Source organism: Coccinella septempunctata, chromosome 3 (genome assembly GCF_907165205.1).
Source record: "Coccinella septempunctata chromosome 3, icCocSept1.1, whole genome shotgun sequence".
Taxonomy (NCBI): Eukaryota; Metazoa; Arthropoda; class Insecta; order Coleoptera; family Coccinellidae; genus Coccinella; species Coccinella septempunctata.
The window spans coordinates 50,224-159,020 of NC_058191.1; the positions used below are offsets into that span (position 1 = coordinate 50,224).

General features: G+C 33.4%; 9 protein-coding genes and 1 long non-coding RNA gene across 14 annotated transcripts; 5 read left to right on the forward strand and 5 right to left on the reverse strand.

Annotated features, from left to right (window-relative positions):
• The first annotated feature begins 3,994 nt into the window (after positions 1-3,994).
• LOC123309563 (tubulin-specific chaperone cofactor E-like protein) lies at positions 3,995-17,646 on the forward strand. Its single transcript, XM_044892738.1, has 6 exons — positions 3,995-4,210; positions 11,576-11,839; positions 13,865-14,491; positions 15,076-15,260; positions 16,333-16,564; positions 16,738-17,646. The coding sequence occupies exons 2-6, from the start codon at positions 11,579-11,581 to the stop codon at positions 16,861-16,863; spliced, it is 1,431 nt and encodes a 476-aa protein (XP_044748673.1). The 5' UTR covers positions 3,995-4,210; positions 11,576-11,578; the 3' UTR covers positions 16,864-17,646.
• Positions 17,647-20,040: 2,394 nt separating this feature from the next.
• LOC123309841 (zinc finger protein 729-like) lies at positions 20,041-44,066 on the reverse strand. Its single transcript, XM_044893126.1, has 6 exons — positions 43,878-44,066; positions 43,510-43,818; positions 43,126-43,445; positions 42,617-43,053; positions 22,527-22,770; positions 20,041-21,725 (listed from the first exon to the last, which is right to left on the reverse strand). The coding sequence occupies exons 1-6, from the start codon at positions 43,989-43,991 to the stop codon at positions 21,374-21,376; spliced, it is 1,776 nt and encodes a 591-aa protein (XP_044749061.1). The 5' UTR covers positions 43,992-44,066; the 3' UTR covers positions 20,041-21,373.
• A 590-nt stretch (positions 44,067-44,656) lies between these two features.
• LOC123310574 (hypoxia up-regulated protein 1) lies at positions 44,657-47,914 on the reverse strand. The gene is made up of 2 exons (XM_044894099.1): positions 47,734-47,914; positions 44,657-47,560 (listed from the first exon to the last, which is right to left on the reverse strand). Exon 2 carries the CDS (start codon positions 47,550-47,552, stop codon positions 44,793-44,795), a length of 2,760 nt encoding a protein of 919 aa, XP_044750034.1. The 5' UTR covers positions 47,553-47,560; positions 47,734-47,914; the 3' UTR covers positions 44,657-44,792.
• Positions 47,915-48,787: 873 nt separating this feature from the next.
• On the forward strand, positions 48,788-49,560 carry LOC123310575 (39S ribosomal protein L48, mitochondrial). Its single transcript, XM_044894100.1, has 3 exons — positions 48,788-48,972; positions 49,030-49,290; positions 49,345-49,560. Exons 1-3 carry the CDS (start codon positions 48,871-48,873, stop codon positions 49,510-49,512), a joined length of 531 nt encoding a protein of 176 aa, XP_044750035.1. The 5' UTR covers positions 48,788-48,870; the 3' UTR covers positions 49,513-49,560.
• A 931-nt stretch (positions 49,561-50,491) lies between these two features.
• Positions 50,492-57,033, reverse strand: LOC123310573 (WD repeat-containing and planar cell polarity effector protein fritz). The gene is made up of 7 exons (XM_044894098.1): positions 56,746-57,033; positions 56,566-56,692; positions 56,336-56,513; positions 55,755-56,102; positions 53,617-54,329; positions 53,203-53,404; positions 50,492-52,146 (listed from the first exon to the last, which is right to left on the reverse strand). Exons 1-7 carry the CDS (start codon positions 56,826-56,828, stop codon positions 50,975-50,977), a joined length of 2,823 nt encoding a protein of 940 aa, XP_044750033.1. The 5' UTR covers positions 56,829-57,033; the 3' UTR covers positions 50,492-50,974.
• Positions 57,034-58,196: 1,163 nt separating this feature from the next.
• On the forward strand, positions 58,197-65,419 carry LOC123309502. Its single transcript, XR_006537265.1, has 2 exons — positions 58,197-58,299; positions 65,267-65,419. It is a non-coding gene; the product is annotated as an uncharacterized LOC123309502 (long non-coding RNA).
• LOC123309501 (palmitoyltransferase Hip14) lies at positions 58,589-66,781 on the reverse strand. 2 transcript variants are annotated; one of them, XM_044892657.1, is made up of 7 exons: positions 66,522-66,781; positions 65,918-66,457; positions 65,662-65,829; positions 65,229-65,591; positions 64,943-65,105; positions 62,795-63,042; positions 58,589-60,822 (listed from the first exon to the last, which is right to left on the reverse strand). In XM_044892657.1, the coding sequence occupies exons 1-7, from the start codon at positions 66,669-66,671 to the stop codon at positions 60,577-60,579; spliced, it is 1,878 nt and encodes a 625-aa protein (XP_044748592.1). In that variant the 5' UTR covers positions 66,672-66,781; the 3' UTR covers positions 58,589-60,576. The 2 variants fall into 2 exon arrangements, with proteins under 2 accessions (XP_044748592.1, XP_044748593.1); XM_044892658.1 differs by having other exon boundaries at positions 60,658-60,835.
• Positions 66,782-67,363: 582 nt separating this feature from the next.
• On the forward strand, positions 67,364-68,376 carry LOC123309702 (methylenetetrahydrofolate reductase-like). Its single transcript, XM_044892927.1, has one exon. It carries the CDS (start codon positions 67,442-67,444, stop codon positions 68,309-68,311), a length of 870 nt encoding a protein of 289 aa, XP_044748862.1. The 5' UTR covers positions 67,364-67,441; the 3' UTR covers positions 68,312-68,376.
• Positions 68,377-75,951: 7,575 nt separating this feature from the next.
• LOC123309395 (H2.0-like homeobox protein) lies at positions 75,952-82,277 on the forward strand. Its single transcript, XM_044892499.1, has 2 exons — positions 75,952-76,419; positions 81,803-82,277. Exons 1-2 carry the CDS (start codon positions 76,080-76,082, stop codon positions 82,138-82,140), a joined length of 678 nt encoding a protein of 225 aa, XP_044748434.1. The 5' UTR covers positions 75,952-76,079; the 3' UTR covers positions 82,141-82,277.
• Positions 82,278-84,079: 1,802 nt separating this feature from the next.
• Positions 84,080-105,972, reverse strand: LOC123309393 (proton-coupled amino acid transporter-like protein pathetic). 4 transcript variants are annotated; one of them, XM_044892496.1, is made up of 6 exons: positions 105,823-105,972; positions 89,707-89,914; positions 88,323-88,563; positions 87,812-88,169; positions 85,787-85,968; positions 84,080-85,248 (listed from the first exon to the last, which is right to left on the reverse strand). In XM_044892496.1, exons 1-6 carry the CDS (start codon positions 105,898-105,900, stop codon positions 84,807-84,809), a joined length of 1,509 nt encoding a protein of 502 aa, XP_044748431.1. In that variant the 5' UTR covers positions 105,901-105,972; the 3' UTR covers positions 84,080-84,806. The 4 variants fall into 4 exon arrangements, with proteins under 4 accessions (XP_044748431.1, XP_044748433.1, XP_044748432.1 ...); XM_044892498.1 differs by lacking the exon at positions 105,823-105,972 and adding an exon at positions 98,434-98,651; XM_044892497.1 differs by lacking the exon at positions 105,823-105,972 and adding an exon at positions 91,122-91,339.
• Between the last annotated feature and the right edge of the window lie 2,825 nt (positions 105,973-108,797).

Sequence of the window (108,797 nt, forward strand, 5' to 3'; positions counted from 1 at the left end):
ATACGTCAGAAACTCAAAATTTTTTTTTCAAGCATTTATTGATAAGCAATCAGAATAAAAATTCTATGAGCTAATTTTTTCACAATTCTACATGACATAAAGAACATAACATGAAGAGGTTCTCCCCATTGGGAGAATCTCTTAATATTCCATTGGGTCAGTTGGCCAATTCCTTTGCAGTCTTCTCACTTCGTTGTCTCGTGTTAAGGGTTGTAGAAGGATATTTGTGTGTACTTCTAATCTAGAGTGGTGGTTTCTACTTCTTGTTTTTATGACATCCTGGACAAAGGGTATTTTCAGATCATCAAGAAACTCAAATGAGTAAAAAAAAATGGAGAAAAAAAAGTCAAAATAGTTATTTTTGCAACCATCAGTTGAAAAAAGCATTATTTTTGGTATTAAGCGTGTAATTCTCGCTTCGCTCGTTCGGCTCGTTGCGCAAAAGAAAGCGAAATACGAAAAATAGTATTTACCAACGTGTTCCACGCAAAAACAATTCTAATTTTGAATAGGATGTGCCTATGAATTGAAATCAAAAGTACCAAAAACATCTATACAAGCGTCTATTGCAGACATAGACATATAGACATGGACTGTGCCTTTCCTTTATATCTATGCATGAAATACGGTTAAAAAAAGTGACAGAGAGAAACGCACGTCGGGCATGCAAATGTCTTTTTCTAGAATTTTGATTGGTCCACACTCACCTCTATGTGAACAAAAAAGAGACAGGTAAATGCCCGACGATCATTTCTCTCTTTCTATAAAAAAGACATTTTCATGCTGACATTGCTCAGTCCATGTCTCTATGTCTATGATTGCAGATTTCTGTTTCTATGATTCTATGTATTTAATCAATCTTTCACTCCGATACTCTGGAGGTAATAACTCTGTAATCTGTGGGTAATAAGTATCTTTTTCTACAAGCGTGCGCGTTCAACCTTTTTCCCGCACGCATTTCAAGATGCAAAGAGTCACTTTCCCAAAAGGTGCGGCAAAAACGCCTGCTATTTCTTCCCCGCACGAATTTGCGTGCGGGAATGGATTGGCATCAGGGGTTTTTCCCGCACGCAAGTATAGAGTAAATTAAATTCTATCATGCCTCTACCCTCCATACGCCAACGATAAGTAACCCATGGTAACGACATGCAGAATTACGTCTGTCATAATACATGAATTAATCAAATCAAATTTGATCTGTTTCGTGAAATGGATATATTTATATATTTCAAGAGGTTGTAGAAAAAATATTGTTCCTAACTCTTGCGGAAAGTGTCTTGCCCGCACGAAACTGTCGTTGCCCGAACGATGCGAAGCAGAGTTCGGGTAAGCAGTTGAGTAGGTATCACTTTCCGCACTTAATAGGAAAATAACTATTTTATCATCATATGCGAAATATTTTACTTTTTGTAACTGTTTAAAAATGTCACTTCATATATGTCAAAATTAGAAAAAAAAATCCAACTCGTGCTGAATGTCTTTTCCCGCACGCGACTGATTGTCCGAGCTCCGCTTCAAGCAGTGGCGTATATAGCTAATATTTTCGAGGGGAGGAGCGAGACACTTACCCCATCGAATGGTTAGATCAGAGACAACCTTGTCCCTGGGTTAGGTTAAATAAATTTCAATTTTAATTGTGATTGAGATTCAAGGGATAATTTTGCGTCTAGTCACCCTGTTAATATTATATTATTCATTTCCGCCCCTGGTTTCAATTCGTATACTTTTTGTATTCATTGAAAGATTTTTTCAGTGAATTTCCCCCGGGCTACAATGGCTGAAAGTAATTTTTCCGGTTTCCGCCAACAGCCGTGTCAACCTTCAGCACCGGTACGGAAAAGTGACACTGACATATATATCTGACAAACAGATATGGGTTCGGAAAATTTACGATTTCAGTTAAACGGGCGGAGTACAAAAAAAATCGTTTCTTCAGTTTTCCAGCTGCTCACAAAAACTCCGAATATGAATTGCCCAAAGTCAAACTTTCAACTTTATTTTCGAGTACCTATTGTGAAAGCCTTCCTTCATCTCTTATCACGGGCTTTCCTGTCTGACAGAATTTCTTTATGAGATTCGGTGAGTTCAAAAAGAGTCCAAAGATTCCTCTTTGGTGAGTCCTACTCCGGTCTCCGATACATCACGTGTATCACGTGTTAAATCCCAGCTAGCGTTTTTCTCGGATGCATGATATCAAGCTCAGCAAGAAGACCTTAACAGATCATTTCCTGGGTGTGGTAAAGAGCATCTCTACCACTTAATCATGAGTAATGTGTGGTTATTCATATGGGTAGGAACATCCCCCATCGCACATATCACTTGGAGGGTTATGTTTTGCTGTCTGCGAGAAGCTATGTGGATCTGGGTGTTACTGTCGACAAAGACCTCCTTTGGTCTGGGCTGAGTATGTTACAAGCACTTTTAGCAGGGCAAATAGACTACTTTACGTGATTCCCAAGTCATTTCACGGCTGTAGTCCATCAACATGCTGAACAGCTATAGCTTTTAGTATACTAGAGATAGAGATATAGTTTGGAGCATGAACTCCGTTCGAGATCGAAAGCTCCCTTGAGTTGTTCAAAGCCGTATTCCTTTTGATGTTGCCAGACGGCCAGACTCTCATACGAGGAAAGACTAGGCCGTATGTACATCGTTCATCAAACGAAGATTAAGCTCTTAAACGACGATTAAGCACAGAATCTTCATGAACAAAAGATGGGGAAGACGGGAAAAGTTTCATTTTCATACGGCCATAGATATCCTAAATCTAACAGGGTTCACCCATAGGTGTACTAAGGATGTGTGGCTTGATAATCCCTTGTCCCATATATTCACTCTAACGTGTGGACTTCAATTCAAACTCAAGAAGAACTTCCGCCAAACTTGTCGACTGAACTTTCTTCCAAACGCAGTCCAATAAGGTGTAGTGGTGTAGAAATTGAAATTCTTGCTCTTTCCGGGTTTGTCGAAGTTTAATTATAAATAAATTATTAATATATGTGAGTGAGAATGAAAACTACTTTTATGTGGAAATAAACATACGATAAGAATGATCAAATGTAACCTTGAATGATTTTTACTTAGGGAACGGGCTCGGCAAGTGTCTGCCCAGACCAATTACCTTCATGCATCATTGGCGTACAGTACAAATATTAGGAACAACTTGCTGGATATTATATTGAATTTTGTTTTCTTGTTTCATTATCGGAGCAAGAAAAGAAATATTTTAAAATTCAAGTCTTTAAGAATGTCAAAACATTCGAAATAAATAAACCAATATACCCGATTTCACAAAACTCTCAATTGGGTAATCGAGGCTCGATCGATATCGATTTATTATCATTTAATGAAATCAGTCGTGAATATTATTCAGAAGATCATTCGTACATGAAAAATAATAACAGTTTGCTTTATACGTCCAACTTTTTGTCTTTTGTCCATGCTCAAGTGCTTCGATCCTTTTTTTTCGTAATTTTTTTTTAACTGACTATTTATTTATCGATCTGAAACCGGTCGGAATATGGAAATGAAATTTGGTGGGATTTAAGAGGCAATTATTTCGAATTTTGTGGCATGCAATTAAGAATTTTATGTTTCATCATTGGCGGGCATATGTGTTATTATGATCTCTTTATTTACGAAAAAATGGTACGCTGCTGATGAGATATTTACAACTAGATACCATTTTTGAATTACTCTTTCAATTTGTGACAATAAAAATCTCTCATAATTTTTTTAAATTTTTAAGTCTTTCAAATTAAGTTGGTGTCCGGAATTCTGAGAAGAAATATTGGACGAGAAAAATTCCTTTTTTATATACGAGAAATGAAAAACGTTTAATGAATCAACATACTACTGCCACTACTGGTGTAAACTACAAGTGAATCAATTCTACGACACTGGTTTAACACGAGCCACTCGAATAAAAATAATAAGCAACAATCTAGTCAGGCAGGTCAGCTGTTGCAACTTCCCCCAGATCAGCTGATCGCAATAACAAACAATCGCAAAATCGACTTCCCACGAGTCGCGACTAGAGTCAGTGGAAGCGGGAAGTTCGTAGTGTAACTTCAAACTGCAATATCGAGTTGATTTGTTTTCATTACAAACATTTTTACAATTTCTGGATTCTGAGAGGATGAAATCCTCTTAAGAAGTCTCATAGTTGGATCGTTGTTATTCTTTGTTGGATGTTTACAAACATTAGGACGTAAGTAGACGTAATATATTGATTTAATTGTTCTTTGTTCTATGCTCTGAGAATCGAACAACTGCGCACATGCATATATCCTCTTTTGTTATGTAAATAATGATGCTCTAAGCTTCATTATTATAATTTTTTCATATTCCACGTTGAATACACCTACTGTAATAATGACATAACGAGAAAATGATATTTCGAATTTTTCATCATCATCAAGCATGGTGTGTAGATGCATTTTATAAAAATGTCTTTAACGAATTGCCACGCAATTTCCTCATCGAATATATCCACTTTTCGTTAAGAAGATGACCGAATTAGTATAATTATCTGGTGGCATTATCAAAGCTGATGTTTAGATCTCAGCGTACCTACCTGATTTTGATGATTTTCCCAAAGGTAGGCTGCCTCTTAGCGCATTCTTTACTAATTGTGAAGTGAGCGAAAGGCGCACCTAGATTTTTTCCTATACCAGCCCATCATGGGGTGAAAAAATTATCGGGAAACTGAACCAGGTTTAAAATTCATACACTTGAAATTATTTCCCCAGTCCCAAGTCATCAAACTTTCACTCTTCTGAATACTAAAAATATTATTACTTACCTATTACAGGTATAAGTCATATACCTACCTTAACAAAGAGATGTAACAATTCTGCGTTTAGGAATTCGATGCAAACAGTTTGGGAACTTCTTACACGTTTTATTCCACAATATTATTCTACCCTCAAAATTGGTCGATAGCCATGATTAATTTTCATTTTTCCGAAAAATATTAGATTCAAAAAATTGTGTGTTTTTTTACCTCCTTTTTTTGCGCTTGATTCTCGCATTGTTGTTAGCCCGAAATGCTTTTCAATTTCAGTTGACCTTTCGGATGTGAACCGTTCCCTAGAGCCAAAAGCCTTACAATGCGATCTTGAAGTCCAGTCGTTCTTCTTACATATCTCCTGTACAGGGTGTCCCAAATGCGATGGTCAGTGCATGACAGCATCTCGAGAGACAAGATAAGACAAGATAAAATCTTTTTCCGAAATTGTTAGAAATCAGGAGGCACATCATAGATATCTTGATGCGTTCCTGAAAAATTACTGTCTCAAATATTTCGCTATATATCTTGGTTTATGTTCTAGATATTCGAAAAAATCTAAAACAATTTTCTCAGTAATTTTTATGTTTTATGGGATACTCGTAATGGATCATAGAAATCAATAACCATTTCTGAGATAAAGAGGATAGTCGTTGTTTTTTGAAAGGGACAACCTATATTTTTCAACGCAGTTTCTAGTCACAGTTTCGTCGAAAATTTTCCCGTTACCAGTTTTTCAAAAATGTAATCCGTTTCGAAGTTATTTGGATTTTCGACTTCAATTAATGGCACACCTTATATGTATGTATACAGGGTGTGGCGTAATGAATGGATAATATGGAGCCTGCAGGTAGAGGACTCTATGGCGGTTCAGAAAAATATATTTTACGTTTAGTAAAAGTGCCTTGGTTTTCGAGATATTCGAGATTTTCGAAAATTCAAGAAAATCACACCCTTCGCCCCTCTTCTTGCAGGCAAGACTCCAAATGAAGGAATTTTTTCAAACTGTTTTTTGGATAGTATTCCTGGATGATCTATCGAATGTAATTCATTATTTTTGAGGCGCATGAATAGTTTTTCATAAATAAAAGAATTAACTCAAATTTTCCGTTTTGCTTATTTTTTCTTCCTAAGTTCAACCCAGCGTGGTGTGAAAAATAATATGGTTACCTGATTGCCAAAGCAAGAGAAAACATGCCTGTTTCACTGAGATTCTGAAATGGTATAACTCACTCTATTTTCAGCATTAAATACAAAATAAATTTCTATTACAATGAGTCAAGGCAGAGTTTTACGTTAGCCTTTTTCTTTAATTTTTAGCAACTGAAATGAGACTTGCAAGCAGAATAAAGCAATTATTCATAAGAAGTTGTAGAGGATCTAGTACAGCTCCTGATGCACACTTCGAACACATTTTGTGAAACTCGATTCAATTAAACAATATTTTAAAATTGGGTTTTTTCCCTCGTATCCTTTCATTATTAAGCCCTATAGTTATAGAGTTAATAGTTGTTAAGCGAATTTCGAGTAACGAAGTGAATTTTAGCACTTTTGTAATTAAGAAAAAAAGCTGAAAATTAGGTAATTTTTATTACATTGAGTCAAGACCCTTGTTACAAAAATGCTGAAATTTAATGCATAACTTGAAATTAACTTGATAATATTGATTTCACAACGTTGGGGTTCAATAATAAAAGAAAACGAGAAAAAATAACAATTGTAAAATATCGTTTCATTGAATAAAGTTCCACAAATCACAAATGATGCTTAAATTGGCCACCATGAGTTCTGATACATGCTCTATAGTCTACACTTTCTAATGAATCATAGCTTTATTGCATAGATATCAACAATTTCAAAATGAGTGTCGTTTCATTGAATTAAATATCACAAAAGATTCTCTAAGAGGCCACCATGAGCTTCAGTAGACGATTGCTTCATTCTGCTTGCATTTCTCATTTTAGCTAATAAAAATTTTAGAAACACTGTTTACATTAAACTAGGCCTCAACTGATTGCAATAGGAATTTATTTTGTATTAAATGCTGAGAATACAGAGAGTTATACCATTTCGGAATCTCAATGAAACTGGCATGTTTTTTCTTGCATTGGCTCTCATGTAACCATATTATTTTTTACACCGCGCTAGGTTTAACTTATGAAAAAAAATTAGCAAAACGGAAAATTTGAGTTAATTCTTTTTTTCATAAAGAACTATTCATGCCCTTCAAAAATAATGAATTACATTCGATAGATCATCTATCCAGGAATACTATCCAAAAAACAGTTTGAAAAAATTCCTTCATTTGGAGTCTTGCCTGCAAAACGAGTGGCGTAGGGTGTAATTCTCTTGAATTTTCGAAAATCTCCAATATCTCGAAAACCAAGGCACTTTTACTGAACGTAAAATATATTTTTCTGAACCGCCATAGAGTCTTCTACCCCCAGGCTCAATATTATCGATTCATTACGCCACACCCTGTATAAATATTTTTCATTTATTCCGAGATTTGATTCATTTTGTGTCTATTGTGTAATCTTCTTCAATATTGTGTAATATTGTGTAATCTTCTTCAATATAAAGATAATATCATATTATTATGAGAAGGAGACATTATACGTATTTGAAAGTTTTAATTTTATGAAGAATAAACAAAAATTTAATCGAAACTTCCATAGAAACGCAACATAGGACGAACTCGAAAGTAAGTCGAGTATATAAGATTTATATACAAGGTGTATCAAGTTCGAGGGCCCTTTAGACGTTTATGGATTTTTTTTTACTTTTTCTTTCCTGATATGATTTGAACAGAAATATATTCGAAATTGAATACTCTATCATATCAGACGAAAAAATAGAAAAAAAAATTTATTTCTAATCCCTGTATAACTGAAAGTGCTCACGCTTCAAGAATATTTTAGTTCAGTAGATAATGTCGAACAATATTATAATCCCAATTTTCAGATTTCAAATAGGTCCAGTTCTGCAGAAACGTCTAATAGGCCCTCGAACTTGGCACACCTGTATAAAGGTGTCCCATGTCCAGAATGAAGTCGGAAAATTAAATACCTTTGAAACGGATGACATTTTCGAAAAACTGCTAACGGAATGCTTTTCGAGTTTTCGACAAATCTGCAACGAAAACCTGCGTTGAAAATATAGACTGTCTCATTTAAAAAACAGCGCTCTCCTCTATATCACTGATGGAATTTAATTTCTATGATGCGTTACGAGTATTTCATAAAACATAAAAATTACGTAAAAAAATGTTTTGAAGATTTTTGTCTGAGTCTTATAGTTCGCGAGATGCTCTCATCAGTGAACATCGAATTTGGGACACCCTGTACAGGACGTACACTTCAAGATCGCATCCTTAGGCTTTTGGCTCTACGGTAACGCTTCACGTCCATAAGGTCAATTGCATGTCAGGCTAATAACAAGGCGAGCTCTTTCTGATCGGATCAGAAGTTTTGGACTAACTTCATACCATCCTATTAGTATTTACCGTTCTTAGGCACCGAAGTCGAAGTGATCGACTGGCCTAGTACAAGTAACTGCTACTGAACTGGGACCTTGAATAAGGTGCGTAATGAAGCTTGAATTTTTGAAAAAAGGGTAATAATTTGATGAACATTGTAAATGTATTTCGAACAATGTCATATCATTATATATTTATTATTTTATTAATAAAAAAAATGGAAAGTTGCAAAGCCTATGGCAAGAAGTAGTGATTGATATATTCTTAGTAAAATTGATTTGAAGACTGTCCATCAGTTCTTGACATAAAAAGCCATATCAGGAGTATAAATCAAAAGATAATCAGTGAATGCATAACCTGCCAAAAATCCCTTCCACCGAATTTTTCTTCATGGATCATCTCATATCAATCATAATCTTCAATTACATAATGGGCAAGTTTCCTAAAACTCCAAAACCGAATTTGAGATTATTTATGGAAAGCCTTTTCTACTAGTTATTCAACACGTAAAAGATTCGCTTATAAATTCAGACATTCCAGAAATACACCCTTCGAAACTTCGACTATGTGAAAGCTTGTGACGTGTAGAATGCCTTTATTAAAGTATAGTAATTTTTGTTAATTCGACAACACTGGAACCGATCAAGAAGATATCCACAGATTACAAAAAATTGTTTCTGTAATCTGTGTCTTTACCTTCTTAAAACCGATGATATTTTGTGTCATTGTGTGTTTTTCTTGTCAAATGTGAATAATGTGATCATCAAACTTGATATTTATTACATCTATGGTGATCAGAAAACTTTCATGACCATTACTGACACAAATGGGCGTTGCCGGATTGTGAAAATGACGTAGAATGTTCACAAGAGCACTTCTGAAATCAGAATTTTCGTAATCGAATACAGACAAAATGCAATATGTTAAAATTCGAAAAAAATATATTTCGAGATATTTGAGTTATAAGGATTTTTATGACATATATTTTGAAATTTAGGAAAATACCCCATTAGAAATAGAGTGCTTAATTGCTTTCCGTGAAGATCCATCGCTGAAATTGATGACTGATTACAAAGTTGAAAATTCAGAAATACTCAAAATGTACTTTTAGTATTTTCAACCTCGTATAATCAGTCAACTTCACACCGGTAAAGTATACATATACTCAATTACTTTTCGAACTACAGAAATTTCAATCTCATACCGAAAATAGGCATAGGAAGAATGCAATAACTGAATTTTGTACTGCTCAATAATATTTTCTAATTTTTTTCTTGGATTATTCTTATGCAATGCAAACGTTATTAATGTCAGCTTAAAATATCGCTCTAAAGTGGGTCGGAAATATTTTGGGACGAAGTTTAATGTCAGGTTTTTTTGGAATTGCCATCTGAAACACAACCTGGTTTTGTCATGGACGGTTTATTGATTGATGCCCATCAAATCTTATAATTTTATATTCTGATGCTACTCCATAAAATAATTATTGAAGAAAAATCATATGGAACAGTCATTTTGAATCCCTTACAATGGCGTTAAGGGGTTGAAAAGGCTGTATATTCGAAGTATTTCGAAGGGTGCTTGATTTAGAAAAATATTCATATGAAGTAGGTACGCCTACTTATTTTTATCGAGGAATCAAATCCTGAACTTTCTTGCATTTATTTACATTTACAGTCACCTTGGATAAAGAACTTAACACATATCCGTTTGGTATTATTTCTCATTCCAAAAATTTATTTGCTTTGTCCATCATGTACATCAAAAGGATATATTTGTCTTACTCTCATGGCAATTGCATATAAATATTTATGAGATGAATTCAGTTGTAGAATACCAATAGGTATATGATGTAAATTATTACAGATCGCCAAAAAAAAAAACATTTAGGAACAATCTTACGCAACAAATCAGCGAGGCTGATATCAAAAGCTCAAGTAGAGCGTGAATTTTAATTACGACGGTGAGGTGAGGTAATAATACTACTCATTTTGTTATGTATCTATTGAAAACGAAAGTCAATCCTTGATCCGACCGAAAGCGAATGAAATCGTACAATCAATATTGTGTTAAAAAATGTTGGTCATCAAAAAAAGTTGCTAGAATAAATTATTTTGCAGCACCAAACTACAAAAGCGCCATTGTTTCAAGCAAAAAGGTACTTTTCTTTCTTCAAAAACTCATTTTAATGGCATTAATCACTTTACAATGACTTTTAGGGCATATAGCCCGCCAGGCAAATTAGGGTCTTCCTTCTTAAAACTTGCTAACAAGCTGAAAATGGTTTCAAACGACGGAGGACGTATCATTATCAGTAAAATGACTGAAATGAAGTTTGCGCGCAATTTTTGCGAAGGCTTATAACTTTTGAGGATCAAAAAACTTTGAAATTGTTGGCCATTTTTTGCTTTTTTGCGATTTTCACTAAGAGGAGATGTCAAAATTTGTTTCTGACTTCTTTTGTAGAGGAAGAAGAAACTTTTCAAATGGCATCATGTGGTTCAGCCACAATCGCCAAATTTAGGTTATATTTTCTAACTTAGCTGGAAAGAAGGAAACATTGACTTGCGACGTCTATATAATTTTTGTATTCAGCATTTCTGCTATTCAGGTGCCTCAGTTCAATAAAGCAAAAATCTTCAATAGATTTTACGTTGAAGGTTATGCCTTAAAGGGGCCTCTATTATTATGAAAATAAAGAAACTTTTCATCGGTGCTAATTGAGTACCTATATTGTTCTTGACTATTCTTCACTAAGCTAAGAATAATTTTTTTTAGCTACGGAAGTGACGATTGATCTAGTAATGCCGTTTTTTCTTGATTTTCGCTTCTGGATTCTTTTGAGTGTCTAAAAATCAGAGTATGCTGAACTTCAAACAGATATTATGATTTTCACATAAATCAGTTTTCAAACCATGACCACAGAAAACATAATCATGACACGTGTTTCGCTGTTTCAATAGCATCCTCAGCTGGTTGAAGGTGAAAGGTAAACTAGTCAACAGCTTACATTCAACCACACGAAAAAAAGCTAAGGTCTTGAAATATGTGTAAGAGCAAAGAAGTAATATTTATAGTTATTGATTTTCCGGAATAAAATTTAGAAACATAGAAATCATTCACGTATTGGACCATAGTTTGTGCTAATAAAATAATGTACATTGTACATCATAGAATCAGTACATCACCTTTGTTTCTTTTCATTATGTCAAAAATAAGCTGGTATTCTAATGATAACACCTTTTCAATTTCAATAGAGTTTAATAATTAAAGTTATTTGAAAAATAACGTAAAAGCCCTCGTTTCAGATAATGACGTCACTATTGGAGGCTCTGGAACAGAAATATGGAGAGAGGGAAATGGCCTTCGAGGATTTGGACGATTCGAAATATGAAGATATAGCTATTTCCATATTTGTGCCTTGTAGGTCACCCAGAGCTCTGGTTCCATCCCTTTTGGTATTGAATGACTGTGATATTACCACTGCCGGGGACAGAGAAGCTTTAGTAGCAAAATGTTCTTGCGTTGAAGAGCTGGATCTCGCAAAAAATAAGCTCCACGATTGGCCAGAGGTAGGAAAAACCCAACATTGAATTGAACACTATTAAAACATTTCACTCTAACTGAAACATCAAATTTTGAAATGATAGATGCTGTACTCGAACAAAATGATGGTTTCAAATTTTAAAGAAGCAATAGGAAAATTGATTATTCACCATCACAATTTGAAGAATTCATTAGGTGGTAAACAAACTGTTGGCTAATTTTGAATACCAGTATGAATACATGTAGATATTTATTTTTAGTTCTAGGTCATCATTCCCATTTCAAATTTTTACGATAGGGATATTGCGTTCCGATTATATAATTCTAATTATATTATTGCGTCTTAAGAATCGGGTGTTCAAATTTTGTTGTTCCCTCATTTCTTTTTCAAAGAATACATGAAAAAAACATGCGAACTTCTTCGCAGGATTATTTACTGTTTTCACACATAACTACTAGTTTAGATGTCTGTGCTTTTTTATTAGGGTAAAATCAAAGAGTAACTTGTTGGAATGCAGAAATCCGAATGGCTTACCGTGCGTTGGTTTGATCGAGTAGCGTAATAAATTTCAGAAAAGAAAGATTTCTGAAAAGGAATATTATAGTAGGTACACACATATTGTTTCATCAAAGGCAATGGAAATTCTACGTTTGCTGAGCATTTGTTGAATGCAAAGCACAACTTTCGAAATTTTACATAAGCTAAAAAGTTTACGGTCGTTTAGAAAGTTATATCACTTAACGATCAGATTGGCCTCAATGACTCGCGATTATTGAATTCATTTTGAATTATTTTGTCAACTAGTATTTTTTCGTTAAAGTTACTTATACAGAGTGATTCATTGAGAAATTAACATACAATCAGGGTGGATGGAGGAAACCGACGTGCTTCTAAGTAACCCATTTTTTTATAGATCTATAATTCGTAATGCGTACTCCTGCATGCGATTTTAATATTCAATAAACCTAGTGAAATCTGTATTTTCATGGACAATACCAATAACCAAAATTTTAAAAAATTGAATTTAATTCGGTACTTTTTGCTAATTTTAATTGAATTTTTTGGATCACAAGCTTGAAACATTACGAAAACAGAGGTTTGATATCTAATAAAATTTTTTTATCGTTTTTAGTAGTAAAATTACTTGAAATTATTACATATCAATCCAAGTATACAAATCTGTTCATTTTCTTTGTGTTACAAGTTTATGACCCAGAAAATAAGGACCTGATGAGAGGCTGTAGATTCAAGTAAATCAGGAAAATTACTAACTACTGAATTAAATTAAGTTTTTTTGAAATTTTGGTTACCTACTGTTGTCTGAAAATTCAGACTTGACTAGATTTATTGAATATTAATTACATGCGGAAGTACGAGAAATACCTTGTTCCTTTCAGTTTTTTCTCGAATATTATATCAATTTTGAGGAATTTCGATAACCAGGGTGTTTTTTTTTTGGTTTAACATTCCGCATTGATTTTTCCTAGGCCAGACCTGACAAAATTTACATACTATATTTCAGTATGAACAAGTTTTTGCGGATAATAAATATCAAATATCATCAAAATATATAGGATATCGATATAGGGTGGTTCGAAAGTTAAGGGTACCTATAAAATTGAAGAAATTGGCAAAATCAATAAAACACTTTTGTATCTTGATTATAAGGGGATACAGACCCTTCAAATAAAAGGATATTCTAGTATCTACCCATAGCTTCTCAGTCAGTCTTCTTTTCTATATTTTGTTGACAGATATACTCCGATTTGTACCTGTTCTAAATAATTGCTTTGAATGTACTGGAAACTCCCGTAGATAATCAGAAATAGAGTTAATTGCTTGTTTGGTATCAAATAATAATTCATTTCAACTACATCGCCCGCCTGAAGATGCTACTTGCATCTTTATCGAAACGCGTAGCGATTAAATTATTATTTAATCGTTAACTCACGTGTGTACTTAATTAAGTTTTTCATTTTAATTATAGATTTTATCATCGAGTATATCGGCCACATCTGACATTAGCTGAAAATCTGGGAATATTTTTCAGGTATTCTGCATTCTTCAACAGATGCCCCGGCTCAAATTCGTGAATTTAAGCTTCAACGAATTATCCACGCCCATAAATAAAATAGACCTTTATTGGGAACAGCTACGCAACCTCGTCCTGAACTCCACCTTCATCAGATGGGAAAGCATCCAGGAGATTCTCGGCCATCTTCCCCAGCTGGAAGAGCTCCATCTGAGCCTCAACGATTACAAGCACGTACATCTGTTTCGTGAAGAGGACGATTGCGACTGTCAAGCGGAAGAACGCGCGACCAAGAACCACGAGACGAATTGCTGTTGCCCAAAATTCGATTACCGGGGAAAACATTCGCACACCAAACTGAGAAAATTACACTTTACGGGGAATCCCGTGAGAGAATGGTGGCAGGTCTGCAAGCTCGGTTACGCCTTTCCCAACCTGGAGTCGCTGGTACTTGCCAATTGTCCGATCGATTCCCTGAAAATCGACGTGTCTAGATGTTCCTGTGATAAAAAGTGCCGTTCTATGAACTCGCAAGAAGCTTTCAAGAAACTTGAAATTTTGAATTTGAATTCTACCGATTTGTCCGGTTGGGATGATGTTGAAACGTTGGCGAAATTTCCTGCCCTGAATTGTGTCCGAGTTCAGGTGAGTATGGTAGTAAAACGTAAAACTAATAATAAATTTTGTCAATTAAAAAGCACAGATATTTACAAGCCTGCGAAATCATCATTTGGCCAAAGTGTCGATAATTTTCGAATTTCGAAAAATTCGTGGTCAATTTCAATTCCGTCGATCATGAGGCCATTCTAAGACTATCCGAGGAAGTCCATTTAACATTCGCCAAAACAGATGGTGATTAATCGAGATGACTGCAAAACTATTTTATGAATTTTTTTTTGTTCACCGTGTGAACTATAAATAATCTTTAATAATCGTTTGCGTGAAAAACTTACGAACTTTATTCGGATGCTTTTCACTCTATTGCTTAAATCGCTCAGAACGTGAAGGAGGTTAACTAATTAACCGAACAAAAAAAAAACTTAATGATAAACATTTGAACTTTATGATAATAATTTCAAATCTGCATTTCGTACATACTAAGACATTTGTTGAGTCGTAGATTTTTCCAAACTTGAAAATGCAGATCTCGTCGCACTGTCTCAATTACACATTACATTTATTGTTAACATAATGAAGAAAATTATTACATAAGGTTGATCCACCTTTAGGGATGTCCTTTGTGGGAAAGCAACGAGTATACAGAACATGAAAGGAGGCAGCTATTCATCGCTAGACTACCAAACGTGAACACCTTGAATGGAGGTGGTAAAATTGGGCATGATGAAAGGGAAGATGCCGAGAGAGCATTCATAAGGTATTATATGGAAAAACCAGAATGCGAAAGACCTGACAGGTATGTACTAAAATTGTCGGCGTGACTATATCTATAATTTATCCCTTTTTCATACCTCGTTAAAAAACATAAAAACCGTCAACTCGTTACGCCTATATACCGGGTGTCCCAGAGCTTTTAGGCCAGCAAATATCTCAGTTACCTGCGGAAAAAAAAAAATTGAAAAAAATACTTGTCGTAGGAGACCATACGCTCTTTCATGCAGCATAGCAAAATCCACCCCCTGACAAACAACCCCCGAGAAACCACCCCTAACTTTTGTTTTTCAAATGGCACTCCTATGTTTGTTGTGCTTCAACTTACAGTTTTTTTCATTTCTCATTCAATGATGTATCATGGTAGCTAGAATGTCATGCAGAATTATGGAAAATAAAAATACAAATGAAATACGAATTTATACGCTCAGCTGTATTGTTACTGCAACATTATACTAAAGAAAATGTTTTATAACATAAATTATAATAAACAAAAAGTTCTAACATTTTATTGACTCTTTTTTTTCAACATCCACTTTTTCTTGTCTCTACAATGTGGACTAATTCGATCAGTCCAATTAACAGTACCCACTAACGAATTCAATTTTATCGAGTGACTATCTTTACAACTACATATTATGATATATTATTGATTGAGAATTAAAAAGAGCTGTCAGTTGAAGCCAAACAAACATGGGGGTGCCATTTGAAAAACAAAAGTTAGGGGTGGTTTCTAGGGGGTTGTTTGTCAGGGGGTGGATTTTGCTATGCTGCATGAAAGAGCGTATGGTCTCCTACGACAAGTATTTTTTTCAATTTTTTTTTTCCGCAGGTAACTGAGATATCTGCTGGCCTAAAAGCTCTGGGACACGCGGTATAGGCCATGGCGGCCTTCTTCATTATTATAAATTTCCGGGCTTCTAAAACGAGGTCTTTCAGGTATTTCACCAAACGTTTTGCCCATAACTGTTGTATGCATCGACATTCGAATCTAGATCTCACGCCGAACTGATATTGTGGGCGAAACGCCAGGTGAAATATCTGAAAGCTTTTTGTGAAGTCTTCATACAGCCTTAATACTTTCACTGAAATTTCAGGTATTTCGAATTGGTTTCCATCCACGGAAAATTGGACCCGTTGGTGAACATAGATCTAAGACCCGAAAAACGGGTTAAAGTGTTGTTCACCTGCGGTAATAACAGCGAAATTCGTTCGGTTGATGTCTATCGCACAGTCAGCGATCTCAAGCTCAAACTGGAAGCATTTGCTGGATTTTCCGCATCGAAAATGAGATTATTTTACGTCGATCAGGACCTGAGGGATATTCAGGTATGCTGAAATAAATCACTATCCTCGATTATTTTTTATTTTGCATGTATAAGACATTCTTCTCCTCTGTTTAATCTTTGAGCAAGGATACAACTTTCCAAAACTGAACCTGCTTTTCTCAATTTTCGTTCTCATTATTTCGGTAACCATGAACTAGTGATTTTTCATTTCAGGGTCCTGAGGAAATGAAATATCCCCATAAGCAGCTTTACAGTTATAATATTTACTCAGGCGATGAGATAATAATCGACTATAAGGGTAGATCATCCGAAAGAAATTCTCTGAGCCAATCAATTTAAACTATATTTTTCCTGTTGCAAAGCTTAATTAACATATTCCGATTTTAATTCCATGCAGATTGAGAGTTTAGTTTATATTAACGAAAAAGTGGTCTGTGATGTCGTTGACCATTTCAAAACAGATGAAATGTCGGTTGTTTGATTAGTTGTCGTTTTACAAATAAGTGGACGAATAAATGTGAGTACGAAAATAAGTATTTCCATGAGCTTAATTTTTTTATTCATTTTCTAGTCATCAAGTCAAGTGATATACCTACTCAAAATTTTTTCAAGTTTTTGAATTATAGACCAAACAAACGATTATTACCTAATAATTATGGTTTGTGCCCGTTTAAAATTTCTATTGTTATCAAAAATTCTGATTTTTCCATAAAAAATCTTTTCGCCATTCGATCCATTCAAAGGAAGGTAGCATTTCCTTGAACCGTTAAATTTTTCAGATTTTATGAATCACTACTTTATTTGCAACAAGAGGACAGTTGTAGTGTTTTGTTTATGAATAAAGGAATTATTCCAAGTTATATGTGATTACTGATTATTATTATATTATATAAGGATAATGGCTCGCGTTACTTTTTAAGAATTCGAGAGCAATAATTATAATTCTCTTCATAATACCTAATTACTAAAATCCAGTTTAAGCAGCTTTAAATATAAATCATATTAATCCTACTAAAATTTCCGCAACAAAACTATACTGCCATTCATACTCCATAAGTTTGTACAACTTATTATAGATTTAGTTGAAAAATATGAATGTTTAATAAAATAAATAAAAAACTTTCTTTGTCCCTTTTTTCATCCACAATCAAAACATAAATTGATCATAATTTATACATTTCCTTGATTATTATTATGCTCATAAATCACATGTGATTAATGAAAAATTATTCACTGAACGACCGTATTACACTATGTATGGTGTAATACACCTTGTATAGGGGTGTCACATGGTGAGTAGCATATTGGCCTATAGGGTTGGTTTTCATTTTTTTCCTAGTCCTATTTCCTGCTATCTGGTTGTATTAGGTATTTATGAAAATTATAGATGTTGACGCTTGTTATTGCTGGCCCGCAACCTCAACAGTTATAAGCGGGTGTATTTATTGCAGTTTAATTCCAATTCATCACTTGAAAAGCTGCTCTTTCAGAATATAAATCTGCGATGATTTTAATGGTATATACAGGGTGTCCCGTAAAGACCACGTCAAACGAAAACGGAAAGTAGATCAGAATGTGCTCTACCTGATGTGAAAAAATCGTTCATATGAAAGTCTCACAGTTTTCGAGATATTTGATGTTTTATGAAAATGTTGAATTTTTTCACTTAAAATGCTTTCTCTCTTGCGGAAGCTACAATTAAATACTTTTCGAATCAGTTTTTTTTCCGTAAATTTTGTTGAATGATTACCTCAATTCATGCAATGAAAAATACCACAAAATATTATACAGGGATTCTGAGAAAAAAAATTCATATTCATGTTCTGAAGGAAGTGTTTTTTTGTGCTGAATTCTATCTGACGTGGTATAAAAAAAACACTAGAACTTTTCTGCATATAATGTTGAAAAGTTGCCCATTTTGTGAGGATTCCGAAAAGGTAAAATACAGGTGATAACCTTCGTCACGAAAAAAGATATTTCAATGTTTATCGAGAATGGAGCATTTCTGTGAAAAACTGATTTTGTCACCTTTTCCACAAATTCTTTCATTTTGCAGATTCTGCTGTAACATATTGAATAATTCTGTTGAAAAATGTCAGTTAGTCCTTAAATTACTTATAAAATGAAATTATTCATTGATTGCATTGATATAATGTAATAACGCACAGGACCTTCAACATCAACGAATCTATTGTGAAGAAACTTTATAAAAATATCAATAATAAAAATTCAGGATTCTAATTAGAGCAAATGCTCAAAATGACCCCCCCCTTCGCTAATACATGCCCATCATCTATTGAGAAATGCCTTTTTCAAACCATACAAACTTCTCCCCGCTATTTTGGCTGCTGAAATACGAATGCGGTGTGCTTCATCTCTTATAGGATTCGAATAAATATCCTTCTTTTAAAAAACCCCAGTAAAAAAATCCGGAGGATTTAAGTCTGGTGAATCATTGAATCGCATCACATCATATCGATGTTCGAGAGTTCTTTAGGCAAAGAAAAAGAAATAAAAAAACTCAGTCAGTGAATTAGCATCTTAATAACTTTTTATTGATTTGTTGATTGATTATTTTCAGCAGGAAGTGCAAAATGAAAGTATTTATGGAAAAGGTGAAAAAATCAGTTTTTCATAGAAATGTTCCATTTTCGATAAACATTCAAATATCTTTTTTCGTGAAGAAGGTTTTCACCTGTATTTTACCATTTCGGAATCCTCACAAAATGGGCAACTTTTCAACGTAATATGCAGAAAAGGTCTAGTGTCTTTTTTTATACTACGTCAGATAGAATTCAGAACAAAAAAACACTTCCTTCAGAACATGAATTTCAATTTTTTTTTTCAGAATCCCTGTATAATATTTTGTGGTATTTTTTATTGCATGAATTGGAGTAATCATTCAACAAAATTTACGGAAAAAAAACTGATTCGAAAAGTATTTAATTTTAGCTTCCGCAAGAGAGAAAGCAGTTTAAGTGAAAAAATTCAACATTTTCATAAAACATCAAATATCTCGAAGACTGTGAGACTTTCATATAAACGATTTTTTCACATCAGGTAGAGCACATTCTGATCTATTTTCCGTTTTCGTTTGACGTGGTCTTTACGGGACACCCTGTATAAGGGTTACAGGGAAAGTCGTACTGAATATATAAGGACGTTATTATTCAGGTAATTTCTGATGAATTTGGTTCTATAGCATGGTGTCCGAAATTCAACCGTTATGGAGATATTGAGTTTGAAGATTTTTATAAAAAATCCTTTATTTTTTGGCTTTTTTGGATTATTCGTTAGAAAGTTCATGATACAGATCTGTCACTTCAAACACAAAAAAGTCAGTAGAACTTTTCGAAATCGAAAAAATCTCAACTTTTGCTATTATTTCTCGGAAAAAGAGCTCGGAGCTGTTCAGCTCTGGCTCTTCTGGTTTCCGAGCTGCCCTCAATGAACATCGGATTTGGAACACCCTGTACTGTCTGAGGAAATTGATGGATTTAAGATCAATGCTTGTACTCACAAGGTTACACTTATTTTAATCACAACTTCAACATTGAAAAATCAATAAACTTTCATCAGTCTACACCCATACAACATAAAACAATTTTATTTTTCTAAAAAAAAATTAAATACAGTCATAACATAAAATATAATCTGGTTGAAATACTCATTTGAAACTTCTTATGAACACTGGACTAACGTACATTCCAATCAAGAATATTGACAACTCGTGCGGCTGTGTTGAAAATAGCCTATAAAGTAGGATTTTGAGTTACGTGTGGACGTTGGTCCAGCACTTTTCGCTTTATGGAAAAAAAAATTGTTTTGAATTGTGCTAGGTTCGTGCTATTTTGTGCCGCTGACATTTTTTCTCAATTCCATACGGTTCTCAAGATATTCCACAAAATGTATGGAATGGGTCAGCCCAGCACTTTTAGAGAAAAATGATTTTTATGCCTGAAACACATAGTGCTATACATGTACTGAGTTGTGCTGTTCGAATTTTTGCGAAATTTCCTCTTATTTCCCGAAAAATCGAAAATTAAGAGAAAATCCAACAAAAAACACAAGTTAGTATACCTATAGCACAATTTTTTCCATATGTTTTCGTTAAAAAAAAGCGAAAGTGCTGGGCTACCTTTTTTTTAAATTTGGGAATTCTCGGAAAATTCGACAAATTTTCGAGAACGTATTTAAGGCACAAGTCAGCACAAATTATTCTACTCATTTTTAGGAACCAAAAGCAAAAGTGTTGGGCCAATTTTTTTCTTTATTTTCGATTTTTGGGGAAGTAAGAGGAAATTTCCCAAAAATTCGAATGGCACAACTCAGTAGATGTATAGCAAAACCTGTTTCAGCCATAAAAAACCCATTTTTTTCTGAAAGTGCTAGGCTGGTCCATTCCATACATTTTGTGGAATATCTTGAGAACTGTATGGAATTGAAAAAAAAATGTCAACAGTAGTACAAAGTAGCACAAACTTAGCACAATTCCGCACAATTTTTTTTTTCCAAAAATCTTAAAGTGTTGAGCTAACTTCACACACATTTTTGAATTCAGGTTGAACACTGACCCATACACAACCTACATATAAGTTCATGCACTAAACAAACATATGTATTTTGAATTTTTTCTATATTCTTAATTTAATCGAATAAATTGATCAATGCTGATTCAGTTCAAATACTTTTCTAGATTATATTTCAGTTCTGTGTCTGAAATTGCAGAAATTATAAGAGATTTGGTCGAATTGCAGCGTTTGAACTTTCGAGGCCTACTGAGATGTCAATAATATTCTTGAATGGACTATATGTACTATATTTGAATTAAAATATTTGTTGTTACCTACTATTTATAATGTACTTGCATATGTCTTTTTAGGTGATGAGACCGATAGGTTTTATATTCACACATGACACATTTGAATTTTTTGATACTCTCATCTGTAGTATGTGTCAGTAAGTGCATATTGAGACTCTTTTTCCATTTAGTCGTAAAACTACATTCGGTACATTTGAATTCTTTGGAATCGTCTCCGGTTTTGTGCATCACTTCGTGTTCTGTCAAACATGTTTTCCATTTTGTGGTGAAGGGACAATCTTTACATTTGAATAGGGGAATTTCAGAAGCGTCTTGATGAACTCTCATGTGTTGTTGTAGGTTATTTTTCCACCTAGTTTGGAAATCGCAATCTGTACAGCTGCAAATCAATATATGTATATATCACTCATTCAACTTATAATAGTACATACAGGATGTGGCGTAATGAATGGATAACATGATACCTGCGGGTAGAGGACTTTAGGGCGGTTCAGAAAAATATGTCTTATGTCTAGTAAAAGTAAGTCGATTTTCGAGATATTCGACATTTTCGAAATTTCAAAAATATTACACACTTTGCCACTCTTCTAGATGGCAAGACTGCAAATGAAGGAATTTTTGCAATCTGTTTTTTAGATAGAATTCTTGGATAGATGCGCTATCGAATATATTTCATGATTTTTGGGGCGCAAATGCATAGTTTTTTTTTTAACAAATTTCCTAGTTTGCTTATTTTTTCTTAAGTGTGAAAAAAATATAGTTAAATGAGTGCCAAAGTAGGAAAAATCATGCCTGTCTCATTGAGATTCTGAAATGGTGTAACTCACTGAATTTCCATCATTTAATACAAGATAAATTTCTCCTACATATCGAGTCCTCCGAGCAATCCGTACTTTCAACTGGGAACCTCTGCTGGGAGTACGATTTCCTGGCCGGCGTGCAAACCCGTTAGGAGCAGAAAACAGAGCGGAGAACCGTTTACCACCGCCGGGGGAGAGTATTCGAGTATTGGTTTTTCAATATTCCATATGGGGAACGTATACAGGATGATTATATAATAATGTTTTCTATTTTTGCATAAGTCGAAAATGTTACAAACAAATGTTGTGCAAGTAGGTATAAGGTATAAACAGAAAATGCTTACATATACGATAGATGAACAACCTGTCAATTTACTCACCTATATGTTGTGAGTTCATCTCCTTGTTTATGTACATACATATGCCTGGAGAGTTTGCTACTGAATTTACTGGTAAAAGGGCATTCTGAGCAGTAGAATATTCTCACATCTTCCTCTTTCATGTGTCGTATCATATGTTTAGATAAGTTATCTTTTCTTTTTGTTTTGAAAGGACACTGATCACAATTAAATTTGAAGGCATCATCCCCTGATAAATGAACCACTTTGTGTTGAAGAAGACTACCTAAAGATGATAATTAAAAACCATCAAGAAAAATATACTTTCAAATTGAAGGAAAAATAGGAAGAGACGATGTTTGAAATACGAAGTTTTGAAGATCTTTATCTTAAAAAACACATTATAATATACTTTCAAAAAAAGTATTGTCAAGTAGGCTATGGAATTTTCAATCTTCTATTACACAACATTTAGCTTAGTTAATTTCGAAATAGTTTTTTGGGTAACCAGTAGGAAAAAGCAGTATTTTTCGTAATGAGCGCGTTTCTGCGCAACGAGAGAAGCGAAATACGAAAACCAGTATTTCCCAACGTGTTTCACACAATATTTTTTCTAATTTTGGATGGGATGTAACTACTTGCATTCAAATCAAAAGTAAATAACGTGAGTGAATTTTAGCACTTTTGTAATTAAGAAAAAAAGCTAAAAATTAGGTAATTTTTATGACATTGAGTCAAGATCCTTGTTACAAAAATGCTGACGACCTGAGTAAACGAGGGAAAATTTAAACGTCCGTACTCCGCCAATTCTAAATCAAAACTGACCGGGCGACTTACACAACGCGATCGAATGAATAATGCATTATGTAATTCGATGACGAATCAACGGTTAAGGATTATAACGTTGATTTGTAGAGATTTCGGATTTGGATATTTCGAAATATACGTTATGTTCAAACAATAGAATTTTTCATTGATTGAATCCGAAATTTCAACAAAATCACAAAATTTCCAGAATATGGGCGACTTACACAAAGCGATCGAATGAATAATGCATTACGTAATTCGATGACGAATCAACTGTTTAAGATTATAACGTTGATTTGTAGAGATTTCGGATTTGGATATTTCGAAATATACGTTATTTTCAAACAATAGAATTTTTCATTGATTGAATCCGAAATTTCAACAAAATCACACAATTTCCCGAATATATCGGAAAATTTTCGAAAAAATCGAATAATTCTACACTTAACACGATCCGAGTGAACGAGGGAAAATTTAAACGTCCGTACTCCGCAAATTCTAAATCAAAACTGACCGGGCGACTTACACAAAGCGATCGAATGAATAATGCATTATGTAATTCGATGACGAATCAACGGTTAAAGATTATAACGTTGATTTATAGAGATTTCGGATTTGGATATTTCGAAATATACGTTATTTTCAAACAATAGAATTTTTCATTAATTGAATCCGAAATTTCAACAAAATCACACAATTTCCGAATATATCGGAAACTTTTCGAAAAAATCGAATAATTCTACACTTAACACGACCCTAGTGAACGAGGGAAAATTTAAACGTCCGTACTTCGCAAATTCTAAATCAAAACTGACCGGGCGACTTACACAAAGCGATCGAATGAATAATGCATTATGTAATTCGATGACGAATCAACGGTTAAAGATTATAACGTTGATTTATAGAGATTTCGGATTTGGATATTTCGAAATATACGTTATTTTCAAACAATAGAATTTTTCATTAATTGAATCCGAAATTTCAACAAAATCACACAATTTCCGAATATATCGGAAACTTTTCGAAAAAATCGAATAATTCTACACTTAACACGACCCTAGTGAACGAGGGAAAATTTAAACGTCCGTACTTCGCAAATTCTAAATCAAAACTGACCGGGCGACTTACACAAAGCGATCGAATGAATAATGCATTATGTAATTCGATGACGAATCAACGGTTAAAGATTATAACGTTGATTTGTAGAGATTTCGGATTTGGATATTTCGAAATATACGTTATTTTCAAACAATAGAATTTTCATTAATTGAATCCGAAATTTCAACAAAATCACACAATTTCCCGAATATGGGCGACTTACACAAAGCGATCGAATGAATAATGCATTATGTAATTCGATGACGAATCAACGGTTAAAGATTGTAACGTTGATTTGTAGAGATTTCGGATTTGGATATTTCGAAATATACGTTATTTTCAAACAATAAGAATTTTCATTAATTGAATCCGAAATTTCAACAAAATCACACAATTTCCCGAATATGGGCGACTTACACAAAGCGATCGAATGAATAATGCATTATGTAATTCGATGACGAATCAACGGTTAAAGATTGTAACGTTGATTTGTAGAGATTTCGGATTTGGATATTTCGAAATATACGTTATTTTCAAACAATAGAATTTTTCATTAATTGAATCCGAAATTTTAACAAAATCACACAATTTCCCGAATATATCGGAAACTTTTCGAAAAAATCGAATAATTCTACACTTAACACGACCCGAGTGAACGAGGGAAAATTTAAACGTCCGTACTCCGCAAATTCTAAATCAAAACTGACCGGGCGACTTACACAACGCGATCGAATGAATAATGCATTATGTAATTCGATGACGAATCAACGGTTAAAGATTATAACGTTGATTTGTAGAGATTTCGGATTTGGATATTTCGAAATATACGTTATTTTCAAACAATAGAATTTTTCATTAATTGAATCCGAAATTTCAACAAAATCACACAATTTCCGAATATATCGGAAACTTTTCGAAAAAATCGAATAATTCTACACTTAACACGACCCTAGTGAACGAGGGAAAATTTAAACGTCCGTACTTCGCAAATTCTAAATCAAAACTGACCGGGCGACTTACACAAAGCGATCGAATGAATAATGCATTATGTAATTCGATGACGAATCAACGGTTAAAGATTATAACGTTGATTTGTAGAGATTTCGGATTTGGATATTTCGAAATATACGTTATTTTCAAACAATAGAATTTTCATTAATTGAATCCGAAATTTCAACAAAATCACACAATTTCCCGAATATGGGCGACTTACACAAAGCGATCGAATGAATAATGCATTATGTAATTCGATGACGAATCAACGGTTAAAGATTGTAACGTTGATTTGTAGAGATTTCGGATTTGGATATTTCGAAATATACGTTATTTTCAAACAATAAGAATTTTCATTAATTGAATCCGAAATTTCAACAAAATCACACAATTTCCCGAATATGGGCGACTTACACAAAGCGATCGAATGAATAATGCATTATGTAATTCGATGACGAATCAACGGTTAAAGATTGTAACGTTGATTTGTAGAGATTTCGGATTTGGATATTTCGAAATATACGTTATTTTCAAACAATAGAATTTTTCATTAATTGAATCCGAAATTTTAACAAAATCACACAATTTCCCGAATATATCGGAAACTTTTCGAAAAAATCGAATAATTCTACACTTAACACGACCCGAGTGAACGAGGGATAATTTAAACGTCCGTACTCCGCAAATTCTAAATCAAAACTGACCGGGCGACTTACACAACGCGATCGAATGAATAATGCATTATGTAATTCGATGACGAATCAACGGTTAAAGATTATAACGTTGATTTGTAGAGATTTCGGATTTGGATATTTCGAAATATACGTTATTGTCAAACAATAGAATTTTTCATTGATTGAATCCGAAATTTCAACAAAATCACACAATTTCCCGAATATGGGCGACTTACACAAAGCGATCGAATGAATAATGCATTACGTATTTCGATGACGAATCAACGGTTAACGATTATAACGTTGATTTGTAGAGATTTCGGATTTGGATATTTCGAAATATACGTTATTTTCAAACAATAGAATTTTTCATTGATTGAATCTGAAATTTCAACAAAATCACACAATTTCCCGAATATGGGCGACTTACACAAAGCGATCGAATGAATAATGCATTACGTATTTCGATGACGAATCAACGGTTAACGATTATAACGTTGATTTGTAGAGATTTCGGATTTGGATATTTCGAAATATACGTTATTTTCAAACAATAGAATTTTTCATTAATTGAATCCGAAATTTCAACAAAATCACACAATTTCCCGAATATATCGGAAAATTCTCGAAAAAATCGAATAATTCTACACTTAACACGACCCGAGTGAACGAGGGAAAATTTAAACGTCCGTACTCCGCAAATTCTAAATCAAAACTGACCGGGCGACTTACACAACGCGATCGAATGAATAATGCATTATGTAATTCGATGACGAATCAACGGTTAAAGATTATAACGTTGATTTGTAGAGATTTCGGATTTGGATATTTCGAAATATACGTTATTTTCAAACAATAGAATTTTTCATTAATTGAATCCGAAATTTTAACAAAATCACACAATTTCCCGAATATGGGCGACTTACACAAAGCGATCGAATGAATAATGCATTATGTAATTCGATGACGAATCAACGGTTAAAGATTATAACGTTGATTTGTAGAGATTTCGGATTTGGATATTTCGAAATATACGTTATTTTCAAACAATAGAATTTTTCATTAATTGAATCCGAAATTTCAACAAAATCACACAATTTCCCGAATATGGGCGACTTACACAAAGCGATCGAATGAATAATGCATTACGTATTTCGATGACGAATCAACGGTTAACGATTATAACGTTGATTTGTAGAGATTTCGGATTTGGATATTTCGAAATATACGTTATTTTCAAACAATAGAATTTTTCATTGATTGAATCCGAAATTTCAACAAAATCACACAATTTCCCGAATATGGGCGACTTACACAAAGCGATCGAATGAATAATGCATTACGTATTTCGATGACGAATCAACGGTTAACGATTATAACGTTGATTTGTAGAGATTTCGGATTTGGATATTTCGAAATATACGTTATTTTCAAACAATAGAATTTTTCATTAATTGAATCCGAAATTTTAACAAAATCACACAATTTCCCGAATATATCGGAAAATTTTCGAAAAAATCGAATAATTCTACACTTAACACGACCCGAGTGAACGAGGGAAAATTTAAACGTCCGTACTCCGCAAATTCTAAATCAAAACTGACCGGGCGACTTACACAACGCGATCGAATGAATAATGCATTATGTAATTCGATGACGAATCAACGGTTAAAGATTATAACGTTGATTTGTAGAGATTTCGGATTTGGATATTTCGAAATATACGTTATTTTCAAACAATAGAATTTTTCATTGATTGAATCTGAAATTTCAACAAAATCACACAATTTCCCGAATATGGGCGACTTACACAAAGCGATCGAATGAATAATGCATTACGTATTTCGATGACGAATCAACGGTTAACGATTATAACGTTGATTTGTAGAGATTTCGGATTTGGATATTTCGAAATATACGTTATTTTCAAACAATAGAATTTTTCATTAATTGAATCCGAAATTTCAACAAAATCACACAATTTCCCGAATATATCGGAAAATTCTCGAAAAAATCGAATAATTCTACACTTAACACGACCCGAGTGAACGAGGGAAAATTTAAACGTCCGTACTCCGCAAATTCTAAATCAAAACTGACCGGGCGACTTACACAACGCGATCGAATGAATAATGCATTATGTAATTCGATGACGAATCAACGGTTAAAGATTATAACGTTGATTTGTAGAGATTTCGGATTTGGATATTTCGAAATATACGTTATTTTCAAACAATAGAATTTTTCATTAATTGAATCCGAAATTTTAACAAAATCACACAATTTCCCGAATATATCGGAAAATTTTCGAAAAAATCGAATAATTCTACACTTAACACGACCCGAGTGAACGAGGGAAAATTTAAACGTCCGTACTCCGCAAATTCTAAATCAAAACTGACCGGGCGACTTACACAACGCGATCGAATGAATAATGCATTATGTAATTCGATGACGAATCAACGGTTAAAGATTATAACGTTGATTTGTAGAGATTTCGGATTTGGATATTTCGAAATATACGTTATTTTCAAACAATAGAATTTTTCATTAATTGAATCCGAAATTTTAACAAAATCACACAATTTCCCGAATATATCGGAAAATTTTCGAAAAAATCGAATAATTCTACACTTAACACGACCCGAGTGAACGAGGGAAAATTTAAACGTCCGTACTCCGCAAATTCTAAATCAAAACTGACCGGGCGACTTACACAACGCGATCGAATGAATAATGCATTATGTAATTCGATGACGAATCAACGGTTAAAGATTATAACGTTGATTTGTAGAGATTTCGGATTTGGATATTTCGAAATATACGTTATTTTCAAACAATAGAATTTTTCATTGATTGAATCCGAAATTTCAACAAAATCACACAATTTCCCGAATATGGCCGACTTACACAAAGCGATCGAATGAATAATGCATTACGTATTTCGATGACGAATCAACGGTTAACGATTATAACGTTGATTTGTAGAGATTTCGGATTTGGATATTTCGAAATATACGTTATTTTCAAACAATAAAATTTTTCAGTAATTGAATCCGAAATTTCAACAAAATCACACAATTTCCCGAATATATCGGAAAATTTTCGAAAAAATCGAATAATTCTACACTTAACACGACCCGAGTGAACGAGGGAAAATTTAAACGTCCGTACTCCGCAAATTCTAAATCAAAACTGACCGGGCGACTTACACAACGCGATCGAATGAATAATGCATTATGTAATTCGATGACGAATCAACGGTTAAAGATTATAACGTTGATTTGTAGAGATTTCGGATTTGGATATTTCGAAATATACGTTATTTTCAAACAATAGAATTTTTCATTAATTGAATCCGAAATTTTAACAAAATCACACAATTTCCCGAATATATCGGAAAATTTTCGAAAAAATCGAATAATTCTACACTTAACACGACCCGAGTGAACGAGGGAAAATTTAAACGTCCGTACTCCGCAAATTCTAAATCAAAACTGACCGGGCGACTTACACAACGCGATCGAATGAATAATGCATTATGTAATTCGATGACGAATCAACGGTTAAAGATTATAACGTTGATTTGTAGAGATTTCGGATTTGGATATTTCGAAATATACGTTATTTTCAAACAATAGAATTTTTCATTGATTGAATCCGAAATTTCAACAAAATCACACAATTTCCCGAATATGGCCGACTTACACAAAGCGATCGAATGAATAATGCATTACGTATTTCGATGACGAATCAACGGTTAACGATTATAACGTTGATTTGTAGAGATTTCGGATTTGGATATTTCGAAATATACGTTATTTTCAAACAATAAAATTTTTCAGTAATTGAATCCGAAATTTCAACAAAATCACACAATTTCCCGAATATATCGGAAAATTTTCGAAAAAATCGAATAATTCTACACTTAACACGACCCGAGTGAACGAGGGAAAATTTAAACGTCCGTACTCCGCAAATTCTAAATCAAAACTGACCGGGCGACTTACACAACGCGATCGAATGAATAATGCATTATGTAATTCGATGACGAATCAACGGTTGAAGATTATAACGTTGATTTGTAGAGATTTCGGATTTGGATATTTCGAAATATACGTTATTTTCAAACAATAGAATTTTTCATTAATTGAATCCGAAATTTTAACAAAATCACACAATTTCCCGAATATATCGGAAAATTTTCGAAAAAATCGAATAATTCTACACTTAACACGACCCGAGTGAACGAGGGAAAATTTAAACGTCCGTACTCCGCAAATTCTAAATCAAAACTGACCGGGCGACTTACACAACGCGTTCGAATGAATAATGCATTATGTAATTCGATGACGAATCAACGGTTAAAGATTATAACGTTGATTTGTAGAGATTTCGGATTTGGATATTTCGAAATATACGTTATTTTCGAACAATAGAATTTTTCATTATTTTTCATTAATTGAATCCGAAATTTTAACAAAATCACACAATTTCCCGAATATATCGGAAAATTTTCGAAAAAATCGAATAATTCTACACTTAACACGACCCGAGTGAACGAGGGAAAATTTAAACGTCCGTACTCCGCAAATTCTAAATCAAAACTGACCGGGCGACTTACACAACGCGATCGAATGAATAATGCATTATGTAATTCGATGACGAATCAACGGTTAAAGATTATAACGTTGATTTGTAGAGATTTCGGATTTGGATATTTCGAAATATACGTTATTTTCAAACAATAGAATTTTTCATTGATTGAATCCGAAATTTCAACAAAATCACACAATTTCCCGAATATGGGCGACTTACACAAAGCGATCGAATGAATAATGCATTACGTATTTCGATGACGAATCAACAGTTAACGATTATAACGTTGATTTGTAGAGATTTCGGATTTGGATATTTCGAAATATACGTTATTTTCAAACAATAGAATTTTTCATTGATTGAATCCGAAATTTCAACAAAATCACACAATTTCCCGAATATGGGCGACTTACACAAAGCGATCGAATGAATAATGCATTATGTAATTCGATGACGAATCAACGGTTAAAGATTATAACGTTGATTTGTAGAGATTTCGGATTTGGATATTTCGAAATATACGTTATTTTCAAACAATACAATTTTTCATTAATTGAATCCGAAATTTTAACAAAATCACACAATTTCCCGAATATGGGCGACTTACACAAAGCGATCGAATGAATAATGCATTATGTAATTCGATGACGAATCAACGGTTAAAGATTGTAACGTTGATTTGTGGAGATTTCGGATTTGGATATTTCGAAATATACGTTATTTTCAAACAATAGAATTTTCATTAATTGAATCCGAAATTTCAACAAAATCACACAATTTCCCGAATATGGGCGACTTACACAAAGCGATCGAATGAATAATGCATTATGTAATTCGATGACGAATCAACGGTTAAAGATTATAACGTTGATTTGTAGAGATTTCGGATTTGGATATTTCGAAATATACGTTATTTTCAAACAATAGAATTTTTCATTAATTGAATCCGAAATTTTAACAAAATCACACAATTTCCCGAATATGGGCGACTTACACAAAGCGATCGAATGAATAATGCATTATGTAATTCGATGACGAATCAACGGTTAAAGATTATAACGTTGATTTGTAGAGATTTCGGATTTGGATATTTCGAAATATACGTTATTTTCAAACAATAGAATTTTCATTAATTGAATCCGAAATTTTAACAAAATCACACAATTTCCCGAATATATCGGAAACTTTTCGAAAAAATCGAATAATTCTACACTTAACACGACCCGAGTGAACTAGGGAAAATTTAAACGTCCGTACTCCGCAAATTCTAAATCAAAACTGACCGGGCGACTTACACAACGCGATCGAATGAATAATGCATTATGTAATTCGATGACGAATCAACGGTTAAAGATTATAACGTTGATTTGTAGAGATTTCGGATTTGGATATTTCGAAATATACGTTATTTTCAAACAATAGAATTTTTCATTAATTGAATCCGAAATTTTAACAAAATCACACAATTTCCCGAATATGGGCGACTTACACAAAGCGATCGAATGAATAATGCATTATGTAATTCGATGACGAATCAACGGTTAAAGATTATAACGTTGATTTGTAGAGATTTCGGATTTGGATATTTCGAAATATACGTTATTTTCAAACAATAGAATTTTTCATTAATTGAATCCGAAATTTCAACAAAATCACACAATTTCCCGAATATGGGCGACTTACACAAAGCGATCGAATGAATAATGCATTATGTAATTCGATGACGAATCAACGGTTAAAGATTATAACGTTGATTTGTAGAGATTTCGGATTTGGATATTTCGAAATATACATACGTTATTTTCAAACAATAGAATTTTTCATTAATTGAATCCGAAATTTCAACAAAATCACACAATTTCCCGAATATGGGCGACTTACACAAAGCGATCGAATGAATAATGCATTATGTAATTCGATGACGAATCAACGGTTAAAGATTATAACGTTGATTTGTAGAGATTTCGGATTTGGATATTTCGAAATATACGTTATTTTCAAACAATAGAATTTTTCATTAATTGAATCCGAAATTTCAACAAAATCACACAATTTCCCGAATATGGGCGACTTACACAAAGCGATCGAATGAATAATGCATTACGTATTTCGATGACGAATCAACGGTTAACGATTATAACGTTGATTTGTAGAGATTTCGGATTTGGATATTTCGAAATATACGTTATTTTCAAACAATAGAATTTTTCATTGATTGAATCCGAAATTTCAACAAAATCACACAATTTCCCGAATATGGGCGACTTACACAAAGCGATCGAATGAATAATGCATTACGTATTTCGATGACGAATCAACGGTTAACGATTATAACGTTGATTTGTAGAGATTTCGGATTTGGATATTTCGAAATATACGTTATTTTCAAACAATAGAATTTTTCATTAATTGAATCCGAAATTTTAACAAAATCACACAATTTCCCGAATATATCGGAAACTTTTCGAAAAAATCGAATAATTCTACACTTAACACGACCCGAGTGAACGAGGGAAAATTTAAACGTCCGTACTCCGCAAATTCTAAATCAAAACTGACCGGGCGACTTACACAACGCGATCGAATGAATAATGCATTATGTAATTCGATGACGAATCAACGGTTAAAGATTATAACGTTGATTTGTAGAGATTTCGGATTTGGATATTTCGAAATATACGTTATTTTCAAACAATAGAATTTTCATTAATTGAATCCGAAATTTTAACAAAATCACACAATTTCCCGAATATATCGGAAACTTTTCGAAAAAATCGAATAATTCTACACTTAACACGACCCGAGTGAACGAGGGAAAATTTAAACGTCCGTACTCCGCAAATTCTAAATCAAAACTGACCGGGCGACTTACACAACGCGATCGAATGAATAATGCATTATGTAATTCGATGACGAATCAACGGTTAAAGATTATAACGTTGATTTGTAGAGATTTCGGATTTGGATATTTCGAAATATACGTTATTTTCAAACAATAGAATTTTCATTAATTGAATCCGAAATTTTAACAAAATCACACAATTTCCCGAATATATCGGAAACTTTTCGAAAAAATCGAATAATTCTACACTTAACACGACCCGAGTGAACGAGGGAAAATTTAAACGTCCGTACTCCGCAAATTCTAAATCAAAACTGACCGGGCGACTTACACAACGCGATCGAATGAATAATGCATTATGTAATTCGATGACGAATCAACGGTTAAAGATTATAACGTTGATTTGTAGAGATTTCGGATTTGGATATTTCGAAATATACGTTATTTTCAAACAATAGAATTTTCATTAATTGAATCCGAAATTTTAACAAAATCACACAATTTCCCGAATATATCGGAAACTTTTCGAAAAAATCGAATAATTCTACACTTAACACGACCCGAGTGAACGAGGGAAAATTTAAACGTCCGTACTCCGCAAATTCTAAATCAAAACTGACCGGGCGACTTACACAACGCGATCGAATGAATAATGCATTATGTAATTCGATGACGAATCAACGGTTAAAGATTATAACGTTGATTTGTAGAGATTTCGGATTTGGATATTTCGAAATATACGTTATTTTCAAACAATAGAATTTTCATTAATTGAATCCGAAATTTTAACAAAATCACACAATTTCCCGAATATATCGGAAACTTTTCGAAAAAATCGAATAATTCTACACTTAACACGACCCGAGTGAACGAGGGAAAATTTAAACGTCCGTACTCCGCAAATTCTAAATCAAAACTGACCGGGCGACTTACACAACGCGATCGAATGAATAATGCATTATGTAATTCGATGACGAATCAACGGTTAAAGATTATAACGTTGATTTGTAGAGATTTCGGATTTGGATATTTCGAAATATACGTTATTTTCAAACAATAGAATTTTTCATTAATTGAATCCGAAATTTTAACAAAATCACACAATTTCCCGAATATGGGCGACTTACACAAAGCGATCGAATGAATAATGCATTATGTAATTCGATGACGAATCAACGGTTAAAGATTATAACGTTGATTTGTAGAGATTTCGGATTTGGATATTTCGAAATATACGTTATTTTCAAACAATAGAATTTTCATTAATTGAATCCGAAATTTCAACAAAATCACACAATTTCCCGAATATGGGCGACTTACACAAAGCGATCGAATGAATAATGCATTACGTATTTCGATGACGAATCAACGGTTAAAGATTATAACATTGATTTGTAGAGATTTCGGATTTGGATATTTCGAAATATACGTTATTTTCAAACAATAGAATTTTTCATTAATTGAATCCGAAATTTTAACAAAATCACACAATTTCCCGAATATGGGCGACTTACACAAAGCGATCGAATGAATAATGCATTATGTAATTCGATGACGAATCAACGGTTAAAGATTATAACGTTGATTTGTAGAGATTTCGGATTTGGATATTTCGAAATATACGTTATTTTCAAACAATAGAATTTTTCATTAATTGAATCCGAAATTTCAACAAAATCACACAATTTCCCGAATATGGGCGACTTACACAAAGCGATCGAATGAATAATGCATTATGTAATTCGATGACGAATCAACGGTTAAAGATTATAACGTTGATTTGTAGAGATTTCGGATTTGGATATTTCGAAATATACATACGTTATTTTCAAACAATAGAATTTTTCATTAATTGAATCCGAAATTTCAACAAAATCACACAATTTCCCGAATATGGGCGACTTACACAAAGCGATCGAATGAATAATGCATTACGTATTTCGATGACGAATCAACGGTTAACGATTATAACGTTGATTTGTAGAGATTTCGGATTTGGATATTTCGAAATATACGTTATTTTCAAACAATAGAATTTTTCATTAATTAAATATTAATGCATTATGTAATTCGATGACGAATCAACGGTTAAAGATTATAACGTTGATTTGTAGAGATTTCGGATTTGGATATTTCGAAATATACGTTATTGTCAAACAATAGAATTTTTCATTGATTGAATCCGAAATTTCAACAAAATCACACAATTTCCCGAATATGGGCGACTTACACAAAGCGATCGAATGAATAATGCATTACGTATTTCGATGACGAATCAACGGTTAAAGATTATAACGTTGATTTGTAGAGATTTCGGATTTGGATATTTCGAAATATACGTTATTTTCAAACAATAGAATTTTTCATTGATTGAATCCGAAATTTCAACAAAATCACACAATTTCCCGAATATGGGCGACTTACACAAAGCGATCGAATGAATAATGCATTACGTATTTCGATGACGAATCAACGGTTAAAGATTATAACGTTGATTTGTAGAGATTTCGGATTTGGATATTTCGAAATATACGTTATTTTCAAACAATAGAATTTTTCATTGATTGAATCCGAAATTTCAACAAAATCACACAATTTCCCGAATATGGGCGACTTACACAAAGCGATCGAATGAATAATGCATTACGTATTTCGATGACGAATCAACGGTTAAAGATTATAACGTTGATTTGTAGAGATTTCGGATTTGGATATTTCGAAATATACGTTATTTTCAAACAATAGAATTTTTCATTGATTGAATCCGAAATTTCAACAAAATCACACAATTTCCCGAATATGGGCGACTTACACAAAGCGATCGAATGAATAATGCATTACGTATTTCGATGACGAATCAACGGTTAAAGATTATAACGTTGATTTGTAGAGATTTCGGATTTGGATATTTCGAAATATACGTTATTTTCAAACAAAAGAATTTTTCATTGATTGAATCCGAAATTTCAACAAAATCACACAATTTCCCGAATATGGGCGACTTACACAAAGCGATCGAATGAATAATGCATTACGTATTTCGATGACGAATCAACGGTTAAAGATTATAACGTTGATTTGTAGAGATTTCGGATTTGGATATTTCGAAATATACGTTATTTTCAAACAATAGAATTTTTCATTGATTGAATCCGAAATTTCAACAAAATCACACAATTTCCCGAATATGGGCGACTTACACAAAGCGATCGAATGAATAATGCATTACTTATTTCGATGACGAATCAACGGTTAACGATTATAACGTTGATTTGTAGAGATTTCGGATTTGGATATTTCGAAATATACGTTATTTTCAAACAATAGAATTTTTCATTAATTGAATCCGAAATTTCAACAAAATCACACAATTTCCCGAATATGGGCGACTTACACAAAGCGATCGAATGAATAATGCATTATGTAATTCGATGACGAATCAACGGTTAAAGATTATAACGTTGATTTGTAGAGATTTCGGATTTGGATATTTCGAAATATACGTTATTTTCAAACAATAGAATTTTTCATTGATTGAATCCGGAATTTCAACAAAATCACACAATTTCCCGAATATGGGCGACTTACACAAAGCGATCGAATGAATAATGCATTATGTAATTCGATGACGAATCAACGGTTAAAGATTATAACGTTGATTTGTAGAGATTTCGGATTTGGATATTTCGAAATATACGTTATTTTCAAACAATAGAATTTTTCATTAATTGAATCCGAAATTTCAACAAAATCACACAATTTCCCGAATATGGGCGACTTACACAAAGCGATCGAATGAATAATGCATTATGTAATTCGATGACGAATCAACGGTTAAAGATTATAACGTTGATTTGTAGAGATTTCGGATTTGGATATTTCGAAATATACGTTATGTTCAAACAATAGAATTTTTCATTAATTGAATCCGAAATTTCAACAAAATCACACAATTTCCCGAATATGGGCGACTTACACAAAGCGATCGAATGAATAATGAATGAATGAATGAATGGTTTATGAATGGTTTATTGGTGTATCTACAATTGTAAAAATTGTTTCCACAAGTCAGGTATACATCAACATCGACACAGTTTTATATAAAATATACACACTTATTGTAAAAACGACAGGACGTGACAAATTGAAACTTAACAAATAAGATAAACAAAGTTTACAATCTCATGACTTCCAGAACGAATTGAACTCATCAATCGAATAAAAAACATTGTCCAACAATATTTCCTTAATTTGCTTTTTAAATTTGACATGTGAAAGGTTTCTCAGCTCGGCAGGCAGTCTATTATATAACGACGCTGCACAATACTCCGGGTTGCTTTGGGATTTTTTCAGTCTCAAGAAATTTTTTCTGATTAGGGATTTATTTCTTGTGTCATATTCGTGTACGTCGGATTGCAAAGGATAATGCTTGTCACTGCCGTGGATGTAAAGTAAGTTTTCTAGAATAAAGATTGATGGAAAAGTTAAAATTCTCAACTTTTCGAAAACTTGCTTGCAGTTCTCCCTATAACTCAATCCTCCCAAAATCCTTATCGCACGTCTCTGCAATCTGAAGACTGATTCGCGTCGAGCACAGTTGCCCCAAAGTATGACAGCATACCTCAGTTTACTCTCCACGAGAGCAAAGTAGACCAATCTAAGTGTTTTCTCGGACAGCGAACAGGAAAGAACCCTCAGGGCAAATATATTTCTACTCAGACTGGATGTCAGCTCATCAACATGGGTACTCCAGGTAAGTGAAGCGTCCAGATACACTCCCAGGAACCTAACCGTGCTGTCATTGTCTACATCACATCTCTTTCTCAAACTCAGGGTCAGAGATTGTGTCTTATCTTCATTCATACTGAGACCATTTGCTGTAAACCATTCCAGAGCTCCCGACAGAGCCACCCGCGCTTTCTCGGCCAAGTCTTCGAGGTCACGTGATCTAACCTCAAATGTTGTATCATCCACAAATTGGGTTGTCTTTACTTCAGGCACATATTCGGGCAGATCGTTAATGTATATTATGAAAAGTACAGGTCCCAAATTTGATCCCTGTGCCAGCCCAAGGGTCAAGTCTGTCGTATCCGAATACATGTTATCCACGTAAACCGCTTGCCTACGATCGCTCAAAAATGAATCGATCAAATTTAGGGCTGTGGAATTGAATCCGTATCTCTCCAGTTTAAAAAGCAGCTTATTCCGATCGACACAGTCGAAGGCTTTTGACAAGTCAACGAATGATCCCAAGCAATGTTCACCTTGCTCAAAACAATCGACAGTAAAGTCAATGAAGTGAATAATAGCATCGACCGTACTTCTGCCTTTTCGGTATCCAAACTGATTTTCTGAGAACAAGTTATTCTGTTCAAAGTAGCTTACTATCTGGCCTGCGATTACTTTTTCAAGAATCTTGGAGAACACCGGTACAATTGAAATGGGACGATAGTTGTTTTTATCCTTACGATCTCCTTTTTTATGAACTGGGATCACTTTAGAGATTTTTAAGCAATTTGGGAATTTTCCTGTCAGTAGACATTTATTAATCAGTTTAGTTAACGGCATAATGATTGAGCTAATATTAGCTTTAATTATCTGCACCGAAAGGTCATAATAATCCGTGGATTTGCTATTCCTCAAGCTCTTCACTGTTTCACGCACCTCAATGAATCCCACCTCGCGGAATACAAATTCTAAGTTGTGTGGAACCCTCTTCTTAAATGATTGACCGAACTCCATCTGCGATGAGGCAAGCCGTGTTCTAATTGTCTCCGGCACTGTGGAAAAATGTTTGTTGAATACGTCGGGAGCAATGTTTATAGGGGGTGATACTCTATTCTTTCCCAGGTGGTCATTCACGAGTTGCCAAGTAGTTTTGCATTTATTGTTTGAAGACTCAATTTTTCCGTCATAATAAGAAACTTTAGCTTTCTTTATTGCCTTCCTGTATTTCCTGGTAAGGTCATTTCGCACTAAAAGCAGATTTTCGGTTTTATACTTAGAGTACAAATTTCGAACCAAAAGTAATGTCTCTCTCATTTCTCGAAGTTCTTCAGAGAACCATCCGCAATACCGTTGTGTGAGTTTTGTCCTCTTCATCCTCCTGGGGAAAGATGATGAGAATATATCAACAAAAATGTTATGGAATTCTACAAAACATTCCGCACCATCCAGCTCAGCATTTATGAAGTCCCAACATGTATTCTCAAGTTTACAATGCATCTCGTTGAATCCTGCCTGTGTTAGTGGTCTAAATGCTCTGTGAACGTAATTCGAACTCTTATTCAAGGTTCCTACGCGAAGAAACTGTGCTTCGTGATCCGAGAACTCAGTGTCTATTATTCCAGCCAATTCCCCAGGTGCATCAAAGTTCGTGAATATATTATCTATACAATTCTGATTCCTGGTGGGCTCAAATATTCTTTGTTTGAAACCATAGGATTTCAAGAGATCGACTACCACTTTCGCCTCCCTGTCCGAAACAAAATCCACATCTTGGTTGACGCTAAATTTAACATTGAAGTCGCCACATATCACAACCCTGTCCCTATTAATAGCGAGTTCATTGAGAATAAGCTCCAAGTTAGAAGTGAAAGCATCGAGATTTCTCGATGGTGATGAATAAATACATATGATGATTAAATTACTTTTGAGTAGTTTAATAGCTGACAATTCACAATGCACTTCCAAGGATTTACTTCGGATATTACTGATAACTGAACACTCTGAACAGTTCACTAGGGAGTTTACTAATATCATTGTGCCCCCTCGTTTCATGTTTTGCCTTGTGTAAGCATCACCTACATACCAATCTCCGATGCATAAGCCCCTGGACTCCTCTTCTCTGAGCCAATGCTCAGTGAGGCATATCACGTCATATTTATGCGATTGAGCGTAAATCAAACCCTCTAAGACATTTATTTTATTCCTTAAGCACTGAATATTCAAATGTAGCATGTTTAATGTGTTGTAATCTTCGCAGGAATGAGTCAATGAAATATTTTCGGGAATTAAATTACCTGTTACTCCCTCGTCAGTTTCCTTGAAAAAAACCTAGATATGTAAGCTCCGTTAGGCCAACATTCAGAGTTCTCGGCTGTATTTTTATGTGAATCATTAATAACTACCTTAAAAGAACAGTATTTGTCTGGCAACATTATGTATTTCGATGACGAATCAACGGTTAACGATTATTACGTTGATTTGTAGAGATTTCGGATCCGGATATTTTAAAGAATACGGTATTTTCAAACGATGGATTTTTTCATTAACTGAATTCGAAATTTCGAAGAAATCTCACAATTTCCTGTATACAGGGTGTGGCGTAATGAATGGATAATATGGAGTCTGCAGGTAGAAGACTCTATGGCGGTTCAGAAAAATATATTTTACGTTCAGTAAAAGTGCCTTGGCTCTCGAGATATTGGAGATGTTCGAAAATTCAAGAAAATCACACCCTTCGCCATTCTTTTTGCAGGCAAGACTCCAAATGAAGGAATTTTTTCAAACTGTTTTTTGGGTAGTATTCCTGGACAGATACGCAACCGAATGTAAATTATTATTATTGGGGCGCATGAATAGTTTTTCATAAATAAAAGATTTAACTCAAATTTTCCGTTTTGTTTATTTTTTTCCTAAGTTCAACCCAGCGTGGTGTGAAAAATAATATGGTTACCTGAGTGCCAAAGCAAGAGAAAACATGCCTGTTTCACTGAGATTCTGAAATGGTATAACTCACTCTATTTTCAGCATTAAATACAAAATAAATTTCTATTACAATGAGTCAAGGCAGAGTTTGACGTGAGCCTTGTTTTTTAATTTTTAGCAACTGAAATGAGACTTGCAAGCCGAATAAAGCAATTATTCATAAGAAGTTGTAGAGCATCTATTCGAGCTCCTGATGCACACTTTGAACACTTTTTGTAAAACTCGATTCAATTAAACGATATTTTAAAATTGGTTTTTTTCCCTTGTATTCTTTCATTATTAAGCCCTATAGTTATAAAGTTAATAGTTGTTAAGCGAATTTCAAGTAACGAAGTGAATTTTAGCACTTTTGTAATTAAGAAAAAAAGCTAAAAATGAGGTAATTTTTATTACATTGAGTCAAGACCCTTGTTACAAAAATGCTGAAATTTAATGCATAACTTGAAATTAACTTGAAAATATTGATTTCACAACGTTGGGGTTCAATAATAAAAGAAAACGAAAAAAAATAACAATTTTAAAATATCGTTTCATTGAATAAAGTTTCACAAATCACAAATGATGCTTAAATTGGCCACCAGGAGTTCTGATACATGCTCTATAGTCTACACTTTCTAATGAGTCATAGCTTTATTGCATATCTATCAACAATTTTAAAATGAGTATCGTTTCATTGAATTAAATATCACAAAAGATTCTCCAAGAGGCCACCATCATGAGCTTCATAAATTCTCTATACCTTCTTATAGATGATTGCTTCATTCTGCTTTCATTTCTCATTTCTTCATTTTAGCTGCTAAAAATTTTAGAAACACAGTTTACATTAAACTAGGCCTCAACTGATTGCAAGAGGAATTTATTTTGTATTAAATGCTGAAAATACAGAGAGTTATACCATTTCGGAATCTCAATGAAACGGGCATGTTTTTTCTTGCATTGGCTCTCAAGTAATCATATTATTTTTTAAACCGCGATAGGTTGAACTTATGAAAAAAAATTAGCGAAACGAAAAAGTTGAGTTAGATCTTTTCGTCATGAAGAACTATTCATGCGCCTCAAAAATAATGAATTACATTCAATAGATCATCTATCCAGGAATACTATTCAAAAAACAGTTTGAAAAAATTCCTTCATTTGTAGTCTTGCCTGCAAAACGAGTGGCGAAAGGTGTAATTCTCTTGAATTTTCGAAAATCTCCAATATCTCGAAAACTAAGGCACTTTTACTAAACGGTAAATATATTTTTCTGAACCGCCATAGAGTCCTCTACCCCCAGGCTCAATATTATCCATTCATTACACCACACCCTGTATATGCTATCATAAGGTATTTGAAAGTTGTAATTTAATTTGTAGTACTGTTACTATTGCTGTAAAATTAAAAAAAAAATTAAAAAAATTTATCCATACCCCTCCAATTTGTACTGAAATCACACTGTTCACATTTGAATTTCTTTTCCTCAGTTTCATTGTGTGTCAATTCATGTTGAGTTAAATATCCCTTCCATTTTGTAATGAACATACATTTTGAACATTTATACATCATTGTTTCTCTTTCATCTTTGTGCACAGTTAAATGTCGATCCAGTTTGCTTCTTTTCTTGGTTCTGAATGGGCATAATTCACATTTGAACTTCTTAAAATCCATACCCTTAGCATGTAATAACATATGTCGATCTAAGTATTTTTGACTTTTGACTGTGTACCCACACTCGGTGCATTTAAATATTGGTTTTTTATAATCTGGAAAATGAACAATCTTGTGCTTGATCAAGCAAGCTTTTCTCTTTGTTGTATATGAACAAGTCTGACAAAAATACCGTTTAGAAACTGGTCTTTGTGGTTTACTGAAAAGATCATATTATAAATAAATAATGGGAATTGATATATATCACTTTTAATAATTCGAAATTACTTACCTAACACCATCAACATTCACTAAGAGTTCTGAGTTATCTTCTATTTTGACTTCCTCATTCATATCTAAAGAAACAGGTTCTTGTTTGACATATACAACATCGGGTAACATAATCTCTTGGGAGTTTTGCAGATCATTCCCAGATAATTCTTTATCCACATTAGTTCCAGACACATCAACTTCAGTAATTATTTCATTTTGGGTAAAAGGATTCTTGGATTCACTCATCAACAATTTATTTTTTTCATAAAAAGTATATGATGTGATTAACAAGTTGAGACAGTTCAGACATATTATTGGTTCTTTGGTGACAGATAAATTCTATAAAAAATAATAAAATATAAGCTTACACAAACTCCGACCTATAATAACAACTGATACTTACAATCGAAGAAAAACAAGTAGTCAACATCTTTTCAATTGGGTATGGCATCCCATAACACCTTTCTTTGATAAGAAAATAGTGTGTAATGCTCCTCAAGCAAATTCTGCATATATTAGATAAAGATTTTGGGGCACTGTCTTTTGTTTCTACCATTTTCTTCAGATCCAGATGAACATTTTTGGGACATTGATTTTGAGATATACAGTTCCTCAATTTTATTTCTGTTTTAGTACAGAGGATAATGAAGTTATGAGCAGCTTTGATACAGTTTATACATTTAGGACACGAAAAACTGTGTTCATTTATAGCCTGTGAATATAAATATAAGTACATATATAATTTGAATAAAAATGGTTAAAGAAAGTTACCAAACTTTGTGGATCTATTTTGATCAAATTTAGCATGAGGACTATTTCAGGATCATTCAGTTCAATTTTATTTCCTGGAGGTATGTCTTCTGAACAGAAATTGCAATTAAACATTATTTTCTTAATGATTTTCAGTTTTTAAACAAGCAGTAAATGTTGATTATTTTTAAATAAATATTGACATGCCTTCACTTGTCATTTATTGCAACTACTCCACAGATAAGAGGGCAGAACTACCCTAACTTCTCTGTGAGACCCAGAGATCTATAGACCTTTGAATAAATTTATTATTTTTTATTATTCAATGAGTGAGACTACCTTACCGGCAGTACCACGTGAAACTTTTCATTTCCCAAAGATTATGGTCTATCTTTGGTCTTTTCTATCAAAGATCAGGGATAATCTTTGAAAAATATCAGGACTTGTAACATTTTGGAAAACGCCATCTACAGTAGAAAAAACGAAACTGATCCAAAATCATTAAAAAGGCTAAAGAAAATCGAATCAATGCTCTAGCCCTGTATATATACCAAAGAGGTATATACATAGCAACGAAAAGAAAAGTTTTAAGAAGTCTCTTTGGAGAGTTGAAACTTTTCTCTCTACCCTCCAAAGTAGTCTCTTATCTTTGCTACATACTTATAAACAAGGGTTTAAGACATCTTTCACAGAACAGCAAGTGAGCTGAACATTGAACTCCATAATCGAGTTCAATGGAGCTCAACATAAAACATTATCGAGTTGTCCAATTTACCTGCAGGGAAATTGAAAGTAAAAAATTATATTTATATTTTTTTAATTTAACTTAGAAATCTTGTAGATCACACACATTCAATTGTTCAATAAATTAATCAAAATATTTTTCTAATATATAAACATAACGGAAATATAAAAAAAATTCTTTGCTATTTAAACTTAGAGTTCATTGTGCGGTGGTTCACTCTTTTCTTTATTCGGTTCAGTATTACCACTTTTTCTTTCATTTTCCACACTTTCAGTTTCGTTAATTTCACTACGACTCTCTCCTTCTGTTGCATTGTTTATGGTATCTTCCGACTTTTTTTCATCTTTTTTACCTACTTTTTCTTCCTTCTTTGGCTTCCAAAGCCTCAATTTATTCACTAAATACTTCACTTCTCTATCTAATAGTCCCATTTTTTCTGTTATGGACTTCACTGTTAGAACAACATCTTCATATTTTTTCAATTTTTCCTGAACGGCAACATTTTTTGATAGCCATTCATCTGTATCTGATATAATTTTTTCTAGGGATTCAACTTCTTTATCTGTAAATACATTTTTGGTTGGATTCACAGTATCAGTGAGATTTTTAGCCGATTCTAAGAAATGAGTAGAATGATTCAACATCGAGTTGAGAGCAGCTAAAGCTTCTGGTCTTTCCCTATGCTCCCACACTCTTGCAAATAATGGATTAGTTTCAGTTCTTAAGCTCTCCAGTTTTTTCTCATATGTAGCAGCATCCACATCTGCACCATCTTCATATAACCAATCAGAAATAGAAGAGAAAAGGTTTAGAATTTTTTCTTTATCTTCAGCTGTGACTGCCTCAGAGTATTCATCCTCCAAAAGCTTATTTTGAACATCAACAACAAATGTCTCAAGGTTATTAAGAGCAGTGGATCTTCTTAATACTTCTTTTTCAATGTTGTTTAGCTTTTCTAGTTTTTTTTGAGATTGTAAAAACTGATCTTCATTAAGAGGCATAAGGTTCAATGATTTGATATTTACGGTTATTGGTTCCTTAAGAGTAACAATTTTTGGCTTTTGAGGTTTTGCTTTGACAGTATTATTTTTGGAGTTTGACGAATTTGATGCAATTTTTTCTTCAATGGTTTCTTTTTTTTCCTCTTGATTTTGTGTTTCGTTTGTAGGATCTTGTGGAACTTTCGGAGAATTTGGCTTCTCATCTGGTTTTTCCTCAACTTTTTCTTCTCCCCCAAATAATTTGCTAATAGTACTTCCCAATTTGGAAAAAGTTCCTTCATCATCCTCTTCAATAATTTTTTTTTCAACAACCAACTCGACATTTATCAGATGGAGAATTCCTGATTCGTCCATTTGAAAATGAGCTTTTATTCCCTTAGATTCCACGTTTTCTGACAAAGGATGTTTCTCTATAGCTGCACGTACACCTGTTAGCGATACTTCAGTGAGGTTCAAGATCCCAATATTGTTTACCTCCTCAGTATTTAAGTAGCCTAATTCTGCATAATTAACGTTAAAAGTAAAATCGTCAGTGTATTTGTTGAAAGTGATAATTTTTTTTTGTGGATAAGGGTTCATCAAACTGAACAAGGTTCTTTTAACTTGTTTGAGATGAGAATCAGTTTCTCTCTCAAAATTTACTTGAATTGGAAACAAAACTGCATCCTTCGTGATGAATTTTTTAACCTGGAATCCAGTGCTTAAATCAGCAGCTTTATAAACAGCTCCCATTGCTGCAGCTTCATCTGTGTTCAAATTTTTAGCTAAATCTTGTCCTACAATTTCTCTGAGTATTTCTTGCACTCTTGGAACTCTGGTGCCTGCACCAAATAGAACAACTTGATTCAGCACATCTTTTGTCAATTGGGCGCTTTTCAATGCCTTTTCCACTGGAAGACCTACCCTTTCTAATAAATCTGGTATCAAGTCCTCAAATTCTTGACGTGTAACAGGCAATTTGAAATCTTCTTCATCTAACAGACCTTCAATTTGAGCAATATGTTGAATATTAGCAGATAATACATTTTTCAATCTACCAGCTTCTTTGAAAAGTTTTGCCATACTTCGGTTATTTCCAAAAACATCATTTTTGGTTTTCTTAACTTCATTGAACTTATTTCCAAGATAATCACGAAGTCTAAGTTGCATTTCCAATCCTCCCAAGGTACGATCATACCCCACCCCTATAATATTCAGTTCTGGATGAGTCTCCATATATCCCCTTTCTTTAGTTTTTGTGTTCTGAAAACTGACTATTGTTGCTGTTGTAGAAGAAGCTCCCATATCATAAAACATTACATATTGTGTGGTGTCATTGAAATCTTTACTTCTAAATATCCCATAATTCAAAGCAACAGCTGTATAATCATTTATTAACTGAAGTAGTTTCAAATTAGCAAGTTTAACTGCTTCACCTAGGGCCACCCTTTCTACTTGATTAAAATACCCAGGTACTGTAATCACACATTCTTTAATTGGTTGGTGTGCTGCCTGCTCAGCAAATTCTTTAGCTTTCACTAGTAATTGAGCTAGTAATTCTTCTACCGAGTAAATATTGTCTTCATCATGTTTGAACATAATAGTTTTTCTCTCTGGATTTTCAACAATTTCATAGTAGGGGAAACGTTTCTGATATAGTTTCACCATAGGATGATTTATATCTTTTCCCAATAGATCAAGTAGGTACATGTAAGCATTCTTAGGAAATCTTATACCTAATGTTTGAGCATCTTCCCCAAACAATCTTTCATTATCTTTAAAACTTATTACAGCAGGTGTTTTTCGTTTTGATTCTTTATTTAAAGCTATTTCCATTGGTACTCCTGGTGATACAACTCCTACTTTCATCCATTCTGAACCCAAATCAACGGACATCACAGCAAGTGTATTTGCAAAGTGGATTAAAGTAAAACATATTGTAAAGGTAGCAATGGTTCCAATAATCTTCATTTTTCTGACTGAAAAATAAAACCTATTATTATGATGGATACATTATTGGATGTTCATCATTCTTGTGCTTGTATCTCGTTGGCAATTTGATTCAACGATGAATTTTTTTTTTTGTGAAAATTTAACCAGAGAAAAAGAATATACGCGAATATTTATGTCAAATGAAAATACATATACTCACTTATGATAATGTTTTATTCATTAAAGATTACTCTTCATGGAAATTGTCCAATTTAAACGAAAAATATAGTTAAACCCACGTCAGAACAATTCAATACACGGCAAATTCAGCGAGATTCCAGATTTTTTGGGGTTTGGAGAGGGAGGAAAGATACCGGTGGAAAAGCACCAATCAAAACTAGGCAACGACGTGTCTTTCCATTGGTCACATCTGTCAAGATCGGACGTCAATTTTCAAAAGTGGGGAAACTTCAGTTACGGAATAAAACAATAAAGAAAATTAATAGAAAAATAAAACTTTATCAAATATCATATCACACACATAACGAATTACTTTAATTGGAACACCTAGATAGATCTATGCAAAGATTAAATGAAAATCTCCTTCCAGTTGAAAACCACAGAAAAGGGCAGTGGCGGCTCGTCAGGTTTGAATTTGGTAAGGCAACATACCTACCATACTCTTGTGTGGAACCACAGCCATCTTTAACGATAAAGAGTAATTAAGACGGCTGTGATAGAATTAGAGAGACTAACCTCCATATCATATCGATTGCAACATTATGAAAATATTCATATGCATACATATTTTTATACGTCGACATAAAGATATTTGTTATGGCGTTTTTATACCCAGGTAAACATTTCATTTTCCATTTTCATAATTGGAAAGCTTTTCACACTACTTATGTCTACGTAATGAATCGCAATTTTTCGTTTATTTATGTTTTTCATGAATTCAGATCTAAATCAAATCAATATCTGATATTCAATGATACGAACATATAGGTTCCGCTTTCGGATGATCCTCGAATAAACCTTAACGGTTGCAACGATGTAATTATAAAAGGAATACAGGTAATTCATCAACGCAATAAACGCTGAAAAATAGCTCCTCTCGGAAAATATTCTGATAGTCTAAATACTTGAAATATTGTAGGTGCCTCAAAGGTCTAGCTTGAAGGTGCGCTACGCCCACTCCCACCTACTCTGACGAGCCGCTACTGGAAAAAGCACTTAGTTCACAGATGGAATAATTTTCTTCCTCTTTGATACTAGTATACTAGTTCTGTAATCTGTGTATTAACCTAAAATTAATTAGAAAAATTTTTGAAAAATATTTTTCCATTTTCTAAAAATGATCAGGATATTGTCTAGACTATGTAATTCAGGAGTAGCCAGAAATATTTCGGGTTTAAGAAAATTCAGCAATGATCTTTATGAACCAGATTATTTGAAGGTAAAAAATCGATTTCTCCAGTGGTGTGTGCAATTCAAGTTCCAATTAGTATTTTAGGAATTGCAACCAAAATTTCCTATTTATGAAACTTTCAATATTCAATTGAAGGGTTATGACTATCCCATTTTGGAAAATTATCAAAGATTTGTTCACAAAATAGCTGATAATATGGACATTGATGTAGAAGATGCATGGGCGATACCTGCACAAACTCTACAAATTTCTACATATAAACCCCAAAGTGAAGTAGTTAATAGTCAATATAAATTGAATCTTTACGAGAGAATGATAAAGATAAGAGACTGTACATCGCTTCAGGTGAAATATTAATTGAAAATAATTAATGGTTTGTAGAAATATTGTTAATTTCAGTTGCCCATATTGATTCGAGCTATAGAAGCTTCTGCACCAATGGGTGTAACAGTGAATATTATACCTCATGAGCCATATCATGATGAGATAAGATATATTCCAGACACAGAACTGAGACAACTTAAACAAGAACTGGATGATCTAGGTGGACCAGTTAAGAAGAAATGAAGACGAAATGTATTCAGAATATGTTGTTAATAAATGCAATCAATTTCTCTTCATGTTTTATTCAAAAGTATAAAAATATATGATTAAATAAATATCATTCATTTTTTAATTAGATTAGAGATTAAATTTATAATCAGCCAATCCCAAATGATTAAATGTATCACAGTGTGAGAATTAATTATATTATGTCATGTGTAATTGCAAACAAAATCATGATAGGGAAAAAAATGCTGAAGGGAATTCAATTATTTCCCCTTGCATTCAAATTAATATACGTTAATACAAAGACTAAATAAATAGAAAAATTTGAATTTCCATGCGTTTGAATCTCGAGATATTATTCACGACATGACAATTTGTGTTCATCAATCAATCCACCTTAAAGAGATCAAAAAGACTACAGTATAACTGCTGTATTTGAATGAGGGAATGAGATTTGTCGGTCAAATTGCTCAACCATCCATCCCCGCTAGTGTAGGCCTCTAGGCCACAAACAAGATCAATGAGCCTTTCAGACCATCCAGACATAAACAAACTATTAAAATCTGAATTTCAATCGATTTTAAATTTTACCCTGACTACCGCAAAATTATTGCAAAAGATGAACAGTGTCCCAAATTCGATGGCCATTGAAAATAGTACTAACACTACGGGTAGAAACCAAAGTGTGGCAAAGAGTGGGCGAAGGTGGAGGCTGAGATTCCCAGATAATATTACGGACCTCTGGACGGGTCGTCTAGAAGAGAAGGAGAGAGTCTTACAAATTTCCCTTACACCGGCACAAAGTCGGAGTCATGCACTGCACAATGATTTTCGGCTCACTCGATTAGGCTCTTTCAAAAGCGTTATTGAAGAAAATTCTCTTGATTCTGGTTTATCGGTACTGGCGGAAAAAAACTCAGTTATTTTCCAATTCAGAAATGAAAAAGGCATAAAAACGGTGCGGAATATTTACGGTTTCGAACGCTGTCGGAATCCTGAATTGGAAACTGAAAATATTCCAATTACAAATCAAAACGAAAAAATTCTTCTAAAATGAGGGTGCATTTTTGCAAAAATAAAATGAAACTTCATTACAATACATTTTTTTCTTCACCCTGTGTAAATAAGCCATCAAAAATTTCTCTACAATTCATTTCTCGTAGAAACTGAAATCGATAAAAAAATAACGAAAGTTCTTGGACAACGAACAGCAAAATTTTAGGTTTCAGAGTTTTTTGCCAGTGAGTGTATATTCATTTTTGTCAAAATTTGAGCTAAGCAACGATTTGAAATAATAAAAAAATTCACTTTTTTCCCCATCGCTCAGTAATTCAAGAGTAGGTCGACTACCCAAGATTAATTGTTCATGTTTACTTATGCTATGGAAGATAAATAATAATTGTAGGCACTGTCGGCAGTTCTTTGTAAACATTTCTGGGTCAAAAACAAATATTAATATTCTTCCTCGAAAATATTGCCATCAAACAACTCCAAAATGTACAACCTTTATTTTCGGAGGTTTTCCATTCTTCTCACTCTCCTCGTTCGATTTCACAGGTGCGAAATCTTTCAAATAATCTTCATTGGGATGACAAAGAGGTAAACTATCGGCCAGTTCCTTTTGTGGATCTGTTATATGCGAAGGAGGAGCCGGCCTCACGTGTCTTTTGACCTCGGGAACGATGAAAGCAGTTACCGTATTCGAAAATTTAACTTTCGGATGAGGCTTCCTAGATGCGGTTGATGGCACGGCGGGAGAATATAAAGGGTATCCTTTCGATTGCATCGCTTCATCGTACATGGAACTTTGAGGTGGAAATTTATGGGAGGTATTCATGATGGGTAATGGTGGCGTTATTATGGGTTTTGTTGGCACAAAAGAACTCTTACGCTCCACCACACTACATTTGTTAAATTCAATCATTTGTGGGTTTGTTGTTATGTGTCTAGATGTTAAATTCTTTTCTGGATTAATTGTTTGAGTATTTGTCCTGGTACCATTTATCAAGTGAGATAACTGTGGTGGATTCACGAAACTATCTGTATCATTGGTCTTGAATGAAGGTTTTCGATACAAGGGCGGCTGAACGATCTCCCTGAATCTCGAGTTATCTGGATTAGGCTCGTTTAAATGCGACGTTGTTTCTTTCAGAGATGATTTACTATTTTCCTTCAAATCCAAAAGTGGAGTACCTAAACTATTCGATCCTGTAGGGACCCTGAATCCATTGTTGGGAAAATTGAGTTTTTCATTCCACAGAAAATGTGAATTTTTCCATAGGTTGTTTTGTCCCATTTGCAACTCCATATTGGTCATATTCGAAGTATTATTCATCACTTTTGGAACTGTACTGCCTGAAGGTAATGGCGGTACATATGGTAATATTGGTTTTTTGAAATTCAGCGGGACTATGGGCGGTTTCACATAGTTTCCTAAGGAAGTTATTATCTTTGGGGGCTCATGAATGCTACTTGGTGATGTAAAATTCTTAGACTCTGGTTGATTGAAATTTGTACTCAACAGATTATCACTCAGTATATCTGAAGCTCTGCTGGTACATGTGTTGGGAAGTTCGCTATTGAAAGATTTATCTTTTGTGTTGGTGCAAGGAGATGAACACTCAGAACAGGAAGAGCGCGAACAATTTGAAGCTGTAAAAATAATATTATGGAAAAATGGCCTTTGTTATTTGATATACAGGGTGACTGTACATGGTGTCCTAAATTCGACGCTCACCAAGAGCATCTCGAGAACTATAAAACTTAGGGAGAAATATTCAAGGATCCCCGATCTCTTTTTCGAAATAATTAGATATCAGAAAGCAGATCGTACATATCTTAATGTCTTCATGAGTTACAGGGGTTTCTGAAAAAGGACTGTTTCAAAATATTTCGCTATATCTTGGTTATGTAATCTTCGATAAAGATAATATCATATACATAAGAAGGACAAATTATTTCCGACTCTGATAGAAACGTAATGGGGATGAGGGCGTTGCGATAACTTATTTTGAAGATAGTATCAAGTACTATCTGACTCTGAAATTTCGCTTTAAAATATTCATTGATAATGAAGGGGTCCTTGAAGATTTTGTCTCTAACTTTTTTAGGTCTCGAACATCGAATTTGGGATACCCTGTACAACGGCTCAGTGGAGATAGAGGACCTGAATGAGGGTTGTGGGTTTAAATGTCCCCTAAGAATATAGGCCATAGGGTGATTTATGAAAAAAGTCTAAAACTATGAACTCCCAAATCTTCCAGCTAATTTTCCACTGATATTTCACAGGATTGTTACTACACGCGTTCCCCGCCATCTCACAAAAAGATTCAGAAGACTTACAATTGCAAGTCCGTATTTAAAAATTTACGTGTCAGCTGAGAAATATCACTCCCTATATGAGATTAACTTTCGAATTTCTTTACCTCATATACCTAGTGACATATTCCAGCTAACATGTAAATTGAAATTTTTGAATGCTGCTCTGCACTTTTTTTGTGAGCTGATGAAGAATGCGTAAAATTGACCACATTCACGAAGATATGGAAGTTCACAGTTTCAGCATTTTTTCATAAATCATCAGAATATCCTCCAGGGACATTCAAATTCCCAAACCTCTTTCATTTTGAGGTCCTATATTTTCACCGAGCCGTCGTTCCATACCAGTCACCCTGAAAAAAGTGAAAAAATTGTAGATGATTAACATACCTTCACTGGAACATCTGCTAACTAAAGTAGACGCTTGAGCCCTGGCAGCAGCTGCCATCTCTGTTTCACCGATTTTTAAAGCAATGTAATGAAGATCCATAAATAAATCATGTTGCATCATATCCACAGCCAGAAGAAAGGCTGTTTCATACATTCTAGCTCTAACTAGGTGATGGAAAAATCTTCTAGTTAACGAAAATACCTGAAAATTAGCAATTGAAGGTTTGAATAGAAAAAATATGTATAGAAATAATTAAAGAGATAAAATTTGGAGATCCAAGACATCACTTGAAAGATGAAGCAATACAACAAAATATCTTGTCTACATCATTTCCAAATAAAATAATGGCGGAAAAAGACTGCTTTGTTTATAATTGTTTCGAGAAATATTCTAGTAGCATATCTAAAACCAACCTGTTTTTTAAATTGATTTCTTATATCCTCGTCTAAGGGAATTGTAGCAGCATGAAAACTTCCCAAGGCATCTTGCAGCTGCAATGCTATTTCTTCAGATAGAGGTTTTTTGAGCAAGTATGATGCTATTTTTTGAAGAACAAAAAATGACTCGTCCCCGAATTTCCAATTCAGTAAAAGTGCTATTGCTTTTTTTATTTCTTTTATGTTAACATACCTAACCGCTAATGAAACAAAAGTCAATGATTTGGTCATATGGGTAACACAAACAATGGGTCCTTGTTCTAGGGCTATTATAAGATTGCTATTCTCCCAGTTTAGAGAAACAACGGATACTTGAGATTGAAAATATCCAGTCAAATCTATTATATGAGAAGGAGCCTCATCCTCGCCCAATATTTGACTTTTGACATTGTTCAAAGCAACATCGTAATATTGGAGCTGCCCATTTTCATTACAAATGGCCATTAAGGCTCCATTCATCTGCCAGGTGCAGATTTTTGGGATGAAGGATGCTTTTACAGTCTTGGTTGAACCACTATTTCTGTCTAGAATTGCAATAGTACTATCTATACAGCATATCAAGAGAAATTCTTCATTTGGACTCAGTTCACAACAACTGACATGTGTTTGAAGTGGTACTGCAGTTATGGCTACTGTCTTTAATGTATTGTTGGATAATTCTATTGTGCTCACTTCAACTGATACCGTACCTATAAATGAAATAAGAGATCCTAGTATCGATTGAGCTTATAAAATATTCATTAAATAAATAAAACTAGTTACTAGTTAATAATAGTACACCGCCCTATTCTACGATAAAAAATATTTCTCAATGGAGCTACAGCCTTCAAAGGCACTACCTTTAGGATGGATTTACTACTGCAGCTTAAATCATGAAATTTGGTATGATTCTTTTCACTCAGGAACTCGAACTGAAAGCGTGAACATACTATGGAAATTTCAATCCCATGCGTCTCAAACGGGCCTTTCAGAGTGAATTTCACAACTTTTTTTTTGATCAGATGCACCGTTTTGAAGAAAAACGTATTTGAACATCTTAAGGATCGTCTAAATTTGAAGACTCATAGATTTCTCAAAAAAAAAAAAAAAATTGAACTTCCTCCAACATTTTTGATCGTAGAATACGATGCAGACTCATTGACCACTAATTCTGGGACGCCCTGTAAAGGTACACTGCTGCCAAATGAAGACAAGTAGTCATGAACTTCGATATAGCAGCCTATAAAGGTTTTCAATGAACAGAATGAAAGAAACAAACAATAAAAAGGAAAGTTAAGACGATATTAAAAAACACTAAATCCAAGCTACTACCTAGCAATTGATTCATGGATTATCATCTAATAAATAATATTACATTATTCAACAAGCGTCATATGCAGGCTATTATTCAAGTGGATGAGGCTCACCAAACGAGACTCAAGTCAAGTTTGAATAATTATTCAGGTGAAAAAAAGAATAGATTATTGTTGTTCATCCACAATCGTGAAAAGATTTTTTCTAAAACATCTCACATGATTTTTAAAAATATCTATTCATTTCAATATCTCAATACTCACTATGGCAACTTCTGTATTATTATATTTTATTATTACATTATCTATTCGTTTCCTTGAGCATAATAACATTCATAAATCACTAGTGATTTATGGCATGTTTCCGACCTCGATTTTCAAAATATTGTTAATGGACAAAACCGCATCCCTTTGTCTTCTGTTGTTTTCATGTTATAAGTAAAAACTCATTTTTTGGCTCTTCGTAAGGGTGCCTCTATTTCATTAAGTATAAGTGATATCGAATATCAAATGTTACATTCTACAGACACTTTTTCATGTAGAATGCAGTAATGTAGTCAAATTTTTTCAGTCCACCATTTCAGTGATATAGTGATAACGTCAATGAATTTTAAAAACTATCACTTTATAATAAAATTCTAATATTAGAAAAAAATTATTTTTTTCACTAGAACACAACATTGATGATGAAATTTCAATATATATTAATTGGATGATTAATAATTAGTTTTGGAGTACAATTCACTCATCTTATCTCAACTGAACTTGCATCAACCTGCCTATATAAGCTCATTATAATTGAAAAATTTGAAATTATCTCACCTCTTTGGGTAACTTTCTGTTCCACTGAAATGAGAACATGTTCAAAAACTTTGCTAACTCTGATTATAAAAGGTTCTCCATCAGTATTCTTATAAGCTAACAGCTCAGGACTTCTTAATCCTAACCAGTAAAGATGTAGATTAGCTCTCTGATGATCTTTTGTCAAAGGACTCCAAGGTTGTGGGTGTTCCGATCCTGGTCTACCCCAAACCACTAGCCAATTAGAATGGGAGTGAATCCTTCGCCTAGGTCCACCTTCTAAAAGCCACCCTTCCCTCCAAGAACCCCCATATCCCAAAACATGTCCATCATTGCATATACAAATTACTTGTTGCCCCAAAATCAAACCTAAACAACAATAAAAGGTAGAACTTTGCATCACATGACGGTGATCGATTTTGTCCATAATTTTTGATACATGCAGTTATAAGGAATGAATTTTTTCCAGTCCCAACACCAGCAATCTTGTTAAGTAGTACCAATCGATTTCTTATGAAAAACTGCATGCATAAAATAATGACCAAAATTGAGCACCATTTGTGAAGCAATTAAAGTATAAATTTTGATTCTAAAGTCTGTACCATCACAAATTATATTCACTTGTAGCTTAGCTGATAACTGTTTATCAAAAGTGATGTTAAGTATGTCACCAGTAGATTCCTTTATCGTTATGAATACTATGAGGCCAGTAGACAGTAGCAACTGTAAAGTATTATCTTTCCATAAATAACATATAATTTTGTTCTGTACTAAGCTGTCCTGAAAATATGAAGATTAATGTTGAATTTCAATATTAAATTCAGAGCTTTACTTCTAATTCTTTTAGTCTATCTTTTAATCTATTTTGCCTTTTATTGACTGGACTCCACAGTATTTCTCGTCGGTTGCAATAAATTTTTTTGCTAGATACCTCTGTGTGTTCTTTTTTTGGATGATATCTGCAAACCAAAAACATTAAACAGCGCTGCCATCAAGATATGTAGGAAATTACTTGAAAGATCCATAGTACGAATTTGTTGTAATAACATCTTCTTGTAAGGTCCAAAAGTGAATATCGCTAAGCAATGACGACATCTATTTTCCACTGCTTGACCAGTCATCAACTATAAAAAATTTTCCCTAATTTTTCATTGTTCTAACTGTATATAGGGATATATTTTTCGAAATTAAGCTTCTTTTTCACCATTTGAAAAACAAGTAGTATATCTGAATTAAAGGATTTTTCTTAATTCAATTGGTTCATTTGAAAATTTTCGAAAAATAGTTAGTTAACCAGAGTCTCTGGCACAGATTACAGAGTAGGGATGTGTCGTTCACGAACGAACGAATCAAAAGACCCGGTTCGTTAGAACCAATGGTTCGTTCAGTTCTTCACCCGAAAAATGACCCGTTCGTTCAACTGGGTCGAATGAGCCAAACGGCTCCATGCGACCCACAAAATCGATATGGGATCTGGAGATCGGAAGATCTGGAATCGAAAGAATGATTCATAATTCCGTCTCTTCATTACCCAGGTACCCGAATAGTTAGACGGGTTTCAGACTGACCCAAAGAAACAGATGGTAGTCGTAATAAAATGAACTTATATTACTTGCATTTCGCAAGTGAATCAACGGCTCCTTGTTGAAGAAAGTATGATAGATTTTGGAACTAGGACTAGTAGAAATTACAAGTTTATATTTCTGTTATTATGGCTGTATTGATGAAAGTAAATTTTAAGTGATTGGTCAATTCTACAACTTTTTTTCAGATTAATTTGAGGAAAATATTTGGATTCGCAGCAATAACATAATCTGGATTTCAAAAATTTCAGTTTTTGACGAAATTAATGAGACTAGATCTCACGAATTTCGAACCTGTAAATCAATGATTGACGTCTCCATTTCAAAATTTGAATCGTCCGATATCCATTTCCTTTCGAAAGACTTTCGGTTTTTGAATTTTTTCTACACTGGGGTCAATATTTCTCTCGGTTCTCTCACGAATTGGACCTCAACTAACTATTTTCAGCCGATCAAAAATATTATGGTCCACAAAACACAGCTGTTTGCAATTAAAGAAGCATCCATATTCCATTCTATCAAAATTTAATTCAACTGAACTAAACTGAAGTGAAATTCCTAACAGAACAGTGAACTGATCAAGACGGGACTACGGATCCGAATTCGAACCATGCGCAATGTTTGGCTCACAACCCAAATCCCAACTACCTAAAAGAACCAATGGGTCAATTGAACGGGTCTTTTGAACCGGGTCTTCTCAGCAATGGATCTAGATCGATCTGGTTCCTCGAAATTGAACGAACTACACATCCCTATTACAGAGTCTCTGGTTTGTTTATGTCAAAGATGTTTCAGACATGTCAACACAGAACAGACCCATTGACTTACTTTATGCATGTCAAGACCATAGACCTAATCGATCACAGATCAAGGAGCACAGAAAATCCCTGTCTTGATTTACTTTATTCTATGAGCTAAAGAAGAGAAAGGAAGAGAAGCAATTCAGTTCAAAGCCGATTGGAAGAGTGATGATATAGATATGGGTAAGGTCAAGCTTAATTGATTATTGACTCTTTTTCGAGTAAGCTCTTTATCTGGCCGTAAGCAGTGGCGTAGCTTCCCTTCATAGGTGTAGCACATAGATAATGGATGAAGTTATGAGGATAATTGAAAACAACTTCAACTCAAGTGTGAAATCGTTGTTTACTTCATGAATGGCTCACTACAAGTGAAATCACAAAAGCATGTACTTAACCAACACTTGTGTGCGGTCCTGTCAGCTGATCCGAAATGCCCTATTGTTGGTGTAATAAGGTTATAATTAAACTTACGTTACAGCCAATTTTTTTATTTTTTACAAATACACATTCAAAGCTGACATCGATAAGGCTTAAATATGTAAATTATTTGTTCATCAGCAAGGTTCAAATCTTCTGCTTGCAATAAACAAAATAGTTATTGCTTTGACCTAAGCAGATCATTATATAGGAAATATTCATAAAATACGCGAAGTGTTTTTATTCTGAAATATAACAATTTACGATATGATCAACATTTAAACTAATTATATTATAGATTTCAAATTTTTAACCAAACTGTTCTTGTCATTTCATTTATTTATTATTATTATATTAATGAATAGGAAGTACAATAAAAGCTATTCTCATTGCAAATTTCAAATTGACCATCGGAATATTTCTATAAATTCATTCATCAACAACTAATATTGAGAAATTCCATTATATTGACGATATCTTTATTTATAATTCTTTCGATACTCAGTGGGGTTATTGACAAGAAAAAATTCCATTTTTTCAATTTTAGTTGGAATTTTTTTTCGTCACAGGTTCAATAAAAATATGTTTTCACTTACAATACTTCAGTGCTAATCTGTATTGATAATAGTCATAAAAAACCATTTGACACTCACACACACCTGCATATACATACATATTTACAAATAAAAAAACAACCAACCTTACAAAATAATTCAGCAAAAAACGTTAAAAATCAACAAATAAATGAAAAAAGAATAGATGGTGAAAGTTCGTTCCTATGCTTCGAAAATTCAATGAAAATGTGTACATTTGAGCAAAAATATGCATCAGAAACAATATACCCAAAAAAAATTAGAAAAAGATATATTTTATATCTTTGCTATCGAAAAATATTCATTTTAATTCAAAAATTCGATCTCATTTTAAAAAATTGAAGTGATATTACTGCAGGTATTGAACATACAATGCAATTACATTTTGGAATGTTAGAGAATTACATTAGAATGGATATAACTATTTTTTTATCTTCCAATGTTTTCAGAGACTTTACAAAGGGACATGTGCAGAAATTTATATATGATATTATATTTCTATACATATTAAAATTGAGTGATGATTTTATTAAGGATTAGCTCTTAAACGTGTTCTGTAATATTTGTCTAAAATTTTTAGAAACTAACAAAAAATAATTCCTTTGTTGTTTTATACAAAACATAGTAATTTCCATGTTGATATTATAATGCAGGTCTAACAGGTTACTTTCTTACTAATAGAGTTGAATAGTTTGCTAAAATATTTCTTTAATCAGTCATTACATAAAGTGCACTTGATACAAGTTTGGGTAAGTTATGTGATGATAATTGTTTAAAAATCTTCATGATGTTGTATCACCCTAGGATCTCAATGAAATATTAATTCAAATCAAATTATTATAGTGTCAAAAATTTTACCAACAGTGATTAAACTCAAGTCCAGAAGAATTTTCGAAGGAAACAACTTTTTGCCCACGATTTATGGTCCAACTACTAATTCACTCTAACAAATTGGAAAATTGTTGGTTGCCATTGGTTAATATAGGATAGCCAAAGCATTTCATAGAACTGTTGTTTGCAAAAGTTTGTTTGCCAAAAATGTTAACTAATTCATTAGAGTAAATGGAGCAATACTATGATATATAGTATTTCGTAATTATTGATTTTAAAAATAATGGCTTATATTCATTGAAGTATAAAAATAACGGTGATAAAAACAATAAATGCAGTTATACACCATATTTCGCCCAATTTGCATTTCTGGGAGGCAGAAATAATACAAGGGTGGTTCAGACTTTATTTTGGTATATATAAATATTTTAGCACAAATCATGGGCGTTGTGAATTAATAATATCGTGAATTTCATCATGATATATGCTGAAATTAGTGCGAGATGAAACTGCAAATATATAATTTTTGGCCTTTTTGAGCTGAAGGTTTTGTCCTTCTCTTCAACCTGGAAATTTTCCCATATAATCTTGTAAAAAGTGCACATGGTTACTAACTCATTTATACGTATTGATAGTTGTCTTTGTGCCTAATAAGCGGTTGTTGTTCGATATTTTTCTCCAATTCATAGCGGACAAGCCAATCTTGGATTTGTGGTTTGAAGAAACCAAAACATGTACATTCAAAAAACTCCATCAGATTCATCATGGGGCCCTTAGAGAACGGCGATTTTCCGCTGTTTGATTGGAAATGTGAATAACGTCCTCTATTCATCCGTTCATTGGTTGTCATTCCCAAGCAGGATATCTTCGAAAAGAAACTAATATTGAAGTGTAATCAGAATCGAAGAATTTTCATTGAGATATGAGATAAACCTGTATTATAATAAAAAACAATTTATTAGAAAATATACAAGGTGAATTATTGGTAAATGGGGGGAAACTAAGGGTAGATAGAGGACACTGAGGTGAGTCAGAATTACCTATTTTCAAAGGGCCTACTTCTCTTTATAATCAAGATATAGAGTGTTTTACTGATTTTGCCAATTATTTATAACCACCCTATATATTTTCATGATATTTGGTACGTTTATTCTCCGCAAAAATTAGTTTATACTGACATATTAACTGATTTTTTTCAGGTTCGGCCTAGGAAAAACTGACAAATAAGAATGAAGTATTTGATATGACAGTTGAGAAAAGGAGAAATATCTAAAGGGAACAAGGTATTTTCGTACTGCGATTTTAATGCTCAATAAACCTAGCCAAATCTAAATTTTCAGAAATACAGTAACCAAAATTCCATAAAAATTTTTTATTAGGTATTTAGTAATTTTCCCGATTTAATTGAATCTCCACCCTCTCATCAGGCCCTTACTGTTTGGATCATAAACTTGATACATTTATTAAATATTAAAAATAAATTATTATAATTATGTATTAGATATCAGACATCTGCTTTCATAGTGTTTCACTTTTGTGACGTAATAAATTCAATTGAATTGGTAAAATTAATAAATACCGGATGAAATAAAATTTTTTCGAAATTTTGGTAAGTAGGCTGTGTTGTCTGAATATTCAGATTTGACTGTATCAATTGAGTCATAAAATTGCATGCGGAAGTACTTGCTCTTTAGTTTTTTTTTCTGGTTTTTTCGAATATTCTATCGAATACAGGCTGTTTTTTTGAGTTGAACCTTATTTATCAATTTTTTTCTAGGCCGGATTCAGTTACTATGTCAGTATGAACAAGTTGTTGCGGAGAATAAGAGCACCAAGTAACATCAAAATATATAAGGTGGTTTGCAAGTTATGGTAATTGAAGAAATAGACAGAATCATTAAAACACCCGTATCTTGATTATAAAGAGAGATAGACCCTTTAAATGGGCTATTCTGACTTACCCGAGTGTCCTGTATCTACCCTTAGCTTTCGCCCATATACCAATGAATCACCTCGTACAGGGTGGGCAAAATTCGTTATCTACTGAGGAGACCTCGAGAACTATAAGAGCTGGAAGAAAACGGATGACACATTCTTTAGCTCTTTTTCAGAGAAACAAAGAATGGTGAAAACCGTAGCTTCGTTTTTGAGTTATTAGCAAAAAATTAGATTTTGACGATTTCAAAAAGTTCTTATAACTTTTTTGTCTTTGAAGTTACAGATCTGAAACTTTTAATTTCACTTTTGTACGCAGAATCTACTGACAAAAGATCTAGTTCCAATTCAAAAATAACAAATTCAATAAAAGTTTGCATTTAAAATAATGAAAGTTCGCCTTATGATTCGAAATGAAAAAAATATTTTGAGCTCGTAAGTGAATTCTACGTAAAAAATGCATGTAGAAGCAGAAGTTTCAAATCTGTAACTTCGAAGACAAAAACGTTATGAGAACTTCTTGAAATTGTCAAAATCTCATTTTTTGCTAATAACTTAAAAACGAAGAATCGTGGGAGTCTACAGTTTTCACCATTTTTTGTTTCTCTGGAAAAAAATTAAGAAATGTGTCATTCGTTTTCTTCCAGCTTCCAGTGATTTATTGTGTTTGTAAGAACAGGCGATAACACAAAAAACACTCAGTCTATATGGATGGAAAACTTACTTAGCCTGACCTAAACAGATATATTCCTAGAAATTCTTTGTAATAAATTCATTAATACTGGGTGTTCTCGTTTCACTCAGTACAAGTTCTTCTGTGAATTTTATATTTCCCAAAAACACAAATGATGATATATTGATATCAAGTTATGAAGGATAATAAAAAATATTTTACCACCTACCTGATATAGCTGACAAACCAGCAGCATTGATACCCAAATAGAATGGAACAAAGCATTGGCACTGACCCACGCCACCCATGTGTCACACTGTCCTATAGAGCTTAGTGTATCCCAAAAATTTGGGGATATAAGAGTAAAATTGCACTCAGGTTGGTTCTTCCAGAAATTGACAGAGCCAATTATCAGCTGAATGCACATAATGACCAGTGTGGCAAGAAATCCAATGAAGTATTTGTGATTGTTTACACCTAGAAGAATGGTTTAGACAGAAACTGTTAAAACAGTTTTGAACTGATGTCTTCATTTATATTTTTCATCATATTTCTGATACATAAGGTACTTTTATATTTTCATATTTTTTTTTTTGACTAGACTTTGCTCATATACAGCCCCACAAAAATGATACCTAAAGAGCTATTTTTAAATTTTCTTAGAAACCGGAAAACTGACAGTAAGAAATTAAATTGGACTGGATTTCTATGGCAATAAAAAAATTTGGTGGTGATCCTCTATAATGTCAGCATGATATCAGAAGTTCGAAAATAAATTCCAGCCTACACAGAGCTGACTTGCAAAAATATTTTAATCGTAAATTTCTCTCAAAAGAAACACTTTTTTCTTATACCATTTTTTCCGATTCGGCCATCATAAAAAGATATAGCCATTTCAAGTTTTCATAATGAGCTGTGCCACCCCTAGAAAAATATAATAACTACTAATGGTCATAATGAGAAAACTAGAAAATGTGGGTGATATCTTGTGTTGGAAAAAGATTAGTCAAATAAATGAAAAACTATATTCCGACATTCATTTCATTCGATGAAACCGTTTGAGATGAAGCTAAAAATAACATTTTTTTATGGTTTCTCAACAGCCTGCATCTTTTAAACAGAGCCGATTCGGAAAAAATGGTAACAAAAAAAAGTTTTTTTTTTGACCTCAAGAATCTACTGTTGAAATATTTGTCACCCTGTATATTCAAATTTCTTTTGTTTAATCAGTTGGATTTTCCCTCAAGAATTTATGTTTGTTTTTGTGTAAAAATATTAAACTTTCAAACAAGTAAAGACAGAAAACTGTAAAGATATTATTATTTTTAAATTTTTCCCAACAAGATCCCCAGTTTGTGAAAAATACGCCTTGTCATTCGATACATAAACGGCCAAAAAAATTTTTTTTTAAAGGGAACAGTACTTTTTATCTGATATTGTCAGAGAAAATCAAAATACGCATCTAATGATGTATCATCTTCCTTTACGAAAACCTCATGGTTTCGGAAATTGAGTAAAATTTATATGAAAGAGAGGGTTTTCAGAATAACTGCTACGTTAATAACGTGAGATTCTAAAATCATTGAAAACTAGAAAGAATTGTGTTTGTTAAATGAGATAACATATGATCATTTATTTTTGACCTGCTAATTTTCAGTTGCATGTCAATTTTTCTATAATTGGGTTTATTTACCTGTAGAAAAATAAAGCTGTTTATTATTGTTATTGTTCATTAAGACTATCAAGACATTCTGAAAACCCTCATTTTAGTAGAAATTTGAATTTATTTTCGAAAATATGAGATTTTTCATAGTGGGACATGATATATCATTGGATGCGTACTTTGGATATCTCTGAAGATATCAGATAAAAAGTAGGGTGTTCCATTCGAAAAATCAACGTTTTTGTATCGAGTGAAAAGACGATAAATTAGAAGCATAAACCCTAGTACACAAATTCTCAGAACAATTCTATGATCTGTTCTCCGCAAACATCTAATAGGTCACTCATTGTGGGACAGCCTGTATAGATTGAAGGTTGTTTTTCTAGTACAGTGGAAACAAACTTTAAGATTCATAATAAAATATACTTCTTATGCGGAACCATTTTTTTTCCGCATATAGAAGTGTGTAAACAGACCAAATTTTAAGTTTGATAAAATGAATATCTACTCAATTTTTGTAGCAGAACCTTTTCTTCATTATTCAAATATTCAATAATTTCATTAATTTTCATATTTTTCGTTTTTCACCCATATATTACGAAAAATAAAGAGTTTTGCTCACATGGTAAATACCTTGTTGTTCCATAATCATAGTGTTAGGAATTGGTTAGTACTTGAATGAAAAATTGAAATTGTTTACTCACTTAAACTCACCTATACAATTAGCTACCCAAGGACAATGGTGATCAAATTTAGCCACACAGTGATTACAAACAGAGCAATGCTTTGACCTCAATGGTCGACGCACAAGGCAGGCTGAACAGAAATTTGAGGGTTCAAAGCCAGATGGTCCTTTTTCAGCAAGCTCTATAATCGTCTGAAAACGCAAATACAATATAAAAGTTATATTTTCATTTGATTTGAAAAAAGTTATGCAAGAGAGTATTCTCAAAATTTGTAGCAAAGCACTCAACAATGCAAGATAAACTGATGTACTCACTCTAAATCTCAATTTCTGAGATGTTTCAATGATTCCAGGATCACCAAGCCATGACTTTAAGAAGAAATACCAGAGTAATCCAGAGCTGAGCAAGAACACTAAATTTGTAATTAAACTGGTGAAAGGCATTATATATATGAACCATGTAAAATACATCCATATTTTAGTTGCTAAATAAATGTTTACTGGTAGAAGTGCCATTAATCTATCATCGTACAATATTTGACCAGCATAGTGTAGTACTATATACAGGCACACCAAAAGGAAAAATTTTATTAAAACTAATAAACTCGTACTCAAAATGGCACCAGCTAAGTAAAAAGCTAAGAATGGAGTTCCCACCATACACCACCACTTCAGTCGCTGAAATACAAGAATTATTGATGAAAATATTTCATCTATTTTATTTCTAGCCTATAAAAATTTCTCTTACTTTATCTTTGGTAATTTTGAATAAAAATGTTCTAGATCGACTGGTGCTTAATTGTTCTCTTATTTTTTCTGTTACTTTGGCTCCTACCCAAACTGATCCAACTTGTGACTGTAACATGTTTAAGGGTGTGTCGCCCCTTAGATTGGAAGCATTCATATTAGCATTCCCCTGGAAAACATAATACAGAAAGAATGAAATAATCATTTTCTATCAGAAAAAATGAACAGATTTCATCATCCTCGGATAATATTTTTACCTGAACAATGAGGAGGGTGATAGCTGAAGTGTTCCTTGCTAAAATGGCCCAATGAAGAGCAGTATTTCCCTGATGATCTGTTATATTAGGGGATGCACCTAAAGTCAGTAATAATCTCGTAGGATCCAAGTTACAAATTTTCCAACAAGACCACATTAAAGGAGTCATTCCTCCCCTATCCACCAAATCAGGACTCACTCCTCGAGCTATGAAGTAGGCAACTAGGGCTGTGTGCCCAAATTGACAGGATAAATGGATGCATGAGCACCCTTCTGCATCTCTCATCGTAGGATCTGCACCAGCATTCATTAGAAGAACAACTGCTTCTAAATGACCTTGTCGAGTAGCCCAATGTAAGGGAGTAGCATTGAGTTCTCCTCCGACTGCATCAACTTCAGCTCCCTTTTCAATAAAGTAAATCATAATTTCTTTGCGGTTATTGATTGCCGCCCAATGTAAGAGAGTAACATTTTCATTGTCCCTCTTGTTTACATTATATCCAGATTCAATTAGTTCCCGAACTCTTGCAAAAGCTCCATACTAAAATTTCCAATAAAAAAAATTAACCCATGATCATAGCGTATTATTATTGAATATACTTTACCTGGGTAGCTTTGACTATATCAAACCCACTATAATCATGTTCTATAACTGGAATTTGCGGTTCCTTGGAAATTAAGCTATGACATTCTCTGTCTGTTTCTATACAGCCTCCGGCACTTGCGGCTGCAGCACCGCAAGTATTTTGATACATTTTATTTCATCAATAGTACGAATTTAAATCATAACCACTTGAAATTCCAACCAAGATGCTTGTGTTATCTCAATTTTTTTTTTATCGCTCTGTGGTCGATCCAACCTCAAATTTTGACAAGAAGTCAAAGAAGTGCAGACTGCTGTGTTCCATTATCCATATTATTCTTGTTCAGTGGTTCCATCCACAGACTATATTTTATGTTTGTAAAAAGCATGAAGATTTATGTTACATACAGGATGTTAGTGAATAAGTGCGACGTGCGACAAACTTCAAAGATTGATTCTGCTTCGATAAAAAATGACAGTTAGCTTTATAACTTTCATCGCAAATGCTTCATTTTCATATTCGTAATATCGTAATTCGTACGTAACCCTGGAGGGTAGCTATACCGTCTGTTCCGATATTCCTGAACAGTACTGTCAGTATTTCAGAGAAGATGCCTATTGGCCCAGTCGTTCGAGTTCTATTGTTATTCGATTACTGGCCAGTAAAACCAGCAATATCGGAACAGGCCCATAATATATTAAATATATATATATATATATATATATATATATATATATATATATATATATATATATATATATATATATATATATATACATAGCTAATATATACACAGATTACAGAGTAATGGGGTTATCTATATCAAAGCCGGCTGGATATCGCCATTGGTATTCAAAACTTTTGTCAGTTTCCATCATAGATAATTAATCTGTCGGAATTGTCAATTGAAAAAATTCAAGCAAAATGCCATTAATACCGCAATGCCGAATCCAAATCATCCTTTGTCGGAAATTCTGACCAATAATGTCCGACTCTGTTCGTTGGAAGTTTCTAGTAACCGACCGGTGGATTACAATATTCTCAACAAAATGAAGTACACCTTCTGCTCCGTGATTTGGATTGGAAATTACAATAAAGCGCCAGAGCACGTCGGACCCTTGGCCCTTGCAAAAGAGCTAATAAACAAAGGTATTACTGTCGTCCTCCACTTTGCTTGTAGAAATAACACAAAGAACTCCTGTACCGCAAATCTGGACTACGCGAAACAGATCGGCGTCAGGAACCTGATGGTGGTCAGAGGAGCCAGCCCGGAGTGCAACGTGGCCGACAAAAAATACGATTTTTCCCACACACCCGAAATGTTGAATTTCATCAAGTCTAGATATGGCGATTATTTTGAACTTTGCGTGGCAGGTTTCCCATATAAACATCCCGATTCGAAGGATTTAGAGGACGATATGAAGTATCTGAAGGAGAAGAACGACGCCGGGGCCAAATTCATCATAACTCAAGCTTGTTTTTCGTACAACGTTTATAGAGAATTCTTAGATAATTGTAGAAAACACGGCATCAACATGCGTATCATACCTGGAGTGTACATAATACGGTCCGTTATAGATTTCTGTTTCTTGCAGAAATTGTGCAAAGTGCCACAGAGTGACCCATTGGTGCAGAAGATCAAGCAGATGGAGGGGAATGACAAGGAAATTGCCGACTTCGGCATTAAAACTTCTTTGGACACGGTGAAAAAATTATTAGCCGATAAAGATTTCTGCCCACCTCATGTTTATACAATGGATGAACTGTCGTCAATCAGTAACTTTTTCAAAATTTTAAATGAACAAAAATGACCTCTATTACGCATGCAATACTTTTAATATAGCCTACAATCACTAAGTATACGCGAATATATATCTGTGATATTTTATTTTTATATTCCAGGCGTTCCTTAGAGGATTTTCTTTTTTCTAAGTGTTCCGAAATCTAGAACAGAAAAGAGAGATTGATTAATTATTCCCTGACACAACAAGAAAGCCCGACTCGTATATCTCAGAAAAATAAATCGCAGATCCAAGCGTGATACATATTCTGAAAAAGCATCTCTTCTAGTAATAAATCTCAGAATTTCACCGAGCTCATTTCAAAATTCAAACTTTCGGTGTTAACGATTTTTTAACTAACCTCATCTTTTCGGGAATTTTTCGATGGACAACTTTCGACATGTGGTATATATTCTAAAAGAGCAATTCTTCTAGTAATAAATCACAAATCACGAAATTTTATCGATCTAGGGCCAACTGTACAGTCTCGACCAATTTTTAACTGACAACTGACCTCATCTTTTTCCAGAGCGACGATCTTGAAGTGGGTCAGTCTGACACGTTGTTTCGGCGTTTGTTTTTAACAAAAAGTACCTACTTATTTATTGCTCGATATTTCCGATTCCTCCTGTATATATACCATACTCTCGAGTATGGTCCAAATAACCATTTTTATCTTTGAAATTCGATCAATTGCAATGGTTCATTCGGGAAACATTTTGAGCGACATGATTCCTGTAGACCCAGTCCGTAATTCAGGAACTTATATAGCAGGTTAATTGCACCCTTGCGAGTTTAGAAGGGCAGCTAGTACCATCGAGTATATATTCAATGCGAGTACATAAATATTCTATCATCTATCCGTTTGAAATAGGATATTCGTTTAAGCCTGCATCAGGAAGATTTGACGTTGTTGGAAATTCTTGTGGGTAAAATATGTTCGTAAAATTATTCATGGCAGCGCATTTACAACTTATCGATATAAGAGCGACCTGGGGCCCCGACAGCTGAGTATTGTTTTACTCATACGCCGAATGTATGTACCTGGTGTGGAGTCAATTCATCAAGATAATTTATGTTATATACACATTCATAAAAATGCAAATAGACATTGAAGTGTTGCTGGGTGTATATCGTTGCCCGGCAGATATCATGCTGATTTTGAATACGAGTTAAAGAGGTAGGCACTAAATAAGTTGGAGTTACCCGAACACCACAGAGGGTTCGATAAATAATTTCCACAACTTAAGAATTCGATATATTGCCATTCAAGTTATGTTGGACCACACACAGGTGTTCATAAAGAAAGAGTTATTGGGAGTTTTTTCGGACAAATGAAAGCGTTGACTTTATTGGATTATATGCAGGTACATCTAGATCCATGTAGATGACGGTTTGGAAGGAATTCTTTTAATACAGTTCTCCTTTTATGTCTCAAGAATTCTGAAAGAATATGTGAGTAGGTACCTAAGTTAAAAAAATCCAACCACCTGATCTCTATGAGTTACTACAATAATATTCTACCAAAATACGTGCATTTAGATGTTTAAATTATTGGGCAATAGTAAATTATTCAATCATATCGTTAATGAAGTTATAAGGACTTTTAAAGCCATTTGAAATTCTAATAAATATGAACGAAAACAAAGTATTTGTCATAATTAATTCTCTATAATTCAATTTCAATTGAATTCTACAGGATGTTCCTTAATTAGAGGTATAAACTAAACTCTATGTGCTTTTGAAGTTTTGTAGTATCTTCCACCGATTTCGAGAAAAAAATGTTGAACAACAAATGGTAATAAAAATTCAGTTAGTAAGCTGTGATGAATAATTCCATTGTTAATTTTGACATATCAAATTAAACTTGGTATTTCTAATAATGAATGTTTCTTCACCTTGTTTCTCGAAAACGAAACGTTTGCGATCCCCTGTTTATGGGACTTTTTCATTAAAACTACTTGAGGAATCTTCCCTCATAGTTTGCACCTCTAATTTAGGAACACCTTGTTTAACCTACACCTCGCATCTACTTGAAGCTGTTGAAGTAATTGTGATAGCGGAATGGGATTTGGACTATACCAATATATTTATTACAAATTAATCACAACCGACTCATCGATTTGAATCCCAATTTTAACCTTTCTGAAGACCCCCAGCCTTCGGTTTCATATTTCGTCACCTGATTTTGAAGATTTGATTTATGTAACACATATTTGTAAGGGCCAACCATTAGGTTGAGGAAAAAGGTGAAATTTTGACGGGAAGATCATAAAAATCGAAGAAACTGCAAATTGAATGACAGTGATGGTACTTCCTGCTAGACTTCCAGATCTTTCTTCAATTGAATGGTTGGTTATGGTTATCACGAATTATGCATAAATCAGATAGGTATGTAGTCGACTGTTCTGATATATTTGGATTTGGGTTATTTGGGTTGCAAATAACCTAAATCCAATTATGCATAAAACGATATCAGGATGCCTGGTGTAATAAAATGTTTAACTTTGATGAACGGGGTTCTTTGAATACATGAATACACAACATTTACGCTCTTTGTATCCTCGTAACTGCAACCTCCATTAGGGGCAAACCCTCTTGAGTTTGAATAGGGCTGGGCTGAGAGGATCGAGTACCTGATCCTGAAATTTCACTTAAAAATTTCCATCGATAAAAATGTTGGATAAAATAGTGGAAGAGTACTTACTTACTTTAGTGATTAATTTATTAAATGCTGAAAATGAGCACCATTCAATAATATAAGTTATGCTAAAAATATTTCTGGTGTAATTTGATGGCATTCATTAATGATCCGAGATCGAAAGTCATCCAGTGACTCAGGCTGGGTAGCGTAAATCTTGGATTTCAGAAGATCCCATAGAAAAAATCCAGTGAAGGATTTTTATCAATTATCGGCCACATTAATTCAATATTTGCAAAAATAAAGGATAAAACAGGAGAGTAATAGATAATTTATTTTTTACGTTTGGTTACCAAAACAAATTTTATAGGGGTTTGTATATTATAACGTGCGTTCAAAAAAATTCGTCGTCAAGTAGGCTATGGAATTTTAAACGTCGATATTGCGTATCTAAACGTAGCTCTTAGCTTGTGCTAAGATTATTTGGATTCTTGCAATCTAATTCAATGAAAAAATGCTAATAAATCATTATTGAATGTGCAAGTAATTTTTTCTGAGAAATTGCCTTTTCATACAAAATTACGATAAATAGGTTAATGTCATCAATGTTTACATTTGGCTGTGATGACTGATGAGTGTGAAGTAAGGAAAGAATTACGTCCAGTCACAGAAAATCAACCTTTAAAATTCCATAGCCTACTTGACGACGAATTTTTTTGAACGCACGTTACATAAAATTTCCAGGAATCACTCCGCAACTCAGAAACTAGTAGGCATAAAAGATATCAATTTGAGTGCCTATTTCTGACGCCTCATATGATCCTCTCCTTCTTCTTGCCCGATGTGTCATTGGTCATAAATCATCTTGTATGAGTTTATTATATTTTAAAAGAGCTGATTACTATATGGATATTCAAGTATAAAATAAAATGGAGTTATGCCAAATAGTCAAGTTAAAGAAATCATTTCATCTGGGATCTGGATATAACACAATTCCATTATACCTATGTAGTATGCTTTCTTTTTTCATATTATAATATACCTACTTATGAAACAATTCATTTCCCCACGTTCAGTGTTCAACGGCTTCTTAATTTTTATTTAAATCGATGAATAAAATCATGATCCCATCTGCGTATACCTTTTTCAAAGTTGTTGGCCTGTAACAACAACGCACCATCACGTATCCTTATTTATGATTATTCGAAATGAATGACCATTCCATCTAATAAATCGAACGGACCACGAAATCCCGTGAAAGCCGCGTTTACGGAGACGAAGGTCTTCCCGATTGAAAATATGAGAAATGAACCTCTTCTCAGCGTGAAATCAAATTACTATTACGTCCCGTCCAGAAATCGTATATTTGTCGTGGATACTTTGAAAATATCACTTTACACTTTATTATGGCTTTTATAATCATTATTAATATTATGATTACACTTTATTCAGACTGTCGTTGATATTCGTTCTTTTATTCCGGACGTTGTTTTATTTCTTCGGAATGAATGGCTTCTGGATTTGCACCTTCTCGAGCAGCATGCTAATTTTATGGTTTACTGCAACGTGTTACATCGGGTACTTACATATTTCATGCCTTTACTGATTAATTGTTATGATCTAGATTATTTGCGATTTTAAACGTTACTGCTCTGGGTTTAACTCGGCGAGAATGCATGTATGGTGACAAAAATTTCTCTTGAATCTGTGATAATACTTTTCTAGCTGAAATAAAATATTTTATTGAATAGGAAAGCATGAGAAAACGAAAAATTGTGATTATTAAAAATTATCGCTCACATGCTGGATCGTCAATTTTTTTTTTAGTTGAGTTGCCACTTGCCACAACTTTCTTCTTTACTCAAACGAAATTTGACGGTTATCTGTTTCGATAACAGTGCTTCATTTTGTCACTTACGCGCAGTTACAGAAAATTATGTTAAAATGTAATGCTTCATTAAAATTGGAATCTCCAAAATAAAGGAAATATCGCTGAAATTTTGAAGACTTGGATAAACGGCATTAAAGGTGCCGAAGAAAGATCTGAGATTTCTACAAAAACACGATCGCTCAAAAGTATCTGAACGACGAGTCAATCAAACTCCAGACTCGTGAAGAGGTTTCAACTGATGGTCATGAAATACTGGCTTTCCAACTATACTTGGGAAATGCGCATACAGACAGGGACCAGATGAGAGACTTTGCTGATTCTAAATGCCAACCATATAGGTCTATCCCATATACAGGTTGATATTTTGACTCGTACAAATATTTTATCAGCAGAATCTAGAGGTCAAAGGAAACACTTTTTTCCTATACCATTTTTTCCGATTAGGCCCTTATAAAAAGATATAACCATTTTGAGTTTTCATAATAAGCTGTGCCACCCTTGGAGAAACAAAATTACTTTTAGAATAACTAGCTAAATCTATGAAACAACAGATCTGTGGATCTTTCAAACAGAGTTGCATTCAGCCAAAGTATACCTAATTCTTCAAATATCACAAATACTTTTTCATTTTTGAACATCAAATTACTCGAAAACGGCGCATTTTACGAGAAAATATGAAGAATAATTTCATTTTACAAAACGTTTAAATATTTATTGGGTAGTATTCAAAAGTTGGGTTATAATATAATAATAATAATAAAGGGCCTTTATTTTGTACTCTATGAATACAATCATGAGGCGGTTCTTTGAATTTTTCGTATTTTTATAGTAGGTATGTAATAGGCATAATGAGAAAAGAGGAAGACGTGGATGATATCTTGTGTTTGAAAAAGATTAATCAAATAAATAAAAACTACATTCCGAAATTCATTTCATTTTTTTTTCGATAAAACCGTTTGTGAGATAAGACTAAAAATAATTTTTTTTATGGTTTTCTATCAACCTGTATCTTTTAAACCGAGCCAATTCGGAAAAAATGGTATGAAATATTATAATATTGACCACAAGAATCTACTGTAAAAATATTTGTATACGAGTCAAAGATTCACCCTGTATTATAGATATACGTCGTGTTTCTATTCTTCCAATGAAAAAAACTCAAAAACCTTCAATTCCCATTGTTCTACGAAAAGCTCAACATTCTGTATATGACATCAGAATAATAAGAATAAAAAAAAATCAAGCCGAAATGTTAGGTAACGTTATGGGGAATGACGAACTGATAGGACCGATGACCATGTTATTAGTTTATAATAAAAAATAACGTTATTCATTTAGGTAGTAATTCTCGCAATGGGGGATTCTGGACCGCCTGCTGATTAACCTCACCTTTAATGGGAATATTTATGGACTCACACAAGGAGCCATGTAAAGAAATTCTCGTATTTACGTGTGTCCAAAGGACGGATGTGGATAAGGCATACCATATTTCGTATGAGGTGCTTAACAACTTCCGTTTCATGACTTCTTATATACCTACAGGAAAATCATTTTCATTCAATACATATTATGATATATCACTGGGTACAATATTAGTACTTTTCAAAGTGATTTCCTTCGAAATGCGAAAAGTTTTCCACGAAGTTTCATTTTAGAAAAAGCCGTGCATAGAAAATCATGGATAGGTGGAATATGGATGAGGATGAATTACGATTAAAAGCTCTTGAAATTTTTATTATATTTCAAACGTAATGTACGAAACCTTTTTAAACATAATTTTTTTATTTTTTTCTTTTTACCATAATCCAGTAGGCCATGTGTGGTCCACCCATAGACCTATAAATTGTTTAATATGTCTATGGGTCTACCTCGATCAACACAACGATCATAATAAAATATGTACCTATTGAAAAAGGTTGTCGCCAATTTTTTTCACCCTATATAGCATCTTGAAAAGGGGGACTAAAAAACTAAAAGAAATCTTTTTTAGAAATAATTAGATGTCAGAAAGCAGATGATGCATATCTTGATTCGTTGTCAAGTTACAGAGCGTAAAATTTCAAAATATTTTTTTCAGTAATTCTTATGCTTTATGTGAAACCGGTAACGGATCATAGAAATTAAGGGCCATTTCAGAGTTATTATATAGGAGAGTCGGTTATTTTTGAATGGGACACTGTATTTTTCAACGCAGTTTTTTAGTCACAGATTTGTCAAAAAGCATCCCTTTATCGGTTTTTTTGCAAACGTCCCTGTTTCAGAGATATTTAGTTTTTCTACTTCGAAGATATCCTCGCTTATATTTTCGTTCGATACAATGCTACTATCCTTAGGTACATTTTTATTCCATTTTGACGTTTGTGTCACATCCTCTCATATTCATGTTATTTTATTTCACTTGTGAGTACAAAAAATTTAATTCACTGGGTAGATAAAAGTCAGCTCACCCTTGTTGTTGTGGGTTGATTATAATGTCGTATTTTTACGTCAAAATTGAATAAAAATACGTATCGGCCTGTCATATTTACACCAAAAAACTCTTATAACGTTCTGTATTGGTAAAACTGATGTTGCACTAGATCACAGAACAAATTTGAATTGGGATATCTTGAAATTTTTTTCATAATATGCGTAAGTTTTATATGCGTGCGTTTCACTAATGAAATGTACTATGACAGCGAATTTCATTGGTAGCTTCAGATCCTTTGGAATGATTGTAGTCAGTGACATCAAAATATATGCACTCGCTCTGCACTAATTTTACCAATAAGAAGAATTCATTCCACATTGGGGACTCTGTCCCTGTTAGCATAAATGAACTGAACCCGTTCCTGCCTCCCTGTATCACATCAGGATCAGCTCGAGCCCCCTAATTCAAGATTTAAATAATGATTATGACAGGATGTCACGACTACCGATGACACGGAACGCTCTCACATGACCAAGATCATGTGTAGGTACTCCACTTTACAACCCTCCTCTCCAGAGATCGGGCATTACCATACCTACCATAATTATTGCAAATAAAAGCATCAATAAAAGAGATAAAGAAGGATAATTAATGCGGCGCTGCTGCAGAGAGCGCTCAGTAAACACGGTACCCGAAAGACCAATAAGAGCGTATCTTGCTCTAAAAGCTCCTCCCAATTCCTGATCTCTACCATGCATGTGGTCCAAGACGTCGAAGCCTCATTAGTTTCCAATTAGCATCTTTCAGCTCGGCCGCTCTTCCGAACATAATCTGGAAACGTAAAAATTCAAGTTCCATGAACCATCCCTCGAGCAATTTCGCCGGTTTTCACCCATCGGCAATGCAAAAAAGTAACCAATACGTGATGAACGGTTCGAAAAGTGAACCAATCCGTCTGAAATTCGGCATAGACCAGTTGCTGGCGGAAGATACGAAACCAATAGTGTCCTCCGAGCCAAATACAGAAGTTCCTTGTTCCGACTGTGTTACGTCACTTTTTCGCTGTTGTAGACTGAGCACGTCAGGTGGTTGCGGCCAGGGGCAAGTCTCCAACTTTTTGGGTCATCATTTTGGATACGGGACTGGTATTGGCGCTTATACCGTCCAGCCAATTAGACCTTTTGCTACCAGGCCAAGTAAGTAGAAAACAATAGGATTATCACAAGTAATAAAAATATCAAAGATTTAGGTATTGTATCTACTATGTGTGTATGTATTTCCATGACAACGATAGAAAACTTTAGACCAATGCTAATTTCTTGTAACTATATGTTCAATGCTAATGTTTGGGAGATCCTCTCAATAGACAACGAATTTTACCAACCCTGTATTGTGTCCATTATGTACCGAGTTTTCACTATAATTTGACCCCCCTTCATTTATCTCTGTTACGAATAGAGATAAAAAAATATTTTCCACAGAATTATACGAAATCAACTTTTTTTCAAAATTATTTCACAAAAGGAAATATACAGGGTATTCCAGAATAAATGGGCATAAATTAGGATATATAGGTTCAGTACCTCAAAATAAGACGAAAAGTTCCATGCGCGGAAACGTTCCGTTGAACTGTTACGTTGCTTCAAAGATGACGACTAAAAATGAAAATGTTCATTTTCACGATAAAACTCGGGAAACTGTGTCTTTTCAATGTATAATTTTTAATGATGTATTCGGAACTTGTAAAAAGCTATGGTAGAAAGTAAAAAAGGGTTTTCGATTTTATTCCTCTCTATCTATGAAGGATGAGTAAGAAAATTAGTTTCAGGTGCATCTCTATTCGAAAAATACCTCTGCAAAATTTCATTTGTTCATCTTCGAAGTAACGTAACTCTTCAACAAAGCGTTTTCAGACTTACCTTCATGGGAACTTTTCGTCCTAATTTGAGATTCCATGTATCTGCCTATAATATATTGAATGCAAAATGCAACTCCAATTTTTCAGATAGAACACTCTGTAAGTTTTTCCAGCTCTATCTCTCCTGACCTCTAATATGCGTATTTCCATATCTCTCATCTTGAGAACTATATACAGAGATTGAAATTTTAAGAACCACCTGGCAAGCTTAATAAGCAGCGTCAGCATGAACTAATTGTTGCAGAGAATCAACATACCAGTACCAAATGCCATCGAAATATACGTTTATGACATGTACGAATATTTTAACAGTAGATTCTTGAGGTCGAAAGAAAAACTTTTTTCTTTTACCATTTTTTCACTGTTTAATCAAATAGAATGAATTTCGAAAGATATAGTTTTTCATTTGATTGATTAATCATTTTCGAACACAAGATATCACCCTCGTCTCCCAGTTTCTCATTATGACCATTACGTACCACCAAAAAACCAAAAATTCAGAGAATATTTGAACGTTTTGTAAAATAAAAGTATTTTTCATATTTTCTCGTTTTCGAGTAATTTGATGTTAAAAAATTAAAAATATTTGTGATTGGGTACTTTTGCTGAATACAACTCTGTTTAAAAGATCCACAGATGTGTAGTGTCACAGATTTAGCTAGTTATTCCGAAAGTAATTTTGTTTTTCCAAGGGGTGGCACAGCTCATTATGAAAACTTAAATTGGCAATATTTTTTATCACTGCCGAATCGGAAAAATAATAAACAAAGAAGTGTTTCTTTTGACTTCAAGAATCTTCTATTGAAATATTTTTTCGAGTCAAAGACTCACCCTAAAAGCCCGTTTGCAACAGCCGAGAATTCTCTGGAGAATTCTCTACCAAATTTTGGTGAGAAAACGGCAGAGATTATTTTGTACGCAACTGAACAGAGAATTCTACCGAAAGTGCGTATGTAACGGTACATAATTCACGGCACATGAAATCTCGAGTAAATTTTTAGAGAATTCTCGGCTGTTGCAAACGGGCTTTATAGTTTACAAAGTTATGGGTACCTAATTGAACAAATTGAAAAAATCAATAAAACATTCTGTATCTCGATTATAAAGAGAACTTCAAATATATCCTAATTCATCCCAGTGTCCTCTTCCTACCCTTAACTTTATTTAGCCCATTTACCAATGAATCATCTTGTATAATAAAAAAACGTGAGAAAATGTTTTTCAGCAGGCATAAAATTTGAATGACCATATTATATTTGAGCATCTCTATATTTGTTGAGCTATTAATTAGCCTATCGCTTATCGCTATCGGGAGAAAAATCTTCCTTAATTCGAATCCGCATGTGTGTTAATTAGAACATAAAGGAATCCTTTCCAAAAATAGCTTTTTTCCATTTCGGTTTATGTTTCCTGATCGTATAACACTAATTTGATGTTCAATCGAACGTGGAATTCAATTAATCGAATAATTATATTTATATTTCGTAGCATAAATTTCGCCAAGCCAAGATTAACTGGATTGGTTGATGAACGTTTTCTGGGAATTCATTCAAAACACACCGCACATAAATCAGGAGGCAGTATCCAGAAGAGAACAGATATAATCTATTAGTGAAGCAATAAAAGATTATAAAAATATATTGCCTAACCGTTGATGAGGACCAATTTTATACGCTACTTCAAACATGTTATATGTTTGGTATGGCACTATTACCATAAACATTTTCAGCTGGTTCAGTTTACATTTTACCAAATCCGTTTGTGTATATTGAGATGGTTAAGTGTCGGATAAATGTTAATAGACATGCCTCTTTATCTGAAAAACATTTGGTTTGATTTGTTGTGCCTGAAATAAACCAGTTGAGGTTGACTATCCCATTCCTGATGTTCCCAATGAGAGTAATTCAAATAAATAAACTAATTTTCTTGTTTACGCTAAAAGAGGAACTCAACAATACGGCGTTTTGTCGATTTGGGATATATAGGAAATACAATTTCATCGCATTAAAACTGTTTGACTACCAAGAACAATATTTTCTTATACCTATTCTTCAAATCCAGCGTAATTGATGAAATGTTATGAGATGTAATTCGAGGAAAATCACAATATTGTATAAATGTATTTATTTCTAATAGAATCAGATATTGAAGACACGAATCAAATTTTCGAAATTATAGCTTCCATTGGAATGTGTCCCATTTTTCGAGAATATTTTCTGCTTGAATAATAATAAAAATATTCAATTTGATTCCTACAATTATTGTAGGTAGGCATATTTTTTCAACTCTGTTTCAGAAAAACATACGTTACATAATACACTTGGGAATTTTGTTTTTTTTTTTAATTTTTCTACGAAATTTCAGAATTTGTTTATTGATGAATAATATAATATATCGATTACCTGAATATACCAAATTGAAATTCTTTTCGTTCAGTATATTCGAGAATTTTGAGGTTGCTGTGACAGACAGAAGCGCACCTATTTCCTCTGAAGTTTTTGCTCTTCAAATGGTTTGGCGGAAACAATTAATACGAGGCCAGTTGTAGACAAAGATTTTGATCGATGAGATATAGAAACATTCATAATTATTTGAATAAATCTTTTCAGAAATAATATATTCTTTTACTTTTCACGAGAAGAAGGTGAATTGTAAGAATTCGAAAGTTGTTACTATTTTCTATTCATTTATACTCGAAATTATAGGTACCTACACGTAGAGCTTGTATAGAGAAGTTGAAAAATTTGCCGAGGACAAATTCACTGTCAGTGTTATACAAAAAGTACTTAAAATTCTTTCATGGCGCATTCTCAATATAATTATATCAAATTCTGTTGAATACGCTTATAATGAAATGTCTACTATGATAGTATTGAAAATTTTTCGTCTTGCTAATATCTAATTGGGTTCAATGAGTTTGTTTGCGGACATCATTTCGATATTTAGATCGACTTTTATAATAGGCGTCTTAATTTGATCACGGAAATTTCACAGATAATTCTTTCAGTAGTGTTTATCTCGCATGAACCGTGTTCCATTCGATCCGATGAATCTGGGAAATTTTTCGATTGAAGTTTCAGCACCGAAGGTACGTTTTGTGGAAGTAATAAATCTAATAAATGAATGTGTAGTTAAAGAAGATGAAACACATGGAAACAAGGAGTATGTTTATACTGTTTTGGCGCGTGTGATACAATGCAGACGCCGTATAATCATCGGTAATAAAGGATGCTGCTATAGAGGCAGTTACTAGATGTACACATAATCAGAACCGGATTAAGTTATGACGGTGAATATTTTTGAAAGGAATCAAAATAAATGGAATGATGACAGCGAATGCCCCATCTCACAAAATTATATATATGCTATTATTCCAAACCATTTATTGCAAATTTCAACATAGAATGATGATATTTCAAGTAGATTAGAAGCAACGAGAGGGCCTATCCCCTATCCGTTAATTAATTTAGTTAGTTATTAATAATAATAATTTGTCCTTTAGGTTTTCAATAATTCGGAACCAGTAATAAATAGAATAAGAAGTTTTTTTTATGCAGTACATAACTCGGGAAAAGTTCCATCTGAGGAAGAGTCTGATTGTTTTCATTGTTCTTCCACCGCAATTACAAAACATTTGACTCAAGGTAGAAATTAAAATGTACATAATAATATCTAATAATATGCGGAAAAACGAATTACAGTCCTTCTCATTTTTTTCTGGTCTTTCTAAATTTTTATAAAAAATTTTTGTAATATTTATACAGGTTTTCGTTTCGACTCCAAACCTACTCATGAATTTTTTTACGGTGCAACAAGAATTGTGGAATAAATGGACCAAATGGTAGGAAAATGTGTAGGGTGGTTCATAAGTCATAATTAATTGAATAAATGAGGCAAATCAATAAATCACTCTGTGTCTTGGTGAAAAAGGACGATATATCTATAAAATATGGCTTATTAAGAAGTACCTACCCTGATTGTATGAGCATTCCGCAATAAATACCCTGTATGAATCAGATTTTTCCATGAAATATCCCATGAGAGTAAATATTCAAAATAATAACTTGAATATATCAGATTAAATTTAAAGCCCGTTTGTAACAGCCGAAAATTCTATATAGAGAATGTACTAATGTATTCATGCACCACTCGATGCAACATGAATTCTCTGTAGTTACATAAGCAATTTCGGTAGAATTCACTGTTCAGTTGCATACAAAATAATTTCTGCCGTTTTCTTGACAAAATTTTGTAGAGAATTTTCGGCTGTTACAAACGGGCTTGAATAGCTAATACGTTCCTGTGTTTTATTTGGTAGCAACCACCGTCCCTAGTTTATTACCATGTTTTACTAAATGCATCCTGTCGACTCACAATAATATAAGGGAACCCATTCAATCATTCTCAAGTGCCATAAAGAAGACAAACGATGGATTTTCTTTTCGACACTTAGAAATTCTTTCCCCATTGTGCCTTTCCTAAGTTTTATCTTTATGGTGAATATCGAAGGAAATATTTCATTTCATTTATGACTATAAAATCAATATTAGGCTTTAGTTGTAGTTTTTTAATCTATGCCTATATATCATTTGCGGAGCACAACACATTTAAATCATATTATCGAGGATATTCGCCAAAAAATCATAGTTTTCGCCTTACAGACATACGTGTACCACAATCTACCACGTCACCCAGTCCTCCGATATCGGCTAACAACGGGAAGCGGAAGAGGTCTTGGTCGAGAGCAGTGTTCAGCAACCTTCAGAGAAAAGGTCTGGAGAGGAGATTCCAGCTACAAAAATACATAACCAAGCCTGATCGACGACAGTTGGCTGCCACGTTGGGATTGACAGATGCACAGGTGAAGGTTTGGTTCCAAAACAGAAGGATGAAATGGAGGCATTCGAAGGAAGCGGGGAAAAACGGCGAAAATGCTGCAGATTCTACCCAAGATCAAGATTTCAATATAGACGTGGATACGATTTCCGAGAATGACTGAGCTGATATCAATTGACATTATACGTATACAATATGTTGTTAATACAGGGTGAGTCCTTGGATAATACTGATAGTGAATACATTTTGTAATTCGAACGAAGTAAGTTTTATATTTAATAAAAATATTATTATACATTATTTCAATGGGAAAATTCAATAGCTGCCATTAGGAAAAAAAGTTGAAAATCGTATCTTGAAATCTAGAAAACCGATGGTACAATTTCATTGAATGACGGCTGAAGACAGAAGATATAAGCAATTTTCGAATATCATATATTTCCAATTTTTCATTATGAATCTACAGGGTGTTTCTCATCGAGTGGTTGGCCGTAGGCTATAGTGGTGAATGCAGCTTATTTAGGCCTTTTCTACTTTAGGCCGAAAATACAGAGTGATTTATGGATTTTGGCTTTGATTTTCGATATCTATAACGTAAGAATGAGTGATCCCATTTTAATGAAATTTTGTGGCTCGTTGACTTCCAATAACCCTTCAAGATGGCAGACGTAATTTCAAGATAATCAGGAAACTCCTCACAATATTGAGATTTATTTTTTCTACATAAGTTGAAAAACTACAACTAAAGTATGCTGTATACAAGTGTCGCCATCTTGTATATAGGGTGAGTCCTTAAAACGTACAAATAATTCAAGAGTAGGTTCTTGAGGTAAAAAGAAACCATTTTTTCTGATTCGGCACTGATAAAAAGATTGACAGCGGGTTTCATAAAACTCTTACTGCCCGATCAACGATTTTACAGTCACTGGATTTCAAAAACGAAATCACTAAAACTTTTTCATTCCTACATATATTGAATAAGAAGCAATTTAGAATCATTGAATAGATGTATATAGATCATAATTTGATTCGAGAATTGAATTCCGAATTGTTATGACTGAATTATTGATTGAAGACAAATTGACGTTTATCTGTCAATCAAGCGTTGATTTCCCGATCGAGCTTTATGAAACCGGGGGATAGCCATTTTAAATTCTTATACTTAATGAGCAGTCGACCCCTGGAACTGGAGACACAAAAAATTCCCTTCAACAAGTTAAATCTATGATACTACATATCTGTGGATCTTTTAAACAGAGTTGTCGTCAGCCAAAGAACCCAATTTTCCGAGTATCACAGATATTTTTGAACATCAAATCACTCGAAAACGGCTTATTGTACAAGAAACTTTGAAGAATACTTTTATTTTACAAAACGATTCATAAGATAGCGTCAAAATTTATTTCAAGAGTTGGGTTCTTTGAATTTTTGGTATTCTCATGGTACGTAATGGTCCTAATGAGAAAACTGGAAAATTTTTATCAGAAATCGTCCAACTTATAGTTTCAAGAGTTGGGTTCTTTGAATTTTTGGTATTTTTATGATACGATTGGTCGATTGCTACGTAATGGTCATAATTAGTAATCTGGAAGACGTGGGTGATATTTTGTGTTTGAAAAAAATTTATCAATTAAATGAAAAACTATATTCCGAAATTCATTGAATTCGATAAAACCGTTTGTGAGATAGAACTGAAATAACATTTTTTTTAACGATTTTCAACAGCTCTTTTATTATCATCTAACCGAGCCGATTCGAAAAATATGGTATAGGAAAAAAGTGTTTCTTATGACTTCATGAATCTACTGTTAAAATATTTGTACGACTCATCCTCATCCTTGTGTATGAAAAAGGATTTTTTCAAAAAATGTTTATTTATAAAGAAACTTTTGTACGAATGTTTTTTCTACAGACAAAAAGATTGCGGCGGGGGCATTTATAATCAACCAACCAGTAAAATGATTCGAATTTGAAACTTCTTTTTATATGATTTCCCGATATATTATACTTCCTTGCCCGAGTCATAATCAGAAACAATCAATTTTCATCGACGCGACGCAGATATAAATGGAATGAGAACTATGGAAAAATAAGTCTAGATGTTAGGGTTATATACGATATAATATTTTTATATTTTAAAATAAATACATTCATGGATAAATTACATATGCTACATTTTTACAATATAAGGAATACTGACTGTTATATTATAGACACTTTGAATCGCATAATAGATAGTAGATAGATATCCATACTACTTCTTATGAGATCAAGAATATAACAATTCGATTCTTCGATAAAAAGCACATCTGTAAAATATACTCTTCAGATATAATTTTTGCTATATGTAAAACTAAGAATCAACGATATGTCTCCACTTTGATTAAATGAGATGCAAAATTTATTGTCATAGTTGCTTATTGTCTTAGTTCTGTGATGATGAAAGTATGATGACTCTATCTATCTATGCAATTTGATATAAAACAATCTTTTGTAGCTATACTGTCGTGCTCTTTCCACACTAGCAGGTTTTGCCATTTATATCACAATACTCCTTTCGTTCTGCCATTGATTTGCTGATAACAAACCGATACAGACAATAATCATTGGTCAACTTGGGCCATCCTCTTCAAGGACCTGCGTGCAGTTGACTCGTTCAAAATCAGTTTTGAACTAAAAACGATCTTTCGAATTAATAACATTGAATAGATAATATAATAATAGGTATTTGTCTCGACAAGGGGGCGTCGGCAAGCCGAATAAATAATATTTGTATTACCTATGCACTTGGTTTGAAAATCACAGATACGGTGAAAATTAAATGAAAAATCAGGTACTTGAAGATTCCTCCAAATTCATTATGTTGAGGACGGCCGAGTAGGTGCCGAAGAAGAAGCCGATAAAGCCGAAAATGATGATCAGGACGTCTTTCCATAGGATGTACTTGTACGGGCCCCATTTGTCGGGGTAGTACGCTAGCATTTCTACCATGGGCGGAAAGATCAGGGCCAGGGCCGAGCTGCTGAAAGACCCAACGAGGGTTATTACTGCCCCCAGGTTAGGCACGGCTATGGCCAGAAGGAAGGTGCAGAAAATCAGCAGCGTCCTCGTGGTATACTCGGCGATTAGACTCTCGCTGGTGTCGTCGCATTTATCTCTGGTCAGCTTGCTCTTCAGAGGCGGCCAGATGATGTTGAAGGGAACGTAGAATTGAAGGGGGAAGGAGAAAAAGATGGCAATGGCCATCATCAAGCGTACCATCTGTGCCAATCTGAAATGAAAAATATAAAATGAACTACGATGATATGTTTTGAGCCTTAATTCGCCCTCTTAAAATAATCTTTCAAATTATAAGGTTCTAAATTAATAAATAGATGTTTGACTTTATACCTTAATCCTTTATAGTTTGATATACACTTAATTCATTTGGTAATTTATTGAAAGTTCTTAAAGCCATGTAGGCCCCTTCTCAGATAAAGATAGTCTATGAATCGGAAAATCAAGAAATTTGAATATATATAAGGTGAGTCTTTGACTCGTACAAATGTTTCAACAGTAGTCTCAAGTTCAATCTACTGTTGAAATATTTGTGCGAGTCAAAGACCCTCTGTATATTTCCGATTTTTCATTATTAATCTAGAACAAATTAGATTTCAGAGACGTGTCATGATGGGGCACTCACAAAGATAGAACTTTTTTATAAATAAACGGAATTTCTATCTGGTTCAGATTAAAAGTTGAGCATCGAAATTGCATACAGTGTGTATGAAAAATGATTGAAAAGTCACATCTAGGTATCGATTACTCACAAGTCGTTCGGCGGCAAATACAGAGTAACGCTTCCTAAATCACAGGCATTCCCGTATTTCAAATAACCAAAGAATCCCACTGCTGTATATAGGCATGTCGTGAAGACCATTCCGGTGTTAAGAACTCCATTCCATCCACCAAAATCTAAGGGTGTTCTCATATTGTTCTCCAAGGGCAAAACCTGAAAAAATAACAGAGGATTGTGAATCATTTTTCGGATTATTACGCCGATTAGGCGATTAATATATGTAATAACCAATAACAACGGTTCTTCTTCGAAAATTCACTGAACACTGTGGTTTTAATAGATTTTTCCGAAAAGTTTGACTGAATTTATCAACTAAGACATAAAAAGCAATAGTAAATTAAAGGGGAGGTTGAAATTAATGAAGTGGCATTGAAAACAGTACACCCATTATTAACGAATTTATTATAATAAGTTTTCTTGTATACAGGCTGTCCCGGGAGTAACCATACATTCATACATACTCCCATCGGAGATAAAGTAGGAGTAGCTGAGTACTACGGATTAACTATAAAATATTTATTTCAGTCTTTCTTCAGTCAGTCAGACTGATATCGCCTAGTCAGAAAGATATTAATTATTTCAATATTCCAGAGCAGGAATCATTAATCCTCATGTTCAGGGAAAAATTTCACTTTGTATTTTAATATCAAATTATTTTTTCGCTTCATAGAAAAAACCTAAATTGAGTTTCAATACGTGGTACTGTGGTACCACTCCACGTTGTCACATTCCTACAATTCTTTTTTTATGAATTTTTGAAATTGGACAATGTTCGGAAAATTGCATTTATTCGCATAAACAGTATTCGTGAAAAATCATTCAGATAGTCGGGAGCTTCAATAAACACATTTCGTAATCAATCAAGAACAAATGAAAAACACTGAAATGCATAATAAGTAATAGAAATAAAGATGGGAATGAATTAATTCCTAACCCCCATAAACCACCACCTTCCCATGTTCCGGAAATTTTATTGAGTTCTCTTCATTAATTTTACTTAATTTTCTGACGAAATCCTCACTGCTAAGAATTTTACTTCAATACGGGTTTTCAAAATCGGTTTTGTACTGCTCTAATTATGTATATCATACGCCAAAGCATGAATATGAATAATAAAACTAAGGAAAATTGGACTTTTTTTTATTCATCGTCCAATTTACAGCATGAACGAAAGTTCCTCATCCATTTCAGGCAAAAATTGAAAATAAATTGAAGATGCAATAAAATACTCTCGTCTTAAAAGTAAATACCTACGTATAATAAAAACTGTTATCAGTGTTATAGTATAAAATTCCATAAAACTCAGTATTAATCAACAATTTCTTTCTGCTTCATTAAGAATAAGCTATTCGAATTTCTAATTATTATTTGATGGTTAATAAAGAGCCGACTTCTTTACCCTGATAATAAAGGAAAGACGAATTACGAGTATTGAAAATTTAAGAACTACATTTCCACTGAAATATAAAATACTGCTAGCACAGAAAAATGAATAATTAGGTACAATATTGTAAATTTCTTATTGTTAGTCATCGAAGAATGACTATATCATCTATATGATTTCATTTATAGTGAAAACTTTTTATATATAAGTTAGGGACGCGCACTGTATACAGTGCGTGTCTTGCTTAAAACTCATTTATTCTGCCGTTTCGATGATAAATCTGTTCTGCTGTACGGTTCCCCCATTGGTTACACATGCGAATTCTTATTCCTTGTCGTTAAAAAATATTTAATGAACATCAACTATGTTCAGTTGAGTTCGTCTAATTTTTAGAAAATTTTTCACAAAACGACCAACTTATAAATGCTAATATTATCTCGATACGATGCTACACATCTAACTTATTTCTATTTATTAAACTCTTCTGTTTGACAAAAATTTATAAGCGAATATCTCTCATGCCATTTTGAAAATACCTGAATTATTTCATTCAGTTGAATCAGCTTGTTTCATTTACGAATTAAGTAGTTGATTAAAAGTTGATTGACTCACCACTCCTATTCCCTCAAAAGCGTATACGGCAGTGCCGAAGAAAAGCGCCAAAGATTGTGGATTTCCTATTTCCTTGATGCTGTTGATGGATGGGACGTCGTGTAGAAGATATCCGAAAATGATTACCAAGCCTGCTATCATCAGCAGTGAGGCCAGTATGGAGAAAGGCGTTAGAAACTTGAGATTTCTGATCCAGTTTAGCAGTACCAAGGGTACTAAGAGAAACGTGAGGAACCAGAAGAAGTCGATGTCGAAGAAATAATGCTTTACCACTTCTTGAAGATTCGCAGCTACGAATACGAAGTAAACGCAGCAGAAACCTATCTGGGTGATGCAGAGGAATATGTTCGTCATAGTCCTGGAAAAGGAACACTAGATATAGGTATACATTTATACTGTTACTCATCGTGAAGGACAACACGTTGTCCTTATGCTATTAGTTGAGTGTTGACAGCGCGACGTCGTTAAAAAAATCCTACAAGATGATCGATGAAGATAAAATTAGACTCACCTAGCCGCAATGGAATACTTCTGAATCCATTTTGGACCTTTCTCGAATGATCGTTCCATGACATCGGCGAAACTGAGCGCAGAACCACCGCAGTTTTTGCACAAATGATGTGCGACACCGACCATAATGTGCATGCAATGTGTGCAAATTGCGCCCATGAAGAGGGTGCCAAAAAGGCCAACTATCCATCCTGCGTTTCTGAAGGCATCTGGCATGGCCAAAATTCCTGTTCCGATGTTACCTGTAACAAATTCCAATCTAGATTATGAAGATGTTAAAGTTAATATCTAATTTCACATGTGGTCGCTGTTAGATATGAGATAAAGCCATTATATCCATCTACAGACGAAGTGCCAATCCCAAAATACACACTTATACAATGCGATCCAACGAAAACTTAACACCTCGATTTTCCGGCTTTAAAAGGAAAATGTGGAAAATCGCTCGGAGCACTTGAAAAATTTGTATCATTTTGATGACATTTGAAGATTAGTTTCCTCTTCTACCAAAGAAGTCAGAAACAAATTTTTGTCATTTGCTCTTTTGTGACAAAACAAAAAAGGCAACAATTTCGAACTTTCTTATTTCTCGTTACGCCACTGTACAAGTGTCATGTTGTCTCTCGTGTTTCCGTTGTGTTTGTAGATCGTTTTTCTTCCATTCATTTGAATTCTGCGTTTGATGTGTCATGACCCAAAAAAGCAAACATACATCGATGCCTAGATCCGGTAGAACTCGTTTTCCCGTTTTATTTTCATTTTTATGACGATTTTCAGTACATGAAAATATTGAAATTTTTTAATATTCTGACAGTGGGTATTTTTCCTTTTTTCCTTGGCCTGTCTTGCTATACAGTTGTCTTGCTCAGTCTGCTTTGATGTTTAATGTTGTTTTCGGTGTTTTTATATTTTTTTATATTCTATTCTGTATTTGTGATGTATTAGATTGATAATTTTAGTAATTTATATGAATATTATGCCATCATATTTTTATATTATCTATGTCACTGTTTATAACATAATTTTCCATTTTTTAGCCTGAACAAGGCACAATAAAGTGCCGAAACGTCGTGAAAGAATAGTTTCTTGTGTTTGTTCCTTGGACCGATATTTCCCAACTGTAATTTCTTATTTCTCTTCGCAGAGAATTGTCGCAAAGTTAACTTTACTGATATTTGAGATGCCCTCCGTCATTTGAAATCATTTCCAGCTTGTTAGCAAGTTTTAGGAACCAAAACCTTAATTTGCCAGGGCTAATAAGGTATGTTTTTGTCCTTACAAGACGGCTGTGATTTCATGGATGAATCTATTTAAAAAAATCGTCATAAATGTTGGTATTTGGGAAAAAAAGGTCTATCATGTATATTTTTCAAGTGGGAACTAACCTTTGAGCAGATGGACAAGTGTTTCGGAATTGGACAAAGGGTGATCCAATTTTCTTTCAATCAAAGGGTCCTCCCAACTTTTATAAAAAGCCGATTCCTCCTCCATATAAACGGAGGTTTCTCCGCTTTGGTAGTCACTGTCCAGCAAATGCTGCTTTTCATCGCTGCCATTCTTTCCTACTTGCTTTGGAGATAGAGCCCTATTTTCCTGCAACAAAAAAATTATCAGTTTATTACTTACATTTAAGACTGAAATTTTCGCCCAAGTTGATGCTTTTCATCACTTACTAAAGTCACTACATAAGGTAAAAATTTGAAGAACACAAAATATACGTTAGCCATGAATTGATTGAAAATTATTGCTGGAAGATTCACTGCCGATTTCATTTGAAATTTTCACATTATTCCTTGTCTCTTATAAAAAGAGTATCTAATGTTTCACTGAGGTATATTTTTCCAGACATGATGAACGTCACGTTTTACGTCAACGAGACATACTTTTCGAGAAATTAAAATATCGGAAAACGAGCAGAAGTACGTCAAAGAAAGTTTTTCTTTATAATTCTCTGATTATACATCGGATATGAAGATCCTTGTTCTTGTCAGATATTGATCTGAATTATTTTGGAAGGATGCACGTAATTTCAGATTATGAATTATAAAAAATGAATGGAATTACTTTTTTGCAAAATTCTTCATGGAAAAGGACCATTTAATTTTAGTATATTCGACATCCGAAATTTTGAAACTATTAGCTCCTTTCGATTAAATCATTTCTAGGTGTAATGAGCCGATTTACTTTTCGAGTAAAATATTCGTATTTTCTTTTTTCAAATTCTAACTTTCGAAATTGGTCTACTCGACTTTTGAGCTGTGAGGATCAATATCAGATGAAACTCAATTTCATATTAAATTTTATCTAGTGTCTCAAGTCCATTCTCAGAAAAACTTGGAGGGTAGATATATGAAAGGATTTCTGCTGTATAAGTGTAATATTTCCATGAGGTTTACAATTTATTTACCGTGCTTTCTAATGTATCTGTTATCGGATATACGGTCTAACTAGGCCTAGGGTTATCATATTATTTTCATAACAGTACCTGAATGCTCATCTGAAGAGAACAATTGAACAATTTTAAATTCCCGCGTTTTTACCATAATTTCAATCAAGATACTAATAATTCAAGAGCAATTCATTCTGGTGGTGAGCAGAAGAGTTCGAGTCTTGGGGAAAATGAACAAACTACTTGGAAAAAATCAAAGATAAAAAAAACATCACTAACACAGTATCGTCTTGATTTTCACCCATCTATGAATTTGTACACAAGGTATCAAGATGTCCATTTTGCTATCAGATTTTTAAACAATATTTATTTGATTCGAATCGACTCTCATTATCTCGTTCGCAATTTTACCTTACACAAGCCTCTAGATTTCAGTTTGTAATCCTTTTTCAATTCCATCATAGAAACATATCACTTCCACATGGTTCAAAACACTCTGTTGGGACCCGGAAGCGAAAGAAAACAACGATACCGATGGTTCCGTTGGTTGATGAAACGTTCAACAAACCAGGAAACTGTCCAAGGCTTAACTGTTTCAATATAAAATGAACGGTATGACTTAATAACATCAAGTACCTACCTACGTAGGTAGGTGGGTTTCTCGCTGGTGAATAACAGTATCTGGGGACCTTTTTCGTCGATCTAAGATAATATGATAAAGAGAATTGCTACGAATATTATCTATAATCCGTGGTTTCTATAGGAAAGTTTGAATTTTCCTGTTCAGAACTTTGTCGAGCTCTCTCTCGAACTCGTTTCTTCCTTGTTATTCATTGTGTAGATTATAATGAAAATAATGAATGCAATTTGTTGGCCAACGCTGGCCACATACAAAGTTATTTCATCCCATAAAATATTCATCATATTTATTTGAATAAGATATTTCGTTTTGCACGGACTAAAAACAGAATTACCTAAGAAGGTATATTACGATTTTTCACTAACATAAAAGTTATTAAACCAAGACACGTGTCGCGTGTTTGCACGGACTAATATGATACCTATATGACATAATATGTTACAATAAATTTTCTTCACATACACGTATACTTACTCCTCACTTGCAAGATTTCTGAATGAATCAATGCATAAACCAAAAATGTTGTATAATTTAAAATTTAGTTGTTATGTATATTTTGAATGAAATTTCAGAAGTGCAATGAAAAGAAAAAAAATTCCATAAACATGGGTTCGTAAACATTTCATTTTCGAGATACAGGGTGTCAAAGTTTGGATTTTTATCAAGTTTTTCTCTTATAGTATCTATACTTCATTCAAATTTATTTTAGCAGTCGGTTGGCCATGAAATAATTTTCTCAAGTTTTTGTAACTAGAACGAAGTTAGGTTGGCAGTCATGAAATGTCGTTAATGTCATAACGCCGTTGCCACAACTTATATCAATTAATATTACGAAAATGCCAAAAGTGATTGAAAAAAGAGACAGGGTTTCAGAAAGTGCTATTTAGAATTCAGGTCTGCTCATTCAAATAGTTATACCCTGATATTTTAAATAAACAATGCGTCAGACGATAGCGAACATATTCAATGTAAGAGAATTTATATAATGTTTCATCTGAATCTAAAAGACTTATATTTCAGCTAAATATTTCTACAATCAGGAAGATTGTGAATGAAGAGGATGACAAAGAATTTCCTTCTATTGGGAGACCCAAAAAAGTGGTGGTATTTGAGAATTTTATGTTTGAGTGAATTAATGTTAAAAAAAAATTTACTACAGGATATTCGATAAATGTCATCGGAGAACAAGTTCCCTAAAATTGATTTTTCTATTTTTCATTTGACTTGTCCTATACAATGTAAATGTCTTAAGGTACTAATAAATACCTAATTATTATTATTACATCAATGTATTAAGATGAATAGCCACAAATACGCGCAAGTTGTCCTGATACTTGTTTATTCATGTTAAATTATTGTTCAACGGTGAAGTTGCATCTCAACTTGAAACTTCCTTCAATTCCTTTTACTTATATTGATGCAAGATGATTTTTGTTGAAGAATTTAACATTCTTGTAATTATCTGTTAATTCCTTCGGGAGATACCCATTCCCAACCATTGCATCATATGCATTTCATCTTTGGGTTGATATTTTTGAAATCTACAGCTGATGTAACGTATTCAAACTTTAGCCAAAGAAGATAACGAACATTCACTCTCCTCAAGCTAGTGCATATTATGATATTATACTGATCTCTAGTATTTTCCATGCAAATATTTGGATTTGGTATGTATGCCTTCAATCAGTTTGTATAAACTTCAATTATGTTCGTCACATATTTTCCTAAGAGATTCGACATTGTAATAAAATACGTAATAACAGAAACTTTTACGTAGAACGGGCAACATAGCGTTGATTTAAAACCCAAAAATGTTTTGACAAGCGTCATAACCCCACATTTTCGTACTATACAGAGTGAAATGTGTCAAATTTCCATGGCCATCCGACTGCTAAAATAAAATTGAATGAAGTATACACTTCACACGATATTCAACTGAAATTTGGCATAGACATTGCAACTGAGAGTTCACACCATATGACACGCCAATTTTGATAGCAAATCTTCCTAGGTTTTTCTCCAGAACTTCTTTTGGTGAGCCACTGTTAATTTGAAGAAATGTATAGAAGAATCTTTGTTGTTTTACTTAACTTTATGGTCACTTGTAGTTTTGTCGTATCTGCTACCGATTTTGAGAGATTTCGAACGATTCTCTCGAAATCTTCAGAAAAATCCAAGTTGTCATAAAAATTCAGTTAGTGCAGGTGAGAATACATTCATTGTTAGTTTCGACATAAAAAAATTTAACTTTTTTGTTTATCTTGTGAAGCGTAGATACTTTATATAAGATAAAAACTTGAAAAATTCTAACTTTAACACAAGGTGTTCGAAAACGAATCGTTTGCGGTACCATGTTTATGAAACTTTTTTTTTAAATTACTCAGGGAATCTCCTCTTTTCGTTTGTAAGTTCAATTTAGGGGCACTCTGTATATTATATTATATATTGATTTTGAAACTGACGAAAGAAAACTGGAACTTTCATTTTGAATAGGTATTCTTTTGCTCGTTCTTTCACTGTAGCTAAAACAATAAAAATTTTAGATGTCTCCTATCATCTGAAGATGGTTACTAGTTAAGTAACTAGTTAGACCTCATAGATTAGTGAATCGTAAAAATAACAAAAAATCGAGTCCGCAAATGGCATTGCATTTTGAAAATAAAATATCTTCTGTGAACATAAGAATAAATCTCTCAAAAGATCTAAGAAAGGAGCGGGAATAAGTGATTCATGAAGTCCATTGGAATAATGTCGAAGTTCTTTTTGTTGCTGAATTTTCACAATTGATACAATGATACAAATTTCGTACAAAGAATCTCTTTTCTATTTGCATTGCAATTTTTGTGTGGCGAGTCTCGGTGAGAAATTTGTCTCGGTCTGGCCGTCTTAAAATTGAATAGTCTAGAAAAGGGTAATTTAATATCGTCGTGTAGTTGATATGTACTGTAGTTGATATGTACTGTGATTCCCATCACAGTGTGGTGGATGCGCTTTTCTTATATTCGCGATGTAGTAATTATTTAAAAGCGAAGTCGAACTATTTATGTTGAGATTAGTAGTTTTTGAATTCCCCCTCTCTCTTCAAAATTATGATGCATAATGCATAATGAACGCTATTTTTATAGGAGATTTCACCCAAACATATACGAGTCCTATAATATTCCTCCAACACATGAAGAAGAGATTTAGATTTAGAAAATTGAATGTTTCTATATTAATGAAAAATTATGACGCAAGCCTCCCACGCTGCACATAAAGAAAGAATCCGTTAAAGCATTTTTGTAGCAAGTTATATCATATATTAAATGATAACGTATTTATGATTGGACCTTTCAGGTTTTTTTTGCGAACTCTCGTATTATATGCCTTACTGTATGATACCTATTACTAAAATTTTTCCACCTTATGCACATGCTATATTGCTGGATATAAAAAAAAGGTAGAATATTAAGTATAGGGTTTGATTAATTCATTGATCATCGATGACCATTAAAGAGAATATCTGATTTATTCAACTATAGGTGACTATAACTCTACCTATATGACTTGGAGCTTGATGAATATTTCACGTGAAATGTATCAACTGATCATGATAATGATAAAACAAAGATTCGAAAGCATAAAAGGTGCTGTAGGTTTTGGGGGGTTGGTGCCATTGAACTCTATGGGAACTTCTCTTCCCATAGAGTTCAATGGTTGGTGCAGAGCTTAACCCTTCTACGCTAGATGGAATGGTTGAATTGTTAGCATTAATATTGATATATGTCCCAGGATTACACTGTCCTTTACAGATGTTTTTCATCTTTCAATTTCATTTTATACTCAGTGATACACAAAAATGGAAGTACCTAATGAATTCATCATAAAAATTTCTGGGAATATATTTCTCCTAGTCGAGATAAGGAACGATCAGTCCTTTAATCATATCTACGAAGTGATTTTTATGTTGTCTGTAAATACAAAAACAAAAAGTAAGTATCTGACTATTATGTTTTCTAGCTACAATAACTACCATCTGATAGTCGTACACAATACGTATTGTGACAACGTACGTTGTCAAAAACTGTTTTAATCTGTTTATCTTGCCTACAGTCAGAAGACGAGAAAATTTCCAACAACTTAGTAAATTTGGTAGGAATAAAATTCCCAATTAAATTAGGAATTAAAAAAGTCCTATGCATTTTTTCTAGAATGCGCCATTTTTCAGCTAAAACCGTTTGTCATTCAAAACAATACTCCACTAGTATAGTCGACAAATGAATTTCTTACATTACATCAAACAGTTTTTGAAATTGCAACAACTGTTGAAAATGACTGCCTTCAGCTAGGATACAAGAGTCCAGTATTCGAAAATATCGAGGAATTTGTTATTCATTTTATGTAACGGTTTTTATCCTGTACAAACGCCTACGAACCTTTCCGACTGTAAATCACTCAAAGAATAATACACCGAGTTGATTTCCCATGTTTTGGAAACAGCCTGTATATGAGGTGGTGTATATGCTATCAGACAACGTTTGTGAAGAAATGTAAGTGATTTTCTCAAAATACGAAAAAGGCATAAACCTCGGCATAAACTTAGGTAGCTGGTGGTGAATGTATTTAAGTACCTATGTCAGATTATATCCTCATTTATTTCTTGGTTTACATGTCTGTATCAATCATACATAATCACAGAAATTTAAATCCCAACCACGGAAATAATATTCCGAAAAATAATCAGTACTCCAGATTTCCAGACAGCTTGTCTGACACATTTATTTTTTATGTTTGTGCTGAAAGATTGGCCGTGCCAAAGACGGTCATCGTGACTCTTCCCTTATCGTTTCTCGAGAGTTGAAGTTAAGAACAAAGACGACACAATATATCGTCTTCGAGCGATAAACAACCATGACATAAATTAGATTAGTAATTTTCCAAGACTATTATCGAAAAAAGAGTAACACCAACATGTCATGTGTTTACAAATTCCTTTCATTAGCCATGTGCGAAACGAGATAATTTTCCAACAGGAACATAACGATTTAATTTCAACGCATTCCATTCGATGATTTGATATCACTCGCCCGAAGGAAATGTGATAATTATTGGCAATATTATTGACCGAAAAAAATGGCCTTTTCTCTACAAATATGATACATATCCTTATCCATTCGAAAATAAGCAAAACAATTATGAAGAAAGTCTGTATATTCAAAATTATGATATGAAATAGTTCTTGAGTTTCTTATGAAACCCTTGAAAAATTATTTGAGTGCTGTTGCAAGAAAGCAAATTTGGTATAATCCTTGTACGCTTTTTTACTCCTATGAAAAGATGTGGGCATAATGAAAATCCATAATTCAACATAGATTATGTACATGATTGGACTGAAACAGTATAAAAACACTTCACTGATCTGGTATAGATTAGTGTACTATTTCTTTGCCCACCTTACCTCCCCTTGAGAATACTCTAAGTAAGTAAGTAAGTAAGTTTATTCATGTTATTATTCAACTGCTGTATTTTTACTCGTCTAAAAACTAACACACTTCTACGAAAGAGGTCTGAAATCTAAAGAAAAGAAATCATTCAACTTGTACAAAACAACTTCACACAAAAATGTTCTTACTTTTTTCTTAAATACCTTCAGAGGTATTTCACAGATATTTTTCAATTTTTGAACATCAAATTAATCGAAAATGGCGCATTATACGAGAAAATATGAAGATTACTTTTATTTTACAAAACGTTCGAATATTTATTAGAGAACCATCTTAGTTTCAAGAGATTCTTTGAATTTTTGTTATTTTTATGGTACGTAATGGTCAATGAGAAAACTGGAAGACGTGGGTGATATCTTGTGTTCGAAAAAGATTAATCAAATAAGTGAAAACTTTATAACAGTGGCGGTTCCAGAAGTCATTTGGGCGAGCATAATTCTATGAGGTGTTTGTTGATATAATTTAAAATACTATTCGACCCGTCCGAGCATATTTCAACAACAAAAAAGTTTTTGATTTACTGAATTTATTAGTTAGAGACTCGCACTGTGAAAATATTGTACATGCACAGGAATATAGCTATCTCACCCTCACGGAATATCTCAAGCTCAAACGCACAAAGTAATAGTTTCCTCATTGTTTATCCACATATTGAATGAACAGGATGTGGACAGGGAGAAATCTTGAAAATGTAAAAGGAATCTGGAGAGATCAGAGATCACCATCTCAGAACACATTAGATCAAATTTGAACTTATGAAACGGATTAAACCTACCGATAGTAACCGGTATTATTCGGTTAACGTGAAATAATATCCATGACATTGAAAAATCGGTGGAGAAATTCGATATGCAATTTCTGTTCATTAACACATGGACAAATGGATTATCTCAGTCAGAATGTATCATAATGATTGATAATAATTATATAATCAATCCTCTCAGCTTCCTTTGAACGATAATCCTACACCATTTGTACTTTTTTCTATATACATTAGTTCTATTTGTTTAATTCAGAATTGCTTTCAATTTGAAAATATGGTATTCCTTCTATTGGGGATAATCATTTTCATTAAAGATCGAAAAAAAAGAAACTTTCTTAAATCTTCTCTGTTTACGTTCCTTGAGGTAAATTAAATTCCAAAAGTGTGCGTTTTCCTCAGAATATACTCAATATGGATTTGCTGAAAATTTCGGGTGCCAAATAATAACGATCCTCCTGGCTTCGGTCGAATCATTTGAAAACTTATAACAATAGATGAATAAAACAAACTGAAAATATTTCCGAAAGTGGTTGAGAAATAGAAATATATTAGTGAACTTAATTTTTGTGTGAATAAGTAAGAAAACCAATAATTATTAAATACAAATGAGATCGCTTCTTTGGTTTATGAGTGCACTGACCTCAGAAGTGAATCTAAACAGACCTACAATGAATAATAACATATAATATTATTTCTTGTAGCCTCAACCGAAAAGATCTGAGTGCTACAAATAATAAAAATACGCCTTCTACAATATTTAGAACACGAAAAAAAAAGACAAGAAACGCAGGAAGGTAGAAATATATACCTGGATAAATAAATATTTCCAAAACTCACCGAGTGATAATCGTCAATAGTTCCATAAAGGGTAGGCATTTTGAATAGTCTTCGTATTTACTCAAGTTCGGAACTACTAATCACAATTATGTTGTTTAACGTCAAATCTCCTCTCTGTTGCTCCCCAAGTATTTGCTTCCGAGTGAGAGAAAGATAACGAAGCCCGCATGGAATTCGAACACGTTAACAAGACCCGTACACGGATACTAGTCGATTTCGAGTACCCCCCACTATATATATATATATGCTCAATAATCATCATGGTGATTGGTCTTTAGAAAATAGAAGAACCTCAGAGTGTTAATTGAACAAGTAAATTTCCACTGGAGTTAAAAATTGCATTGATATACATACCTGCTCATCTAACTCATATCCTTTTATCTAGCCAGGATTTAGGGAATTAAGTTTAAGAAACAAACTTCTGTATTTTCAATATACAGGGTGAGTCTTTGCCCCGTTCAAATATTTTAACAGTAGATTCTTGAGGCCAAAAGAAACACTTTTTTCCTATACCATTTTTTCCGAATCGGCTCGGTTTAAAACATACAGACTGTTGAAAAACCATAAAAAATGTTATATTTAGTTCTCTCACAAACGGTTTTATCGAATGAAATGAATTTTCGAATATAGTTTTTCATTTATTTGATGAATCCTTTCGTACCACAAAATATCAGCCTTGTCTTCCAGTTTTCTCATTATGACCATTACGTACCATAAAAATACAAAAAATTCAAAGAACCCAACTCTTGAAACTAAGTTGGACGCGATCTAATGAATATTTGAACGTCATAATGATAAAACTGGAAGACGTGGGTGATGCCTTGTGTTCATAAAAGGTTCATCAAATGAGTGAAAAACTATATTAGGAAATTCATTTGATTCGATAAAAATGTTCGTGAGATAGAACTAAAAATAACATTTTTTTTATGGTTTTTCAACTATCTGTATCTTTTAAACCGAGCCGATTCGGAAAAAATGATAAAAAAAGTTTCTTTTGACCTCAAGAATCTACTGTTAAAATATTTGTATGAATCGAAGACTCGCCCTGTATAAAGTGGAGAGCACAGCTAAGAACAAAATAACCTTCACGGATAATGGTGAAATGGTCCATCTCGATTATAATGGCAATGAAGGCTGATTAAACATTTGCATGTAAATCAAGAATTTATATCATTTTTCAATTAATCCTTCGAAACAACAAACATAAAAATTCTTTTTCCATATTGGTCAAGGTTACGAAAAATGAGATAAGATTACAGAATATTGCATAAAAACGCATTGATTCCTCTTTTGTAATATGGGAGATGAAAAAATTGATATTAGTTGCAAATGCAAAAAATGTCCAACCCTCTGAATGGAAAAAAATATCCAAGGTTCATTGGATGGAAAAACTCCATACATTTATATTATGTTCCATACTGTTTTGTCTCCAACTGATAATGGTTTTGAAAAAATGTAGAGGTTATATGAGAACTATTTGAATATCGAAAATAAATTATTATCTTTTACATTCAATTTCTTCACTTAATGTTAATCACACCATTCAATGATGGAATAGATGTATTATTTCAAAAGGTTCAAAAATGTGAAATTAGAAAAATGGTTTTATATTAACCCCGTTGAACCATTTTCACCTACATACTGTTCTATTGTTGAATCAGTATAATAAACCTTGAAAAGTGCCTTAGAAGATTTTTTATTAGAACTGAAAACCCAACATGAATATGAAAACTAGTATCATGATATTATATTTCACTATAAGTTGTACCATCTCAGCAATTTATATTGATTTCTTATTCTTTTGGACTGTAGGATGTATTTGTTAGAAAAATATTATATCTTTTTGGAACATCAAATTGATATACTGATGGTTCCCTTTGGGTCCACGATTTTTTCTTCAATATATGTTATACAACTGATTAATTGATTGTGTTGTAATGATCATCATTTAAAGCAATATAGAAATTATTTTGATCACAAAAACATAATTTTGAATATGGTCGAATTTAGTATACAAAAACTTGATATAGTCACTATAAGTGCAGTTGGCTCTGATATGCTTATATTAGTCTAAAAATTCAAAAACTTGGCAGTAAGTGGCTAATTCTTGAAGGACCAGTATATAAGGATGGACCTTTAGTACAAGTATCGGACATTATACTCTTCATTTCAGCAGATTTGATCTCTTATTATTTTCCTCAACTATTATAAGATTCATGGATTCTCGTATTGAAATTTGCTGTTTGGAAATCAATATTCTTTAGTCTTTATAAGTAGAATAATTGACAAATATACATAGAAAAACGGTGCCTACATACAACATATAAATCCGAGATGAAACTGATAGATTTGTGCAAAAATCGTATATGTATTCTCTTTATTCATTATTATCAGTTTATAGGTACGTCAAAACCCAAGTTTCATATTCGTCTATTTTGCATAATGACCGATGTATTAATTGCTCTTAAATATCCCTTCAATCAATCGATATATTTGTATTCCTAAATAAGGTTCCCATAATAATTCTGAATGGAAATTTTCAATCTCCGTTAATTTGACCGTGAGTAATATCAGTCAAATATTTGCCCAGTGGAATATTCCACTGGATCTGAGTTGACCGGGAAACCACCCCGCACAGTGGAGTACCACATTGGGATTTTAGGTGTTTCTAAATGTAAACAATGGAAAGACAATATTTCCAGATCACACAGAGGATGATAACTCTGATTACATTGAAACATATGAGTCAAAAGTTACAAATATATACCTATTATTTCGACACAGGGTCTCATTAAACATCACGGTGGTTATCAATTACGGAGTTCCGTGATATTTACTTCGAAACCCTTCAGTAAAAAGTAACACATCATTTATGAAGACCTTTGTGTGATACTTTCCCATTTGTTCGTCCATCGAAGTGATTATGAAAAAATATTATTAATCAATTCGGGGTACCTACTCAACAGAATTACAAGTACCAAGGCAAAAAAAATCGAATTATTTTTTGCCGCCCAATTGAGACGCCACTGGTCGCGCATGAAGCACCTTTGATGGTGGCGAATGGAAAATTCCATATCGAGACAATAACTAGACACCCTAATCGACTAATAAGCATTTGAATTCGGACAATAGTTACCTCAATTATGACTAGGTAGAATATACTTTCTTAATTACAAACCAATAAATCTTTGATAAGATATAGGACAATATTTCGGTGTGCTATCCCCTCATAAGAATTTCATTGATACAGGATGTCCGCGCCATGGGGCAGCGGTCGATTACTCTAATTCTATTAACTTTACAAAAAAGAGTTTCAAATGAAACTTTCCTCTTTTAAGTAGAACATCTCCTAAAATTATTAAAAACTATACAAAGTGTTTCGTTTCTTCTACATAGCTATCAACTTCGTTATTTTAAATGGAACACACTATATATTTTTACATTTTTGAATTCCTTGTTGAATTTCAATGTAAGTCTGATTACACAACTATATATGAGTTCTTAAAGGTTTTCGAGAAATTTGACTTTTTATTAATATTTTGACAGTTTGAGGACTATAGCTCCGTCCCTATTTTATGTAATTGATTCAAATTTAGACTATGTCTAGTAATAAAATAAACACTCAAAATTTTCTTTGTTAATAACCATATTAGATCCATTATCAAATCCGAAATTCATCGAAAATCTTCATTTTTTTAAATGGCAATCCAAAATTCTTATAAACCACTGACTGTAAACTGTAGTTATGATTTTTGCTAAACATTTTCTTTTAATAATTACGTTCGAATTGCTTTAATCTGAGTCTTTAGGTAATCAATGTAAAAATGACACATTGAACTTCATCCATAACCGACACCCCAATTTTAAAGGAAATTCTAGGAGGTCAAAGCTTAAAATAATTTCCCATTAAAATATACATGAAGAGTGTGCATTCGCGAAGTTGTACACATCGCCAAAATCGCCGAAATTTATATTCACAATGTTTGAATGGGGTCTATAATGAAAGCAAGGCTTTCATCGAGACATCCAGTGTATATCCACAATTAATAACAATCCAAATGTTTATCGAAAATTATTGAAGATTTTAACACTCACGATAAATACGAGTGAAAGTCGAAAATATGGTAAACAAATTTTTTCAAATTTGTATGTTGGGTCAACGATTATCTCTATAAATCAGGTTATTTCGTTTTACACTGTAATCACTCCTGTTTGATTGAATCACTATGAAATGAGGAATAAGGACAGTGAAGTGATATTCGTCAAAGCAGTTTTGCTGATGTAGAGAAACAATTATTGCCACCATACATTTTATATCATTTTGTTTCTTTTCAGGTTGGAGAGAACTAGAAGATTTCCAAAGGAAAAATGTGGAGCGGATCTTCTGAAAGTTTTTCTAATGGTATTTTTATTTTTTGCATATCAAGCCAAAAATATGCAGGACTCCGGAATAAACCTATTTTTAGTGTTGTTATTTTTTCCTTCTATGGAACAGCCTTTATGTTCAATATCAGTTGAAAAGTCATCAAAATAAAACCTACGAGTTTATGAGGACCTGTTATTGAGACCAAATCATTTTAAGGAAAATATAAATAGTTTATCTACCCACTCGAGCAAGAGTGCTTCTTACGTTTAAGCATGGAATAGTAATCTTCAATAGATAGCCTAATAAACCATGTCATAAGTATTATAATCTGACCAAATTAAACCCTTCAAAGATCTACCCAAAATGTAGCAAAATAATTGTTCAAAATTGCTACTCGCTGCTTGCCAGAAGTTTGTAGGTATACTTTTTATTACAGTGTGTTCATCACAGTAGCCTTGGATGCGATAACTCGCCCATTCACCCAGCCATAAAATTGAAATTTAACTGAATATATAAAAAAAGAATTGAGGTTTAAAAAGAGAAATTATAACACTAAAATTAACCTAAAATCGTACTGGAAATATAAAATTATAATTGTATAACGATAAGTTGATCAACCCTATTGCACTCTTCATAGATAATTCCCTCCCCCCTATACCTACTGTGAATATTACTTTTTGAAAATCTTGAACACTCAATAATCATGTAAACATAAAGAGTACTTAATTTTTTCATTATCCTCTCTGAACAAACATTTACAAAACTCGCATTCTTAATTCCACAAGATTCGATGGAGTGTATTTCGTCTCAATGAATATGAGATGTAAATTCTTTCTAAATAAGTAAATTCTTTCAAGTTGACATAATCATCACATGATAACTTCGAAAGAATATTCCATACATTTATTGATTCTTTAACGTGTAATATACCAACACTGCCTTTTGTGTATCTTACGCGTTCTTTCAGGTCGATGATTTAGGAAGACAAGAGTGATTCACTAGCTTTTATCACATGCACTCAAATAATTAGTTATTTTCCATGATTCGGAAAAAATAGTAACATGTCTTTATTGTAGTTCAAAAATGTCTTTTTGGACCAGTGGCGGTTCCAGGAGTGATGTTGGGGTGAGGGCATAATTTTATATTTGAATTTCTATCTTTGTTGATATGAAATAAATAGTTATATAATTATAATTGTAAATATGCCATATGTTTGAAAGAAAACCACTTTTAACTCATTCATATTTGAGGAGGGAAATAAAGTCATTTGTCGATATTCGAAAAAAAAGTTCCCAAAGGGAGGGGGGGGCATGGCCCCTCCACTTGAACCGCCAACCGCCCTTTTTGGACTGTGTTACGGGAGCTATGAAGGGGGAAATGGTTCACAAATTTGTTAAACGTTTCAGAAAAATTTGATTTCACATATAGAAACGATCAACCCTCAACTGGTTTCGGGCTCATTACCTCATCATCAGCGTAACGATGATATAATCTTAGATTCATGATAGATTATAGAGAGATATTTTTCTTGAGCTTCAGTCATCAAATTTGGTCACATAATCTCGAAAGAGCAATAAATTTGCTACTCTTGTAGCAGTAGTTTTTTCTTAAAGACTGCATAGATGCCAATAAAATGAATATCACGGTTCTGAAGTGAACAAAATGATTCATATTTTTTTCAATAGTTTTATCGGTGGAATTTTTTCTTTCAACAAAGGCTATCCCAGATAGGGAGCTTTCGAATGACAATAATCGACTTTTTTACTTGCTGTTTTTTTACTTCCCTAATTCTAATATGATATCTAACCTCACAAAAATGATAAAGACGGAAATATTCACCTGAGCGTTTACAAAAGAAATATACCATAATAAATTTCAGATTCTCTTGAGTCTGAACGTGGATTGACATTGATATTCAATTACAGGAGCTTTTAAATAGAGTATATTTAAACTTCTCCCTTTTCTTTGTTATAATTTTAGCCATAACATTAAGGCAGTAAACAAGCAGCTTGTACAAAAGTTAATATGTCAAATGGAGTAGTTTTGCTGAACAGAAAACATGTCTACCATTAAAAATTCCATTGGAAAAAGATGACTCTGTTTACTCCAGAATCAGGATATTCATGTCCATACCATGCCCGCAATAAGAGTTTTTGGTACCTATTAGAGACAAACTCTCTCTGGTACCCATGCATTTTTATCTAGTAGCAGAAACAAACTCTGTCTCTGCTAGTAGCTTTAATACTGTCAGAGTCTCTGATACTGTCTCGAGATATGTGCCCAAATTTGATGAGGCTACAAGGTTAACTGATGTATAATTGATTAGGAAAAAAAGTTAATCCACCATGTGTTGATATTTTTTGTTGGAGTCGCTTGTACGACCTTCCCTTAAAGCTTTGGCCTTCTAAAAGTAGATGCCCTGTATAATCTAAATGAACGAGATGCTGATGGACCGAGCATTTCAGAATCACGAAGTGATTATTTTTGAATATTATAGATCTATTAAACTTTTATTGCTTCTATATAACTTTTGAAAGCAAAATAATTTCTTTTTTCTTGGAAGAAACAGCTGATTTCTCGATTTTATATTTTTTTTTTGAGGTAGGATATAGGTACATAATTGAAGGGGCTCAAAAATCCACGAAATCATATGACTTCAAATTTTTTCAATTAATTGTACTTATACAATTCATTGCCAGTTTTAGTCTGGCATTTGAAAAGCATAAGATTGCCGAACTCAAAAGGCTTACTAATGATAATTATTCAAATCACTCAACATATGTTTGGATAAATGAACAGTTCAACAGATCTATCTGATGGATCGTAAATTTCTCCCTGATTTAGCCGAGATCTAAGAATGAATTATTGTCCAATATTGTAGGCCGTCGTGATATGCGTCATATTGTTCTGCAACAAGTGGAGTTGAGGTTAGAAAACCATCAAATCCCAAATTTCAAACAATCAATAAAATCCACACAAGCACATCATCATAGCCATTGAATGAATTCGATATTCATATTTACGTGTAGCTGAAGTGACGTGGTGGATGGGGAGTCCTTCATCCTGCTTTCAGGTTCAGTGTAGGACCTCACCAACGACATGATGAACACTTCTCCGATGATATCCGATGACACCAAAAGGAAATCTTCTAATCTCTGTCGATATTGTTAACTATACTTTATCGAACAGTAATACGCTTCGAATGTTTTTCCACTCGCATGTATTCAGCGTCATTTTCACCGTGAGGAAAACGGAATTTGTAGATTGCGCCTCTCTTGCAGACGGGAAACACGAATTCAGAGAGGACGGATCGATAAAAGCGAACGAAAGGGCGTCAGATACGTCCGGCATCTCAGTTTATATTGAAGCATTAAAGGGGTGAATCAACTATTAAATTTCCATATGATGAAGTTGTGGATTTTTATTTTTTTTCCTATTGTCCACATTTAAATACCTTATTCAAACGATAATTTTCTACTGTTTACGATTCTGTATAGAACAGAGCTGATTTTATAAGAAATAAGTGAATTTTCCTAAAAAAGCAGCCGAAATCTGGCCTGTGCCCTGGACTACTATTCAGAAGTATTTTTAAACCGACTATACATCAAAATTATTGTTGAAGTTGAAACAATTATTCCCTAAATAATAGAGTTTCATTTTTATCTCTATACTAGCTGACCCGGCAAACCTAGTTTTGCCATTTAAATTATTTCTAGGGTAGATAATAATAACTAACTCATCGTGAGTGCTCGATTGGTCGTAAGAAAAAGGAATGCCTTTTTTTCTGTTCTGTACAATTTTTTTTGGGAATATTTTGTTATATAAACCTTGCCCTAACAATAATAAACACAACAAAAAAAGAATTGTCCAATTTGGTGCGATCGTTTGAACAATAAAGCATTTTGAAGTAAACCATAGATCCTCTTTTATTAATATAGATATGGCAGATATCTCACGAAATTTCCCAATATTTTCTAATTTTACAGAATCGAAACAACACAAATTTCCTATATGGATATCCACTTCGGTTGTCCGAGGGACTTATCTGAAACTTCAAGCCGTACCTATAATAAATATCAAAGTTTTTTTTTGGTTTTATTTAACCCTCACGGTGAAATGTTAAGTACTCACGTATTTGTGCCATCAGTTGTCCGATGGACGAACAATAAAACCACCTAAACTCTCCAAGAGTACTCTACCCATTGACGCCGCGAGTTTTGTATAATCAAAATGGCGACTAGGTTTCGACTGATTGTCGAAAATTTCAGCTTGTTTTCAAGTATCTTACTACGCCATCGATGTTTAGATTTCATGACTAATTTATGGTTGTCCGGTGAACCTACACGGCGTAGATAATAATCGAAGGGACAAAATTAAAACGCAAGAAAATAATAATTTATTGTAAATAGAGACATAATAAAAGTTCATAACAACACAAAAACGAGAATATAATAATATTAATACAATGGTTGTGCATTGCACTGTGGAATGAGATCAAGGCTTCAGCTTCTTCATCCTAAAAATTTGAATGTCTGAAATATTTGATCAGGAAGAAAAACGCTGCTACATTAGCCATTTTTTTTATGTTTGTAACTTGAAACATGCCGTAAAATATCTCTTCTTTATCCAAATGCAGTGCTTAATTGCCTCAAACACTTCGTACATTAGACTTCATAATCAAGTTTTGTTTTTTTAAGGAATGGAAATTCTTTTGAAAGATCTTCCATAAATTTGCATTTTCTTTTTTTATTATCCATTTAGAATATTCTTGAGAAAAATACTGAATTCAAGATTTTGACGGACGTTTTCCAGTGACGGACTTCTTTAACGATTGACGGACTGTCCGTCACAATGACGGACGTCTGGTCACCTTAGGCCTGATGTTGATCACATAAAAGTTGATTCAGCCAAATTCAAGTTATACCAAGTGCCTATCGAACTCCCAAAATAATATGAAATCTGTATATTCCCTTAAATATGGAAAGCAGTATAATGATTTTAGAGAGAAGAAATTAATTACTATTAATTATATGTATAAGTATATGCGTCCTACTCTTAACTTAAAATGGCTACATCTTTTTATCAGGGCCGAATCGGAAAAAATTAAAAAAAAATTGTTTCTTTTGACCTCAAGAATCTTCTGGTGAAATTTCTTTACGAGTCAAAGACTCACTCCTGCGAATAGTTCAGTGATTCTATATATCTATATCTATCTATATCTCTGGTCCTACTATAACGAATAAGTATTGTGAATCACTGAACTAAATATAGCCGGCGTCATAATAATCGGATTCTACTGTATTCGCAGGAGTGAGTCTTTGACTCGTATAGAAATTTTAACAGAAGATTCTTGAGGTCAAAAGAAACACTTTTTTTTTAATTTTTTTCCGATTCGGCCCTGATAAAAAGATGTAGCCATTTTGAGTTAGCATAATGAGCAGTGCCTCCCCTGGAAAAACTTTTAAACAGAGTTGCATTCAGCCAAAGTACCCAAAACGGTGCATTATACGAGAAAATATGATGAATACTTTCATTTTACACAACGTTCAAATATTCATTAGATATAGCGTCCAACCCTTGAGTATGTCGAATACTCAAAGGTCCAACTTACTTTCAAGAGTTGGGTTCTTTGAATTTTGGTTATTTTTATGGTACGTACCTAATGGTCATAATGAGAAAACTGAAAGGCGTGGTTGATATCTTGTGTTCGAAAAAATTTTATCAGATAAATGAAAAACTATATTCCGAAATTCATTTTATTCGATAAAACTGTTTGTGGTACCTACCTATAGTCTCATGAAGATGCTTTGCTGATATCGAAATAGGTACAATTAAGTACTTATAGGTAGTCGTTTATGAAATCATGGTATTTAGCTTTTCAGCTTAGATTTTCATTATTCGAATGATAATTTTGATTAAATGAAAAACTTTTGTTGGGAGATCGGGAGAAATTTCCAAGAACAGTGAACAGGAAGTGAAATGCTTCACCAGGCAGTTT

Bases quoted from the DNA above. Each gene is read 5' to 3' on its own strand.
- LOC123310573 (XM_044894098.1), bottom strand. From the start codon at position 56,828: ATGTCGTCATTGCTTAGCGATATTCACTTTTGGACCTTACAAGAAGAT. The intron at 56,693-56,745 runs GTAATTTCCTAC...TTTGGTTTGCAG, and splicing joins TCGTACTATGGATCTTTCAA to ATATCATCCAAAAAAAGAAC. The intron at 56,103-56,335 runs GTACAGACTTTA...ATTGTTGTTTAG, and splicing joins AGTGAATATAATTTGTGATG to GTTTGATTTTGGGGCAACAA.
- LOC123309501 (XM_044892657.1), bottom strand. From the start codon at position 66,671: ATGTATCAAAATACTTGCGGTGCTGCAGCCGCAAGTGCCGGAGGCTGT. The intron at 66,458-66,521 runs GTAAAGTATATT...TGGAAATTTTAG, and splicing joins ATATAGTCAAAGCTACCCAG to TATGGAGCTTTTGCAAGAGT. The intron at 65,830-65,917 runs GTAAAAATATTA...TATGTTTTCCAG, and splicing joins TCACCCTCCTCATTGTTCAG to GGGAATGCTAATATGAATGC.
- LOC123309841 (XM_044893126.1), bottom strand. From the start codon at position 43,991: ATGTTTAATTGCAATTTCTGTTCAGAAGACATACCTCCAGGAAATAAA. The intron at 43,054-43,125 runs GTAAGTAATTTC...TGATCTTTTCAG, and splicing joins GTGAATGTTGATGGTGTTAG to TAAACCACAAAGACCAGTTT. The intron at 22,771-42,616 runs GTATGGATAAAT...TATCATCTTTAG, and splicing joins TTTCAGTACAAATTGGAGGG to GTAGTCTTCTTCAACACAAA.
- LOC123310574 (XM_044894099.1), bottom strand. From the start codon at position 47,552: ATGAAGATTATTGGAACCATTGCTACCTTTACAATATGTTTTACTTTA.
- LOC123309395 (XM_044892499.1), top strand. From the start codon at position 76,080: ATGAACCATCCCTCGAGCAATTTCGCCGGTTTTCACCCATCGGCAATG. The intron at 76,420-81,802 runs GTAAGTAGAAAA...TTCGCCTTACAG, and splicing joins ACCTTTTGCTACCAGGCCAA to ACATACGTGTACCACAATCT.
- LOC123309563 (XM_044892738.1), top strand. From the start codon at position 11,579: ATGACGTCACTATTGGAGGCTCTGGAACAGAAATATGGAGAGAGGGAA. The intron at 15,261-16,332 runs GTATGTACTAAA...CTGAAATTTCAG, and splicing joins GAATGCGAAAGACCTGACAG to GTATTTCGAATTGGTTTCCA. The intron at 16,565-16,737 runs GTATGCTGAAAT...TTTTCATTTCAG, and splicing joins AGGACCTGAGGGATATTCAG to GGTCCTGAGGAAATGAAATA.
- LOC123310575 (XM_044894100.1), top strand. From the start codon at position 48,871: ATGATCAGGATATTGTCTAGACTATGTAATTCAGGAGTAGCCAGAAAT. The intron at 48,973-49,029 runs GTAAAAAATCGA...TTAGTATTTTAG, and splicing joins ATGAACCAGATTATTTGAAG to GAATTGCAACCAAAATTTCC. The intron at 49,291-49,344 runs GTGAAATATTAA...TGTTAATTTCAG, and splicing joins GAGACTGTACATCGCTTCAG to TTGCCCATATTGATTCGAGC.
- LOC123309702 (XM_044892927.1), top strand. From the start codon at position 67,442: ATGCCGAATCCAAATCATCCTTTGTCGGAAATTCTGACCAATAATGTC.
- LOC123309393 (XM_044892495.1), bottom strand. From the start codon at position 90,093: ATGAAATCGGCAGTGAATCTTCCAGCAATAATTTTCAATCAATTCATG. The intron at 89,915-89,994 runs GTAAGTGATGAA...TTTTTGTTGCAG, and splicing joins TACCTTATGTAGTGACTTTA to GAAAATAGGGCTCTATCTCC. The intron at 85,969-87,811 runs GTGAGTCAATCA...TTATTTTTTCAG, and splicing joins CTTTTGAGGGAATAGGAGTG to GTTTTGCCCTTGGAGAACAA.